Below are 127,210 nucleotides of genomic sequence, written 5' to 3' on the forward strand. Positions count from 1 at the left end.
CTGTATAATTATTTTTGATAGTTAGAAATGTATTGGTAAAAAAATGCAATACCACTATTTAACTGACCAAAATAATCAATTGTTGTTATACTGTTAAAATCTACTGAAAAAGTACAACCATCCATCCATCCACCCATTTTCTAATCCGCTTCTCCGTCAGGGTCGCGGGGGGATGCTGGAGCCTATCCCAGCAGTCTTCGGGCGGAAGGCAGGATAAACCCTGGACAGGTCGCCAGTCCATCACAGGGCAGACAGACAGACACAGACAGTCACTCACACATTCACACCTAGGGGTAATTTAGCATGTCCAATCGACCTGACTGCATGTCTTTGGACTGTGGGAGGAAACCGGAGAACCCGGAGGAAACCCACGCAGACACGGGGAGAACATGCAAACTCGGGAATCGAACCCAGGCCCTCTTTGCTGTGAGGCGACAGCGCTACCCACCGCGCCACCGCGCCACCCAAGTACAACCAGACATACTGAAATCATTTATCCAAGTTGAACCACAGTTGAATGATCATACCAAAGATGTGTATGTCATTAGTAGAGCATAATTACCTTTTGAGAGTTTTAAAGGGTACATTTTTTTTTCATTCATCTCATCTGAATGACTATTTATGATAAAATTGGGACATTTCTCAGCTATTGTTTTATTACATTTATTGGCACTTTTGATATATTCTACATGTATTATTGAGTGAGTAATAGTTTATCTTACCTGCTATGTCATCCCTTGACTCTTCCTCTTCTGTTTCAATAGCCTTCTTTCCTGCGTAGAACAAATCACATTTAAGTATTATAATTAGATCAATGACACTAAAAATTGTTGCATTCAATGTACTTAATGTCAAATGTGCACATTGGTAATAGATTAATAAAGTATATACCACCAGCAAAAATACTGTTAATCGATGACTTTTTTTTTGCAATAACATTATATGGAACTTTTTCATGCTGAACCAATATATAGTGTCAGATCTGTGGCAAAACTGAATATCACATTCAAACTGATAAGTACATTTGTGTGTCTTTGTTCTGCAGTACAATGACAAACTTAAAGTCACAGGACTGCAGTGGTGTTACCTCAGGGGGACAGCTTGGGAAGACAAGTTCGGTATTGTGCTGGACTCATGACATCATGTTACATACAAGTACTTTTTTTTTGTTTTATGTTTAGCTATTGTGCTTTATTAGGATCATGTATCCTGGGATTGAGAAGTTGCTAACTGGACCTTAGAAGAGGACTAGCAACATTTAACGATGAGACACAATACCAATTGTTTTGTGTGGACAGTATAGTGTACCACAGACCCCATGAAACCATGGACCCTAGTTGTCAACATACCATTGTACAAGCTGTTGGTGGTTAAATACTGGTATGCGATGTGCATTGCCTTGCCATGCATACACTGCCCAGTGTTTAGCCTCACTCACAGAATAAAACCCTATAAATACGTGGGTGTTTCAAAACTACACCCTGAGAAAATGCTATTTCATATTCAATTTACATACTGCTATGCCATGATTTTCAGGATGTGAATGTATTATAGCTTGAACTGTACACTGCAATACATATTTGTAAATAGACATGTGATTCTGCATCACAGTTAGCATCTGTGCAGATTGTAACTGTATACTGCAATCTATCAGTTGTTGTTACAGTGGCTGTAATTACAGGGATATGCCCAGTTTTTACAGGATATCCTGTTTTGAAAATTACAACATGCTCATTTTGATAGACCTTTAAACTCTTTCAGGGTAAACTAAGTGATTGTCCTGATTGCCTCCTTTACTGTGAAGGAGGATTTACTTTAACTTGGAAAAAATACATGATAGTGGTGCTTATAGCCAATTTTCAAAATGTTGACTGATTGTTTTTTTTCTCTCCTTTACACATTTTTAGGATTTATAAAACAAAAACAGCATCAATTTGTAACTGGGTCTAATGCTATTACCTTAGATCTTATAAGATCAAGAAATTATTGCACACTTAATCATTTTAATTATTGCAATACAACTTTATGTGAACAAGCCATGCATTAAGCATCACTTCATCAAAGTGGTTTTACATCTGTAGCCCACATAGGTGTATTTTCATTAAGGGTGACATGAAAAAAAAGATTTATTGTTATTTACAATGTAACAAAGTTAGTTGGTAGATAAAATAAATGTATTAATAATTAATTCTCCTACATATGGTAATGCTATAAGTCAGCAAAGCTGACTTAACACACAGATCCACCTGGCAATATGGGAAGATCTGTAAAAATGAGCACTGTGTAATTTTCAGTTTTGTAAGAACAGGATATGTACCTGTAGTGACAGATCCACTAACAACATCTGATGGGCTGCAGTTTGTGTACAGTGTACAGTTACAAGCCGTAACTCGTATCGTAGATGCTAACTGTACTGCAGACACACAATTGTTTTCTGTGCACAGCAAACCAATGATTTCTTGTAATTAAAGTAATATCAATGCCCTCCAAATGTAATTAACACAATGGGACAGTCTTAGGCAAACAACTAGTTTTATGACTGTCACTCAAGTGACATTTGCTTAGTGTATTATACACATGTGTGAATGAAGGCAAAAGGTGAAGATTTTGGAGGAAGTGGGTTAGCTTCTTACCTTTTCCTTTTGGAGCACCTGTAGATGATCCTGAAATGCTTGATGACCTAGAATGGCTAGAAGATGAGGCTATAAATGAACAGAAAAAATACACGTTTACACAGTAAACACACAGTTTAGGCCAAGCAGTTAAGCATATTCAATTATGGGAACATCATGATTAAGGAAACTGATTTTGATCAAATTACAACTTTATGATCAAATGTTAAAATATTTGAAAGACCCTTAACTTATTTTAGTGTGTTTTGCACCCCTTACATGGTGACGTGGTTTACCCAATTACATTGTGTAATTTTCAGTTTGGTAAAAACAGCAAATGTACATGTTATGACAGGCACTGCAACAACAGCTAATGGCTTGCAGTGTACAGTTACAATTAATAATATTACAGATACTAAGTGCAGAATGGAAACACAGGTTTATTAGTTTATTAGAACCTGAAGTGTTGTGTGGTGTGTGGTTAAAAAATGTCATATTACAGATAACTGCACTGCACTGGCATATATGGTTTGACTGAATCACATATTTCAAGTTGAGGTCAAAAAAGCAACAGATATGGATTAAGGTGAACACACATTTTAATGAGCTTATGATATCATATAATATGTTGCCGGCTGTCCACTAGACACTATTAGATACAGCTTTAGTGTTCATCATAGAAAAACAGAAAAAGCCCTTTCCATAGGTAGGTTAGGTCTGCTCATGTTTCAGCAAGGAATTTGCAGTTGAACCGGCATGATCTTATTAAATCTGGCCAGCATTTCAGTTAAAAAAATTTAATTTGGAACAATTTTCTACACCTCAAGAATGATTCGGTTGTTTCAGTAAAAGTAAGCAAACTGGTTATCTTAAAAAAATTCATTGTTGAATTGTAAGTTTAAAAATGTATGGCATAGATTACTTTTATTATTTACTTACTAACAATAAATAAATGACATATAGGCCTTAGCTGACTTTGAGGAGTAGTTAAAACTATGCAGCTCTGTGAGTCACCAGAGAGGATTAAGAAACACTGAATTCTGCACAAATATTACAAAAAATAGACATTTATCCCCTTTAAAATTTTTATATAGGGATATTTGTTGCAAACACCTGCAGTGGGAGTTGTATTAGTACCTGTGCAGGTGGGGGTCTTGTGTGTCCACTGTCCAGTGTGATCACACTTGGTTGTGTATGGGCCTCTCAGCTCAAAGCCCTCCTCACAGCTGAATGTGCAGGTGGAGTTGTAGCTGTTTGTGGAGATGGGGTGGCTGCACTTCATACTCAACCCACTGGAGTTCCCAGAGATTGGAGAACATTGTACAGCTGTGGATACACAGAGAAATATAGGAAAGATTGACATAACAGGTTCAAGGGCTGCAATGCGTCAGAGTAGAAATTGATAGTAACATGTAAAGGATTGTGTTTGCACTAATTCATTCTTCAGACATTCCACAAATGCCCTACATTAAAGAGCCTGTATACTGTATTTTTCTCCCCCACTGCCTCAATCAAAAAGCAGTCTGGACTGAAACACCACAAGTGTGTTTAGTGGGTGGTAGTAAATTGCTGTAGTTTCATATAGGAAAATATTTTATACAAAAACAGTAAATAAGAAACAAGCAGCTTTTGCAGTGTAGATTTTAGCTTATTCAGTATTAATTCCACTGCTGTACCTTTCTCACAGCGGGGACCAGAGAAGCCCGGCTCACACTTGCATGTGTAGTTGTTGATGGCTTCCACACACTCGGCATGTTCACTGCAGGACGTATTTAAACAGGACACTGCACACACACACACACACACACACACACACACACACACACACACACACACACATACACACACACAATAAATAAATGCAATCATCATTAAAAAAAGGGAAGTTTGTGTTTACTTGGGTGGTCTTTGTCTAATATTAAAAGTAATTTGATATTGAAATTTGGAAGGGGCTAATACTTTTTCACAGCACTGTACATCAATATATGTAACGTCATAGCAAAATGACAAATGTAGAAAAATGTCTGCACATATATTTCTTTACATTCAAAATATATGGCGATATATATTTGCCACAGATTTTGAATGTAAAGAAATATACGTGTACCATGTCTTGACTGAGTGACAATAAAATTTAATTTAGGTAATCAGTCAAGATTTTATGTTATTCATGTTATGACTGAATAGTGGTTAACATTCATGTTCCTTATGTTCCTTATGTGAAAGTGTTCACACCCCACTCACATGAGACCATGTCCCCCTTTTCAGCTCTTGCACACAGTAGATGCCAATATATCAACATATTGTGACGCATGCCTTTAGCCATGACTCTCAGGACTACAATGGGAATGGGAATGGGTTTCCATGGCTGAGCAGCTGCATCCAAGCCTTACATCAATGCAAAGCGTGGAATGCAGTGGTGTAAAGCGCCGCCACTGGACTCTAGAGCAGTGGAGACGTGTTCTCTGGAGTGACCAATCACGCTTCTCCATCTGGCAATCTGATGGACAAGTCTGGGTTTTTTGGTGGTTGCCAGGGGAACAGTACTTGTCTGACTGCATTGTGCCAAGTGTAAAGTTTGGTGGAGGGGGGATTATGGTGTGGGGTCATTTTTCAGGAGTTGGGCTCGGCCCCTTAGTTCCAGTGAAAGGAACTCTTAATGCTTCAGCACCAAGAGATTTTGAACAATTTCATGCTCCCAACTTTGTGGGAACAGTTTGGGCACGGCCCCTTCCTGTTCCAACGTGATTGTGCACCAGTGCACAAAGCAAGGTCCATAAAGACATGGATGAACCAGTTTGGTGTGGAAGAACTTGACTGGCCTGCACAGAGTTCTGACCTCAACCTGATAGAACAACTTTGGGATGAATTAGAGCAGAGACTGCAAGCCAGAAGAGCTGAAGTTATTATAGCTGTAAAGGGTGGGCTGACATCATATTAAACCCTATGGATTAAGAGTGGGATCTCACTCAAGTTCATATGCATGTGAAGGCAGAAGAGCAAATATTTTTGGAAATATAGTGTATCATGTGACTAGATCCAGTTAGGTATAGGTTGGGGGTGAATATATGCACATATATGTAGATTAAATATACATTTCCTGGCCACTTCATTAGGTACACCTGTTCAGTTGCTTGTCAACACAAATAGCTAATCAGCCAATCACATGGCCGCAACTCAATGCATTTAGGCATGTAGAAGTGGTCAAGACAACTTGCTGAAGTGCAGACCGAGCATCAGAATGGGGGAAGAAAGGTGATTTAAGAGACTTTGAACGTGGCGTGGTTGTTGGTGCCAGACGGGCTGGTTTGAGTATTTCAGAATCTACTGATCTCCTGGGATTTTCACACAAAACCAGCTCTAGGGTTTACAGAGAATGGTCCGAAAAAGAGAAAATATCCAGTGAGGGGCAGTTACGTGGATGAAAATGCCTTGTTGATGTGAGAGGTCAGAGGAGAATGGGCTGACTGGTTCGAGATGAAAGGCAGCCGTAACTCAAATAACCAACCAAAATCTCTGAGGAAAGTTTCCAACAGCTTGTTGAAAGTATGCCACGAAGAATTAAGGCACTTCTGAAGGCAAAAGGGGGTCCAACCTTTTACTAGGTGTACCTAATAAAGTGGCTGGTGAGTGTATATAATGGTGTCCGTTTTTAATATGTACATATCTGTCAGAAATATGCATATTTTGGAATTATATAAAATAAAAATTAACTAAATATATTTCTTTTGCATATGGTTTAATGAAGATTGAGGGTTTTTTAACCTGAAAGTTTTACCTTTATAACAGAGAGGAGCTTTCGGTCTGCTGCAACTCACGTCGTTCCACATGGCTGCGTCCTTAACCCTCTTGATGTAGATCTCCACGCAGTCCTCATTACTTTGCTTATTATTGGGCTCTCCTTGTGCCCAGTGTGCTGCCTCCTCAGTCAGGGGCTTGTTGGTCCCCACCCAGGTCCACTGTCCCTCCACCTTCCTGAGGCCGATCCAGTAGTATTGCTGATGGGAGGGCAGCGTGTTGTTCAGGTAGGCGATCTCCTCCTGGTTCTGGATGGCCACCATGTCTGTGTAATTCTGCTGGCACCACCGGCGAGCTGTCTCCCAGTCCATATTGCTGTCTGTCCGGTAATGATACGTCCAGGCCTCGACTTCTGTTTGACACGTGATCGACTGTGTTAGAGCTTTCTCAGGACATTGTTTCAGTGTCTGCTGAATTATCTCCATTCCTGGGTGTTCCTGCCACTGCAGGCAGTTTTTAAATCACAGTAGTTATAAAATCTTTGGGAAGAACATGCAGAAAAGACTGAAGATGAAAAGATGATGTTTACTTTGCTTGTCTGTAAATCCAGAGACATCTGGATTAGACTTTCCACACTTTTGTCCATGAACTGTTTCAATAACTAATATTCAATTGAATATTATTTAATTGAATATTACTAAAATTCAATTGAATGTCTGTGTTATTTAAGGCTATTTGGTCAGTGTCACTGAGGATGTTTAGAGATATAAAAAAATGACTGATAATATACATTTAATAATATTTATACAGTGCAGTGGCATGAATAAACCTGGTATTTTGACCCAAATCATGCTTCATAAATTACAGTGAAGGTGAAACTGATACTGTACAGTAACACTTTATTTGAAGGCTACCTACATGGGTACTACACAACATGCATAAGCACTGAATAGCATATTTCTGAAGTAATATTTGATATTTGATATCACCAGCTTTTGTCTGTGGTTGGAAGAAAACTTCGTATCTCAAAAATGGTAACTTTACAGGAGAAGGAAAAAACCTACTTTACTTTTAACGCAGGTCAATGGAACCAGAATTTTTCACGTCATTTTGGGCTGTTTCTTTTGGTTCAATCATCATGAAATCTCCAGGCAATGTTAAAGGCATTATGTATTTTCAAATTTTGTCAAAAACTGAAAAAAGTCAAAAATGGAGATACGACAACAGCGATATGCTGATAAAAGCAAGATGACAGAAATTAAGTAAATGACATTGCATTGTACAATGTACAAAGTGATGGACATTTGTTCCTTTTATAACAATGTTATGAAGCATCATTTCCAAGTAATGGAACTTAGAAGAACATAGTGTAGAAGGTATATCAGTTCTAAATGAAGCACAAATCCTTTACGTCAATACAATCTCATTTACTTCAGCTTATGATCTCTTGCATTTTCTGGCAGAATATGTTAATAAACATTCAAGTATTGCTTTGTAAATATGTTATTCAATGCTTATGCTTGTGTTATAATGTCCTTATATAGGTAGCCTCCAAAAGCAGTATTGCTCTGTCCTCTATGCATTAAGTTAAATGTTTACAAATCAAAAATGAACTGCTGGGACCTAAAATTGCCTGAAATTGTAGAAACACCCATCTACTGTTTCAGTGTCTGGGCAATTATTTGCTTTATTTCAGTCGATGTATTCTTTGAACCCTCATACTTCAGTTCTTCATGCTCATACATAGCTTAAGTATAATGTGAATAGAGGTATAGGATGTTTGAGGAATAGTTCAGCCAAAAAAATTAAGTATACTCAAATTATTTCTTACCCAAAATGTATTCAGTCAGCCACTGAAGACAGTCTTTGATGTCTAAATGTTTTTTTTTTCATTTTGAGCTGGAGCAACAAGGTTAATGTAGCTAAAATTTGCGTAGATAAATAGCTAAATAAGTGTAGCAGTATTCCAGTCTGAAGACCATAAATTTACAGCGTTGGTCTTGTTTCAGCCTAAATATTATTTGGACACAGGCTTCTCTTCGTCTTGGATTAAGGTGGATACCAGTTGAGAATCAAATTGATCTTTCCATGATACCTAACTGAGTTTTATTTATTTATGATTAATATTATTTATAAATATTACATGTAATATATCACTGCTGTGGGAAAAAGACCTCGCATCTCCATTTTTGTCATTTTTCAGTTTTTGAGATAATTTGAAAATGTATCTATATATTGTGTGCAAATTTCATGATGAAAGGACCAACAGAAATTGCCCAAATTTGCCTGGAAATAAGTCTGGTTCCATAGGCTTACATTAAAAGTAGAGTAGGTTTTTTCCTTCTCCTCTAAAGTTCTCCTTTTGGAGATACAAGGTTTTGATCCCACAACAGCGATATAATGAATCATAATGAATGTAAAATGAATTCTTTTTATATTCTGAGAAAAGAAAATCACAATCTGGTCTCAGTGTTGACTCGGACTCGCATCTAGTGGTCTTCACTACAACACCACCTAAAACATGATGAAGTTTAAACTTCACCAATTGACAATATTGCAAGACTGCCTGTAGAACTCTTCACACAACTGATTCAACTCAAACCAAGTTCAGTGTGATCTGAAATAGAGGTCATACAACTTGACATGGTTTGAGGGAAAACTGTGATCGTTTCTGCATGCTCTTATATCTATTATTTTTTATTAATTATATATTTATAGCCTTATATCTCCTGTGTAAAATTAAAGGAAAAAACCAAACATGTCTTGCCTGATGGAATTTGTGTAAATTAGACATTCACTAGACTGTTTCTTTAAGTCTTAAGATTAATGACTAAATAAGTCATTAATAAAGACCCGCCTGAAGGTCTTTATCAAACTGCTCGTCTTCAAGTAACTACAGCCAGAAAATCCAACAGGTAATAATCAAACATACTGTACCATTATGAACCATGATCGCAACAGCCAGCCATCCAAAACACAGCCGTATATGCTTCATAAAAGCCATCTGATGGACAAGAAGCAAGTCAGGAGAACTGCATGTGAGTCTGGGTGTAAATATATAATTAACACTGATTGAATATTAGCTATTATTATCATTATTTTATTATTTATTGTTATTATTATTATTGTTATTATGTGGTGTAAATACATGATGTAACATCTGCGAAGAAAGAAAAAGCAGCAAAAAATGCAAATTACAGCTGTTGACTGTTTACAGTAATGGAACATTGTTGGACAATTTACAGCAGAGCTTTCAAAAAATACAGTACATTTATTGTATGCTGTATTTTTATGATATAAATGATTTACAATATCAGTTACAGCTTTGCCACCTGTATTATTCTGTAATTTTACAGTGTCAGTCATTCACAGTACTGTGCTGATAAGGTCTTTACATTAAAATACTATCCATATTTCATTCAAATGACCTTAAAGTGGAGTTGCCAGGTTTTCTTTACTGCAAAGATCTACAAGATTTTCCTGACAGGGAAATCTTTTATCATAAAACTGACCATTTTTACAGTGTAAATCTGTCACAGTGCAATCAAAACCAAAAGAGCCGGTGTTAAAATGAAACACAGCCTGTGTTGAGATGCATGGCTTACCTTAACAGCATCCCCAAAGTAAGACTTCTGAGAAAGAGCCTCTCTCTGTGAATGGTATTGCAACTATTTGATGCAGTTCTGTATTGTAGCCACACTGTGCTGCTCCTACTAGGAAATTATGCAACACATGATGTGAGAGTGCTGTGTCACCAACTCTGTACTTGTCTTTGCACATACTGAAGTAAGTAGAACTTAAATAGAACCTGTCTGGCAATGTGAATCAGCTACAAGATCTCAAAAGCAGCACATGATGCCACGTTCTAAAGAGAATAAAATACAGATGTGAAACAAAATCTACCGGAGTGCGAAAGGATTACAAGGCCTTCATTATAGCTGAGGGACTCCAGACCACAGTGATAGCCAAACCAAAACTTCACTAAGAGCACATTGATGACTCATCCAGGAGGTCACAAATGAACCCAGATAAACATCCAAAGAACTGCAGGCCTCATTTTCCTCAGATAAGTTCAATGTGCAAGATTCCACAATAAGACACTGGGCATAAATGGCATCCATGGGAGAGTTGCAAGGCACAAAGAATGTAAAGGCTCATCTTACATTTGCTGAAAAGCATTTAGACGACCCCCAAAACTTTTAGAGTAATATTCTGTGGAATTTTTTGAAAGATATGGGTCCCGTTACATCTGGCGCAAAGCTAACACCACATTCCACTGCAAAAACCGTCACACCCGAAGTCAGACATGGTGGTGGTAGTGTGATCGTCTGGGCTGCTTTGCTTCTGCACCCTCTCAGAAATAAAGGCACAAAATTGTCACTGGGGCAGTTCTCCTCTTGTCTCTGGGGTGGTACCCTCCAAGGTACATCTCAGTAGCTTTAGTCAGGGAACATAACTGAACCATAATCTACTGAAATATGTTCTAAGCTGTACTGACTCCACACACCCCGCCTCGCCTCCAGGCTTTTATTCTACTGTTCTGTTTTAAAACATTCGGTTATGAAAAGGTGTGTAAATGTACTTTTCCACTGGGAGAAACTGAAACAGGGTTCAATATTGGACCTTAAAACCTCTGTTGTACCTTTCAGGGAGCAGTTACATTGTTTGTACCTTGATTAATAAAAAATGTACCTGCAAAGTACCTTTATTTCTAACAGTGCAGGACCTGGATGACTTGTCATAATTAATGGAACCATTAATTCTGCTCTCTATCAGAAATCCCTGAAGGAGAACATCCACCCATCAGTTTATGATCTAAATCTCAAGTGCAGTTGGGTTATGGAGCCGGTCAGTGAGCCAAAGCACACAAGGAAGTCCATATCTGATTAAACGATTCAAAGACCTGACTTGAATCTTAATGGGATAGACCTTAAATGGGTGGGAGCCCTCCAATGTAGCCAAATGAAAACACTTCTGCAAAGAAGACTTGGCCAGAATTCCTCTACAGCGATATAAAGGACTCATCGCAAGTTATCGGATACATTTGATTGCAGTTGTTACTAGCAAAGTTGGCACAACCAGCTATTAGGTTTAGGGGGGCCATTAGTAGGATTTTGGAATTTATTGTGTTTTTAATGAAACTCTTTATGTAACTTTAAGACTTTAAGGTTTTTGTTGTAATGTGAAACAAAATAATCCTGAATAAAGTTAAAATGCGAAAGCTTAAAGTGGCATTTTAAGTACTAACCAGGGAGTATCAACCAGGCCTATTGGGCACATGCCCAGGGACACTCAAGTTAATATAAAGGAGTTAAAGTGCGGTCAAAAATGAGAAATTGGCTTCAGTATTGAGAAGCAAACTCCAAGAACCACCTTTTGTTTGTGAACATATTTGCTTGCCCTGCAGTTTTCCTATGTGCACCATCTTTCCAAGGAACGGGTCATTCGTGTAAAATGGCAGGATGTGTTTTTATGATATTTTTGTAAACGACCACAATGTTATCAAATGACCTCTGGTCTTGTGATAAATGCTACTTCCCGGCAGGGCTGCATTACATTTTATTTTAAGTATTTCTGAAATTTCCTGTAAGGCAAGAATGATGTGCGCAGTAAAGTTACAGGTGACAGGTGTCACATTACCTTGGCTTTCTGTTCTTGAGTGTTACTGGTGGTTTGCATATTGAGGTAAACCCTCTGTAGTTACATTCATGAAGGAGGCATCTCTTGATTGTAGACAATGATATACCAGCCTCCTCTAGAATGTTCTTGTCTCGACTTGGTGTTGTGAAGAGTGTTGGACAGTAACTGAGTAAATGTAATTAGTTTCTGTACTTAAATATTTTTTCATGTATCTGTGCTGAAGTTTTTCCATTCTGGGCGACTTTTTACTTTCACTCCACTAGCCAGTTTTTATTAAACTTAAACTTGGAACTAGGTTGTAAATAAATCTGAAACTGAAACTTTGCTTGTGTGTAAAAAGTGATTTCAGAGCCACTCGGTTCTCCCTGATGGAAACTGTTTACCTTCAGTGTTTTGTGCTTATGATCATTTTAATAGACGTCAGCGTCACTAATTAATGATGTTCTTCGTTATTAATATACTTAAGTACATTTGAAGGTAAATACTTTAGTACTTTTACTCAAGTGGAGGTCTAAAGGGAGGAACTTCTACTTTTACTGGAGTAATATTTTACCTTGGGTATCTCTACTTTAACTCAAGTACATGGTTTGTGTACTTCGTCCAGCACTGGTCGTGAAGGGGTCTTGGTTCACCACAGAAAGTATTCTGGAGTCATCTACTTTAGTTGCCTTCATTTATTTTCCAGGTCTTTTGGTGTGGCTGAGTTCAGAAGTGTATTCTTTCTTTTAAAGAATGTATCACGTTGTTGATTCATCAGATTCATTTATCAGCTCATCGGTTAACTGTCCGATTACTTTTGAGCATGTACAAATGGAGGGATTATGTAAAACATCGCTGTAATTTCTAAAAGGTGAATGCAGTATCCTTTAAACCCCTTAAATTAAAGCTGAAAGTCTACACCTCAGCAACTTAATGACCACTGAAGAACAGGGTAAAAGGGGGTAACAAAGTATCAGAGAAACAGATGGACTACAGTCTGTAACTGTAGAACTACAAAGTCCACCTATACAGTAAGTGGAGCTTATAAAATGGACAATGAGCGTAGAAACAAGGAGGTGGTCATAGTGTTATGCCTAATTGGTGTATAAGACTATATTGTGACATGAAGTCACGCCTGAGTTTACTTTAGTTATTCTGCTCTATAGCTCAGCCTTTTTGTTCTGGGCACTCTGTATTTTATGGAGAGCAGTGAGAGCTAGCCAACACTTAAAAATGATGGTTCTTCAAAGAATTCTTTAGTAAAGAAAATGTTTTTTTATAGATCCATGAACACTCAAAGAATCTTTTGCATGATTGAAGGGTTCTTCAGACTGATGAATGTGCTGTAGATCTAGTTCTATGTAGAACCTTTTTTATAGGGTTCTGTATAGTATCAAAAGGTGTTCTGCTTTTGTTATGAAGTCAAGCTTGTAATAATAGAAGAATCCTTTTTGGTGCTATGTAGAGCCATTTTCTTTACTGAAGAACCCTTGAAGAACCATCATTAACCTGAAGACAGGGTTTTTCTCTTTTCTGTGCACTGTTCTCACAGATATACATACATTTTAGGGAGGTCAACATCACTGCTGGACTGCATTCAGTACCATTACAGGGCAGCAGTTTAAGAAAGATACTGTCCAAAAATGTAAGGGGGAGCGAGGAGGCGGTCGCATATGCTGAGATAAGCGAGATTTATTATGGGCAAATCCAGGGTCGTGGTCAAAAGAGTCCAGGTTCATATAGCCGATGCGGAAGGAACGGGAAACAGACATGACAAATCCAGAGCAACCAGCAAACAGACATTAAACAAAGACCAATACAATGATACAAAGACTGGCAAACGCAAGGGGCAAACACAGGGCTTAAATACACGGAACAATGAGGGACAGGTGAATACAATCAGGGGCGGAGTTACAAAACCAAAACAAGAACACATGGACAGGACTGGGAGGGGCCAACCATGACAGTACCCCCCCCCAAAGGCACGCACACCGAGGCATGCCACACAGAACCGAAAAAAAACCAACAAGAAAGCAAAACCCAGAAAAAGAAAACCAAACTAGACAAGAACAGGCACAGACACCGAAGCCAGAGCAGAGGCAGAAACGGGCACAGAGGCAGAAACGGGAACAAAGGTGATGTAATGTCCACGGAGGCAGGCAGGCTTGCTACAATGTCCACGGAGGCAGGCGGGCCTGCTACGACGTCCACGGAGGCAGGCGGGCCTGCTACGACGTCCACGGAGGTGTGGCGACTGGCGGTGGGTCCAGAGGCGCAGGCTTGCTGCGGGGTGCGACCACGGGATCAGAAGTGCCGCGGGGTGCGGCCATGGGATCAGGCTTTCGGGCTGGGGACCTCTGCTCCAACCTGGAGGAACAGACAGACACTGGACCCACTCGGCCGTTCCCAAAGCTCACTCGAGCGACACAAAACGGGTCATCTGAATGCTCCTTCCGTCTGACCCCGTCTTGCACTGCAGGTCGCTCCTCCCTGCAGTGACGCTCAAGACGGGCAGACCCAAGGCGCTTACCTGAGCTCTCGTCGCCCGGACACAAGGCGGGAAGGTCCTCCGCTTTCTTGCGGGACCGACGAGACGCTCGTGTTCCCTCAGCGCCAGGGGATTTGCTGTCTCCGGCTTGGTGGCGTTGGGACACGGTGAACTTGGGCTGCTTTGAAACAGCCAGAGTTTCGTCCCAACGGAACAACCACATGCCGGAGTCTCGCTTACCTGCTGTCCTTATGTCCTGTGGTGGCCAGTCTTTCTGTAGCCAACTGTAGCTTTTTTTGTTCTGTGTATAAAAAACACTTCTGCAGAGAAGACTTGGCCAGAATTCCTCTACAGCGATATAAAGGACTCATCGCAAGTTATCGGATACATTTGATTGCAGTTGTTACTAGCAAAGTTGGCACAACTAGCTATTAGGTTTAGGGGGGCCATTAGTAGGATTTTGGAATTTATTGTGTTTTTAATGAAACTCTTCATGTAACTTTAAGACTTTAAGGTTTTTGTTGTAATGTGAAACAAAATAATCCTGAATAAAGTTAAAATGCGAAAGCTTAAAGTGGCATTTTAAGTACTAACCAGGGAGTATCAACCAGGCCTATTGGGCACATGCCCAGGGACACTCAAGTTAATATAAAGGAGTTAAAGTGCGGTCAAAAATGAGAAATTGGCTTCAGTATTGAGAAGCAAACTCCAAGAACCACCTTTTGTTTGTGAACATATTTGCTTGCCCTGCAGTTTTCCTATGTGCACCATCTTTCCAAGGAACGGGTCATTCGTGTAAAATGGCAGGATGTGTTTTTATGATATTTTTGTAAACGACCACAATGTTATCAAATGACCTCTGGTCTTGTGATAAATGCTACTTCCCGGCAGGGCTGCATTACATTTTATTTTAAGTATTTCTGAAATTTCCTGTAAGGCAAGAATGATGTGCGCAGTAAAGTTACAGGTGACAGGTGTCACATTACCTTGGCTTTCTGTTCTTGAGTGTTACTGGTGGTTTGCATATTGAGGTAAACCCTCTGTATTTACATTCATGAAGGAGGCATCTCTTGATTGTAGACAATGATATACCAGCCTCCTCTAGAATGTTCTTGTCTCGACTTGGTGTTGTGAAGAGTGTTGGACAGTAACTGAGTAAATGTAATTAGTTTCTGTACTTAAGTATTTTTTCATGTATCTGTGCTGAAGTTTTTCCATTCTGGGCGACTTTTTACTTTCACTCCACTACATTTCAAAGTCTAATATCTGACTTTTTCCTCCACTACATTTTGAGAAATCTGTCGTTCCTTTTGGTTTCTGTGTGTATAAAAACGTAAAATGTCAAAACGAAAGAAGCGCAAAGCCAGAGCACCAATCAGGGCACAGCGGTCACTTTGTTTAGAGCTGGTTTTGACCTGTTGGTCATACCGACCCAGTGCAGCACACGGTTCAACATCAGAGCAGCAGCGTAAAATTTTGGGAGAGTCTGTTCAACATAAATGATGAACTAACCTAACTTTGTGTAAATAGAGCACAATATAGAAATATGTCCACATATGCAGTCGTGACTGATTTTCTGAATTTATACAAACACCATTTGATTTTATAGTAAATTAGTTTGGGCTGGTTTATGTTTATGAACAGAGACCTACAGATCAATATAGTAAAGCAGCTCATTTGTGATCCTGAGTTTAAAGCCAGTTTTTATTAAACTTAAACTTGGAACTAAGTTGTAAATAAATCTGAAACTGAAACTTTGCTTGTGTGTAAAAAGTGATTTCAGAGCCACTCGGTTCTCCCTGATGGAAACTGTTTACCTTCAGTGTTTTGTGCTTATGATCATTTTAATAGACGTCAGCGTCACTAATTAATGACGTTCTATTAAAAGACTGGTTTACCAAGAGAGACGCTGGAGGATTTTCATCTAAAATGAGTTCATGAAGTCAGTCTTGTTATAACAGGACATCAGAGCCATAATTACTCTTTTAGTACTTTTACTTTATACTTAAGTACATTTGAAGGTAAATACTTTAGTACTTTTACTCAAGTGGAGGTCTAAAGGGAGGAACTTCTACTTTTACTGGAGTAATATTTTACCTTGGGTGTCTCTACTTTAACTCAAGTACATGGTTTGTGTACTTCGTCCAGCACTGGTCGTGACGGGGTCTTGGTTCACCACAGAAAGTATTCTGGAGTCATCTACTTTAGTTGCCTTCATTGATTTTCCAGGTCTTTTGGTGTGGCTGAGTTCAGAAGTGTATTCTTTCTTTTAAAGAATGTATCACGTTGTTGATTCATCAGATTCATTTATCAGCTCATCGGTTAACTGTCCGATTACTTTTGAGCATGTACAAATGGAGGGATTATGTAAAACATCGCTGTAATTTCTAAAAGGTGAATGCAGTATCCTTTAAACCCCTTAAATTAAAGCTGAAAGTCTACACTTCAGCAACTTAATGACCACTGAAGAACAGGGTAAAAGGGGGTAACAAAGTATCAGAGAAACAGATGGACTACAGTCTGTAACTGTAGAACTACAAAGTCCACCTATACAGTAAGTGGAGCTTATAAAATGGACAATGAGCGTAGAAACAAGGAGGTGGTCATAGTGTTATGCCTAATTGGTGTATAAGACTATATTGTGACATGAAGTCACGCCTGAGTTTACTTTAGTTATTCTGCTCTATAGCTCAGCCTTTTTGTTCTGGGCACTTTGTATTTTATGGAGAGCAGTGAGAGCTAGCCAACACTTAAAAATGATGGTTCTTCAAAGAATACTTTAGTAAAGAAAATGTTTTTTTATAGATCCATGAACACTCAAAGAATCTTTTGCATGATTGAAGGGTTCTTCAGACTGATGAATGTGCTGTAGATCTAGTTCTATGTAGAACCTTTTTTATAGGGTTCTGTATAGTACCAAAAGGTGTTCTGCTTTTGTTATGAAGTCAAGCTTGTAATAATAGAAGAATCCTTTTTGGTGCTATGTAGAGCCATTTTCTTTACTGAAGAACCCTTGAAGAACCATCATTAACCTGAAGACAGGGTTTTTCTCTTTTCTGTGCACTGTTCTCACAGATATACATACATTTTAGGGAGGTCAACATCACTGCTGGACTGCATTCAGTACCATTACAGGGCAGCAGTTTAAGAAAGATACTGTCCAAAAATGTAAGGGGGAGCGAGGAGGCGGTCGCATATGCTGAGATAAGCGAGATTTATTATGGGCAAATCCAGGGTCGTGGTCAAAAGAGTCCAGGTTCATATAGCCGATGCGGAAGGAACGGGAAACAGACATGACAAATCCAGAGCAACCAGCAAACAGACATTAAACAAAGACCAATACAATGATACAAAGACTGGCAAACGCAAGGGGCAAACACAAGGCTTAAATACACGGAACAATGAGGGACAGGTGAATACAATCAGGGGCGGAGTTACAAAACCAAAACAAGAACACATGGACAGGACTGGGAGGGGCCAACCGTGACAAAAAATAAACTATTTCAGGAATATTGCTCTCAGAAAGTGGGATAACATCATATAATGGAGGGAACGCAGTGATCCACTCTCATGCCTGGGTGATGCGTATTGTTTGTGTGATGTTTGTGAAGATGTGGCCGAGTGGTTAATGAGGCCCAGAGAACCTGTTGATATGATTGTTTTTCCTCTGGTTTTATATTAAGCTTATTTCATTTAATAGTCAATTCAGGGGATCTTAACTTTATGTGGTATTTATTTTTATCCAATTCCACCTTAAATGCTGCAGCGTCAGGCACCAGAAAGTGACTGCTGCACCATTTAAGGAGGAACGGGAAAACTCAAACAACAAGCTGGCGAATTGGAAGCCAACTGTAGCTTTTTTTGTTCTGTGTATAAAGATTAGAAGTGATTCACACACTGATAAAAGCCACCGAGAGCAGTCCGTACCACTTAGATTGATTATGACAAAACAATTTTGGTGAAAATTCATTGAGTATTAAGGAAGTTGTGGCTGATTTAATCCTGAGACTCATCATCTCTGAAGTGAATTTGTGCACAAGCGGATCTTGACCTCCCCAACATGGCGGACGCACAGACGTATCGCCTCAGATAGAGAACAACAGACAACGCGGCATCTAGGTATGGATATCTATGGCTGTTCTGTCCTGAGTTGAATAAAGCCGGGTTATGAACTGATATTTTGGTGTCTTGGACTTTCTCTTGAGAGCACCCTCACTACAATAGTAAAAGGTAAACATTTCATAGCATTTCGTAGACCCAAATTGTCATAAAGAGTCCGGGACCCACTACAGTTAAGTCTTTTTGCATACATTTCTTTTGGAGCAATAACAAAGCATTTAACCAGACACAAACCCATGTGGAGCTCAACCCGGCCCATTTGGGGTCAAGTCCTTCCTATTTGGAGATGGTCCAGCCTGCAGGAATACATACTTGAAAATAGGGGACCAAGCATCAGGTTGGCTTGACAATGCAGGTTGTTTATTACACTATTTATTTATTTATTTATTTATTTATTTGTGTTAATGCAGTAATTTCAAGTAGTTGCCATGGTATCCCAAGTGGTAGCTAAGGTCCTTAGGTCGCCTCTATGCTATGCCAGGTGGTTCCTAGGCAGCTGCTATGGTACTACAGGAGGTTGCTACAGTGTTGCTAGGTCGTTGCTATGGCAGAAGGGTGGTTGCTTAGGTGCTGATAGGCTGCTGTTATTATAGCCCAGGTGATTGTTGTTGTGTTGCAATGCTCTCTCAGTTGATTGTTGCTAATACTTGTATGATGATGACTTGAAAAGGGTGTTCAGAAATGTTAAGATTTTTACTTGTGGGTGGCATTTAAAAAATTTCCAGTATGAACACGAGGCTTTGGTGAGAGGAATTTTGGAAATGATGTAGGAACAGTGCGGAGCAGGGCTTCATTACTTTCATTTTGATACTGATACGCTTCATAGAATACTACACCTGAAACATCTTATGCAACACTGCTCTGAGTTTAGTACGCTGGGGTCACATCCTGTCCATCAGTGCCCGCAACAGTTGCAGGAAAAGGCCAGACCAGAGCAGCCTGGTCATCAAAACAGTGTTTCTGTTTTGACTTGGGGAAGCAGGACAATGCAGTAAAACTCTTCCTAAGTTTTGTTTTGATCCCAATCAAAATGCATTCTTAGTCATTGCCAGTATTTCCTTTCATTTGCCAAAGCATTGAAGCAGGAAAAATGAGCCCGGTTCTGAATGCAGATACAGTTTTAAGGGTCCCTTTTTCTACTGCTTAATGGTTCTGATACTGTTTTCTTAAATGCATGAAGAATTAAGGCTATACATTTACAGGTTTATGAAAACTAAAAAATATTGGGGACATTTGGTGTGGAGCTGGACTAAGGTGGAACTGGACAAATCTGTCAGTTGAGCAGCTCTGAGGCAGGTTACTACCACAGAGCTGCTCAACTGACAGACTCAGGAGATCCTTTGTCCACAGAAACGTTAGACTCTTCAGCTATTCCCAGTGGGACCAGAAGAGAAGAGGGAAGAGGGAAGAGGAGAAATGACGACTGAGTCTCTTATTCTAAATCATAGGTTTATTTTATATATGTGCACATCTGGACACCTTTACTGTACCATAGCACTTTCTGCACACCTCATTGCACATCTTGCACATCTGGACACTCCACACCTGGACACTTTCAGTACTGTCATTATATGCTGCTACCGGAACCTCTTTGTACAGTCATTATTGCACTGGCTGTCTATCTCAGAATAGATCTTACAACATATTTTTGTAGTTTTAGTTGTTTATATGCCTGTACAGTTTTTTTGTATATATTTGTAGCTCTTTGCAACAAGCAGGATTGATTTATCTATAGTTGACAGTTTTACTTATAGTTGACAATTCTCTGTCCATCCAAACATCTATCCCTCCATCCATCCATCCATTCCTCCATCCATCCCTCCATCCATTCCTCCATCCATCCCTCCATCCAAACATCCATCCATTCTTCTATCCAAACATCCCTTCATCCATCCATCTATCACTCCCTCCATCCATGCATCCCCCATCCATTCCTCCATCCATCCCTCCCTCTGTCCATCCAAACATCTATCCCTCCATCCATCCCTCCTTCCATCCATTCCTCCATACCTCCCTCCAACGATCCCTCCATCCAAACACCCATCCCTCCATCCATCCATTCATCCATCCAAATATTCCTTCATCCATCCCTCCTTCCCTCCATCCATCCATCTATCCCTCCCTCCCTCCTTCCTTCCAACCATTCATCCATCCATTCATTTATCCAAACATCCATCCATTTATCCCTCCCTCTCTCCATCCATTCATCTATCTATCCCTCCCTCCCTCCTTCCTTGCAACCATTCATCCATCCATTCATTTATCCAAACATCCATCCATCCATTTATCCCTCCCTCTCTCCATCCATTCATCTATCTATCCCTCCATCTATCCATCCATCTATCTACCCATCCATCCATCCATCTATCCATCCATCCATCCATCCAAACATCCATCTATCCATCCATCTATCCATCCAAACATCCATCTATCCATCCATCCCTCCATACATCCATCCAAACATCCATCCATCCAAACATCCATCTATCCATCCATCCCTCCATACATCCATCCATCCATCCATCCATCTATCCCATCAGGGATGTGTAATGTTGTACACAACTGTCAATGTACTTCTATCTAGTTATATTTCTATTTGATTCTAACTTGTGAATTCAGCTAACTTAATGCATCACTGCATGTTTAATCTCTGCACAAGTGCACTGTTAATAAAATGGGATGCTTTGGAGCAGCTGCACATGATTCAAGCTTCACCTTGAGGGGTATAAAGCCCCCCAGCACTCAGGTGTAGAGCAGAGGAACTGTGTTTTGGAGTGATGGAGTGATGAGGATCAGATCCTCACAGTAATGTTCCATCCTGTAGTGCAGGGGTATTTAATTAAAATTCAGTAAGGTCTATTTGGAGAAAATTTCCTCAAGCAAAGGTCCGAACATCAATGTCTAACCGGCATCATGACTCAGTGCCATATACTGTTTACTGATGTAGCCGAGTAGGAATATTAACATCTTATACAACTGAGTATCAAATCAGATAAAGTCCAGTTCAATCACATTTCAACAACATTTACTGACCATTTTCTTTTTAGAGCACGACATGTAAAATAACTTCCCTCTGACTCACTTTCTTCTCTGACTGCTGTTACTCGCCTCGCCCCTCCCCTGTGTGCCATCACTCACTCGAGTCTCAGTGCTCATCGTAATGCACAGATCTGATCGGCTGAATAGTGTCACGTGATATTTACAATGCATGCGATTGGTCTGTGAGTTTCCGGCTGCTACAGTTAATGTAAAGTCTAGAAAAAATACGCTGATTAAAACAGGACCACCCTATCAAAATTAATAATTCTCCATAGTTTATCGTTTATACGTCCAAGTCCGCATAGGACAGAGTCTGGGTCCGGACTCGGACTGCGGTCCATCCTCTGCTCTAGCGTAAGGCCTTCCCAGAAGACAAGAGTCTGTTTCTGCTGCAAAGTGGGACAATCTCCCTATTAATGACCTTGATTTCAGAGAAAACACTGGTTAAGAAGGTGACTGCAAACTTTTGCTGTACGCACGTTTTATTTCATGTTTTGTTTTTCGTACATAGGCATCAGCTTCAATATTTATATTTGACAGAGAAACAAAGTTTAAGATTAACGCACAACTCTGGATAAACCATTATACATTCGATCAGACACGTCTGAACTTCTGTCTGCTGCTTTAGTGCACTTTCCCATGTTTCCCAAGTGTTTGATACATGCTGTGAACTACAATTTTGCCATTTGCAACCACACAAGTATCATGGTTTCCTTCTTGTGTGTCTGTTTCTTCCCCTCTGTTGTAGCCATGTGCTTTTGTTTTCTTGTGCCATGTGCTTTTGTTGTTTTGTTCTGTCTCCTCGCTGGTCCTGCCCCCTTATCTTCTCCACCTGCCTGTAGCTCCGCCCCTCATTAATCCCAGGTGTTTCTCATTTCTCCTCAAAGTATTTATACCCTCAGTCTTGCATTGTGCATGTGACAGTCATCCTCTCATCTCCTTTCTTTTATCTTCTAGTTTGGTTTTGTTTTGGTTTTGGATTTTTCTGTTCTTCAAACCTCCGCTTCTCAGTTTCTGGACTCATTTGTATCCCACTTCCTTGCCTTCAGCGTTACAGCAAACCATATTATAACACACAAAAAAGCACGGACAAAGCATGCTTTGAATGGTTGAACCACTTCTGCTCAGTCCTTTAAAAATGACTGGGATAAGTTACAATATAAATTGTAGAAAATCTATTCAGAAACATAAAAGTCTTAAATACAAAATTTTAAAATACAGACAATATCACACATCTATTTTCAAGATTCAAAAGTCTGCAAACAACACAGAACAATATGTTCAATACATTAAGAAAAACTTCCATTAGGAAGAAGAATTTTAAATAATCAGTGACGTCCTGTCCAGTCCAATCATTCAAATGTAGTACAGAGGATCAAGGATCAACCTCAATGTGTTCACTCTGTTGTTCATTTCTTCATTCACTCTGAAGAGGAACGTCCACGCAGGACTGACCAGGTCAATGCAGGTAGAGCCCTCTGTAAAGAGAAGTGTGTAAAAGGTCAGCTTAATTTTTTTAGTAGCAGCTTCATTCAACATTAAAATGAATCACTGAATAAACTTTAACATTACATTCCAGCTGTGTCACTAGGTTTATGGTCATTATGCATGTATTCTTACTTAGAGACAGTATGTAGTCATGTTTCTCTATATTAGACTGTCGATGCTCTTGTATACCTGGGGAGGCATGTCAATGTCTGATTTACTGCAAAAAACAAAAAAACAAAACAGACATCGGTCAGCCCAACTGTAGTAGTCAACACAAATAAATGAATAAATATCATAAAACAAAAGTTTAGGATGTATAAGAAGCCATAACTCACCTTAGGTCAAACTTTTCAGCTGTAAGAAAAATAAAAATGAATATAATTAACATTAGTTTTTAGTTATTTCACATTAATACACTATTACAAACATCCTCATATATTTAGAAAACAGTGCAAAAAAAATCTGCTCACCTTTCTGCCTGAGTTTCTTCATTATGCAGAGAGCCAGAGCGAGGCTGGACAAACTAACACCTCCTGCTACGGTCAGGCCGGTCACCAAGGGTGGGCTCAACTGGGGCTCAGGAGGAGCTGGACCAGAATAAAAGGAGAATTAAAGAGAATTAATATGGGCTCTTTATTTTGCGCTCTACTTCATTCTTTATCTCTTTTTAATCAGGCAGCTCAAGCGTGGTTTGACTGCCTTACCTTGACACTCAGCTGCTGCTCCAGACCAGTCGCCGGTGAAGTTACACGTCACCACCTCATCGCCGAGAAGAATGTAGCCATCTAAACAGCTGAAGGAACAGGAAGTCCCGACGGTGGCCTCCTCAGAGGAACAGTTCATGAGGCCATTGTCCGGCTTCTGGAGGTACGGACATGTCACTGCTGTGAAGGGACAGTAGAGAGGGGGAGAACTTTAATGAAACTCAGAGAAGCTCTGGATTTTTACCTGAACAGATAAAATGGATGCAGCATATTTGTTACAAATAAACACACTTATCATACGTTGTACTATAGGCCCTGAAAAACATGATGATATTTATATGACTGATGTCATCAGCACAGCTTTGTCCTTCAGTTTGCTTACTTAAATGCAATATAGACATTTTTATCCAATAAATTCAGCTCATCCCTTCCATTAAAACATCTATTATTCAGTGCTGTGGGCTGCTGTCAACTAGACAAGGACTTATAACAGACACATATCCTCCATTGTCCTTGAATTTGGTTGGATAGTGTAGTGGGTAACACCTCTGCCTTCTACGCCGTAAACTGGGGTTCAATCCCCCACCTGGGTAAACACCCTGCACTATACCAATAAGAGTCCTGGGGCAAGACTCCTAACACCGCCTTGGCCTACCTGTGTAAAAATGATTTTTTGTAAATTGAAATTGTAAGTTGCTCTAGATGAGAGCATCTACCAAATTAAAGCATCACACAAGTTAAACATGAGCTACAACACCACCTAGAGGTTGTAGATAGTTAACCAATCCCATTAACCAATCCCATAGTTCCCACTCAGGTCTGGTAAGAGAATTTGGTGGATTACCAAACGTGAATTACAAAAATGATGACTATTTCACACAATATTATTTATTAAAAAATCTCAATATTCATAAAATTTACAACACAGTAGAAGCAGGCCAAAGCCAGAATTGACTGTTACAGCATGACACCTTTAAGGATCAATGGCCATATAACTGGAAAATACGGAAAATCAGCAGTACAACCATAGAACAAAATAAAAACGATTCACAAGGATTAAGGGCTCAAAGCAAACAAAACACTAAAACAAAAAATAAATAAAATAAATAAACACTACAGTTCAAAAGACAACCCTCAAAGCTTGCTCCTCAGCTAAATTGAATTACTATGGTAACAGTAAACTACTGCTTTCCAGTAAACTCCACTGCTACCAGGCCTCCCAGGGTCAGAACTACTAATGAACAAAGAGATATAACACTGGCCCAAAAATAAAGGTTGGCATTCGACTCAATCAATTCTTAATTCAATAAAAACCCATCTTTAATAAATCTTGCTTCTAAAAGAAACAAATAAATAAATAAAATAACTAGGGAAGGAAAGAACAGTGATTAATTTTCACTGGCCAAGGATACCACTCCTGTATCCTCTAAAAAGTTCTGACACGTCTGCCTTAATAAGGGCTTTTCTGTTAGATGCAGGATGGAAATAGAAAGACTGGCAGCAGTGAATTTTCAGAAAGCCCATGTTTGAAATGACAATTGTGGTACACTAGTACTGCTACCATCATAGTGGTAGATTAAGACTAATTAAATACTTTTTTGATAACCTCCCTCCCCAAGGCCACATGCTTGCACAACAAGACTGTAGACAGAAATCAGCTTATTATGGGGCAGGTTCTGCTTCTTACCTTCACAGTCAGGTTTCTCCTGGCTCCACTCTGCAGACTCAGTGCAGGTAATTTCTGGCGCCCCATGAAGGTGGAACCCATCATTACAGCTGAAGTTGCAGCTGCTGGCAAAACTTTCACCACTGCAGATGATTCTGCCGTTTGCAGGGTCCTCAAGAGTTGAGCAGTGAACAGCTGTGGGACAGAAATTGTTGGTTGTGTTGATGTGCCCATAGCTAAGAGCAACTTCTTCATCATGTAGCTTTCTCAAAGCATTCAGTCTACGATTGAAAACCCAATTTATTTAGTTTGTGGCATGGAATGTGTTGACTTCTTCTACGCTTTAGGGATTGTTAGGAAGGGTCTCCTTGGACAGTGTTCTCCCTCAGAAACCAGAGAATGAAGCGATAATCCAGCTCGGCAGATCCCACTAAGACCCAAGATAGAGCGCTCGGTGCAAATGGGGAACAAACACTCTCGTAGAGAGAAGAGAGAGATTTATTCAGCAAAAGCACACAGAAGAAGGGGGGGTCCCCTCTTTTATACACACACAGCCCTTCCCTCGCGCACGCAGGCAGTCAAGGGAGGGCTCGACCACATTCTAACATATGTCGTAACCTGCATGTCCATACATGGAGTTGTTTTTCTCCATCTCTGGATGTGCTCAGTTCAACATCAAAATCCAGTAAGTCAAAAGGGCAAATGGGTTGCACAATAAAAGAGGAACAATAGTTATTAACAGCCTGTAAGTATGCACAAAGGGCAGACACCCTTGCACCCTCAGCAGAGTCTGATTTTATTAATACATGTTAGTCACTGGGGAAGAGACAGGCCAAAGGAAAGTTAAGCTTTTCAGGGATCATCCCAGTGGGTTTGATGGTATGTGATAATTGCAGCTTCTTAATTTCGCAGATGGGCTGAAAATCGTTCCAGTGCCCACTGGCTTCACACATCAGCTTGCTGGAGCTTGAGCCTGTTAGTGTGTATCCTTCCTCACAGCTAAACTCACAGGAGGACTGATAGCTGAAGCTTCCAAGCAGATGATCACACTGCATGGTGCCATGAAGAGGCTCAGTCAGATCAGAGCACTGGACGACTGTGAAAACAATGAGAAAGTAACAAAGAGGCTTATGGATTAATTACATCATGAAAAGCAAACATCTATGACAAACATGTCTGCAATTTTTATTATTTAAACCAGGTCCACACTAAATCTGCTCACGTTCACAGGTCGGTGGTTTGGTTGACCAAGCTGCTGAGGCTTCGCACCGTGTTGTTTGTGAGCCGACGACCTGGTAGCCCTCATTGCAGGTGTACTCGCACTGAGAATCGTACGAGAAATTGCCATTAGGTTGGATGCAGTAGACGCTGCCGTGATCAGGAGCAGATATTTCCTCTGCTTGGCATTTCACAACTGCAGATATAACAGAAATAATCAGCTAAAAGTTAATAGTTTCAAGGTAATAACGCAAAAAATCTGTGGTCAATTGAACTCGGTTACTGTTTGGACCACCAAAGTTGGAAATAGACGTTATTTAACAATGTTCTGACCGCTGCCACATACCGTGCTCACACTCTTCTCCATAGAAGCCCTCAAAGCATTCACACGTGTGGTTGTTGATGGTCTCCACACATTCTCCATGGTGGCTGCAAGAGTCTTTCTTGCAGGATGCTGAGAGAAGAAAGGACGTTTTATTCATCATTTTCTGTTTATTGTTCTGTGGGTGCTAAAGTATTCCTATTATTGGTGACCCACAGCAACTATTCCCAACCCTACAACACCTGAACCAGCCCGTGAAGGCTTTAGAATGAGCTGTATTAGGTGCACTGAGTAAGACAAGACTTGAAAATATATCCTAATTTTGCCTCCATGTGTACATATCAAAGACAGCAATTTACTGGAAATATCAGTATGCTTACAAAAGAAGTACATTCAAACTTAATTTTATCAAGTAAACTTAAGTAAAGCTCAAGTATATTTTCCAAGTATATTTTATGTAGTAAGTATACAAATATCAATGTATTAGTAGTATACTTGTAAATATGCTATTTTTCAGTACTTCTTGTGACTAAATTGGCCCTTTTTAGCTTATAAAAGTATACTTTCAAGTATACCACAAGTAAAGTTATACTATATAAAACCATTGACCTTCTTGTCTTTGGGCTGTGGGAGGAAAGCAACACAGACACAAGGAGAGCATGCAGACTCCACACATGGAGGACCCTGGTTGCCCGGCTGGGGAACCGAACACCGGCCCTTCTTTCTATGAGCCAACAGGGCTACCATGCCCCCTGATACTTTATAGACTGTCACTTTATACTTACTTATACTTTTCCTAAGTACATTTTGATCAAATCATTAAGTTCAGGTACAGGCTGAATATACTTCAATTTTATTTTATAAGCCAAGTACACTTAAGTATAATTCTGTCTAGTATAGCTCTGATACATAAAAGTATGTTGAAAACATACTCACTTATTTTTTAGTTTAAAAGAAGTATACTAATAGCACACAGTGTATAAACTTCTTTATTGTAAGGGTATTTCGTAAATCATCAACACATCTGATATTCTTTTACTAGAAAACCACCAAAAAGGGTTCTTTGCAGCAATGCAAACCTTAGAAGAGCCACTTTTCATTTTCAGTTTCAGTGGAAAAAATGCTCAGTTGAAACCACTGAATTGAACGGCCAGCCAAACATATGGACCGTCCGATGTTCCCCGAGGATTGTTCTGTTGTATGGCATCACTCAGGACCCTTTCCTCTCACCTTTACATCTAAGAGTGTAGCGTAAGAGTGGGCATAAAATGAGTCCACTTACCAGTGTAGCAAAGTGCAGTCTTCCTCTTTCTGCAGGACTCATCGTTCCATTTGCCCTCATCCTTTTCCCTCTTAATGTAGATCTCCACACAGTCTTCGTTGTTCCGTCCGTTATTGGGCTCCCCTTTGGCCCAGTTCTTGGCCTCTTCCGTCAGCTTCTTGTTAGTGCCCACCCAGGTCCAGCTGTTGTTGATCTTGCGGAGGCCGATCCAGTAGTATCCGCTTACTCGGGGAAGGATGGTGTTGAGGTGGTCGATTTCGCCGTGGTTCTGGATGGCCACCATGTCCGTGAAGCGGTCCCTACACCACTGACGAGCAGTATTCCAGTTCATGGTGGTGTTAGAGTAATGGTAGGACCAGCCTGCTACTGGGGTCCAATGAGATAACACTGTGCGAGGAAGCAAAAGGAGAGGAGTTTGCTAAAGCTTTCATTCAGACACATCATTGTATTACAAATTACATCCAACATTTTGTTTGTCGTTTTCAAATTATGCCAACAACGGACAAAAATGGAGAAACAAGGTTTGTTCCCGACAGCAGCAATATGCCATGACTTTCAATGGGTGAGTGTTTCTTACTTAAAAAGAGGAGGATAAAGGAGAACATTGATCTGTGAGTCTTGTCAAAGTCCTGTGAAATGAAGCAGAGTTGTCATGAAATTAATGTTCTGTTGACCTTCAGTGTTCTTAAAGCCCAGCAAATAAGAGGCTAAATGGATTAGAACGTCATAAGAGCTGCTTTCCATGTACTTACCATTGTCAGCGATGTAATCCTTTCATCTGTGTTTAATATATCAGAATACAGGTGATGCATCTCAGTCAGAGAACTTTCTGGTTCTGAGCTCAGAGCTGCTGTGATGCTGTGTTTAAATAAGTGCTCCACCTCCATCCTGGCTCATGCCTATTTTTCCTGGAATCTTAAGTTACATTGATCCAAGAGCTTCAGAATTCTGCTCACTGGAAATACCCTCCTCTGCTCCACAAGAGGATGAGGATTTCTCTTCTTTTCAGTTTCGTTTTTTCTCCTCTCTGGCCTATGGAGAGGAACAACCAGACTGTCAGGAAACTTCTCACATGTTTTTTATGCCGATACGGCAAAGGGCACAAAGGTCTCCGGAAGGTTCTGTTCTCGTTTATCTTAATAAAAACTACTTTACTTCTGTGGCCCTTCTATATCAGTGTTTCTCAGCCCTGGTCCTGGAGACCCACTGCCCTGCACACTTTTCCTGCTTTAACACACCCACTTTGACCCAGTAATATGGGCTGTCAATGAGCTGATTAATGAGCCGGTGTGTTGAGAGCAGAGAAAACACTAGAAAGGGCAGGGCAGTGCAGGATTGAGAAACTCTGGTCTATATAAAACACACACACACACATATATATATACAACAAGCTTGAGGGTTCCTTTTTTTTTGTGGAGTGCAGTGTTTATTTAAATTTATATAATTCATTTGGTGTTTTGCTTAATTTTGTTGTTTACTCGTGTTTTTGATTTATTTAATTTATGTATATTTTGTTTTGGAGTGTTTGTTTGCATTTGGGCCCTTAATCCTTGTAAATCCGTGTTTTGTTTTGTTTTATGCTTGTACTACTGGCCTTCCAACATACTCTTGCTACATGGCCACTGACTCCTAAATTTGTGTCATTGCTATACCGTCAACTCTGGTCCTGGTCAAGTTTTATTGTGTGTTGTATATTTTATGAGCTGAGGATTATTCTAATAAAATTATTGTGTAAAATCAGTCATCACTCTCCTTAATTCACTCTTGGTAATTCACCAAATGGCTTACCAACCCTGAGTGGGAAAGCACTAGTTTGGGTGACTCTCTATAACCTAAAGGTGGCAGTATAGCTGCTGTTTAACTGTTTTTGGGACAATTTAAGGGAAGTGTTTTGTGGGCCTCGGCCTCACGGCGATCAGCGGGATTGTGCTCTGTTGGTACATATCTCCACTGGTCTGGTAGGGAAGACAGCTTGATCCTCTGTACACGATTGTTTACATATACATGAAATCTTCTGTTTTGATTGTTAATGTATCCCAACACCACTTTACTGTCACTGTAAAATGTTGTCCTGTCAATCTTCATTTTCAGTTCTTCCTTGAGAACCTCCGACATCTCCACAGCAAGCACTGCTGTGCAAAGCTCTAGTCTGGGAATGGTGAGCTCTGATACAGGAGCCAGTTTGGCCTTACCCATGACAAACCCAACTTCGTTGTGCCCATCTTGATGTGTGACCTTCAGGTAGGCCACTGCTGCGATGGCTTTCACTGAAGCATCTGAGAACAGACAAAGCTCGATGAAGGTGGGTTGTGAGATGGAGAACGTGACATGGGTACGAGGAATGTGTAGGGTGGTGAGAATCTGCAGTGAATCGTGCCATCTTCTCCAATCAACAAACATGTCTTGTGGCAATGGGCTGTCCCACTCAAGGTTGCTGCTGGAGAGCTCTCTGAGAAGACGTCTGCCTTTGATGGTTACAGGTGCAAGCAAGCCAAGAGGATCGAACAAGCTGTTGAGAGTACACCACGGCGAGTGAAGGGTTTCTGCTCCTGTGGAACGTGGAATGTAAACGTGTCCGATACGGGGTTCCAACTCACTCCTAAGCTGCGTTGGACTGGAAGCTCATCAGTTGTTAAATTGAGATCTTTGATATCTTTGGCCCTGTCCTCAGGGGGGAAAGCATTCACAACTTCCACTTTTTTGGAAACAATCTTGTGGAGATTTGAGAGGGCAAGCATTTTTGAGCTCTCTGTAAAACATCAATAGCCTCAGCTTCACACGCTCTTCTACCAGTCACTTGCGCTACACCACTACAGGTTTTCAGTGTGTATGGTTCAATTGGGCTTTGTATATCGAATATGTCAAAAAACTCTGTCTTTGCAAGAGACTGGTTGCTTTGATCGTTGATTATCGCATACATTCTTTTGATGTTGTCTCGCTGACCTTTGGGATAGACTTGCACCAAGCAGATCTTAGAACAGGATTTCCCTGCGATCTCGTTTCCACATACCTCTGTGCATGTGGCAGTAACATCTGAGTCCTGTGCAGTTGTTTGCTCCCCGCCATGCTCTCTATGGAATAAGGGAGGCTTGAACATCTGTGGAGCAGGGCCAGGGTGAAGAGCTGCCAGGTGTTTCTCACTGTCACACTCTTCACATTTAATCGTGACTGTACAGTCTTTGGCTCGGTGGGTGGTGGAAGCAAGGCAGCGATAGCAGATGCTATTGTCTTTGAGCAGCCTTTTCCTGTCGTCAAGCAGCATAGTAAAAGATGCCCCTGCATCTTTTAAGTGGGTGGGGTTTGTGATGTATAGGATACTGTCTTTTAATGTCTTCACCTGCTTCTTTGGTCCTGCATCCCTCTGATGCTACGTCTGTCTTGTGCACTGTGACTGATAGCTTTTGGTTGTAGTTACATGTTGATTTCCCCTTTTTGTAGCTGGATGTGTGATTGGCAGGCGAGAGAGTCATTGTGTTGAAAGTTGTGGCGAAGCTTGGGTCATTCCTTGCTTTGGCTTGACCTTTCACAAATTCCACAAAGACTGAGAAGGGTGGGAAGCTAACATGGTGGTCTTCTTTAAACTTTGAACCCACCATTGTCCATTTTTCTTGGAGTTGGAAGGGCAGCTTCTCCATTATTGGGCCTACTCCCCTAGCTGTGTCAAGGTAACTTAACCCTGGTAAATATCCATCTAGTTTCACCGCCTGGAGTTCACACAGCAGATCTGACAGATCACGAAGCTTGTGTGGTTCTTTACTGGAGAGCCATGGAAAGCTTTGTATCCTAGCAAACAGGGAGTTTTCTATTGCCTCTGATGAGCCATAACACTCTTCTAGTCTTGACCATATCATGTTCAAACCGGCAGGTGGATGCATTATGTTAACTGCTTTCAGTCTCTTGGCATGTTCAGAAGACTCAGGTCCCAACCACTTTATGAGTAGATTCATTTCTTCACTGGCTGTAAGACCAAGGTCCTTTATGGTGCTCTGAAATGTGGCTTTCCAGCTAAGGTAACTCTCTGGCTTATCATCAAATTCTGACAGTCCTCCAGTTACTAGCTGGCTCTTAGCTAGGAATCTGGCTAGGTCACTTGTTGTGCTGTCAGCATTATTGTGTGGGCTTAGTGCCCATTGTGGCATAAACGGGTATTGCATCAGTTCTTGTTTGGGACTGCGAGGTGTGTACACTACTGGTCGTTCGCATTGTTTACTTTGATAATTGCGGTCATCATGCTGAAATGTATCTCTATCGTCTTGAGCCAGGTCAGTGTAATTTTGCTTATTCACATACTCACTTACTTTTTCTTCTGGGGTCATTTGTTGAGCCAAAAATGGCAACTCCTCCTTCGGTTCCGCTATGCCAAATTGAGCTGCTGCTGCCTCCATCACCTCTGCGTTAGCCACGGCTGCATCAGCTTCTTTTTGGAGATTGAGTACGTCAAGAGACGCTTCCAAACGGGCCTTTTCTATCTTGATGCTCATCTCCTTTTCCGCATAGGCTAATCTGACTTTTGCTGCTTGCGCTTCTGCTTGTGCCCGAGCTGCCTCCATACTAGCTCGGGTCGAGGCTGATGACCTACTTGAACACCCTGCTGATGACCTGACGGTAAGTTTCCCCGAAGACTTTGCAGATGCCACTGAGTGAGTGGACTGTTTCATCGTTGCCTTGCTCTGCAGCATCTGACTTTTCCATAGTCAAGTCGACTGCCGCTCGTGGACCCTTGTTGAGTGCTATTATTTCACTGTACTGTTGCACTCAATGTGACCCCGTGTCCTATATTGAGATTCACAGCCAGCTAAACTCTCTCTTACATCACTCCCTCCAAGGAACAGGCACGTGTTGTAGTTGGACAGGAATTAATGTAAAAAAGTGTGAAAATGAAACAATACAAAATACAGAAAAAGTACTCAGTATACAAATTATCATATGACCACTTAAATCAAATAAACATCTCCTTTGATATATAAGACACATTAAAGGGCTCATTTCAATTTGGCGGTCGCACTGCATGAACTCAGATTGGATTCACTAGATTGACACATATAGCACATTAAAACATCTCAAACTTATTTGAATAATCACATGCATAATATCTTACGAACACATACAACTTTGGAACTTACTCATATTGCCACTCAAAGGGATATGAAGGAGCGGATAGCTTTGGATTGGCAGAGATGCACCATGCTTTCTCTACCTCCTGAGAAAAACTACTTCCGTTAACTTCTTCTCTTTACAAATCAGCCCAACATAGCGCATTGTGAAAACCTGCTCGGAGAGACTGCAACACAAAAATGGTTCCAACACAGTTAGCTTTCTTTATAAATCTGAAGGACAGTATTTTTTTTTTTCTTAATGGCTGGCCAAGTCAAGTCAAAGTTTATATATATATGGTGCTTTTTACAACAGTTGTCATCACAAAGCAGCTTTACACAAAGATCTGGGTCCGAGCCCCCATGAGCATCGCCAGTGGCGACAGTGGCCAGGAAAAACTCCCTACGAGCAGGAGGAAGAAACCTTGAGAGGAACCAAGACTCAAAAGGGGAACCTATGCTGCTCTGGTCGACACCGGACAGCAAACAATATCAGCAGAATCAGGTTTAAGGTTTGACCATTGGTATAAATATAAGTTATGGAAAAGGGGAAAAGTAGGACAAGCAATATGTGGGATTACAATGCAGCCATATCATCAGGAGCGTCAGTTCATGCAGGTGAGGTTTGTATTGTGTTGTACATTGAGAAGCTCCATGGTGGTCAAACTGGTCCAGAAGGCTGGTGAGCAGTGGGCACCTGATCAAGCAGAAGAAGCAACAGCATCAGACCCACAGGATGGGCAGCTGTTCATCTCATCAAAGAAAAAGTAACACACAGAGAGTCAGTACTGTAAAGAGTGAGTGATGACAGATTACAGGGTTAACAGAGCAGCAGAGACTCCGGCAGGTCTAGATATTACAGCATCACTAAGAAGGAGAGACAGAAAGGTAACAGAGACATGAGGCTCCCTGGCATGTCAGTGCCCCTCTGCTCCACCGTCAACAAACCTGAGTGAGTGAGTTAGAGCAGTGGGATGACGGCACCAACACTGCCAGTTTACCAAAATACTGTATGACCATGAACCCCTAGATCTGCACCTTTTATCTAACAGGAAACACTAATTACCAAAGGCTCAACTAAACAAGTGGGTTTTTAGCCTAGACTTAAGAGTCCCAAACACTGACTGGAAGATTATTCCATAGCTGGGGGGCTTTGTATGAGAAGGCTCCACCCCTGATGTAACTTTATTGATTCTAGGTACTGATAGTAATCCAGCACCTTGTGATCTAAATAGGTGTGAAGGTTGATAGTAGGAGAGAAGTCCACTCAGGTACTGAGGGGCGAGTCAGTTTAGAACTTTATATGTCAGTAAAAGAATTTGTACTTAATGCAAAATTTAACTGGTAACCAGTGCAGGGTTGATAAAACTGGCCTGATATGGTCAAACTTTTCTGGTTCTTGTGAGACTCTGGCTGCAGCGTTCTGGACTAGCTGAAGCTTGATAAGGCTTTTGCTGGAACATCCAGACAGCAAGGCATTACAGTGATCCAGCCTTGAAGTCATAAATGCATGGACTAGCTTTCTGAATCCTGTAGAGATCATGCATTTCTTAATTTAGCAGTATTGCAAAGACGGAGGAAAGCAGTAATAATTGCTTGCATTTTGGGCTACAATCTGTTGCATCTTCAGTTAAAACAGCCCACTTCACTGGCTTTTCCACAAGAGCAGCTGTTTGGTCTCCAGATGTTTCTTTATTTTTTAGAGCTTAAGTGGCTCACTGGATAAGAGTGAAGCTACTCTCTACACCCTGGGCTTTTGGATCAGCATCCTCCCAATGAAATCCAATCAGTCAACCTTTATTTAGCCTCAGAGAACATTGAGGGTGACCCTCGTTAACAGTGTGGCCGAGTTGATACAGGAGAAGGGATTGATAATGTATAAGATCATATCAAATAATAAAAGTAAATTTTATTTAAAAGTGACTCAAATCAAATTTAATAATAAAAATACAGTAGAAAATATAAACCAACAACTAAAACATAGCTAAAATGTAAAAGTTAATAAAATAAAAATAAAACAAACAGAGGATAGATTTAAAAATGAAACTAAACATAATAAACATAAGAATAATAATAATAATGAATAAGTAATAAAATAATGAAAATTAGACAATAATAGCATAAAATCAGGAAAAACAGTATCAGTGGAGGTGGAGTGGAGGTGGTTAGAGAGTCTGACTGACCCAACGAGCTGAGCAGTAGTGTTTCCTGTAGTGAGGGTCCAGTTCACTGGTGCACTGGGACTAAAGGCAGATTTTCCCGTGATCCAGCCGCTGGAGCAAGTTTGATAAACACCATTATTTACAGATGTCATTGAAGTAATATATCGCTGTTGTCTGAAAAAAATGTTGCATCTCCAAAATGGTCATTTTACAGGAGAAGGAAAAAACCTGCATTACTTTTAATGTAAGTCAATGGAACCAGAATTCATTTTGAGCCATTTCTTTTGGTCCATTCATCATGAAATTCACACACAAAAATGAGTTCAAAAACTGAAAAACGACAAAAACAAAGGTTTTGTTCCGACAACAGTGATATGCTGGCATACAGCAGGAGAGCGTTCTATAAATAAAAATAAACCTGTGTGTTTTCCGCTGTGTTGATAGTGAGGGCCGTCCAACGTTTTCATCCAGTCTGCAGTGATGAGTGTTATAAGAGTCTCCAGTAATGAACCTCAGCACAGAGCTACTGCGTCCAGTGGTTTGAGGGAACTGGCAGATGCATGTTTGTAAATTACGTCACTGTGGTCCATGTAGTTCTTGCATACATGGGGAAACAGATTCATTTCTATATAGGTAACCGAGCTTCTGTTTACATTTACCAATCAGTTTGTTAATATGGGATTTAAAAGTGAGTTTATCATCCAGCCATATATCAAGATACCTATCGCTGTTGTCTGAAGAAAACTTCGTATCTGCATTTTTGACGTTTTTCAGTTTTTGACATAATTTGAAAATGCGTGTTACCCTTTACATGGTCTGTAAATCTCATGATAAATGGACTGAAAGAAATGACCCAAAATAACTTGAAAAAAACGTCTGGTTCCATTGACTTATAATGAAAGTAAAGTAGGTTTTTTCCCTCTCCTGTAAAGTCACCATTTTGGAGATACAAGGTTTTCTTCCAACAACAGCGTTATACTATGTGACTCTTTCGATGCTGGATCCTGCCAGGGTAGTGATATTTACAGTATTAAAATCAGTATTAGTACATCCACTCAGATTGCTGACAATCAAAACAAAGAAAGCACATGGACAAGACCAAAACAAAACAAAAGCATGTGGAGGACTGGGAGGGGCCAATCGTGACAAGACTCAGTAAAAGACAACTCTTCTAGGCTGCTGTATACTATACACTCACCAGCCATTTTATTAGGTACACCTTGCTAGTAAAAGGTTGGAACCCCTTTTGCCTTCAGAACTGCCTTAATTCTTCACATCAAAACGGCATTTTCGGCCACACAACGGCCGCTCAATGGATATTTTCTCTTTTTCAGACCATTCTCTGTAAACCCTAGAGATGGTTGTGCATGAAAATCCCAGTAGATCAGCAGTTTCTGAAATATTCTGACCACCTTTCTTCCACCATTCTCCATGCTCGGTTTGTACTTCAGCAAGTTGTCTTGACAACTTCTATATGCCTAAATGCACTGAGTTGCAGCCATGTGATTGGCTGATTAGCTATTTGTGTTAACAAGCAATTGAACAGGTGTGGCTGGTGAGTGTACATGTGGTCCTAAGCATAAGTGACACCTGAGGCCAAATTATATAAATTTACATGTTGATTTTCTAAGTGAAAATAAGTTAACATACTCCCCACAGGGAACTAACTTAAATATGTTTATTTAAAGTTTAGTGCACAATTAGTATTTATTTAGTAAGAGGTTAATATGGGAAAATACTGAAACATAGAATATGTTGTGATCTCTGGATTGACGGAGCTCTAAGGAATATCTTTGGGATGAGATGAGTGGTTTTTGCAATCCTGCAGAACTATCCATCCAATATTAGTACCTGACCTGACTAATGCTCTTTTGGCTGAATGCAATCAAATCCTCACAGCAATGTTCCAACAACGTTCCAATATCGAGTGCCTTTCTAGAAGACTAGAGTCTGTATCTTCAGCAAGAGTGGGACAAACAGCCTGTTAAGACCTTTAATTTCAGAAGAAACACTGGATGAGCAGGTGACTACAAACATTTGGTTTACATCTTTTATTTGTTTAAAAATAAATTCATACATCGGCATCAACTTCAGGGTTTATATTTGTCTTAGGAAAGTTCAAACATTCATGTGTAACACAAAAATAAATAAATAAACGCACATGAGGCATATCTGAAACACTAACTCCTATATATATAAAATATTTATATAAGCATATATAAAACCATATATAAATAATATTTCACTCGGCCACATTTTAATCATGTCTGATGTGTGTTGTGAGCTGCTTTTCTGCCATTTAGAAATCACTAGTCAATACTGACAATGTACGCTTGTAAATGGCTGAACAACATTAGCTTAGTTGTCTGAAACAAATAAATAGATTACAGTTCTTAGGATAAGGTACAGTAGTCGTGGTAACCGTTATAAATATATTCAGAAAAATAAAAAGTCCCGAAAATAAATACACAACATGTCATACGTCTCAAGATTCATGTATCTACTCACAAACAATACAGAACAATATGTTCAATAAGTTATGAAAAACTTCCATTAGGAAGAAGACAATATTTTAAATAATCAGTGACGTCCTTTCCAGTCCATTCATTCAAGCATAGTACAGAGAACCAAGGATCAACCTCAATGTATTCACTCTGTTGTTCATTTCTTCATTCACTCTGAAGAGGACGTCCACGCAGGACTGACCGGGTCATCACAAGTAGGGCCCTCTGTAAAGAAAAGAATGGAAAAACTCTAGTACCAGCTTCATTCAACATCACTGAATCACCAAATAAACAAGGACACTAGACTGTGTTAAAGTGCAACTCTAAGGCCCAGTCCCATTTCACCCCTCGCCCCTACTACTGAGCCCTTAACCCTCTGTTTTGCACATTCACGTCTAGGGGTAGGGAGTCCTGATTCTTGTTGAGACAGAGGGGTAGGGTGAAGTGTTGGGGCTATATGACCTTCCAAACAGAGAGATATGAGAAAACAACCAGTAAGATGGAGCACAAGAGACCAAAGAAACCCACAAATGTGGGAATTTTCTCCGTTAAAAATTACAATAATCACTGTTTTATCATAGTTTAATGTTGTTTCAGTGTATTTTGGTCATTTTTCTTCATAACAAGCATAAAAAATCACTAATAGTGCACTAATGTCTCAGTAGCTAGCTGGCTAACTTTCCCGTTCCACCTTAAATAGTCCAGCAGTTGTGACGCCTGAGGCGCCAGAAGGAGGGACTGAATGTAACTGCTGCTCCATTTAAGGTGGAACGGGAAAATCCGAACAAAAATCTGGTGAATATCTGACTTCAGCTTCATATCACTGAAGAATTAGTGGTGGGTGATAATAAATAATTGCCCCCCTCTTTAAAGGCGTATGATGCCCTAAATGTAACTAAAGCCCAGCAGTGAGGAGCTGAACTTTACCCTCCTCTGCTGTCACTGCAGACGGGCAGGGTCGCCTAAAGATCAGCGCTAGTAGCTGTTAATGAAGTGATGTTTTTTAATTTGAGGGTCCCATTTCGTAGGGAAGATTTCAACCACTACGCCTTGTAACTCAGTTCCGTGGGTGACACTCAAAAACAAGGGGTAGGGGTAAAGAGAAGAAATGGGACGGGGCCTAACTGTGTGTTACTACATTTAAGGCTATTATTGTGTTCATTATACTCACTTAGTTTGTAGTTTGTAGCCACAGTTTCTCTATATTAAACTGTCGATGCTCTTGTATACTTGGGAGGGCACATCAATGTCCGAGTTACTGTAAAAAAAAAACATAAACATAGATGAGTCCAACTATAGTGGCTGAGACGAATAAAGATTTCAGGTACAATAAAAGTTGAGGTTGTGTAGGAAGCCATAACTTACCTTAGGTCAAACTTTTCAGCTGTAATAGAAAGAAAAATGAATATAATTGTGGTTTCTTTAGTAGCGATGCTGTAAAGGTGTAGGAACAAACTCTTCGGTGACACCCGTCTCTTACATATAAAGATGTTTATTAGCATTGAGAGGTCGAAGTCACAAAACAAGCCTTCGTGAAACAGCTTGGAGAGAACAGCCAATAGTCTCTGCCACATACATTTCAGCTCCTGGTTTTATACCCGCTGTGGACGTATAGCCCACATCTGGTTTCTGTCAAGATAGCCTCAGTTCGATGTATGGCTGCTCTCAAACCAAATTAGGTATTTAACCTAATTTCTTCTCTAAAATGACCCTGGTCGTCTAACCCCATATGTGACCTTATTAATCATTCAGGGGGCCCCTTTCCTGTCCAGATGCCTCCTTCATCAGCTCGACTGAGACCCTATTGTCCTACTACTATTTCAGTCAGAGGCCCACACGATAACTCAACCAGGATCTTACACAGTATAATAACCAATATGATAAAAATTAATGTTACAACTATAGAATTAATAAGATCAAATTCACCACAGTTCCCCCCTTTTTTGTGACATTTACGTCTCAAAAAAAACAAGGAAGGGCTCTTACTTGCATACTTTAAGTACATGGAGTGCGAGAACGAAAAACCTGTCAGGTAGCTTTCTTTCTTAAATGTCCATCAAACAATCTAGACAGGAAAAAGACTCTCGCGGTCCTCCTGCCCTGAGCAACCACCTATTGTACTCCATGTCAATCTTAAAAGGATGATAACGAATCACTTAGAATGTAATTAGTAAATACATTTGAAACCTCAGAAAATAAAATCAAAAAATGTCCACCTTCCAGCTGGTCAACCCATCGGACTTTCCAGCAGACCTATCCCTGCCTAGCAACCATATCCCTAGCCATCGAGAAAAGAAAAAAACATCTGAGGTCCCAATGTACTTACCCCATAACAGAAACATCATTCTTCAATCAGGTACAATAAACAGAATATCACCAATTATAATATAATGGACCACAAACAAATACTTGTAAAGGTATATATAAACATAAAAATATGTCACACTGAAGCTCCTCCTTGACTCTGGACAGTCCATCACAGCATCATGGTGTCAATGATGTCGTGAATAGGAACATCCTCCAGTCCATTTTATTTTCTCTGTCGGGACAATTTCCTTCAGCATTCCCAGTAGCCTTTCTCCCCTTTTTCTCATACTAGAGGAAAGAAAGAAAGCACCAGCCAGTATCTTTTTTGCAAAACCACAGACATACAGTAATATATTGATTAATACATTAGTTAATATAAATCAAATAAATGGAAATTAATTATCCCATTACATAATGACAAAAGACAAGAATAAATGTCAAGATTATAGTAAGCTCAATACTCAAATTGGATATTTATCCATCAATTTAGGTGTTATCACTTCTTCCTCTTCTATATCAGTCATCTGTAAGACTGACAACTGACCATTTTCCCCTGGCATCACAACTCCTACCCATCTCAATATCATAGCTTTCGCACAGGTCAATATCAGCGTATAAAAACAAAACATTGCACACAATGATATAACCACTGCTATCAAAACCTGAACTATAGCTGACCCCAACGGACCCAACTTCTCTAGCAACCAAGCATTAGCTGACCATCCAGCTCCCTCAGAAGGACCAAATGCATCTCTTATATGTTTCAATGCATCTATAACATTAGTTACGTTATCAGTGCTATCAGGAAGTAAAGTATAACAATCGTCTCCTGTCACACAAAGACCTCCTTGTTTAGCTAAAATGTAATCAAGCGCCATATCATGTTTTAACGATGTCAACCTATGAGTCTTTTGAGTATTGGACAAATATTCAAAACCTTTTATTGTTTCATTTGCAAAACCTTGTAATGTATAAGTAATATTATCAATATGATCAGCCAAAAACGTCACACCATACCATGGAAATATTCCAATTCCCCACTTCTCTCCAAGACTTATTCTCCAATGATAGGCCTCCAAGTTATGAAATTTTGCCATCTCTCTTTTCCTCCTATTTCCCAAACGACCACTTGATGAGTTCTCACGTGGAGCTTGTGCTATCCCTACAGTAAAAACTTTAGCTTTAACGTTGCCATATAACAATAACCTGTCCAACTATATGGCAAAAATATATAAGCTTTATCACCACAAACCCACCAAATATCCTTAAAATTCCCAATAGTTACATTTCCTGGTGAAATTTGATTCCTTACCATTAAAGTTACACTCGACTTCCGCTTTGGTAAATGAAAAACCACTTCATATAAGTTTTCCCAAGGATACTTTGTACGATCACCCAAAGTCATCATATAAGTCTTAAACTCTGATATTCCCATAAACACCCCTGGACCTCCATGAGTATTATTTGAGCAAAAACACTTGTCAGCCTGCACTGGTTTCACCTCTATTCCATCAGGAATCGCCGTCGTCACATCCTCATGCTGATCAAGTAAATTTATGTATGGCAAGTTACTTAACCAAGCACATTCTAACTGAGGTCTAAACAAATTCGATGATATAGCCATCCATCTATTATGTGGTGAGTGTTGATGGTATAACAACCATGATACTACATAATATTGACATTTGATAGCTAAAGCACCGCTTCTAAAATTAAAGACCATGAACCTGGTGCTGGAATCTTCACTACACATGGACCATCCACTTTACTCACTGATCTCACAGAATGAGTCAACTGCTGAAACCATAAATTTCTCCCCGCAAATGGGTCTGCTATTTTCATTGCTGAGGAATCAAATCCATATGCTTTCCACTTAGCTTCTCTCTTCTGTAATGTATGATAATGGTCAATCATATCTTCTGATATCCAATCAGAATCAAAAAACTCATCATCCACCATTGGTTCTCTAATTTCAAAAGTCTCATTGCTAGTCTTCACACTAGACTCTAACTTTAGCATAGACTTCTGAGTTACATTTACCCCCTCTTTAAATTTTAATGATGTCATATCAAATGTCTGTGTCACATTTACAGAGTTCATAGGCAACAAAGATGTTGTCTCTGTTTCCTTAGCCAAAATTAGCCTTGTCCTAACTTCACTTGTAATGTTTCCTGAAGTGACAATAGTAGAGGCTGTCACCATTGCTGTAGTAACATTCAACCCCTTCAGAGACATATCTAAAGTAGTAGCCTGTATTGATGTATTAACACTCTTAGTTATTTCTGGAGCTAAAGTAGTAACCCTCATCTGTGTATTATTCACCCTCGGAGTAGTTGCTATAAGTAATTCCCCCTAAAGACTCTTCACAGCTGTAAGTACTCCAGTAGGACTCACATCTTTTAACACAACTACCACCTTACGAGTTATGTAGCCTTCCCATTACTAAATGGCACAAACTTAAAATGTGGCTTGAAATAAGTACATGTATATTCTCCCTGATCTTCCCATGTGACATTACGCACAAAAAGCGAACAATCATTCTTAACTTTGAACCAACTCATAGCATTATATAAAAGATACTTCCTCTTATTATGAGGAACTGCATCAACTTCAGGTCCCTCTAACAGCACATCTTCACCACGACTATTTCTCCACCGAGGAGGGTTAGTACCACCAACATTAAATCTCTCACATCGACAGGGAAGATAAACCCCTCTTCCTATTTTAGCTCTAACTACCATCTTTAAAGGATCTGGTGTTGTCAAAATTATCTGAGAAGCTGCTGTAGTTGAATATGATTCATCTAGCAGAGTTAAATTATCTAAAATCCTTTCTCAGTCAATTCTCGTACCGTTTGGGTCTAACTCTTTTCCGAACTGGCCTTGGACTCCTCCTTCTAACTGAACCCCCAAATGCTCCTGCAGCTGATTTACTGCCCTTTGTGGCCTTTGACGCTTCACACGCCATTGAAATAGGTTCTGCTGTTTCTGGGACATATTGGAAGTCAATGTCACCAAACCTTCTTTCCTGTCCATTAACTGCAGAGTCACTTCTGGCATCATCAGAAATGTACACAACATCATCAACATCTTCCACCCCATGGACAATCTCACCTTCTGAAATTTGACTCTGGAAATCTTTATGCATTTCGACTTCTTCTCTTCGTTCTGCATTCTCTTCTGACTGTCTTGAACCCTCATCATGACTCTGCGAACATGGCAACTCATCGCTTGGTGCTTTAACACAATGTGAGAAATGATACCACGTTGGAGACCCTTTAACCTGGATTGCGGTTCCTGTACTGCGAACAACTTCAAACGGTCCTTCACGTCGTTCATTATACCACTTCCTTCTAAACACCTTCACGAACACCTTGTCCCCCGGTTGTATTGTGTCCCTCTTTTGCTCATCAAGTCTCTCCTGCACCTCCTCTTTCTTTTGCCTATCAGAAACATACGCAGATATTTTTTTATGCAAGGTCTCCATATATGTGACATATGCTCGCATCTCATCTTCTAAAAGAGATAAGCTCGGACCTTTCCCACTTGTACGTAAACAAGACATTGGTATCCGCCTTCCCGTAAGCAACTCATGAGGTGTCATATGCAAATCACGCAACTCACTTGATCGGCATACCATTAGCGCCAACGGAAGCGCCGCTACCCAATTCAATCCCGTATGCTGACAGATCTTAATAATACGGTTTTTCAGAACTCCATTCATTCACAAATTCCCTGCCTTTGCGGATGATAGACTGCACCAAACCGCTGCTTGATTCCTAATTTTTGCAAAATCAGTTTCATTGTCTTATCCACAAACTCTCGTCAATTATCCGAAGATATTCGATCTGGAAGTCCCCATCTACTTATGACTTCCCTACACAGAAACTTAGCCACCGACTGAGTGTCTTTTCATTTAGTTGGACATGTCTCAGGCCAACGCGAAAAACGATCAACTACTTCCAATAAATATCTCTTACCTTCAATTGGTTTTATCATATCAACAAAGTCCACAACTAACTCATGCATAGAACCCCTCAGAGTTGGAATATGACCAGGAGGAACCACTATTCCTCTCGGAACATTACTCTTTAGACAGATAATACACCTGCCTATAACATAGTCAATCTGCTCTAATAAGCATGGAGCCCAAAATCCATACTCCTTTGTGATTTTTCTCCTCACTTCACCTCTAGCCACATGAGCTAAACCATGTGCTTCATGAATCATCAAACCTAACAAATCTGAGGGTGCTACTATCAACCCCTCATGATTTCTCCAAAGACCAGTAGAATCTTGTGTGGCACCTCTCTCTACCCACAACTGCTTATCTACTGCGGAAGCCGCTTCCTGCATTAGCTGCACATCCTTAAGTGTAATCTTATCTTCCAAAACCACTTCATGAGTAACCAAGAAAACCTTACCCAATTTATCCGCTCCTGTAACTGCTTTTGCTGCTTCATCAGCTGCTTTATTCCCTCGTGTAACCTTTGACATATCTGCTTGATGTGCTGCACATTTTGCTATTGCTATTTCTTTAGGCCTCATCATAGCCTGCAACAACGTCACTATTTGAGCATGATGCTGTATGGGAGATCCATCTGTCTTCTTAAACCCTCGGCTCTTCCTCTTCCTAAGATTCCTTGACCTCTTCCTCTCCAGGTCTGTTGACTCTGCATCACTACCGCTTGATTCTTCTCCATCTTCTTGCTGTCTGTTAATTGAACTTGAGTGAGTTTCCTCAAAGTCTCTTGGTCCTGTTCTTTTTTCTCCTGTTCCTTTTTCCTATACAGTTCCACTTGATGTGCAATATGATCCGAATATCCGTATATCTTAGCTCTCAGAATTGACTGTTCCATTTGCTTCAAATCTGGATCATTTCCTATAACATTTCTCCACACATGATGAGCTCTTGTCACATACGCTCTCGGGTTTTCTTCCTGTCCCAATGGCTCAATAAAGATATTATCGGGATGCACATTGGTTGGAAACGTTTCCCTCAGCGCTCTCCACATCCGACCTCTAATCGCAGAGAACAATTCCGGATCATTCACAGCAGTCCCCACATATCGATCAAGTCCAGCTTTCTGTAAAATTTCTTCCATAGCTGGAACACCTAGGAGATTAGCTAAAAGTCTCTTAATATGGCAGGCTGTGTCCCCACCATAATCTCCTCCAGCTTCGAAATCCAAGGATATGCTCCATCCTGAAGAGTTGGCAGCTTCTCAAGAATATCTGACATATCTGTATTTTGCCAAGGCTTATACTCCAAACTCTGTCCCCGAATGACCACTGGACACATCTTCTCAGGTTTCTTCCCTTTTCTGGAGCGCAGCACATATTTCATATCAAATTTTTTAGAGCCTTCTTTTTGCAACTTTTTTTTCTGCATCTGCAGTCCTTCTAATTGATTCTCCAGTGCTCTTCGGCTTTCAAATCCAGTAGATTTGTCCAAATACGACAGGCATTGCTCTATACTTCTTTCAACCTCTTTTACGGCTCTCTGTCTGTCCTCCTCCATTCTGGTACTGGATGTTGCCGGAAAAAATGTTCTTGACGAAAATCCCTCACTTTCTGGATCCTCATCACTGTCTCCATTCTCACTTTCATCAGAGCTGTCATCTCCTGAATCCTCTTTCCTCCAAGTCTTGTCTCCTCTTTTTTCCGCTCTAGCCAGTATCCGCCTCACTGCTGGGTCATATCCACCTTTGATCTCACAGTCACTCTGATCACCCTCATCTCCAGATTCCATCCTCATGATTCTCAAGTTACCCTTTGTCTCAAAACATCTCTGTTTGTTCTTGCTTTTGGAGGTTGGATACATCTTTATAGTTGTTTCTGCTCGTCCTGTTTCTATTGTTCGATCATCCACATCTCTAATATGATAGTTTCCCTCTTGACTGATCACTGGAAGCTGGGGATAGATATCCTCAAACTTCACTTCCTTCTCATAAGGTGGAGGCTTCTTTACAGAGTCCACATGTGAAAAAGGTGTATTAACTTCCGCCATTAATTTATCTGTCTCTCTTGTATTTTGCCCTATTTCTTCTTCACCTCCCTTTCTCTTCTCCTGCACAGCTTTCATCTGCTTCTGTCCCTCATGCTCAAACAGCTGTAGCATACCAAGCTCTTCCTGTCTCTTTTCTTTACGCTTCTCCCCTTTTTTACCCTTCTTTTAATCTGCCTTGTATGTAGACACAAGCACCTGCATTGTTTTAATTACATATAAATTAATTGTCCCCTCTACTGGCCAAGGTTGGTCAATATCAGGTCAACACTTATACCATTTCTCTGATACCTTTGTTATGCCTTTAATTAAAGGATTGTTTTTCTGTAGCACATCAACAGGAGTAATTACCTTTGAAACTTGAGTAACCTCTTTTGACATTGTAACAGCCCCCTTATACTCCTTCTAATTAAAAACTACTTGTTCAGATATATTACTTAAACTATTTTAAACTATTTAACCCTTCTATTTGTGTACCACTTTCACACTACAGAACTTGCCAACCTCAGAAGAATCAAAAACCCATCAATAAGTGCCAAGTAGTAACAATACCAATACCTCCAGTGAAATTTCAATCCAATTAAAACCCCAACAAATTAAACAATCAGGCTCACACCAACAACCTTGAACCAAACAATTCCTCAAATAGGATAGCTCAGTCTGTTGCCAAGTCTCTGTGTTTTATTTTCTCCCTTTCTTTGTAATAAGTACTACAGCATACATTAACTTACTCATATGTGAACAAATTAATGTGCAATTTAAACCCAAACTAAAAAATGCTATTATTATTTTCCACAAAAGCTAGTAAAATGTGTATCAGAAACAGCAATTATCATTTAGCATGCATTCAAACAAAGAGTCTGTGGATGAATCAAAAAACTGGCCTTTTTAATCCGTGTGGAATCAAGGGCTGGAGTCAGAATTCCATCCGCAAGTCTCCACGTCACACACTCTCCGCACTGCCTCCTCCTCTTGTGGCTCCTCCCCCCATATAAGGCAGAGAACAAGCAAAAACATCAGTACATTTCACAGAACAGAACCAACCACTTCACTCTCATCAGCACAAACCTCCCAATTCATGCACAGCAAGCACACTCCCCTAACTCCACAGTTAAACAATTCTATACCACTCATAAAACAGGAGCTTAGCATACCTCATGCACCCACAGTTTCTCACGCACATCACTTCCACACTGCCCTTCTTTCCAAACTTTCAAGAACAAAACTTTTCACACAACCCTAATAATTCCCAAATCTCAGGGGCTAGTGGTATGACCTAATGGTAGGACCAGCCTGCCACTGGGGTCCACTGAGGTAGCACTGTGTGAGGAAGCAAAAGGAGAGGAGTTTGCTAAAGCTTTCATTCAGAATCATCATTGTATTACAAATTACATCCAATACACTCAACACATGACATTCAGTGGGTGAGTATTTCTTACTTATTAAGAGGATGAAGGAGCTCAAAAACCGTAAGCTGCTTGTCTTGTCAAAGTCCTGTAAAAATGAAGCAGAGTTATCATGAAATTAATGTTCTGTTGACCTTCAATGTTCTAAATGTCCAGCAAAATGGATTAGAACTTCATAAGAGCTGCTTTCCATGTACTTACCATTGTCAGCGATGTAATCCTTTGAGCTGTGTTTAATATATCAGAATACAGGTGATGCGTCTCAGTCAAAGAACTGTCTGGTTCTGAGCTCAGAGCTGCTGTGATGCTGTGTTTAAATAGACGAATCACCTGCAACCAGGCATGCGTCCATTCTTCCTGGAATGTGTGTGACATTGACCTGCAAGAGCTCAGGAATTCTACTCATGAGAAAAACCCTCCTCTTTTCCTCAAGAGGAGGAGACTTTCTCCTCTTCTCACTTTCCCTTTTTCTCTGTGGAAGAGAGGAAGCAAACAGCCTGTCAGGAAGTGGTTATCAGTAAATGCCTGGTCATAATAAATTGTGCTGTTTCATTGTCTGAAGGGAGAGAGTTTCATTCAGTTTCATTCAATTATTTTAGTTCCAATCAAGAAAGGACAGAAAACATATTTCAAGGAAATTATATAGAAACCTTATAAACTAAGCCCCAGTCCCATTTCACGCCTCGCCCCTACCACTGAGCCCTTAGCCCTCTGTTTTGCACATTCACATCTAGGGGTAGGTTGTCCCAATTCTTGTTGAGATAGAGGGGTGGGGTGAAGTGTTGGAGCTACATGACCCTCCAAACAGAGGTTTTTCAGAGACTCAAAACAGAGAGATATGAGAAAGAAAAGAAAAACAGGCAAGATGGAGCACAAGAGACCAGAGAAATCCACAAATGTGAGAATTTTCTCCATTAAAAAATGACGATAATCACTGTTTCATCTTAGTTTAATGTCATTTCAGTGTATTTTGGTCGTTTTTCTTCACAACAAGCATAAAAAATCACTAATAGCATGCTAATGTCTCGGTAGCTAGCTAACTAACTTTCCAGTTCCACCTTAAATAGTCCAGCAGTTCTAACGCCTGAAGCACGAGAATGTAACTGCTGCACCATTTAAGGCGGAACGGGAAAATTTGAACAAGAATCTGGTGAATATCTGACTTCAGCTTCATATCACTGAAGAATTAGTGGTGGGTGATAATAAATAAATGCCCCCCTCTTTGAAGACAGATGATGCCCTTAATGTAACTAAAGCCCAGCAGTGAGGAGCTGCTGCTGTCAGGGCAGATGGGTAGGGTCTCCTACAGAGCAGCGCTAGTAGCTGTTAATGAAATAATTTTGTAGGGCAAGATTTCTACTACTACCCCTTGCAACTCAGTTCCAAGGAGTTAAGGTGACACTCAAAACAAGCAGTAAAAAGAAGAAATGGGATTGTGCCAAAATATTAAGCATCCATTCTTTTCAGCTTTCTGTTTTTTTCAAAGAAATCTGCAGCGATTTTTTTCATACCTCTAAAGTTCAGTTTTAGTAGTTGGTTGTACTTTTTGGATTTTCAAGTAATCAAAGAAACATGTTGAGGTCAGGACTCTGGAGAGGTCAGTTCACTGTTATAAAAATACCAGCAGCTTTGTTTGATTCTCAAATTTCCTTTTTTGGCTATTTTCTTTTCTCAGTGAGTTTCTTCTTAAACGGCTACACATCCTTTCAGACCCACAGCGCCGAGTGGTCTTCTCACAGTGGAAGGACGGACAGAAACACCTGTGGATGTTTTCAGATCTGAAGCAGCCTGATTTTCTCCTCTCTCTGAAAGATGAAAGCTGTAAGTCCTGTTTATCTGATGGGGGCAGTTTTGGGGTCGGTGGTTGTTAGGAAAACTTTCTCTGTAGCTTTTAACCATTTTAACCAACTCCAGCTTTGCAAACTGAATTAATACCATAATTGATAGACTATTTCATAAATTAGTTTTTGGGAATTCAATATTTTTTATGTTATTTTATAATCATATATAGAATATATCATATAATATATAACCCTGTCATTAATTGTTGCTCGTAGTCATATTTCTCTGCAAATGAGTTACCCCAACTGACCTTTTCTGATAAAACATACCATTTAATATATATTTGCAATACAGACACAAATCATATTTAATACAGCACTCATCATACTTACAGTAAAAAGAAAGTACACAATCTTAAAGAAAATATCTCCAGGATATTGTCATTCACGTGTAATGAATTACTCTAAAAATAAAAATGAACAACTCTATAAAAAAAGTCCAGGACTCCCAGAATTGCCACATCCCTGATTTTCTGCACCACTTGTGACTGCATTTTTTGCAGTTCTGCCTGCTGACACTGCCTGACACCAGTTTCCTGTCAAGCTGTAAACTAAACGGTCTCTAGGGGAGATGGAGCCAGTCTAGGATGTGACACACTACTATTGACCACTGTATCGGCGCCAGCTCGGGAGCGTCGAACTGGCAGACGGAATTCCTCGTCCTATTTCACACAGAAATAATTAAAAATGAATGTTAAGTAGGAATATCTGTGTTTTTCTATGCATTTTCAGAAACATAGACATAAGAAAGCATAAGTAAGCTGAGGCAGCTGTATTAGGAATTATATATAATAATTATATATAATAACCGCTGCTGTCATTATGTCCATTTTTGTCATTTTTCTCCGTCAGGGTCACGGGGGGGTGCTGGAGCCTATCCCAGCAGTCTTCGGGCGGAAGGCAGGATACACCCTGTACAGGTCGCCAGTCCATCGCAGGGCAAACAGACAGACACAGACAGTCACACCCAGGGGTAATTTAGCATGTCCAATTGGCCTGACTGCATTTCTTTGGACTGTGGGAGGAAACCGGAGAACACGGAGGAAACCCACGCAGACACGGGGAGAACATGCAAACTCCACACAGAGAGGACCCTGATCACCCACCCTCCTCGCTGTGAGGCGACAGCGCTACCCACCGCGCCACCGTGCCACCTGGGCACTGGGGAAGCCATGGCAAAAAAATCTGTAGTCAGTAAACCATTTTTGTGTTGATTCTGAGGCGAGTTTTGGATCATTGTCCCGCTGGAAGATCCACACTATGGCCCTGTTTAAGCTTCCTGGCTGAGACAGTGAGGTTCTGACTTTATTTCTGCTAGTACTTGATTGTGTCTTTGATACCATGTGTCCAAATAAATTGTTGAGGGTCTTTGGAAGAAAAGAAGCTACAGAGTATCACAGACCCACCACTGTACTTCACAATGGGGATGGGGTGCTTTTCTGCATGGCTATCTGTGTCCATGTCAAACTCACCTCTGCTGTTTGTTGCCAAAGACTTCTGTTTGGTCTAATCTGATCACGTAACTCGGTCCCACTGAAAGTTCCAGTAACCATTTGACAAACTGTAGGAGCTTGAGTTTGTTTCTTCTTGACAGCAGAGCTTTTCTTCTGGCAACCCCCCAAAACCACCTGTGGTTAAATAGGTGGTGTTTGATTCTAGCTTGAGAGACATTCAGACCCCAAGACCTAACTAATGTCTGCAAATCCCCATCTGTGACCCTTGGAGATTCTTTATCTACGTGATCTACCCTTTTCCTGGGGTCAGTAAGGAAAAATGTCCTCTTCCTGGCAGATTCTTAACATCTCCAGTCATTTTAATCTTCTTCACTATTGACCTGGTAGTGGAAATAAACGGTTTTAACTGTTTAGCTATTTTCTTGTAGTCATTTCCTGATTTGTGCCCTGCGATGGACTGGCGACCTGTCCAGGGTGTATCCTGCCTTCCGCCCGAAGACTGCTGGGATAGGCTCCAGCATCCCCCCGCGACGCTGACAGAGAAGCGGCTTAGATAATGGATGGATGGATTTCCTGATTTGTGCAGCTCAACAACCTTTTGGCGTACATCGTTGCTGTTTTCTCTGGTCTTTCTCACTCTGATGGACGACTCAGGGAATTTAGCCTGTGTTTCATCTCATATATATTCTACAGTGGAACAGGAAGTCATGGCTGACCGTTTAAGTGATCCTGATCATTCAGGCAAACTTTAAAACATTAAATATGAATGGAAATATACTTCAGCTGGATTCTTCAAAAGTTGTAACACGTGTAGAATTTCACTCCAGCCATCACAGTGTCACGATTGGCCCCTCCCTGTCCTGTCCATGTGCTTTTTTACTTTTTTCATCCATGTGCTTCTTAGTTCAGCCCCTTTGTTTCATGACTCCGCCCCTGATTGTTGCCACCTGTTTTCCGCCTGTCCCTCGTTATCCCTGTATTTTATAAGCCCCGTATTTGCCCTGGTCTGTGTTGGTCTTTGTATGTCTTACTAGTCTTTGTTTGCTTTGTATGCTTATTTGAATTGTTTGTATGTCCTGTTGCCTATTGATCTCTCCGTGTTGGTTGTATGAACCTGGACTGTCATGAACACGACCCTGGATTTGCCCTCAATCAAAGTCGCTTATTTCAGCATATGCATCCACCTCCTCGCTCCCCAACGTTACACACATTGGAACATTCCGGTCTGAGTGTACGCTGTGCGCGTTTGGCTGCCGCTACTCGCCGGTGTTTTGTTTTTCTTTGGTTGCTTTTTCTTTCCCTTTGCGATACTTTTTGGTGCATATACTCTCCAGTATCGGTGGACTCGTCTCTCTATGTTCAACAAAGTTTGGGAATTTAGTGCCGTCTCATCAACACGTTATCTATCTGGTGCTCTACAATGTGGGCAAGCCGGATTTTCCGTGTTGAAAATAGCTCTACTGAAATTCCATCATTCTGGTCCACCACCCGTCGCCCTCGCAGGAATACCGGACGGCATGTTAACCACAGCGTGCTTGCTAGCTTAGCCAGATCAGCTAATGCTACGGCCAAACACCACTACACTACCGTCAACTTCGGTCTTCTCAACATCCGCTCACTCACGAACAAGGGACATCTCATTCAAGATCTCCTCACTGAGCGCAAGTTTGACTTTCTCTGTCTAACTGAAACCTGGCAACAACCTAACGACTTTTCACAACTCAACGACTCTGCTCCTCCTGGGTTTGTTTATGTTTGTCAACCCCATGGAGTAGGTCGTGGAGGAGGTCGCGATACTTCACCGCAAGAATTGGAAAGTCCTCCCTGTATCTGTGCCTGTTTTCAGTTCTCTGGAATGTTTAGCATGTGAAGTGCCTGGACCCTCTCCTACCATCATCGCTACAGTCTACCGTCCTCCTAAGCCACATAATGACTTCCTAACTGATTTTGCCTCTCTACTCACTCATTTATCTACTCTCTCACCTAATGTAATATTGCTGGGGGATTTCAATATCCACATGGACTGCAGTAATCTCCCTCTCACCAAAGACTTCTCATCCTGCCTAGAGAATTTTGGATTTAATCAATTCATCAATTTTCCTACCCACATAAAAGGACATACACTGGACTTAATCTGTTGTTCCGGTCTCACTCCGTCTAATTGTGCAGCTGATGAAGTTCATGTTACTGATCATTTCCTCCTCTCATTTAACATTACACTATGTCTCTCCATAACCAAGCCATCATGTCTCATCTCATTTAGGAACATCAAAGTTATTGATAAGGATGTCCTCAACTCAAGCCTGGACAATATTCTGAAACTGGACAGCTCATCTTCGCTTGATGAACTTGTTGACCACTATAACAATAGTTTAATCTATATTCTCAACTCTCTTGCTCCTATGAAAACTCGCCCTGTTTCCTTCACTCATTCTGCCCCCTGGTATACCCCTAAACTATGGCTAATGAAAGCTAAAGCTCGTCAGCTCAAGCGACTCTATAGAAAATCTGGTCTTACCATCCACAAAGAAATGCACAAAACACACATATTGCAGTATAAGGATGTAATTGTTCAAACTAAATCCTCCTATTACTCTGGTCTAATTAACTCTAGTGAAGGGAACACCAAAACACTGTTCTATCTAGTCAACAAACTCTTCCAACCCAAATCCTTCCTACCTTCCCACTTTTACTCAACTGATACTTGTAATGCTTTAATGTCGTTTTTTAGTGAGAAAATTTATAAAATCCACTAGAACATCTGTCCTGATCCACAGCCTCTCTCCTTCTTTCTACCTCTTTCACATAATCAGTCTCTCTCCTGTTTTCAGCTTCCAGATGCATCTGTCATTTCTGATCTCATTAGCAAATCAAAACCTTCTACATGTCAGCTTGATCCTTTCCCTACAGTCTTAGTTAAATATGGTCTTTCCTCTCTGCTCCCCCTCATAACTGCCATTATTCATACCTCACTCACTAGTGGAATTGTTCCTACGCCCCTCAAAACGGCTGCTATCACTCCTATTCTGAAAAAAACCTGGCTCAGACCCCAACAACTTTAATAACCTTCGCCCGATTTCTAACCTCCCTTTGATTTCCAAAATACTTGAAAAAGTTATTGCTACTCAAATTCATTCCTACCTATCCGAAAATTGTCACTATGAACAATTCCAGTCTGGTTTTCGCCCCCTCCATAGCACAGAAACGGCTCTTCTTAAGATCACTAATGACCTTCTCATGGCAGCTGACTCTGGTTTATTTTCCATTCTCATTCTTCTAGATCTGAGCGCAGCCTTCGACACTATTTCTCATACTATCCTCCTTAACAGACTGTCTGACTGGTTTCATTCCTATCTCTCAGGCCGCACTCAGTTCATTCAACTCAAATCTTTCAGGTCTCAGTCTTCCCCCGTTTCTTCTGGTGTACCCCAGCGCTCTGTCCTGGGGCCCCTACTTTTCATCATTTACCTTCTGCCCCTTGGCAATATTTTTCGCTCTTTCAACATCCATTTCCACTGCTATGCAGATGACACCCAGCTCTATCTATCTAGTCAACTAAGTACTTTGTTCCCGCCCTCTTCCCCTTCCAACTGTTTATCTGAAATAAAATCCTGGTTCACCTCTAATTTCCTAAAACTTAACAGTGATAAAACTGAAATTTTGCTTTGTGGTTCCAAATCCACATTATCAAAAGTGGATATTTCCTCTATCCAAATTGACACTACATTAGTCTCCCCCTCACCTCAGGTTAAGAGCTTGGGTGTCATCTTAGATAACTGTTTATCTTTCGGCTCTCACATTAGTAATGTAACCCGGTATTTCCATCTGCATAACATCAGTCGTCTACGCCCTTCCCTCACCCCCCATACTGCATCTATTCTAGTTCATAGTCTCGTTACATCCCGCATTGACTACTGTAATTCTCTTCTCTTTGGCCTTCCTCATAAATCCCTCCATAAGCTTCAGCTGGTTCAGAATGCAGCTGCCCGTATTATCACTAAAACTCCTTCATTCCATCACATTACACCTGTCCTTCAACAGCTCCACTGGCTCCCTGTTAAATATAGGATTGAATACAAAATTCTCCTCCACACATTTAAGGCCATACATAATCTTGCCCCCCCTTATCTGTCAAATCTTCTCCAAATCACAACTTCTACTCGCTCGCTCAGATCCTCCTCTTCCATTGATCTGTCTGTACCTTCTGCTCGTCTGACTACCATGGGGTGCAGAGCTTTCAGCTGCTCTGCTCCCAAACTCTGGAACTCCCTCCCACCTGACATCCGTATCATTGACTCTTTTCCTCTTTTCAAATCCAGTCTTAAAACTCACCTGTTCAAATTAGCCTACTCTCTCTGTTGATGTTTTTTTTTTCTTATAACCCTACATTTTGTACAGTGTCCTTGAGTGTCGAGAAATTTATTATTATTATTATTATTACAAAGATTTATTTAATTCCACCAACAGCACACTTGATTGAATTAAAGGGAGCACTGATTAGCCCAGGGGTGGCCAACCTTTCAGACACCAAGAGCCAGAACAAAATGCTCATTACTTCTAGGAGCCACAGGTTATATTTAGACAAACATTTATAGTATTTAAACCCATTTTCCTACCTGTCATATAGATGTGTTTAGTGGGACTTCTGACATTTTTTGTTTTCCACAATCCATTTCAAATTTGGCTTGTATTCAGTTGTTGCTACTCGAAGCAGTTCTTTCACATGTAAGAACAGAGCAATGCTTTGATTTCACATTTCAGGCTGGAAAATACTGATTCACAAACATAGGTTGAGCTGAACATTGACAGGAGCTTTAGTGCAGCTTGTTTTACATTGGGATACTTCTCCACAGGCATGATTTTCCAAAATTCAAGGGTTCCCTCACTCAGAACAGACCTGAGCCAGTCATCTTCAAAAAGTTCAATCATCTCCATTTGAGATGTAGCTTCATCTGTCACCAATGGGTCTTTCAAACAGTCTGAATCAGCAGTAAAAGGGTTAACAAGGAATGTAATGTGGTATTTTCAGCTGTAGATCATGGAATCTGTCCTCAAAGCTCTGTTGCAGACTTTCAAGAAGTGTTGCATAGTGTGCAGTTCTCCCTTTTAGGACCTTCGCTGCTTGGGCACTTGCATTTGACACAGAATGCAAATGTGTTAGTTCTCCCTTTTTAAGATGAGTTTTAAACCACGTTGGCGTGCAGTGAGTTAAAGTGGCGCTGAAGACTGTAAGCTTTAAAATTGGATAACGATGTTTGGCATATCAAACAGAACGGCTTCCTTTTCTGCTCAATGAAAAATACAAATCCTCCCACTCTGGTAAGAAGGTTTTGTGTTCATCTTCATATTTTCGTTTGGCAGGGGGAGGGGCGGGGGTGTAGCATCAACAGACTTTGGCTTCTTCCAGCGCGGAAAATATGCCAACGTATGATACAAGCGTGCAACATAAATATATATATATATATAGTCACAAGAAAATGTTTAAACCATGATCGGACGCCTCCTGTGCAACAAGTCCAGTCGTGAAATTTCCTCACTACTAAACATTCCACAGGCAACTGTCAGTGGTATTATAACAAACTGGAAGCAATTGGGAACGGAGGTGCACAGAGGTCACCGACTTTCTGCAGAGTCAATCACTACAGACCTCCAAACTTCATGTGGCCTTCAGATGAGCTCAAGAACAGCATAGAGTGCTTCATGGAATGGGTTTCCATGGCCGAGCAGCTGCATCCAAGCCTTACATCACCAGGCGCAAGCAAAGCATGGAATGCAGTGGTGTAAAGCACCGCCACTGGACTCTAGAGTGGAGACGTGTTCTCTGGAGTGACCAATCATGCTTCTCTGTCTGATAGTCTGATGGATGAGTCTGGGTTTGGTGGTTGCCAAGAGAACAGTACCTGCCTGACTGCATTGTGCCGAGTGTAAAATTTGGTAGAGGGGGATTATGGTGTGGAGGTGTTTTTCAGGAGTTGGGCTCGGCCCCTTAGTTACAGTGAAAGGGACTCCTTAATGCTTCAGCACCAAGAGATTTTGGGGACGGCCCCTTCCTGTTTCACCATGACTGTGCACCAGTGCACAAAGCAAGGTCCATAAAGACATGGATGAGCGAGTTTGGTGTGGAAGAACTTGACTGGCCTGCACAGAGTCCTGACCTCAACCCAATAGAACACCTTTAGGATGAATCAGAGTGGAGACTGTGAGCCAGGCCTTCTCGTCCAACATCAGTGTCTGACCTCACAAATGCGCTTCTGGAAGAATGGTCAAAAATTCCCATGAACACACTTCTAATCCTTATGGAAAGCCTTCCCCGAAGAGTTGAAGCTGTTGTATCTGCAAAGGGTGGGCCGCCATCATATTAAACTCTATGGATTAAGAATGGGATGTCACTCAAGTTTATATGCGTGTGAAGGCAGATGGGCAAATACTTTTGGAAATAGTGTATATTGTATCATGTAACACATTCAAGCAAAAAATGTAAGCCCTTTGAAAGGAAAATTCCATTCAGAGAGCTTTGTTCATAAACAGGCCAACCACTGTGTTGTTCTCTGGCTGCAGCTTTAAGACAGGCAGCTTTGTTCAGAAGGTGTGTTACATGCTGAGGAGAAAAGCAGGATATCAGTGCTATTAGTGGAGTACAGGTACCGCTGCTACTGGAGGGACCTCCTTTGGGATTTCTACACGTAATGTGGCACGTCAAGCACGTCAAGCACATCAAGCATGTCAAATAACATGACTGCAAAGTGACTTTATATTCTCCCCTTATTTATAGGTGGAGTTCTTACTGTCCGATTTGTGTCCCCCTACTTTCAGAGTTAGCTAGAGGGTCTGCTAAATAGGAATATTCTTAATTTTAACATATGGATCAGTGGGCTGTAACCACTGCTGTGCTTATGTAACACTGTTCAATGCAATTACGGTGAAGAAGGAGAGGCAAAGAAATTTGTAAGACATATTCAGAACTCCTCTCCATGGATCACCACCTCATCGTGGTGGAGAGGTTTGTGTGCTTGAAGGACCCTTGGAGCTATGTTGTCTGGAGCAAAAGCTCCTGGTAGGGTCTCCCATGGCAAACTGGTCCTAGGTGACAGGCCAGACAAAGTGTGATCCATAACCACCCCTATGAGGACAACAAAACAGGACTTGTGTACCCTGCCCGGATCAGGGTTACCGGGGCCCCACCCTGGAGCCAGGCCTGGGGGAGGGGCTCGCCAGCGAACGTCTGGTGGCCGGGCATTCGCTCATGGTGCCCGGCCGGGCCCAGCCCGAAGGAGCTACATGAGTCCCCCCTCCCATCGACCCACCACCGATGGGAGGGGCAGTAGTAGGGATGCGGTGCATTGTGGATCGGGCAGTGTCCGAAGGCGTGGGCCTTGGCGTTCTGATCCTCGGTTGCTGAAACTGGCTTTTGGAACTTGGAACGTTACCTCACTGGCGGGGAAGGAGCCTGAGTTGGTGCGCAAGGTTGAGAGATACCGGCTAGATATAGTCGGGCTCACCTCAACACACAGCTTGGGCTCTGGGTCCAATCTCCTTGAGAGGGGCTGGACTTTTTTCTTTTCTGGAGTTGCCCATGGTGAGAGGCGGCGGGCAGGTGTGGGCTTTCTCATAGCCCCTCGCCTTGGCCGCCTGTATGTTGGGGTTTTCCCCGGTGGACAAGAGGGTAGCTTCCCTACGCCTTCGGGTTGGGGAACGGGTCCTGACTGTTCTCTGTGCTTATGCACCGAACAGCAGTTCAGAATTCCCAGCCTTCATAGAGTCCTTGGAAGGGGTGCTTGAAAGTGCTCCTCCTGGAGACTCAATTGTCCTACTGGGGGACTTCAACGCTCACGTGGGCAATGACAGTAAGACCTGGAGGGGTGTGATTGGGGGAATGGCCTCTCTGATCTGAACCGAGTGGTGTTCAGTTTTTGGACTTCTGTGCAGACCACAGTTTGTCCATAACGAACACCATGTTTGAACACAAGGATGTCCATAAGTGCAGATGGCACCAGGACACCCTAGGCCGCAGTTCAATGATTGACTTTGTAGTCATGTCAGCGGACTTCCAGCCATGTGTACTGGACACTCGGGTAAAGAGAGGAGCTGAGCTGTCAACTGATCACCACCTGGTGGTGAGTTGGTTCAGGTGGTGGGGGAAGATGCCAGTCAGACCAGGCAAACCCAAACGTATAGTGAGGGTTTGCTGGGAACGTCTGGCAGAAGAACCTGTCAGATTGATCTTCAACTCACACCTCTGTCAGAACTTTGACCAGATATCGGGGGAGGTGGGGGACATTGACTCAGAATGGGCCATGTTCTGCTCCTCCATTGTTGAAGCGGCTGACTGTAGCTGTGGTCGCAAGGTAGTTGGTGCCTGTCGGGGCGGTAATCCTCGAACCCGGTGGTGGACACCCCAGGTGAGAGATGCCGTCAAGCTGAAGAAGGAGTCCTACCGGACATGGTTGGCCTGTAGGACACCAGAGGCAGCTGGCAGGTATCGACAGGCCAAGTGATCTGCGGCTTCAGTCGTTGCCAAGGCGAAAACCCGGGTGTGGGAAGAGTTCGGTGAGGCCTTGGAAAGTGACTTTAAGTCGGCTCCGAAAAGATTCTGGCAAACGGTCAGGCAACTCAGAAGGGGAAAGCAGTGTGCCACTAGCACTGTATATAGTGGAGATGGTGTGCTGCTGACTTCGACTGAAGACGTCATTGGGCGGTGGAAGGAATACTTTGAGGACTTTCTCAATCCCACCAACACGTTCTCCAGTGAGGAGGCAGAGTCTGGGGACACGGGAATAGGCTTGTCCATTACTGAGGCCGAAGTCGCTAAGGTAGTTAAAAAGCTCCTTGGCGGCAGGGCTGCAGGGGTGGATGAGATCCGTCCCGAGTTCCTCAAGGCTCTGGATGTTGTGGGGCTGTCTTGGCTGACATGCCTTTTCAACATTGCGTGGACATCGGGGGTGGTGCCACTGGATTGGCAGACTGGGGTGGTGGTGCCTCTTTTTAAAAAGGGGGACCGGAGGGTGTGTTCCAACTACAGGGGAATCACACTCCTCAGCCTCCCTGGTAAGGTCTATGCAAGGGTACTGGAGAAGAGAGTCCGGCTTATAGTCGAACCTCAGATTCAGGAGGAGCAGTGCGGGTTCCGCCCTGGTCGTGGAACACTGGACCAACTCTTTACCCTCTCCAGGATTCTGGAGGGTTCATGGGAGTTTGCCCAACCAGTCCACATGTGCTTTATGGATTTGGAGAAGGCATTCGACTATGTTCCCCGGGGTGTTCTTTGCTACGAGCCATTCAGGCCCTGTACAAACAAAGCAGGAGTTTGGTTCGCATGGCCGGCAGTGAGTCAGACTTTTTCCCAGTGAGAGTTGGACTCCATCAGGGCTGCCCTTTGTCACCAATTCTATTCATAATTTTTATGGATAGAATTTCTAGGTGCAGTCAGGGGATGGAGGGTGTCCGGTTTGGTGACCTCAGGGTCACATCTCTGCTGTTTGCAGATGATGTGGTCCTATTGGGGACATCAGGCCGTGAACTTCAGCTTTCACTGTATCGGTTTGCAGCCCAGAGTGAAGCGGCCGGGATGAGGATCAGTACCTCCAAATCCGAGGCCATGGTTCTCACGCGGGAAAGGGTGGAGAGCCCTCTCTGGGTCGGGGATGAGCTCTTGCCTCAAGTGGAGGAGTTTAAGTATCTCGGGGTCTTGTTCACGAGTGATGGTACAAGGGAGCGGGAGATTGACAGGCGGATTGGTGCTGGGTCAGCAGTGATGCGGGCTCTTTACCGGTCTGTTGTGGTAAAGAAAGAGCTGAGCCATAAGGCAAGGCTCTCGATTTACTGGTCGATCTACGTTCCCACCCTCACCTATGGTCATGAGCTTTGGGTAATGACCGAAAGAACGAGATCGCGAATACAAGCGGCCGAAATGAGTTTCCTCCACAGGGTGGCTGGACTCTCCCTTAGAGATAGGGTGAGAAGTTCGGTCATCCGGGAGGGACTCGGAGTAGAGCCGCTGCTTCTTCACGTCGAGAGGAGCCAGTTGAGGTGGTTCGGGCATCTTGTTAGGATGCCTCCTGGACGCCTCCCTTGGGAGAAGCGGAAGATGATAGATGGATGGATGGATGGATATTCAGAACTATCATAAAGCAAAAGAATATACATTTGTAGGTCATTTATTGATTAATAATCCATTCTATCAGCCATAACTTTACAGTTTTACAGATCTAAGTCCAAGCTGTAGATGCCTGTAGACACCTGCTCTGCCAACGTTTATTCTCAAATGAAGGATATTAATAAGGGGTTTGTCCTCCTGCAGTACCAGCCTCTACTCTTCTGGGAAGGCTTTACTCTAGATCTTAAAACATTCCTGTGAGGATTTGATTGAATTCTGGCACAAGGTACTCAGAACCCCTCAGGTATTCAGAACTAATCATCTAACTCCAGGTACTGATGTGGATGATTAGTTCTGGATAACAAGCAACTCTACAATCCTGAAGAAAGGTTCTACAATCCTGAAGAAAGTTTTATTTTAGCTTGAAAGCTGTAGGAGGGGTAAATCTTTGATTTTTGACCCTAATATAAGAAGAACTCAAGGAACTGTAAGTTGACTTTTTCATGCAAACTTTGTGATGCAAGTTTTCTTTCTAAACACACTGACACTGAATCATACACCTGAAATGTCTTATGCAACTATTCTATGTTCAGTACACTGGGGTCACATCCCGTCCATCAGTGCTGGCAGTAATTGCAGGAAAAGGCCAGGCCAGAGCAGCCTGGAAATCAAAACAGTGTTTCAATGCATTCAACAGACTGCTGGCTTTAGTGATACGTATACTAGGGAAAGAAGGACAATACAGTAAATCCCCCTCGCAGGATCGTTTTAAACCCAATCAAAATGCACTGCCAGTATGTGAATGAATTAACTAATTTTGGCTATATATATATCCATCCATCCATCCATCCATTTTCTAAGCCGCTTCTCCGTCAGGGTCGCGGGGGGATGCTGGAGCCTATCCCAGCAGTCTTCGGGCGGAAGGCAGGATACACCCTGGACAGGTCGCCAGTCCATCGCAGGGCAGCTATATATATATATATATATATATATATATATATATATATATATATATATATATGTGAATTGTCTCTCTCTCTCTCTCTCTCTCTCTCTCGTTCTTTCAATTCCAATGAAGTTGGGACGTTGTGTAAAGCATAAATAAAAACAGAATACGATGATTTGCAAATCCTTTTCAACCTATATTCAATTTAATACACTACAAAATCAAGATATTTGATGTTCAAACAGATAAACTTTATTGTTTTTTGCAAATATTCACTCATTTTGAATTTGATGCCTGCAACACGTTCCAAAGAAGTTGGGACAGGGGCGTGTTTACCACTGTGTTACTTCACCTTTCCTTTTAACAACACTCAATAAGCATTTGGGAACTGAGGACATTAATTGTTGAAGCTTTGTAGGTGGAATTCTTTCCCATTCTTGCTTGATGTACAACTTGAGTTGCTCAACAGTCCGGGGTCTCCGTTGTCATATTTTGGGCTTCATAATGTGCCACACATTTTCAATTGGAGATAGCTCTGGACTGCAGGCAGGCCAGTCTAGTACCCGCACTTTTACTACGAAGCCATGCTGTTGTAACACGTGAAGAATGTGGCTTGGCATTGTCTTGCTGAAATAAGCTGGGATGTCCCTGAAAAAGACGTTGCTTGGATGGCAGCATATGTTGCTCCAAAACCTGTATGTACCTTTCAGCAATAATGGTGCCTTCACAGATGTGCAAGTTACCCATGCCATGGGCACTAACACACCCCCATACCATCAGAGATGCTGGCTTTTGAACTTTGCGCTGATAACAATCCAGACAGTCCTTTTCCTCTTTGGCCTGGAGGACACGACGTCCATAATTTCCAAAAACAATTTGAAACGTGGACTCGTCAGACCACAGGACACTTTTCCACTTTGCGTCAGTCCATCCCAGATGAGCTCAGGCCCAGAGAAGCCGGCGGTGTTTCTGGGTGTTGTTGATATGTGGCTTTCGCTTTGCATGGCAGAGTTTTAACTTGCACTTTTAGATGGAGCGACGAACTGTGTTCACTGACACTGGTTTTCTGAAGTGTTCCTGAGCCCATGTGGTAATATCTGTTACAGAATGATGTAGGATTTTAATGCAGTGCCGCCTGAGGGATCGAAGGTCACGGCATTCAATGTTGGTTTTCTGCCTTGCTGCGTACTTGCAGAAATTTCTCCAGATTCTCTGAATCTTTTGATGATATTATGGACTGTAGATGATGAAATCCCTAAATTCCTTGCAATTGCATGTTGAGAAACGTTGTTCTTAAATTGTTGGACATTTGCTCACGCAGTTGTTCACAAAGTGGTGAACCTCGCCCCATCCTTACTTGTGAATGACTAAGCCTTTCATTGATGCTCCCTTTATACCCAGTCATGACACTCACCTGTTTCCAATTAACCTGTTCACCTGTGGAATGATCCAAACAGGTGTTTTTTCAGCATTCCTCAACTTTCCCAGTCTTTTGTTGCCCCTGTCCCAATTTCTTTGGAACGTGTTGCAGGCACCAAATTCAAAATGAGTGAACATTTGCAAAAAACAATAAAGTTTATCCGTTTGAACATTAAATATCTTGTCTTTGTAGTGTATTCAATTTAATGTAGATTGAAAAGGATTTGCAAATCATTGTATTCTGTTTTTATTTATGTTTTACACGTCCCAACTTCATCGGAATTGGCGTTGTATATATATATATATATATATATATATATATATATATATATATGGGTGTGTGTGTGTGTATGTATGCATATATGTATGCATATATATATATATATATATATATATATATATATATACACACACACACACACACACACACAAACACACACATATATACGTATGTTCATATGTTCATTCCATTCACACCTGGAATCTTGTAACTCTAACGAGTCACATGACACCAGGGAGGGACGACACAATTTGGCACAATTTGGACATCTTCACAGTGAAGTGACTCACTTGTTGCCAGCTGTTTAGACATGAATGGCAATGGTTGGCTGTGGTTTCATCTCCCGGGTGGCCTAGTTGGTGGCTGGGAATTGACTCTGGGATGACTGCTTGTGTCGGTAACTTCCTGAGTAAGCTGGGGGGCCTCGGCGGCTGACCTGGGGTGTCTGTGTGCTTGCCCTGGTTGGTGGTGGATGGGTGGGGGCTCGGGGGGCGCCGCTGTTTTGCCTCGGGTGCAGGTCCAGGGATGCGTGGAGGGCGGGTGCAGGCCCTGGGTGGGGTAGCTGGCCTCCCCTCCGGGGCTGGTGGCGGGACCCGGGGCCCGATGCCTTAGAGCCGCCCGACCCCATGCTGGGTCCCTGCCCGTGCGGGGATGGCTTGCACCGCTGCGGGCGCACCACCGGGTGGGGCGGGTTGACCTTGCGTCGGGGCGTCGGGTCTGTGCCTTGGGGTTCTGGGGTGCCTGAGTGGCGGGGGTGGGGCGGTGTCCAGTGGGGGGGGGGGGGGGGTGTGGGGTGGACTGGGGGCAATGGGTTCCTGACTCAGGCCAGCTTGTCTTCTGTCTCGTTGATGTCTGTTGTTGTTTGACTGGAATGGTTCGGTACAGGTATATATAGGTGTGTGGGTCTATGTGTAGGTGTATATATGAGAGCAGGTGGATGTGTGGGTGTATATAGAGGATGAATGTGTCTAGGTGTACATATATGTCTAAGTGAATGTGTGGGTACACATGAGGGTAGATGTATATGTGGGACGGGTGTGTGTATGTGTGGGGGTGTGTGTGTGCGGGGGGGGGCTGTGTGTGGGTCCGGGGGTGTGTGCGGTGGGGGGGGGTGTGTGGATATGTGGACGCCCGCGTTCGCATGGGCATGTGGTGCTGTGTGGTTGGTGTTGCTGGGCGGGCTGCTCTCTGCGGTGGGGGAGGTGGGGGCTTGGGCGGGGTGGCGGCGTAGGGTGTCTCCGTGACCTCCCCGGGCCGACCTCATCCTGCCTCGAGCGGGGGGACAGTGAAACGCGAAGCCTCATGAGCCAGCTAGTCAGCTGGCTCTCCTCTTCCAGAGGATCATTGCCTCTGGACCTACATACCCCCCCCTCCATCCACCCCCAGACACACACACACACACACACACACACACACACACACACACACATACATACATTACTCCCCCACCCAAGCAAACACACACAAACACACACAGTACTCATACATTTAGGATCCTGGGGGCAGGCATGTTGCCGGGGGTCAATGAGGTCGACCCGCTGTCATAGCCTCACTCGTCTCCTGACGACTGTCTGTCCCTCAGTTTTTACTGCACTTTAGACATTCAGGGCTTTTGAGGGGACGGTGTAGATGGACACTGCAGACCAGTGGCCCGGTGCTTAGCCCATGTTTGCCCACACACCTGTCCCCCCAATTTTAACTACACCATAGTATCACACACTACCCCACATTCATATACACCAACTCCTACACTCAACACTTCACTGGAGGTGGAAGGGTGGGAAGGTCATCCCTCACCCGTTTCCTGCTCCCTACCGGGGCGGGGTGTTGAACGCCGGAACAGGGGCTGGGCCGGGGGCATTCCTGGCGTTCTGGGGTTGCTGCCCGGGCCCCCGCCGCCCCCGCCGCGGAGGGTGGCCTGTATGGCGGTGCCAGTTATGTGGCATTGTATGGTTGGGTGGGTGTGGGCGTCTGTGCGCCCGCGCGCATTCTTCCCTGGCGTGCGCCCTCGGACTCGTGTGCAGTCGTGCATGTTCCTCCCGTGTGTGCGCCCTCCCGCACGTGTGCACGTTCGTCCCATGTATGCATCCATATACTAACTGTTACTGGCTGGCCTTTCCATTCGCCCCCACCTCATCTAGGGGGACGGGGGGTGTATATATGGCTGGGTGTTTGTACATATTGGGGTGATGTGTATGTATATATGTGGGTGTATGTATGTATGTAGGAATGTATATAGGTGTGGAGGTATGTGTGCGTAGGTGTATATATAGGGGTGGAGGAATATAAGGGAGTGAAGGTATGTAGATGTATATATGAGGTTGAGTGTATGTGAGGACAGCTGGTTCTGGGTCGGGGGATTGTTGTCCCCGGTCCTCTCCCGGCTGCTCCCCTGTGGTTGCAACTTCCCCCCCAGATGGGGGGCGCCTTGGGGCTTCAGGGCCTGGCCTGGTACTCCGGCGTGACGGTTGGCCCGCTCCCCTGGGTGGTTGGGCTCCGGGGCGGCTCAGGGCCCCTCGGCGGGGATGGGGCCCTGCTGGGTGGTGGTTGGCTCTCGGGCGTATGAGGCGCTGGGTCTTTGCTGCTGCCTCGTGATGGGGAGGGGCATCCTGGGGGCGGCTCTGGTTCCTCTGGTTCCCCTGGACCTGCGCTCCATGGCTGGGGGGGGTGCTGTCCGGAGTCCCCCTCTCCCTTCCGCTGGGGTGGGCATGCAGGGGTCACTGGGAGATACGGCCCAGGGTCTCCACTGCTCCTGGAGGGGCCGCGGCGGGCGGGATTCCCTGGTCTTTCTCTGCCTTCCTCTGGCCTCTGGGGGGATGTTGTCGCAGCTTTCTGCCCCCGATATTGAGTGCATCTTGTGACAAATTTATACTGTACTGCACTCACAAACACACACACTCACATACACATACATCACAGTCATTTGTGCAGTATTTCCAAGTGCTGTATGTCTCAGGTACACTTTCTTCTCTTTTCTCAGGAGCAGCAGTTGGTGAACCATCGCCGTGGCATTTGCGCTGTGTTTTTCTTTTTTTCTGCCCTTATGTTATTTCCCTTTTTTACCCCCCCCCCCCCCCCGCCTCCTGCTTATCTCTCCTCTCCCTTCTTTACAGATTCCCCTGGCCTCTCAAGTCTGGCATGATGCTAACACATTTTCATTAAAATATCAAATGTATAAACAAAATGAAATCAAATAATGAAAAAATAAATAAAGAAAAAGAAACACTGACAAGATGAGCCTATAATCTATAGTGCTCATTTTGGAAAAGTAAATCTGTTTGGCACAGTAACGCAGTCTGACCATAATTCTGATTGCAAATCTGCCAGACAGGACAGGCAAAAAAAAAAAAAAAAGACATGAATGGCAATGAGTTCTTTTCAGAGGACAGTACTATATATATATATATATATATATATATATATATATATATATATATATATATATATATATGTTGAAATGCTCATTTCTTTAGAGCTTTCATTGAAGTATATTTTTGGAGCGATTCTTCCCCTTATAACTGTTTTTGCCACAGTATCTGTTCTTTCACTAAAAGACTTATTATACTGTTTTTTTTATTTCTGTATATATATTTGTTCATAATAATCATTAAAATGTAAACAAAATCATTCACAGTGATCTAATGTGAAACACTTCATTCTAGAAAGACTAGAATTGTCAGTTTTTCTGTTTTTTTTTCTGGAAGGCACTGTGAAAGTTGCATCCATCAGCACCTTATATAACACATAACAAGCAGGGCCTTATAATGGAGCTAGCTTTGTTTACAGCAGGCTGCTGTAAGCACTTGACTTCTTTTTGAAGTGTTGCCAGTAGTTAGAATCAAAACTACAAACATTAAACTCCAGGCATAAAACAGAAGCATCTACAGAAATTGTCTGCTCTCTGAACTGTAACAGAGATGGTTCACCAGTCAGAGGATGTTAATTAGTCTGTCTGAATTTATAAACCCACACATTTTTGTCAAGTGGGAAACACCAGGGGAAATTAGCAACGGAAAAAGACAAATGACTTTCTCAACAGAACCAAAACCGAACAGTTTTTTTAGGAAACAGAGTTGAGAGGGAAACCTTGAAAGGAGGCCAGAGAAACTCGAAACGTGAGGGGAACTGCAAAACTCTCAGCCCTCTTACCCAAATCACTGGCCGTTTCTGTTGACTCACGATGAGACTAAGACACAACAATCTGTGTCTTATGAAGACCTCTGCCCTTGTATAGGATGTTGGGCTTGATTGGATCTGGGAGGTGTGTGTCATCTCCCTCTGGTGGCCGGGAGTGCCACAGCTCCAGTGCCAACCCTTACAGGACCCCCTTCCAGGGCAGAAAGATGCCTTCTTGGGTTGCCTTCTTCAGTCTGCTGCCCACTTGTGAGTTGTGGTGGCAGGCTGGAGGGCTCTACATGCCCATTGCCAGGCTTGACAGCAGCAGGCCACAAGATGTCCTGCTGCTGGGGTTCCTACATCCTTTTCCTGTTCTGCAAACATGGGTGGAGCACACATGAACTGGCACTCAAATGGGGACATGCCCAGGGAGTGCTGTGCGCATATTCCACCCACATTAGGTGGTCCAACCAGGAGGAAGGGTTAGAGGAGGCCAGACACTGGAGAGTGTGTTCTAGACCCTAATTAACCCTGCTATACAGCAGCTTCCACCCCCAATGAATAGGAGCTCCCTCCCGCCAGTGCCTCCACTCCTCTAAGACCAGCTTGACACCCAACAACTCACAATCACCCACATCATAGTTTCACTCTGAGGGGGAGAGGCAATGTGAGAAGAAGGCACAGGGGCACAGGACCAGACCACTGAGACAACATTGTCCTATGCCTTTCTCAGAGGCATCCATCTCTACCACAAAGGGGACCTCTGGGTTCAGAAGTTGGAACACTGGGGCGAACATCAGATGCAGCTTCATTTCCTAGAAGGCTTCCTGGGCTGCTGGACTCCACTTAAACTGTCCCAAACTTTTGTGACGGTCAGTGGTGGAACTATAGTGCTACAATTCTTCATGAATTGGTGGAAGAAGTTAGCAAAGCCCAGGAAGTACTGTACCAGGCAAAGGCATGTGGGTTGTGGCCATTGAGCCACCGCCTGAACCTTGGCTCAATCCATGCTCAGGTGGTTCTTTGACATCACAAATCCCAGAAAGATACTGTCTGAACATAGAACAGTGATTTCTCCAACTTCATGAACAAGTTGTTCGGTAACACTTTCTATGAATCTGGTATCTATAATGCATTATAAGTGCATTTATAAACATCTATAAAGCATTCATAAGGCTTTATAATGTTTGACATAAGCATTTGTAACTACATAAGTGTTCATAATTACACACATAACATGCTATAAGAGCACATTATAAGGCTTTATAGAACTATAATGCTATAAAGTGCTATAATGCCCTATAATATATACATGTTCCTGTTCTCTGGAATATTGGTGAGACCAGCATCATAAAGTTTTATAACAACTGCTTTGTTTATTCTCATAATGCTTTATAAAGATTCACAGTGAGAACCCCATTCTCACTGGCGTACTCTAATGCTCATCAGTATCTTTAAAATAAAAATGACTTTATAAGTGCACATAACAATTAATGAACATTTATAAGCGCTCCTTACAGATTGTAGGTAAAGTGATGTTATTGAACAGCTCTATATGAACTTATAACAACTTATAAAGCACTATAAGCGCTCCTTACAGACTTTAAGTAAAGTAGGATTGCCATATGTAAGAATGCCTAAACAGAACAGTAAAAAATCACACGTTTGTACGGTGAACAGGTCATCATTTATTGATGATTTACATTAAAAATGTTTTACATCAAACAGGCACTAAAGGGCCTGAAAGACACCAGGTGCTGCTATCGCAAGCTCAGGAATTGGTGATGTCCTGGAGATGGTATTGCGATCCACCCCCACTTTTTGGAAAGCCTTCTTCATCGAGCCACCTTGGTTAAAGGCATGTACGGCACGCTTGTATCGTATTATTGCTCCGCCAACAGTTTTTGCTAAAAAAAAAAAAAAGAATATCTTTATTCAGATATGCCACAGAACCACTGCAAAAGTGTATTATAATCAGTGTTGTGCGTGAACGAGTTCAAAAGAACGCGTTCATCGAACACGCTCATTTTTTCTTGAACGTTGAACTGAACGCAACACATTTTTTTAAAAAAGAACTTGAACGTGAATTAGTTCACATTATGTGTCATGAACGGCAGACATCACTGTAAATGAACGTTGGAATTAGTTTTCCATTGAAAACTGAGTGACATCTGTTTTCTCTTTTGAAACGCAGCGAGAGAAAGTTCCTCCCTCCTGTCTTCTCGCTGCTGCCGCTTAAATCATGCATCACCACACAGAAATGGTTTCGACATTGTGTGCGCAATGCATTGCGGGAAACGTAGTGTCGGGCTGAGTTGCCGGCGTAGCAGGCAACGACGAGAGCGCGGAGGGCTGGAGGAGCGAGAGAGAGAGGGAGAGAGAGAGAGAGAGAGAGAGAGTAGAGGAGAGAGAGAGAGTAGAGGAGAGAGAGAGATAGAGAAAGGAGCGAGAGAGAGAGAGAGAGAGAGAGAGAGAGAGAGAGAGAGAGAAGAGAGAAGAGAGAGAGAGAGAGAGTAGACGAGAGAGAGAAGAGAGAGAGAGAAGAGAGAGAGAGAGTAGAGGAGAGAGAGAGAGAGAGAGAGAGAGAGAGAGAGAGAAGAGAGAGAGAGAGAGCGCTGCAATTAAAAAAAAATGGCTAGTGGAAGTGATGGCACGGAGACAGACACCGATTCTCCTTATGAACGTTAAGTTCTAAAGTTGCATAAAGTTCCATCTTACACAAAGTTACATGTTAAAAATCACTGTATCAACCATGAAGATACGCAGTTTCCTTAAAAATAAAGTTTTTTGTGCCTTTGAGTTTTGCCTTCATTACCTTCATTCAAGAGTTTTGCTCATTTCATACACACACATATGTATATATAATATCATATATATCAAATAATATATACATATTTCATATTATATATTCTTTTTTTAATTAAATGCTGGTAGATTTCATTGCACTAAGTATAGAACTGGTCTACCTTGTCTGTACTGCTGTAAGTTTCATCACCTGGTAAGAAACCCACAATTGCAGTGTCATGAGTAAATGTCTACAATGAGCAGTTTCAAAGAACGTATAGTGATTTCTAGCTTGTAGTGTGAAAAAAAGTATTTATTTGAATATCTCACGAAAAAAGTAAAATGAACTGAACTTTGAACTAGTTCAGAATTAAAATTGTGAACTTTGAACGTGAACTGTTCACTTTGAGCATGTATGAACTGAACTTGAACTAGTTCAGAAAATCTGTGAACTGGCACAACACTGATTATAATCACTATTAGTTATTACCTCGAGGTCGACCCAGGTCATCTTGCTTTGTTGATCTTGCTTTCTTTCCTTTTGAAGGAGGTTTCAACTCCTCATCATCTGAGTCATCAATAGTTGATGATTCTGTGGAGAGAACTTGGCAAAACAAGACATTTGGATTTACTAGTCGTCTTTAATTAGGTTATTCCAAATTCAATTTAATTCATACTCAAACCGAAATTAAATAAGAAAATAATGATAATGATAGTAAGCTGTATAATTATTTTTGATAGTTAGAAATGTATTGGTAAAAAAATGCAATACCACTATTTAACTGACCAAAATAATCAATTGTTGTTATACTGTTAAAATCTACTGAAAAAGTACAACCAGACATACTGAAATCATTTATCCAAGTTGAACCACAGTTGAATGATCATACCAAAGATGTGTATGTCATTAGTAGAGCATAATTACCTTTTGAGAGTTTTAAAGGGTACATTTGTTTTCATTCATCTCATCTGAATGACTATTTATGATAAAATTGGGACATTTCTCAGCTATTGTTTTATTACATTTATTGGCACTTTTGATATATTCTACATGTATTATTGAGTAATAGTTTATCTTACCTGCTATGTCATCCCTTGTCTCTTCCTCTTCTGTTTCGATAGCCTTCTTTCCTGGGTAGAACAAATCACATTTAAGTATTATAATTAGATCAATGACACTAAAAATTGTTGCATTCAATGTACTTAATGTCAAATGAGCACATTGGTAATAGATTAATAAAGTATATACCACCAGCAAAAATACTGTTAATCGATGACTTTTTTTTTGCAATAACATTATATGGAACTTTTTCATGCTGAACCAATATATAGTGTCAGATCTGTGGCAAAACTGAATATCACATTCAAACTGATAAGTACATTTGTGTGTCTTTGTTCTGCAGTACAATGACAAACTTAAAGTCACAGGACTGCAGTGGTGTTACCTCAGGGGGACAGCTTGGGAAGACAAGTTCGGTATTGTGCTGGACTCATGACATCATGTTACATACAAGTACTTTTTTTTGGTTTTATGTTTAGCTATTGTGCTTTATTAGGATCATGTATCCTGGGATTGAGAAGTTGCTAACTGGACCTTAGAAGAGGACTAGCAACATTTAACGATGAGACACAATACCAATTGTTTTGTGTGGACAGTATAGTGTACCACAGACCCCATGAAACCATGGACCCTAGTTGTCAACATACCATTGTACAAGCTGGTGGTGGTTAAATACTGGTATGCGATGTGCATTGCCTTGCCATGCATACACTGCCCAGTGTTTAGCCTCACTCACAGAATAAAACCCTATAAAGATGTGGGTGTTTCAAAACTACACCCTGAGAAAATGCTATTTCATATTCAATTTACATACTGCTATGCCATGATTTTCAGGATGTGAATGTATTATAGCTTGAACTGTACACTGCAATACATATTTGTAAATAGACATGTGATTCTGCATCACAGTTAGCATCTGTGCAGATTGTAACTGTATACTGCAATCTATCAGTTGTTGTTACAGTGGCTGTAATTACAGGGATATGCCCAGTTTTTACAGGATATCCTGTTTTGAAAATTACAACATGCTCATTTTGATAGACCTTTAAACTCTTTCAGGGTAAACTAAGTGATTGTCCTGATTGCCTCCTTTACTGTGAAGGAGGATTTACTTTAACTTGGAAAAAATACATGATAGTGGTGCTTATAGCCAATTTTCAAAATGTTGACTGATTGTTTTTTTTCTCTCCTTTACACATTTTTAGGATTTATAAAACAAAAACAGCATCAATTTGTAACTGGGTCTAATGCTATTACCGTAGATCTTATAAGATCAAGAAATTATTGCACACTTAATCATTTTAATTATTGCAATACAACTTTATGTGAACAAGCCATGCATTAAGCATCACTTCATCAAAGTGGTTTTACATCTGTAGCCCACATAGGTGTATTTTCATTAAGGGTGACATGAAAAAAAAAGATTTATTGTTATTTACAATGTAACAAAGTTAGTTGGTAGATAAAAGAAATGTATTAATAATTAATTCTCCTACATATGGTAATGCTATAAGTCAGCAAAGCTGACTTAACACACAGATCCACCTGGCAATATGGGAAGATCTGTAAAAATGAGCACTGTGTAATTTTCAGTTTTGTAAGAACAGGACATGTACCTGTAGTGACAGATCCACTAACAACATCTGATGGGCTGCAGTTTGGTGTACAGTTACAAGCCGTAACTCGTATCGTAGATGCTAACTGTACTGCAGACACACAATTGTTTTCTGTGCACAACAAATCAATGTCTTGTAATTAAAGTAATATCAATGCCCTCCAAATGTAATTAACACAATGGGACAGTCTTAGGCAAACAACTAGTTTTATGACTGTCACTCAAGTGACATTTGCTTAGTGTATTATACACACGTGTGAATGAAGGCAAAAGGTGAAGATTTTGGAGGAAGTGGGTTAGCTTCTTACCTTTTCCTTTTGGAGCACCTGTAGATGATCCTGAAATGCTTGATGACCTAGAATGGCTAGAAGATGAGGCTATAAATGAACAGAAAAAATACACGTTTACACAGTAAACACACAGTTTAGGCCAAGCAGTTAAGCATATTCAATTATGGGAACATCATGATTAAGGAAACTGATTTTGATCAAATTACAACTTTATGATCAAATGTTAAAATATTTGAAAGACCCTTAACTTATTTTAGTGTGTTTTGCACCCCTTACATGGTGACGTGGTTTACCCAATTACATTGTGTAATTTTCAGTTTGGTAAAAACAGCAAATGTACATGTTATGACAGGCACTGCAACAACAGCTAATGGCTTGCAGTGTACAGTTACAATTAATAATATTACAGATACTAAGTGCAGAATGGAAACACAGGTTTATTAGTTTATTAGAACCTGAAGTGTTGTGTGGTGTGTGGTTAAAAAATGTCATATTACAGATAACTGCACTGCACTGGCATATATGGTTTGACTGAATCACATATTTCAAGTTGAGGTCAAAAAAGCAACAGATATGGATTAAGGTGAACACACATTTTAATGAGCTTATGATATCATATAATATGTTGCCGGCTGTCCACTAGACACTATTAGATACAGCTTTAGTGTTCATCATAGAAAAACAGAAAAAGCCCTTTCCATAGGTAGGTTAGGTCTGCTCATGTTTCAGCAAGGAATTTGCAGTTGAACCGGCATGATCTTATTAAATCTGACCAGCATTTCAGTTAAAAAAATTTAATTTGGAACAATTTTCTACACCTCAAGAATGATTCGGTTGTTTCAGTAAAAGTAAGCAAACTGGTTATCTTAAAAAAATTCATTGTTGAATTGTAAGTTTAAAAATGTATGGCATAGATTACTTTTAGTATTTACTTATTAACAATAAATAAATGACATATAGGCCTTAGCTGACTTTGAGGAGTAGTTAAAACTATGCAGCTCTGTGAGTCACCAGAGAGGATTAAGAAACATTGAATTCTGCACAAACATTACAAAAAATAGACATTTATCCCCTTTAATATTTTTATATAGGGATATTTGTTGCAAACACCTGCAGTGGGAGTTGTATTAGTACCTGTGCAGGTGGGGGTCTTGTGTGTCCACTCTCCAGTGTGATCACACTTGGTTGTGTATGGGCCTCTCAGCTCAAAGCCCTCCTCACAGCTGAATGTGCAGGTGGAGTTGTAGCTGTTTGTGGAGATGGGGTGGCTGCACTTCATACTCAACCCACTGGAGTTCCCAGAGATTGGAGAACATTGTACAGCTGTGGATACACAGAGAAATATAGGAAAGATTGACATAACAGGTTCAAGCGCTGCAATGCGTCAGAGTAGAAATTGATAGTAAAATGTAAAGGATTGTGTTTGCACTAATTCATTCTTCAGACATGCCACAAATGCCCTACATTAAAGAGCCTGTATACTGTATTTTTCTCCCCCGCTGCCTCAATCAAAAAGCAGTCTGGACTGAAACACCACAAATGCTCAGTAACTTCAGTGTGAGTGGGTGGCACTAAACTGCTGTAGTTTCATATAGGAAAATATTTTATACAAAAACAGTAAATAAGAAACAAGCAGCTTTTGCAGTGTAGATTTTAGCTTATTCAGTATTAATGCCACTGCTGTACCTTTCTCACAGCGGGGACCAGAGAAGCCCGGCTCACACTTGCATGTGTAGTTGTTGATGGCTTCCACACACTCGGCATGTTCACTGCAGGACGTATTTAAACAGGACACTGCACACACACACACACACACACAGACACACACACACACACACACACACACACACATACACACACACAATAAATAAATGCAATCATCATTAAAAAAAGGGAAGTTTGTGTTTACTTGGGTGGTCATTGTCTAATATTAAAAGTAATTTGATATTGAAATTTGGAAGGGGCTAATACTTTTTCACAGCACTGTACATCAATATATGTAACGTCATAGCAAAATGACAAATGTAGAAAAATGTCTGCACATATATTTCTTTACATTCAAAATATATGGCGATATATATTTGCCACAGATTTTGAAGGTAAAGAAATATACGTGTACCGTGTCTTGACTGAGTGACAATAAAATTTAATTTAGGTAATCAGTCAAGATTTTATGTTATTCATGTTATGACTGAATAGTGGTTAACATTCATGTTCCTTATGTTCCTTATGGGAAAGTGTTCACACCCCACTCACATGAGACCATGTCCCCCTTTTCAGCTCTTGCACACAGTAGATGCCAATATATCAACATATTGTGACGCATGCCTTTAGCCATGACTCTCAGGACTACAATGGGAATGGGAATGGGTTTCCATGGCTGAGCAGCTGCATCCAAGCCTTACATCAATGCAAAGCGTGGAATGCAGTGGTGTAAAGCGCCACCACTGGACTCTAGAGCAGTGGAGACGTGTTCTCTGGAGTGATCAATCACGCTTCTCCATCTGGCAATCTGATGGACAAGTCTGGGTTTTTTGGTGGTTGCCAGGGGAACAGTACTTGTCTGACTGCATTGTGCCAAGTGTAAAGTTTGGTGGAGGGGGGATTATGGTGTGGGGTCATTTTTCAGGAGTTGGGCTCGGCCCCTTAGTTCCAGTGAAAGGAACTCTTAATGCTTCAGCACCAAGAGATTTTGAACAATTTCATGCTCCCAACTTTGTGGGAACAGTTTGGGCACGGCCCCTTCCTGTTCCAACGTGATTGTGCACCAGTGCACAAAGCAAGGTCCATAAAGACATGGATGAACCAGCTTGGTGTGGAAGAACTTGACTGGCCTGCACAGAGTTCTGACCTCAACCTGATAGAACAACTTTGGGATGAATTAGAGCAGAGACTGCAAGCCAGAAGAGCTGAAGCTATTATAGCTGTAAAGGGTGGGCTGACATCATATTAAACCCTATGGATTAAGAGTGGGATCTCACTCAAGTTCATATGCATGTGAAGGCAGAAGAGCAAATATTTTTGGAAATAGTGTATCATGTGACTAGATCCAGTTAGGTATAGGTTGGTGGTGAATATATGCACATATATGTAGATTAAATATACATTTACTGGCCACTTCATTAGGTACACCTGTTCAGTTGCTTGTCAACACAAATAGCTAATCAGCCAATCACATGGCCGCAACTCAATGCATTTAGGCATGTAGAAGTGGTCAAGACAACTTGCTGAAGTGCAGACCGAGCATCAGAATGGGGGAAGAAATGTGATTTAAGTGACTTTGAACGTGGCGTGGTTGTTGGTGCCAGACGGGCTGGTTTGAGTATTTCAGAATCTACTGATCTCCTGGGATTTTCACACAAAACCAGCTCTAGGGTTTACAGAGAATGGTCCGAAAAAGAGAAAATATCCAGTGAGGGGCAGTTATGTGGATGAAAATGCCTTGTTGATGTGAGAGGTCAGAGGAGAATGGGCAGACTGGTTCGAGATGAAAGGCAGCCGTAACTCAAATAACCAACCAAAATCTCTGAGGAAAGTTTCCAACAGCTTGTTGAAAGTATGCCACGAAGAATTAAGGCACTTCTGAAGGCAAAAGGGGGTCCAACCTTTTACTAGGTGTACCTAATAAAGTGGCTGGTGAGTGTATATAATGGTGTCCATTTTTAATATGTACATATCTGTCAGAAATATGCATATTTTGGAATTATATAAAATAAAAATTAACTAAATATATTTCTTTTGCATATGGTTTAATGAAGACTGAGGGTTTTTTAACCTGAAAGTTTTACCTTTATAACAGAGAGGAGCTTTCGGTCTGCTGCAACTCACGTCGTTCCACATGGCTTTGTCCTTAACCCTCTTGATGTAGATCTCCACGCAGTCCTCATTACTTTGCTTATTATTGGGCTCTCCTTGTGCCCAGTGTGCTGCCTCCTCAGTCAGGGGCTTGTTGGTCCCCACCCAGGTCCACTGTCCCTCCACCTTCCTGAGGCCGATCCAGTAGTATTGCTTGTGGTGGGGCAGCGTGTTGTTCAGGTAGGCGATCTCCTCCTTGTTCTGGATGGCCACCATGTCTGTGTAATTCTGCTGGCACCACCAGCGAGCTGTCTCCCAGTTCATATTGCTGTCTGTCCGGTAATGATACGTCCAGGCCTCGACTTCTGTTTGACACGTGATTGTGTTAGAGCTTTCTCAGGACATTGTTTCAGTGTCTGCTGAATTATCTCCATTCCTGGGTGTTCCTGCCACTGCAGGCAGTTTTTAAATCACAGTAGTTATAAAATCTTTGGGAAGAACATGCAGAAAAGACTGAAGATGAAAAGATGATGTTTACTTTGCTTGTCTGTAAATCCAGAGACATCTGCATTAGACTTTCCACACTTTTGTCCATGAACTGTTTAAATAACTAATACTTCAAATGAGTATTATTTAATTGAATATTACTAAAAATCAATTGAATGTCTGTGTTATTTAAGGCTATTTGGTCAGTGTCACTGAGGATGTTTAGAGATATAAAAAAATGACTGATAATATACATTTAATAATATTTATACAGTGCAGTGGCATGAATAAACCTGGTATTTTGACCCAAATCATGCTTCATAAATTACAGTGAAGGTGAAACTGATACTGTACAGTAACACTTTATTTGAAGGCTACCTACATGGGTACTACACAACATGCATAAGCACTGAATAGCATATTTCTGAAGTAATATTTGATATTTGATATAGCTTTTGTCTGTGGTTGGAAGAAAACTTCGTATCTCAAAAATAGTAACTTTACAGGAGAAGGAAAAAACCTACTTTACTTTTAATGCAAGTCAATGGAACCAGAATTTTTCACGTCATTTTGGGCTGTTTCTTTTGGTTCACAATCATCATGAAATCTCCAGGCAATGTTAAAGGCATTATGTATTTTCAAATTTTGTCAAAAACTGAAAAAAGTCAAAAATGGAGATACGACAACAGCGATATGCTGATAAAAGCAAGATGACAGAAATTAAGTAAATGACATTGCATTGTACAATGTACAAAGTGATGGACATTTGTTCCTTTTATAACAATGTTATGAAGCATCATTTCCAAGTAATGGAACTTAGAAGAACATAGTGTAGAAGGTATATCAGTTCTAAATGAAGCACAAATCCTTTACGTCAATACAATCTCATTTACTTCAGCTTATGATCTCTTGCATTTTCTGGCAGAATATGTTAATAAACATTCAAGTATTGCTTTGTAAATATGTTATTCAATGCTTATGCTTGTGTTATAATGTCCTTATATTGATCTTTCCATGATACCTAACTGAGTTTTATTTATTTATGATTAATATTATTTATAAATATTACATGTAATATATCACTGCTGTGGGAAAAAAAACTCGCATCTCCATTTTTGTCATTTTTCAGTTTTTGAGATAATTTGAAAATGTCTTTGGTTCTATATATTGTGTGCAAATTTCATGATGAAAGGACCAACAGAAATTGCCCAAATTTGCCTGGAAATAAGTCTGGTTCCATAGACTTACATTAAAAGTAGAGTAGGTTTTTTCCTTCTCCTCTAAAGTTCTCCTTTTGGAGATACAAGGTTTTGATCCCACAACAGCGATATAATGAATCATAATGAATGTAAAATGAATTCTTTTTATATTCTGAGAAAAGAAAATCACAATCTGGTCTCAGTCTTGACTCGGATTCGCATCTAGTGGTCTTCACTACAACACCACCTAAAACATGATGAAGTTTAAACTTCACCAATTGACAATATTGCAAGACTGCCTGTAGAACTCTTCACACAACTGATTCAACTCAAACCAAGTTCAGTGTGATCTGAAATAGAGGTCATACAACTTGACATGGTTTGAGGGAAAACTGTGATCGTTTCTGCATGCTCTTATATCTATTATTTTTTATTAATTATATATTTATAGCCTTATATCTCCTGTGTAAAATTAAAGGAAAAAACCAAACATGTCTTGGCTGATGGAATTTGTGTAAATTAGACATTCGCTAGACTGTTTCTTTAAGTCTTAAGATTAACGACTAAATAAGTGATTAATAAAGACCTGCCTGAAGGTTTTTATCAAACTGCTCGTCTTCAAGTAACTACAGCCAGAAAATCCAACAGGTAATAATCAAACATACTGTACCATTATGAACCATGATCGCAACAGCCAGCCATCCAAAACACAGCCGTATATGCTTCATAAAAGCCATCTGATGGACAAGAAGCAAGTCAGGAGAACTGCATGTGAGTCTGGGTGTAAATATATAATTAACACTGATTGAATATTAGCTATTATTATCATTATTTTATTATTTATTGCTATTATTATTATTGTTATTAACAAATATTTACAGGTGTAAATACATGATGTAACATCTGTGAAGAAAGAAAAAGCAGCAAAAAATGCAAATGACAGCTGTTGACTGTTTACAGTAATGGAACATTGTTGGACAATTTACAGCAGAGCTTTCAAAAAATACAGTACATTTATTGTATGCTGTATTTTTATGATATAAATGATTTACAATATCAGTTACAGCTTTGCCACCTGTATTATTCTGTAATTTTACAGTGTCAGTCATTCACAGTACTGTGCTGATAAGGTCTTTACATTAAAATACTATCCATATTTCATTCAAATGACCTTAAAGTGGAGTTGCCAGGTTTTCTTTACTGCAAAGATCTACAAGATTTTCCTGACAGGGAAATCTTTTATCATAAACTGACCATTTTTACAGTGTAAATCTGTCACAGTGCAATCAAAACCAAAAGAGCCGGTGTTAAAATGAAACACAGCCTGTGTTGAGATGCATGGCTTACCTTAACAGCATCCCCCAAGTAAGACCTCTGAGAAAGAGCCTCTCTCTGTGAATGGTATTGCTATTTGATGCAGTTCTGTATTGTAGCCACACTGTGCTGCTCCTAATAGGAAATTATGCAACACATGACATGAGAGTGCTTTGTCACCAACTCTGAACTTGTCTTTGCACATACTGAAGTAAGTAGAACTTAAATAGAACCTGTCTGGCAATGTGAATCAGCTACAAGATCTCAAAAGCAGCACATGATGCCACGTTCTAAAGAGAATAAAATACAGATGTGAAACAAAATCTACCGGAGTGCGAAAGGATTACAAGGCCTTCATTATAGCTGAGGGACCCCAGACCACAGTGACAGCCAAACCAAAACTTCACTAAGAGCACATTGATGACTCATCCAGGAGGTCACAAATGAACCCAGATAAACATCCAAAGAACTGCAGGCCTCATTTTCCTCAGATAAGTTCAATGTGCAAGATTCCACAATAAGACACTGGGCATAAATGGCATCCATGGGAGAGTTGCAAGGCACAAAGAATGTAAAGGCTCATCTTACATTTGCTGAAAAGCATTTAGACGACCCCCAAAACTTTTAGAGTAATATTCTGTGGAATTTTTTGGAAGATATGGGTCCCGTTACATCTGACGCAAAGCTAACACCACATTCCACTGCAAAAAACATCACACCCGAAGTCAAACATGGTGATGGTAGTGTGATGGTCTGGGCTGCTTTGCTTCTGCACCCTCTCAGAAATAAAGGCACAAAATTGTCACTGGGGCAGTTCTCCTCCTGTCTCTGGGGTGGTACCCTCCAAGGTACATCTCAGTAGCTTTAGTCAGGGAACATAACTGAACCATAATCTACTGAAATATGTTCTAAGCTGTACTGACTCCATGTTTTAAAACATTCGGTTATGAAAAGGTGTGTAAATGTACTTTTCCACTGGGAGAAACTGAAACAGGGTTCAATATTGGACCTTAAAACCTCTGTTGTACCTTTCAGGGAGCAGTTACATTGTTTGTACCTTGATTAATAAAAACTGTACCTGCAAAGTACCTTTATTTCTAACAGTGCAGGACCTGGATGACTTGTCATAATTAATGGAACCATTAATTCTGCTCTCTATCAGAAATCCCTGAAGGAGAACATCCACCCATCAGTTTATGATCTAAATCTCAAGTGCAGTTGGGTTATGGAGCCGGTCAGTGAGCCAAAGCACACAAGGAAGTCCATATCTGATTAAACGATTCAAAGACCTGACTTGAATCTTAATGGGATAGACCTTAAATGGGTGGGAGCCCTCCAATGTAGCCAAATGAAAACACTTCTGCAAAGAAGACTTGGCCAGAATTCCTCTACAGCGATATAAAGGACTCATCGCAAGTTATCGGATACATTTGATTGCAGTTGTTACTAGCGAGGTTGGCACAAACAGCTATTAGGTTTAGGGGGGCCATTAGTAGGATTTTGGAATTTATTGTGTTTTTCATGAAACTCTTTATGTAACTTTAAGACTATTTTAACAAAATAATCCTGAATAAAGTTAAAATGCGAAAGCTTAAAGTGGCGTTTTAAGTACTAACCAGGGAGTATCAACCAGGCCTATTGGGCACATGCCCAGGGGCACTCAAGTTAATATAAAGGAGTTAAAGTGCGGTCAAAAATGAGAAATTGGCTTCAGTATTGAGAAGCAAACTCCAAGAACCACCTTTTGTTTGTGAACATATTTGCTTGCCCTGCAGTTTTCCTATGTGCACCATCTTTCCAAGGAACGGCAGGATGTGTTTTTATGATATTTTTGTAAACGACCACAATGTTATCAAATGACCCCTGGTCTTGTGATAAATGCTACTTCCCGGCAGGGCTGCATTACATTTTATTTTAAGTATTTCTGAAATTTCCTGTAAGGCAAGAATGATGTGCGCAGTGAAGTTACAGGTGACAGGTGTCACATTACCTTGGCTTTCTGTTCTTGAGTGTTACTGGTGGTTTGCATATTGAGGTAAACCCTCTGTATTTACATTCATGAAGGAGGCATCTCTTGATTGTAGACAATGATATACCAGCCTCCTCTAGAATGTTCTTGTCTCGACTTGGTGTTGTGAAGAGTGTTGGACAGTAACTGAGTAAATGTAATTAGTTTCTGTACTTAAGTATTTTTTTGTGTATCTGTACTGAAGTTTTTCCATTCTGGGCGACTTTTTACTTTCAGTCCACTACATTTCAAAGTCTAATATCTGACTTTTTCCTCCACTACATTTTGAGAAATCTGTTGTTCCTTTTGGTTTCTGTGTGTATAAAAACGTAAAATGTCAAAACGAAAGAAGCGCAAAGCAAGAGCACCAATCAGGGCACAGCGGTCACTTTGTTTAGAGCTGGTTTTGACCTGTTGGTCATACCGACCCAGTGCAGCACACGGTTCAACGTCAGCGCAGCAGCGTAAAATTTTGGGAGAGCCTGTTCAACATAAATGATGAACTAACCTAACTTTGTGTAAATAGAGCACAATATAGAAATATGCCCACATATGCAGTCGTGACTGACGCGGCTTTTTTCTGAATTTATACAAACACCATTTCATTTTATAGTAAATTAGTTTGGGCTGGTTTATGTTTATGAACAGAGACCTACAGATCAATATAGTAAAGGAGCTCATTTGTGATCCTGAGTTTAAAGCCAGTTTTTATTAAACTTAAACTTGGAACTAGGTTGTAAATAAATCTGAAACTGAAACTTTGCTTGTGTGTAAAAAGTGATTTCAGAGCCACTCGGTTCTCCCTGATGGAAACTGTTTACCTTCAGTGTTTTGTGCTTATGATCATTTTAATAGACGTCAGCGTCACTAATTAATGACGTTCTATTAAAAGACTGGTTTACCAAGAGAGACACTGGAGGATTTTCACCTAAAATGAGTTCATGAAGTCAGTCTTGTTATAACAGGACATCAGAGCCATAATTACTCTTTTAGTACTTTTACTTTATACTTAAGTACATTTGAAAGTAAATACTTTAGTACTTTTACTCAAGTGGAGGTCTAAACGGAGGAACTTCTACTTTTACTGGAGTAATATTTTACCTTGGGTATCTCTACTTTAACTCAAGTACATGGTTTGTGTACTTCGTCCAGCACTGGTTGTGAAGGGGTCTTGGTTCACCACAGAAAGAATTCTGGAGTCATCTACTTTAGTTGCCTTCATTGATTTTCCAGGTCTTTTGGTGTGGCTGAGTTCAGAAGTGTATTCTTTCTTTTAAAGAATGTATCACATTGTTGATTCATCAGATTCATTTATCAGCTCATCGGTTAACTGTCCGATTACTTTTGAGCATGTACAAATGGATGGATTATGTAAAACATCGCTGTAATTTCTAAAAGGTGAATGCAGTGTCCTTTAAACCCCTTAAATTAAAGCTGAAAGTCTACACTTCAGCAACTTAATGACCACTGAAGAACAGGGTAAAAGGGGGTAACAAAGTATCAGAGAAACAGATGGACTACAGTCTGTAACTGTAGAACTACAAAGTCCACCTATACAGTAAGTGGAGCTTATAAAATGGACAATGAGCATAGAAACAAGGAGGTGGTCATAGTGTTATGCCTAATTGGTGTATAAGACTATATTGTGACATCAAGTCACGCCTGAGTTTACTTTAGTTATTCTGCTCTATAGCTCAGCCTTTTTGTTCTGGGCACTCTGTATTTTATGGAGAGCAGTGAGAGCTAGCCCACACTTAAAAATGATGGTTCTTCAAAGAATTCTTTAGTAAAGAAAATGTTTTTTATAGATCCATGAACACTCAAAGAATCTTTTGCTTAATTGAAGGGTTCTTCAGACTGATGAATGTGCTGTAGATCTAGTTCTATGTAGAACCTTTTTTATAGGGTTCTGTATAGTACCAAAAGGTGTTCTGCTTTTGTTATGAAGTCAAGCTTGTAATAATAGAAGAATCCTTTTTGGTGCTATGTAGAGCCATTTTCTTTACTGAAGAACCCTTGAAGAACCATCATTAACCTGAAGACAGGGTTTTTCTCTTTTCTGTGCACTGTTCTCACAGATATACATACATTTTAGGGAGGTCAACATCACTGCTGGACTGCATTCAGTACCATTACAGAGCAGCAGTTTAAGAAAGATACTGTCCAAAAATGTAAGGGGGAGCGAGGAGGCGGTCGCATATGCTGAGATAAGCGAGATTTATTATGGGCAAATCCAGGGTCGTGGTCAAAACAGTCCAGGTTCATATAGCCGATGCGGAAGGAACGGGAAACAGACATGACAAATCCAGAGCAACCAGCAAACAGACATTAAACAAAGACCAATACAATGATACAAAGACTGGCAAACGCAAGGGGCAAACACAGGGCTTAAATACACGGAACAATGAGGGACAGGTGAATACAATCAGGGGCGGAGTTACAAAACCAAAACAAGAACACATGGACAGGACTGGGAGGGGCCAACCGTGACAAAAAATAAACTATTTCAGGAATATTGCTCTCAGAAAGTGGGATAACATCATATAACGGAGGGAACGCAGTGATCCACTCTCATGCCTGGGTGATGCGTATTGTTTGTGTGATGTTTGTGAAGATGTGGCCGAGTGGTTAATGAGGCCCAGAGAACCTGTTGATATGATTGTTTTTCCTCTGGTTTTATATTAAGCTTATTTCATTTAATAGTCAATTCAGGGGATCTTAACTTTATGTGGTATTTATTTTTATCCAATTCCACCTTAAATGCTGCAGCGTCAGGCACCAGAAAGTGACTGCTGCACCATTTAAGGAGGAACGGGAAAACTCGAACAACAAGCTGGCGAATTGGAAGCCAACTGTAGCTTTTTTGTTCTGTGTATAAAGATTAGAAGTGATTCACACACTGATAAAAGCCACCGAGAGCAGTCCGTACCACTTAGATTGATTATGACAAAACAATTTTGGTGAAAATTCATTGAGTAATAAGGAAGTTGTGGCTGATTTAATCCTGAGACTCATCGTCTCTGAAGTGAATTTGTGCACAAGCGGATCTTGACCTCCCCAACATGGCGGACGCACAGACGTATCGCCTCAGATAGAGAACAACAGACAACGCGGCATCTAGGTATGGATATCTATGGCTGTTCTGTCCTGAGTTGAATAAAGCCGGGTTATGAACTGATATTTTGGTGTCTTGGACTTTCTCTTGAGAGCACCCTCACTACAATAGTAAAAGGTAAACATTTCATAGCATTTCGTAGACCCAAATTGTCATGAAGAGTCCGGGACCCACTACAGTTAAGTCTTTTTGCATACATTTGTTTTGGAGCAATAACAAAGCATTTAACCAGACACAAACCCATGTGGAGCTCAACCCGGCCCATTTGGGGTCAAGTCCTTCCTATTTGGAGTTGGTCCAGCCTGCAGGAATACATACTTGAAAATAGGGGACCAAGCATCAGGTTGGCTTGACAATGCAGGTTGTTTATTACTCTATTTATTTATTTATTTGTTTATTTGTGTTAATGCAGTAATTTCAAGTAGTTGCCATGGTATCCCAAGTGGTAGCTAAGGTCCCTAGGTTGCCTCTATGCTATGCCAGGTGGTTCCTAGGCAGCTGCTATGGTACTACAGGAGGTTGCTACAGTGTTGCTAGGTCGTTGCTATGGCAGAAGGGTGGTTGCTTAGGTGCTGATAGGCTGCTGTTATTATATCCCAGGTGATTGTTGTTGTGTTGCTATGCTCTCTCAGTTGATTGTTGCTAATACTTGTATGATGATGACTTGAAAAGGGTGTTCAGAAACGTTAAGATTTTTACTTGTGGCTGGCATTTAAAAAATTTCCAGTATGAACACGAGGCTTTGGTGAGAGGAATTTTGGAAGTGATGTAGGAACAGTGCGGAGCAGGGCTTCATTACTTTCATTTTGATACTGATACGCTTCATAGAATACTACACCTGAAACATCTTATGCAACACTGCTCTGAGTTTAGTACGCTGGGGTCACATCCTGTCCATCAGTGCCCGCAACAGTTGCAGGAAAAGGCCAGACCAGAGCAGCCTGGTCATCAAAACAGTGTTTCTGTTTTGACTTGGGGAAGCAGGACAATGCAGTAAAACTCTTCCTAAGTTTTGTTTTGATCCCAATCAAAATGCATTCTTAGTCATTGCCAGTATTTCCTTTCATTTGCCAAAGCATTGAAGCAGGAAAAATGAGCCCGGTTCTGAATGCAGATACAGTTTTAAGGGTCCCTTTTTCTACTGCTTAATGGTTCTGATACTGTTTTCTTAAATGCATGAAGAATTAACACTAGTCCTCCTGAGATTTCAAGATCCTCAGGACATCACCCCTCCTTCTTGCCAGCAATTAGCAGGACCATACATCACCCTTTATTATGTTAATTCACAGAGGAGGACTGAGACAGCAGCTCTGTGTGTGAACCTTGTTTGCTGGCTAGTTCACTTCGACCTTGCCAACAGTATGAACGACTGACTGAACAAACTAACGAAACGAAATTAAACTCGTACAAGGAAATGTTGAAGTTAAACTGAAACAAGGAAATACTAGGAGTGTGTTTTATTTACACAATGAACAACGGAAATGCACAAGTAATTTCACCAAGTAAACGCCAAGAAATGGGTTGCAGTTTGTCTTTTGACGTAAATGGGTAAAAATAGCTGTCAATCAAAACAGGATTCAGCCTTTCGTCTGATCCTTCAATCATTTTGCAGAAGCTCCGCGTCCAGACCCGCCCACAGCTCCATTCACCACAGAGACGCTCTGCGTTCGGGGGCGGGACAAAGTCGTGGCATTTATCCAATGACCGGCGAGTTTCGAAGCAATGAAAAAAACGTCCCGTTTGAATGAGCGGTCCTGTTGAAGTGAAAAGACACTCAGCTTTTAACGCATTTGTAGTGAATGAAATGTTAACACAACTGAACATATTTGACATTTTAGGGCAAGCTGAGCTTCCCTTGCAGTCTTAGAGAAATCGCCACTGCTCCGTCCGTCGCTACTACGCGCCCTTGAATTATAACTTTTGAAACACGATTCTACAGATTCTCCGTCGCCCTGTCGGATCGGTAACATATACACTCGGGTTGTAACTTGAAGTTCACCTTCAAGTTGTGTCATGTTAGGTGCTTTGGGAGCTGTAGGAGCTTTCTGTGGGCATGGGGGGTTTCCACTTCCACCGCACTCCATATCAGTACCAAGACAATGGGCGTTAATCGCTTCACAGCAGGGGAGTGGGCTACATGGTCGCTGGTTTCCCTTACGAAAATTTTCGTAGCTCGCGGAAGATTAGTGTTAAGGCTATACATTTACAGGTTTATGAAAACTAAAAAATATTGGGGACATTCGGTGTGGAGCTGGACTAAGGTGGAACTGGACAAATCTGTCAGTTGAGCAGCTCTGAGGCAGGTTACTGCCACAGAGCTGCTCAACTGACAGACTCAGGAGATCCTTTGTCCACAGAAACGTTAGACCCTTCAGCTCTTCCCAGTGGGACCAGAAGAGAAGAGGGAAGAGGGAAGAGGAGAAATGAGGACTGAGTCTCTTTTTCTAAATCATAGGTTTATTTTATATATGTGCACATCTGGACACCTTTACTGTACCATAGCACTTTCTGCACACCTCATTGCACATCTTGCACCTCTGGACACTCCACACCTGGACACTTTCAGTACTGTCATTATATGCTGCTACCGGAACCTCTTTGTACAGTCATTATTGCACTGGCTGTCTATCTCAGAATAGATCTTACAACATATTTTTGTAGTTTTAGTTGTTTATATGCCTGTACAGTTTTTTTGTATATATTTGTAGCTCTTTGCAACAAGCAGGTTTGATTTATCTATAGTTGACAGTTTTACTTATAGTTGACAATTCTCTGTCCATCCAAACATCTATCCCTCCATCCATCCATCCATTCCTCCATCCATCCCTCCATCCATTCCTCCATCCATCCCTCCATCCAAACATCCATCCATTCTTCTATCCAAACATCCCTTCATCCATCCATCTATCACTCCCTCCATCCATGCATCCCCCATCCATTCCTCCATCCATCCCTCCCTCTGTCCATCCAAACATCTATCCCTCCATCCATCCCTCCTTCCATCCATTCCTCCATACCTCCCTCCAACGATCCCTCCATCCAAGCACCCATCCCTCCATCCATCCATTCATCCATCCAAATATTCCTTCATCCATCCCTCCTTCACTCCATCCATCCATCTATCCCTCCCTCCCTCCTTCCTTCCAACCATTCATCCATCCATTCATTTATCCAAACATCCATCCATTTATCCCTCCCTCTCTCCATCCATTCATCTATCTATCCCTCCCTCCATCCATCCCTCTTTCCATCCATCCATCCATCCATCTATCTACCCATCCATCCATCCATCTATCCATCCATCCATCCATCCAAACATCCATCTATCCATCCATCCCTCCATACATCCATCCAAACATCCATCCATCCAAACATCCATCCATCCATCCATCTATCCCATCAGGGATGTGTAATGTTGTACACAACTGTCAATGTACTTCTATCTAGTTATATTTCTATTTGATTCTAACTTGTGAATTCAGCTAACTTAATCCATCACTGCATGTTTCATCTCTGTACAAGTGCACTGTTAATAAAATGGGATGCTTTAGAGCAGCTGCACATGATTCAAGCTTCACCTTGAGGGGTATAAAGCCCCCCAGCACTCAGGTGTAGAGCAGAGGAACTGTGTTTTGGAGTGATGGAGTGATGAGGATCAGATCCTCACAGTAATGTTCCATCCTGTAGTGCAGGGGTATTTAATTAAAATTCTGTAAGGTCTATTTGGAGAAAATTTCCTCAAGCAAAGGTCCGAACATCAATGTCTAACCGGCATCATGACTCCATATACTGTTTACTGATGTAGCCGAGTAGGAATATTAACATCTTATACAACTGAGTATCAAATCAGATAAAGTCCAGTTCAATCACATTTCAACAACATTTACTGACCATTTTCTTTTTAGAGCACGACATGTAAAATAACTTCCCTCTGACTCACTTTCTTCTCTGACTGCTGTTACTCGCCTCGTCCCTCCCCTGTGTGCCATCACTCACTCGAGTCTCAGTGCTCATCGTAATGCACAGATGTGATCGGCTGAATAGTGTCACGTGATATTTACAATGCATGCGATTGGTCTGTGAGTCTCCGGCCGCTACAGTTGATGTAAAGGCTAGAAAAGATACGCTGATTAAAACAGGACCACCCCATCAAAATGAATAATTCTCCACAGTTTATCAGTTATACGTCCAAGTCCGCATAGGACAGAGTCTGGGTCCGGACTCGGACTGCGGTCCGTCCTCTGCTCTAGCGTAAGGCCTTCCCAGAAGACAAGAGTCTGTTTCTGCTGCAAAGCGGGACAAACTCCCTATTAATGACCTTGATTTCAGAGAAAACACTGGTTAAGCAGGTGACTGCAAACTTTTGCTGTACGCACGTTTTATTTCATGTTTTGTTTTTCGTACATAGGCATCAGCTTCAATATTTATATTTGACAGAGAAACAAAGTTTAAGATTAATGCATAACTCTGGATAAACCATTATACATTCGATCAGACACGTCTGAACTTCTGTCTGCTGCTTTAGTGCACTTTCCCATGTTTCCCCAAGTGTTTGATACATGCTGTGAACTACAATTTTGCCATTTGCAACCACACAAGTATCATGGTTTCCTTCTTGTGTGTCTGTTTCTTCCCCTCTGTTGTAGCCATGTGCTTTTGTTTTCTTGTGCCATGTGCTTTTGTTGTTTTGTTCTGTCTCCTCGCTGGTCCTGCCCCCTTATCTTCTCCACCTGCCTGTAGCTCCGCCCCTCATTAATCCCAGGTGTTTCTCATTTCTCCTCAAAGTATTTATACCCTCAGTCTTGCATTGTGCATGTGACAGTCATCCTCTCATCTCTTTTCTTTTATCTTCTAGTTTGGTTTTGTTTTGGTTTTGGATTTTTCTGTTCTTCAAACCTCCGCTTCTCAGTTTCTGGACTCATTTGTATCCCACTTCCTTGCCTTCAGCGTTACAACAAACCATATTATAACACACAAAAAAGCACGGACAAAGCATGCTTTGAATGGTTGAACCACTTCTGCTCAGTCCTTTAAAAAAATGACTGGGATAAGTTACAATATAAATTGTAGAAAATCTATTCAGAAACATAAAAGTCTTAAATACAAAATTTTAAAATACAGACAATATCACACATCTATTTTCAAGATTCAAAAGTCTGCAAACAACACAGAACAATATGTTCAATACATTATGAAAAACTTCCATTAGGAAGAAGAATTTTAAATAATCAGTGACGTCCTGTCCAATCCATTCATTCAAATGTAGTACAGAGGATCAAGGATCAACCTCAATGTGTTCACTCTGTTGTTCATTTCTTCATTCACTCTGAAGAGGAACGTCCACGCAGGACTGACCAGGTCAATGCAGGTAGAGCCCTCTGTAAAGAGAAGTATGTAAAAGGTCAGCTTAATTTTTTTAGTAGCAGCTTCATTCAACATTAAAATGAATCACTGAATAAACTTTAACATTACATTCCAGCTGTGTCACTAGGTTTATGGTCATTATGCATGTATTCTTACTTAGAGACAGTATGTAGTCATGTTTCTCTATATTAGACTGTCGATGCTCTTGTATACCTGGGGAGGCATGTCAATGTCTGATTTACTGCAAAAAACAAAAAAACAAAACAGACATCGGTCAGCCCAACTGTAGTAGTCAACACAAATAAATGAATAAATATCATAAAACAAAAGTTTAGGATGTATAAGAAGCCATAACTCACCTTAGGTCAAACTTTTCAGCTGTAAGAAAAATAAAAATGAATATAATTAACATTAGTTTTTAGTTATTTCACATTAATACACTATTACAAACATCCTCATATATTTAGAAAACAGTGCAAAAAAAATCTGCTCACCTTTCTGCCTGAGTTTCTTCATTATCCAGAGAGCCAGAGCGAGGCTGGACAAACTAACACCTCCTGCTACGGTCAGGCCGGTCACCAAGGGTGGGCTCAACTGGGGCTCAGGAGGAGCTGGACCAGAATAAAAGGAGAATTAAAGAGAATTAATATGGGCTCTTTATTTTGCGCTCTACTTCATTCTTTATCTCTTTTTAATCAGGCAGCTCAAGCGTGGTTTGACTGCCTTACCTTGACACTCAGCTGCTGCTCCAGACCAGCCGCCGGTGAAGTTACACGTCACCACCTCATCGCCGAGAAGAGTGTAGCCATCTAAACAGCTGAAGGAACAGGATGTCCCGACGGTGGCCTCCTCAGAGGAACAGTTCATGAGGCCATTGTCCGGCTTCTGGAGGTATGGACATGTCACTGCTGTGGAGGGACAGTAGAGAGGGGGAGAACTTTAATGAAACTCAGAGAAGCTCTGGATTTTTACCTGAACAGATAAAATGGATGCAGCATATTTGGTACAAATAAACACACTTATCATACGTTGTACTATAGGCCCTGAAAAACATGATGATATTTATATGACTGATGTCATCAGCACAGCTTTGTCCTTCAGTTTGCTTACTTAAATGCAATATAGACATTTTTATTCAATAAATTCAGCTCATCCCTTCCATTAAAACATCTATTATTCAGTGCTGTGGGCTGCTGTCAACTAGACAAGGACTTATAACAGACACATATCCTCCATTGTCCTTGAATTTGGTTGGATAGTGTAGTGGGTAACACCTCTGCCTTCTACGCTGTAAACTGGGGTTCTATCCCCCACCTGAGTAAACACCCTGCACTATACCAATAAGAGTCCTAGGGCAAGACTCCTAACACCGCCTTGGCCTACCTGTGTAAAAATGATCAAATTGTAAGTTGCTCTAGATGAGAGCATCTACCAAATTAAAGCATCACACAAGTTAAACATGAGCTACAACACCACCTAGAGGTTGTAGATAGTTAACCAATCCCATTAACCAATCCCATAGTTCCCACTCAGGTCTGGTAAGAGAATTTGGTGGATTACCAAACGTGAATTACAAAAATGATGACTATTTCACACAATATTATTTATTAAAAAATCTCAATATTCATAAAATTTACAACACAGTAGAAGCAGGCCAAAGCCAGAATTGACTGTTACAGCATGACACCTTTAAGGATCAATGGCCATATAACTGGAAAATACGGAAAATCAGCAGTACAACCATAGAACAAAATAAAAACGATTCACAAGGATTAAGGGCTCAAAGCAAACAAAACACTAAAACAAAAAAATAAATAAAATAAATAAACACTACAGTTCAAAAGACAACCCTCAAAGCTTGCTCCTCAGCTAAATTTAATTACTATGGTAACAGTAAACTACTGCTTTCCAGTAAACTCCACTGCTACCAGGCCTTCCAGGGTCAGAACTACTAATGAACAAAGAGATATAACACTGGCCCAAAAATAAAGGTTGGCACTCGACTCATTCAATTCTTAATTCAATAAAAACCCATCTTTAATAAATCTTGCTTCTAAAAGAAACACATAAATAAATAAAATGACTAGGGAAGGAAAGAACAGTGATTAATTTTCACTGGCCAAGGATACCACTCCTGTATCCTCTAAAAAGTTCTGACACGTCTGCCTTAATAAGGGCTTTTCTGTTAGTTGCAGGATGGAAATAGAAAGACTGGCAGCAGTGAATTTTCAGAAAGCCCATGTTTGAAATGACAATTGTGGTACACTAGTACTGCTACCATCATAGTGGTAGATTAAGACTAATTAAATACTTTTTTGATAACCTCCCTCCCCAAGGCCACATGCTTGCACAACAAGACTGTAGACAGAAATCAACTTATTATACAGCTGAGGGACAGGAATTATAGACTAAGTCAGGCTGATGTGCATCTAGCATGAAGAAATGTCAGGGTAAACACTGTTTAAGGAGTTTTAAGGTTTTTGCTAATTGCAGCTTCTTACGTTCACAGGTGGGCCGAGAGTCATTCCAATGTCCAGTGCCTTCACACACCAGCTGGCCAGAGCTTGAGCCTGTTAGTGTGTATCCGTCTTCACAGCTAAACTCACAGGAGGACTGATGGCTGAAACGTCCTACTGGATGCTGACACTGCATGAAGCCATGAAGAGGCTCAGTCAGATCAGAGCACTGGACGACTGTGATATTAACGAGGGAATAACAAAGAGGCTTATGAGTCAAATATTCAATATCAAAATATTAAATGAAGCTTATTAAGAGATCATGTTCTGCTTCTTACCTTCACAGTAAGGCTTCTCCTGGCTCCATTCTGCAGATTGGGTGCAGGTAATTTCTGGCGCCCCCTCAAGGTGGAACCCATCATTACAGCTGAAGCTGCAGCTGCCGCCAAAACTTTCACCACTGCAGATGATTCTGCCGTTTGTAGGGTCCTCAAGAGTCGGGCAGCGAACAGCTGTGGGACAGTAATGGTAAATTAAGTCAGGTTGATGTGCACCTAACTAAAAAATGTATTCATCAGGTAGATTTCTCAAAGTCCCACTGTATAATTTGTAACGTATTTAATTTACAATCGAGCATGGAATGTGTTTCTTTCATGCTTTAAGAGTTTCATCTAAAAATTAAAGGGGGCACTATACTGCAGCCCGACTGCAAAATAGGTCTAATGGTCCCCTTTGACATTGTAAAATCACAGTGTACCTTTACGTTTTTGTTAATTACAGCTTCTTACCTTCACAGATGGGCTGAGAATCATTCCAGTGTCCACTGGCTTCACACATCAGCCGACTAGAGCTTGAGCCTGTTAGTGTGTATCCTTCCTCACAGCTAAACTCACAGGAGGACTGATAACCAAACTGTCTTAGTGGATGCTGACACTGCATGGAGCCGTGAAGAGGCTCAGTCAGATCAGAGCACTGGGCGACTGTGAAAACAAGGAGAAAATATTACTCAAGTATTCAGTGTAAAAGTATTAAATGTAGCTTATAAAAGATCACAATGTTCTTACCTTCACAGTAAGGTTTCTCCTGGCTCCACTCTGCAGACTCAGTGCAGGTCATTTCTGGCGCCCCATGAAGGTTGAACCCATCATTACAGCTGAAGCTGCAGCTGCTGCCAAAACTACCACCACTGCATTTCATCCTGCCATTCACAGGGTCCTCAAGAGTTGGGCATCGAACAGCTGAGGGACAGGAATTATAGACTATATCAAGTTGATGTGCATCTAGCATGAAGAAATGTCAGGGTAAACGCTTTTTAAGGACTTCTTTAAGGTTTTTGCTAATTGCAGCTTCTTACGTTCACAGGTGGGCCGAGAGTCATTCCAATGTCCAGTGCCTTCACACACCAGCTGGCCAGAGCTTGAGCCTGTTAGTGTGTATCCGTCTTCACAGCTAAACTCACAGGAGGACTGATAGCCAAAGCTTTCTAGAGGATGCTGACACTGCATGGAGCCGTGAAGAGGCTCAGTCAGATCAGAGCACTGGACAACTGTGAAAGCAAGAACAGCACAACAAAGAGGCTTTTTAGTCAAGTATTCAGTCTCAAAGTGTAAAATAAATTGTGTAAATATTCTGCTTTCTTACCTTCACAGTAAGGAACCTCCTGGCTCCACCCTGCAGACTCTGTGCAGGTGATGTGTGGCGCCCCCTGAAGGTGGAACCCATTGTCACAGCTGAAGCTGCAGCTGCTGCCAAAACTTTCACCACTGCAGATGATTCTACCGTTCGTAGGGTCCTGAAGGACTGGACATTGAACAGCTGTGGGACAGGAATTATCGACTAAGTCATGTTGATTTGCTTATATTTAAACACAACAGTGCCTTGCAAACTAGCAACTTCGTCAACATGTAGATTTCTCAAACACTCCTATAATTTAACACCCAAAGTAATTATATTCCAGCATAAACTGTGTTGAGTTCTTTTAAGCTTTAAGAGTTTCATCTAAAAATTTTAAGGCAGCAACAAACTGTAGCTTTATAGCAAAACATGGGTAATGGTCCATTTTTCCTTTGTAAAATCACAGTGTACCTTTAAGGTTTTTGCTAATTGCAGCTTCTTACCTTCACAGGTGGGTTCAAAACCATTCCAGTGTCCACTGGCTTCACACATCAGCCGACTAGAGTTTGAGCCTGTTAGTGTGTATCCTTCCTCACAGCTAAACTCACAGGAGGACTGATAGCTGAAGTGTCCTACTAGATGCTCGCACTGCATGGAGCCGTGAAGAGGCTCAGTCAGATCAGAGCACTGGACGACTGTGATATTAAGGAGGGAATAACAAAGAGGCTTACGAGTCAAATATTCAATCTCAAAATATTAAAAGAAACTTATAAAAGATCATGTTCTGCTTCTCACCTTCACAGTAAGGCTTCTCCTGGCTCCACTCTGCCGACTCAGTGCAGGTAATTTCTGGCGCCCCCTGAAGGTGGAACCCATCATTACAGCTGAAGCTGCAGCTGCTGCCAAAACTACCACCACTGCAGTTCATCCTGCCGTTCGTAGGGTCCACAAGAGCTGGACATCGAACAGCTGTGGGACAGGAATTATATATTAAGTCAGACTGATGTGCAACTAGCTAAAAACAACAGTGCCTTGGGAGCTAGCAATTTCTTCAACATAAAGTTTTCTCAAAGGCCAACTTTATCATTTTAAACCCAAATTATTTACAGTCAAGCACAGAATATGTTACGTTTTTTGGCTTTAAGAGTTTTGTCTAAGAGTTTGAAGGGGGCATCGTACTGCAGCTTTACCACAAAATAAGCATAAAGGTCCACTTTGCCGTTGTAAAATCACAGTGTACCTTTAAGGTTTTTGCTAATTGCAGCTTCTTACCTTGACAGATGGGCCGAGAGGCATTCCAGTGTCTACTGCCTTCACACATCAGCTTGCTGGAGCTTGAGCCTGTTAGTGTGTATCCTTCCTCACAGCTAAACTCACAGGAGGACTGATAGCTGAAGTGTCCCAATGGATGCTTGCACTGCATGGAGCCGTGAAGAGGCTCAGTCAGATCAGAGCACTGGACAACTGTGAAAACAAAGGACAGCATAACAAAGCTTTTTAGTCAAGTATTCAGTCTCAAAATATTAAATATAGCTTAGAAAACATCAAGTTCTGCTTTCTTACCTTTGCAGTAAGGTTTCTCCTCATTCCACTCTGCAGACTTTGTGCAGGTAATGTCTGGTGCCCCCTGAAGTTGGAACCCATCATTACAGCTGAAGCTGCACCTGCTGCCGTAGCTATCACCTCCGCAACTGATTCTGCCATTCGCAGGGTCCTCAAGAGTTGGGCATCGAACAGCTGAGGGACAGGAATTATAGACTAAGTCAGGCTGATGTGCATCTAGCATGAAGAAATGTCAGGGTAAACACTGTTTAAGGAGTTTTAAGGTTTTTGCTAATTGCAGCTTCTTACGTTCACAGGTGGGCCGAGAGTCATTCCAATGTCCAGTGCCTTCACACACCAGCTGGCCAGAGCTTGATCCTGTTAGTGTGTATCCGTCTTCACAGCTAAACTCACAGGAGGACTCATAGCCAAAGCTTTCTAGAGGATTCTGACACTGCATGGAGCCGTGAAGAGGCTCAGTCAGATCAGAGCACTGGACAACTGTGAAAGCAAGAACAGCACAACAAAGAGGCTTTTTAGTCAAGTATTCAGTCTCAAAGTGTAAAATAAATTGTGTAAATATTCTGCTTTCTTACCTTCACAGTAAGGAACCTCCTGGCTCCACCCTGCAGACTCTGTGCAGGTGATGTGTGGCGCCCCCTGAAGGTGGAACCCATTGTTACAGCTGAAGCTGCAGCTGCTGCCAAAACTTTCACCACTGCAGATGATTCTACCGTTCGTAGGGTCCTGAAGGACTGGACATTGAACAGCTGTGGGACAGGAATTATCGACTAAGTCATGTTGATTTGCTTATATTTAAACACAACAGTGCCTTGCAAACTAGCAACTTCGTCAACATGTAGATTTCTCAAACACTCCTATAATTTAATACCCAAAGTAATTATATTCCAGCATGAACTGTGTTGAGTTCTTTTAAGCTTTAAGAGTTTCATCTAAAAATTTTAAGGCAGCAACAAACTGTAGCTTTATAGCAAAACATGGGTAATGGTCCATTTTTCCTTTGTAAAATCACAGTGTACCTTTAAGGTTTTTGCTAATTGCAGCTTCTTACCTTCACAGGTGGGTTCAAAACCATTCCAGTGTCCACTGGCTTCACACATCAGCCGACTAGAGTTTGAGCCTGTTAGTGTGTATCCTTCCTCACAGCTAAACTCACAGGAGGACTGATAGCTGAAGTGTCCTACTAGATGCTCGCACTGCATGGAGCCGTGAAGAGGCTCAGTCAGATCAGAGCACTGGACGACTGTGATATTAAGGAGGGAATAACAAAGAGGCTTACGAGTCAAATATTCAATCTCAAAATATTAAAAGAAACTTATAAAAGATCATGTTCTGCTTCTCACCTCCACAGTAAGGCTTCTCCTGGCTCCACTCTGCCGACTCAGTGCAGGTAATTTCTGGCGCCCCCTGAAGGTGGAACCCATCATTACAGCTGAAGCTGCAGCTGCTGCCAAAACTACCACCACTGCAGTTCATCCTGCCGTTCGTAGGGTCCACAAGAGCTGGACATCGAACAGCTGTGGGACAGGAATTATATATTAAGTCAGACTGATGTGCAACTAGCTAAAAACAACAGTGCCTTGGGAGCTAGCAATTTCTTCAACATATAGTTTTCTCAAAGGCCAACTTTATCATTTTAAACCCAAATTATTTACAGTCAAGCACAGAATATGTTACGTTTTTTGGCTTTAAGAGTTTTGTCTAAGAGTTTGAAGGGGGCATCGTACTGCAGCTTTACCACAAAATAAGCATAAAGGTCCACTTTGCCGTTGTAAAATCACAGTGTACCTTTAAGGTTTTTGCTAATTGCAGCTTCTTACCTTCACAGATGGGCCGAGAGGCATTCCAGTGTCCACTGCCTTCACACATCAGCTTGCTGGAGCTTGAGCCTGTTAGTGTGTATCCTTCCTCACAGCTAAACTCACAGGAGGACTGATAGCCGAAGTGTCCTAATGGATGCTTGCACTGCATGGAGCCGTGAAGAGGCTCAGTCAGATCAGAGCACTGGACAACTGTGAAAACAAAGGACAGCATAACAAAGCTTTTTAGTCAAGTATTCAGTCTCAAAATATTAAATATAGCTTAGAAAACATCAAGTTCTGCTTTCTTACCTTTGCAGTAAGGTTTCTCCTCATTCCACTCTGCAGACTTTGTGCAGGTAATGTCTGGTGCCCCCTGAAGTTGGAACCCATCATTACAGCTGAAGCTGCACCTGCTGCCGTAGCTATCACCTCCGCAACTGATTCTGCCATTCGCAGGGTCCTCAAGAGTTGGGCATCGAACAGCTGAGGGACAGGAATTATAGACTAAGTCAGGCTGATGTGCATCTAGCATGAAGAAATGTCAGGGTAAACACTGTTTAAGGAGTTTTAAGGTTTTTGCTAATTGCAGCTTCTTACGTTCACAGGTGGGCCGAGAGTCATTCCAATGTCCAGTGCCTTCACACACCAGCTGGCCAGAGCTTGATCCTGTTAGTGTGTATCCGTCTTCACAGCTAAACTCACAGGAGGACTCATAGCCAAAGCTTTCTAGAGGATTCTGACACTGCATGGAGCCGTGAAGAGGCTCAGTCAGATCAGAGCACTGGACAACTGTGAAAGCAAGAACAGCACAACAAAGAGGCTTTTTAGTCAAGTATTCAGTCTCAAAGTGTAAAATAAATTGTGTAAATATTCTGCTTTCTTACCTTCACAGTAAGGAACCTCCTGGCTCCACCCTGCAGACTCTGTGCAGGTGATGTGTGGCGCCCCCTGAAGGTGGAACCCATTGTTACAGCTGAAGCTGCAGCTGCTGCCAAAACTTTCACCACTGCAGATGATTCTACCGTTCGTAGGGTCCTGAAGGACTGGACATTGAACAGCTGTGGGACAGGAATTATCGACTAAGTCATGTTGATTTGCTTATATTTAAACACAACAGTGCCTTGCAAACTAGCAACTTCGTCAACATGTAGATTTCTCAAACACTCCTATAATTTAATACCCAAAGTAATTATATTCCAGCATGAACTGTGTTGAGTTCTTTTAAGCTTTAAGAGTTTCATCTAAAAATTTTAAGGCAGCAACAAACTGTAGCTTTATAGCAAAACATGGGTAATGGTCCATTTTTCCTTTGTAAAATCACAGTGTACCTTTAAGGTTTTTGCTAATTGCAGCTTCTTACCTTCACAGGTGGGTTCAAAACCATTCCAGTGTCCACTGGCTTCACACATCAGCCGACTAGAGTTTGAGCCTGTTAGTGTGTATCCTTCCTCACAGCTAAACTCACAGGAGGACTGATAGCTGAAGTGTCCTACTAGATGCTCGCACTGCATGGAGCCGTGAAGAGGCTCAGTCAGATCAGAGCACTGGACGACTGTGATATTAAGGAGGGAATAACAAAGAGGCTTACGAGTCAAATATTCAATCTCAAAATATTAAAAGAAACTTATAAAAGATCATGTTCTGCTTCTCACCTCCACAGTAAGGCTTCTCCTGGCTCCACTCTGCCGACTCAGTGCAGGTAATTTCTGGCGCCCCCTGAAGGTGGAACCCATCATTACAGCTGAAGCTGCAGCTGCTGCCAAAACTACCACCACTGCAGTTCATCCTGCCGTTCGTAGGGTCCACAAGAGCTGGACATCGAACAGCTGTGGGACAGGAATTATATATTAAGTCAGACTGATGTGCAACTAGCTAAAAACAACAGTGCCTTGGGAGCTAGCAATTTCTTCAACATATAGTTTTCTCAAAGGCCAACTTTATCATTTTAAACCCAAATTATTTACAGTCAAGCACAGAATATGTTACATTTTTTGGCTTTAAGAGTTTTGTCTAAGAGTTTGAAGGGGGCATCGTACTGCAGCTTTACCACAAAATAAGCATAAAGGTCCACTTTGCCGTTGTAAAATCACAGTGTACCTTTAAGGTTTTTGCTAATTGCAGCTTCTTACCTTCACAGATGGGCCGAGAGGCATTCCAGTGTCCACTGCCTTCACACATCAGCTTGCTGGAGCTTGAGCCTGTTAGTGTGTATCCTTCCTCACAGCTAAACTCACAGGAGGACTGATAGCCGAAGTGTCCTAATGGATGCTTGCACTGCATGGAGCCGTGAAGAGGCTCAGTCAGATCAGAGCACTGGACAACTGTGAAAACAAAGGACAGCATAACAAAGCTTTTTAGTCAAGTATTCAGTCTCAAAATATTAAATATAGCTTAGAAAACATCAAGTTCTGCTTTCTTACCTTTGCAGTAAGGTTTCTCCTCATTCCACTCTGCAGACTTTGTGCAGGTAATGTCTGGTGCCCCCTGAAGTTGGAACCCATCATTACAGCTGAAGCTGCACCTGCTGCCGTAGCTATCACCTCCGCAACTGATTCTGCCATTCGCAGGGTCCTCAAGAGTTGGGCATCGAACAGCTGAGGGACAGGAATTATAGACTAAGTCAGGCTGATGTGCATCTAGCATGAAGAAATGTCAGGGTAAACACTGTTTAAGGAGTTTTAAGGTTTTTGCTAATTGCAGCTTCTTACATTCACAGGTGGGCCGAGAGTCATTCCAATGTCCAGTGGCTTCACACACCAGCTGGCCAGAGCTTGAGCCTGTTAGTGTGTATCCGTCTTCACAGCTAAACTCACAGGAGGACTGATAGCCAAAGCTTTCTAGAGGATGCTGACACTGCATGGAGCCGTGAAGAGGCTCAGTCAGATCAGAGCACTGGACAACTGTGAAAGCAAGAACAGCACAACAAAGAGGCTTTTTAGTCAAGTATTCAGTCTCAAAGTGTAAAATAAATTGTGTAAATATTCTGCTTTCTTACCTTCACAGTAAGGAACCTCCTGGCTCCACCCTGCAGACTCTGTGCAGGTGATGTGTGGCGCCCCCTGAAGGTGGAACCCATCATTACAGCTGAAGCTGCAGCTGCTGCCAAAACTTTCACCACTGCAGATGATTCTACCGTTCGTAGGGTCCTGAAGGACTGGACATTGAACAGCTGTGGGACAGGAATTATCGACTAAGTCATGTTGATTTGCTTATATTTAAACACAACAGTGCCTTGCAAACTAGCAACTTCGTCAACATGTAGATTTCTCAAACACTCCTATAATTTAATACCCAAAGTAATTATATTCCAGCATGAACTGTGTTGAGTTCTTTTAAGCTTTAAGAGTTTCATCTAAAAATTTTAAGGCAGCAACAAACTGTAGCTTTATAGCAAAACATGGGTAATGGTCCATTTTTCCTTTGTAAAATCACAGTGTACCTTTAAGGTTTTTGCTAATTGCAGCTTCTTACCTTCACAGGTGGGTTCAAAACCATTCCAGTGTCCACTGGCTTCACACATCAGCCGACTAGAGTTTGAGCCTGTTAGTGTGTATCCTTCCTCACAGCTAAACTCACAGGAGGACTGATAGCTGAAGTGTCCTACTAGATGCTCGCACTGCATGGAGCCGTGAAGAGGCTCAGTCAGATCAGAGCACTGGACGACTGTGATATTAAGGAGGGAATAACAAAGAGGCTTACGAGTCAAATATTCAATCTCAAAATATTAAAAGAAACTTATAAAAGATCATGTTCTGCTTCTCACCTCCACAGTAAGGCTTCTCCTGGCTCCACTCTGCCGACTCAGTGCAGGTAATTTCTGGCGCCCCCTGAAGGTGGAACCCATCATTACAGCTGAAGCTGCAGCTGCTGCCAAAACTACCACCACTGCAGTTCATCCTGCCGTTCGTAGGGTCCACAAGAGCTGGACATCGAACAGCTGTGGGACAGGAATTATATATTAAGTCAGACTGATGTGCAACTAGCTAAAAACAACAGTGCCTTGGGAGCTAGCAATTTCTTCAACATATAGTTTTCTCAAAGGCCAACTTTATCATTTTAAACCCAAATTATTTACAGTCAAGCACAGAATATGTTACGTTTTTTGGCTTTAAGAGTTTTGTCTAAGAGTTTGAAGGGGGCATCGTACTGCAGCTTTACCACAAAATAAGCATAAAGGTCCACTTTGCCGTTGTAAAATCACAGTGTACCTTTAAGGTTTTTGCTAATTGCAGCTTCTTACCTTCACAGATGGGCCGAGAGGCATTCCAGTGTCCACTGCCTTCACACATCAGCTTGCTGGAGCTTGAGCCTGTTAGTGTGTATCCTTCCTCACAGCTAAACTCACAGGAGGACTGATAGCCGAAGTGTCCTAATGGATGCTTGCACTGCATGGAGCCGTGAAGAGGCTCAGTCAGATCAGAGCACTGGACAACTGTGAAAACAAAGGACAGCATAACAAAGCTTTTTAGTCAAGTATTCAGTCTCAAAATATTAAATATAGCTTAGAAAACATCAAGTTCTGCTTTCTTACCTTTGCAGTAAGGTTTCTCCTCATTCCACTCTGCAGACTTTGTGCAGGTAATGTCTGGTGCCCCCTGAAGTTGGAACCCATCATTACAGCTGAAGCTGCACCTGCTGCCGTAGCTATCACCTCCGCAACTGATTCTGCCATTCGCAGGGTCCTCAAGAGTTGGGCATCGAACAGCTGAGGGACAGGAATTATAGACTAAGTCAGGCTGATGTGCATCTAGCATGAATAAATGTCAGGGTAAACACTGTTTAAGGAGTTTTAAGGTTTTTGCTAATTGCAGCTTCTTACATTCACAGGTGGGCCGAGAGTCATTCCAATGTCCAGTGGCTTCACACACCAGCTGGCCAGAGCTTGAGCCTGTTAGTGTGTATCCGTCTTCACAGCTAAACTCACAGGAGGACTGATAGCCAAAGCTTTCTAGAGGATGCTGACACTGCATGGAGCCGTGAAGAGGCTCAGTCAGATCAGAGCACTGGACAACTGTGAAAGCAAGAACAGCACAACAAAGAGGCTTTTTAGTCAAGTATTCAGTCTCAAAGTGTAAAATAAATTGTGTAAATATTCTGCTTTCTTACCTTCACAGTAAGGAACCTCCTGGCTCCACCCTGCAGACTCTGTGCAGGTGATGTGTGGCGCCCCCTGAAGGTGGAACCCATCATTACAGCTGAAGCTGCAGCTGCTGCCAAAACTTTCACCACTGCAGGTGATTCTGCCGTTCGCAGGGTCCTGAAGGACTGGACATTGAACAGCTGTGGGACAGAAATGGTAAATGAAGTCAGGTTATGTGGATCAAACTAAAAACAATTGTCCTTTGGAAATTATCAATGTGCTCATAATGTAGATTTCTCAAGGGTTTGAGGGTTTGAAAAGAGTTTGTACTGCAGCTTTATAGCAAAATAAGGGTACATTTTGCTGTTGTAAAACCACAGTGCACCTTTTACGGTTTTTGCCAGTTCAGCTTCTTACCTTCACAGGTGGGCCGAGAATCATTCCAGAGTCCTGTGGCTTCACACATCAGCTTGCTGGAGCTTGAGCCTGTTAGTGTGTATCCTTCCTCACAGCTAAATTCACAGGAGGACTGATGGCTGAAACGTCCTACTGGATGCTGACACTGCATGAAGCCATGAAGAGGCTCAGTCAGATCAGAGCACTGGACGACTGTGATATTAACGAGGGAATAACAAAGAGGCTTATGAGTCAAAAATTCAATATCAAAATATTAAATGAAGCTTATAAAAGATCATGTTCTGCTTCTTACCTTCACAGTAAGGTATCTCCTGGCTCCACTCTGCAGATTGGGTGCAGGTAATTTCTGGCGCCCCCTCAAGGTTGAACCCATCATTACAGCTGAAGTTGCAGCTGCTGCCAAAACTTTCACCACTGCAGATGATTCTGCCGTTTGCAGGGTCCTCAAGAGTTGAGCAGCGAACAGCTGAGGGACAGAAATTGTTGGTTGTGTTGATGTGCACATAGCTAAGAGCAACTTCTTCATCATGTAGCTTTCTCAAAGCTTTCAGTCTACGATTGAAAACCCAATTTATTTAGTTTGTGGCATGGAATGTGTTGACTTCTTCTACGCTTTAGGGATCATCCCAGTGGGTTTGATGGTATGTGATAATTGCAGCTTCTTACCTTCACAGATGGGCTGAAAATCGTTCCAGTGCCCACTGGCTTCACACATCAGCTTGCTGGAGCTTGAGTCTGCTAGTATGTATCCTTCCTCACAGCTAAACTCACAGGAGGACTGATAGCTGAAGCTTCCAAGCAGATGATCACACTGCATGGTGCCGTGAAGAGGCTCAGTCAGATCAGAGCACTGGACGACTATGAAAACAATGAGAAAGTAACAAAGAGGCTTATGGATTAATTACATCATGAAAAGCAAACATCTATGTCAAACAAGTCTGCAATTTTTATTATTTAAACCAGGTCCACACTAAATCTGCTCACGTTCACAGGTCGGTGGTTTGGTTGACCAAGCTGCTGAGGCTTCGCACCGTGTTGTTTGTGAGCCGACGACCTGGTAGCCCTCATTGCAGGTGTACTCGCACTGAGAATCGTACGAGAAATTGCCATTAGGGTGGACGCAGTAGACGCTGCCGTGATCAGGAGCAGATATTTCTTCTGCTTGGCATTTCACAACTGCAGATATAACAGAAATAATCAGCTAAAAGTTAATAGTTTCAAGGTAATAATGCAAAAAATCTGTGGTCAATTGAATCGTAACTCGGTTACTGTTTGGGCCACCAAAGTTGGAAATAGACGTTATTTAACAATGTTCTGACCGCTGCCACATACCGTGCTCACACTCTTCTCCATAGAAGCCCTCAAAGCATTCACACGTGTGGTTGTTGATGGTCTCCACACATTCTCCATGGTGGCTGCAAGAGTCTTTCTTGCAGGATGCTGAGAGAAGAAAGGACGTTTTATTCATCATTTTCTGTTTATTGTTCTGTGGGTGCTAAAGTATTCCTATTATTGGTGCCCCACAGCAACTATTCCCAACCCTACAACACCTGAACCAGCCCGTGAAGGCTTTAGAATGAGCTGTATTAGGTGCACTGAGTAAGGCAAGACTTGAAAATATATCCTAATTTTGCCTCCATGTGTACATATCAAAGACAGCAATTTACTGGAAATATCAGTATGCTTACAAAAGAAGTACATTCAAACTTAATTTTATCAAGTAAACGTAAGTAAAGCTCAAGTATATTTTCCAAGTATATTTTATGTAGTAAGTATACAAATATCAATGTATTAGTAGTATACTTGTAAATATGCTATTTTTCAGTACTTCTTGTGACTAAATTGGCCCTTTTTTAGCTATAAAACTTTACTTTCAAGTATACCACAAGTAAAATTATACTATATAAAACCATTGACCTTCTTGTCTTTGGGCTGTGGGAGGAAAGCAACACAGACACAAGGAGAACATGCAGACTCCACACATGGAGGACCCTGGTTGCCCGGCTGGGGAACCGAACACCGGCCCTTCTTTCTATGAGCCAACAGGGCTACCATGCCCCCTGATACTTTATAGACTGTCACTTTATACTTACTTATACTTTTCCTAAGTACATTTTGATCAAATCATTAAGTTCAGGTACAGGCTGAATATACTTCAATTTTATTTTATAAGCCAAGTACACTTAAGTATAATTCTGTCTAGTATAGCTCTGATACATAAAAGTAGGTTGAAAACATACTCACTTATTTTTTAGTTTAAAAGAAGTATACTAATAGCACACAGTGTATAAACTTCTTTATTGTAAGGGTATTTCGTAAATCACTCAACACATCTGATATTCTTTTACTAGAAAACCACCAAAAAGGGTTCTTTGCAGCAATGCAAACCTTAGAAGAGCCACTTTTCATTTTCAGTTTCAGTGGAAAAAATGCTCAGTTGAAACCACTGAATTGAACGGCCAGCCAAACATATGGACCGTCCGATGTTCCCCGAGGATTGTTCTGTTGTATGGCATCACTCAGGACCCTTTCCTCTCACCTTTACATCTAAGAGTGTAGCGTAAGAGTGGGCATAAAATGAGTCCACTTACCAGTGTAGCAAAGTGCAGTCTTCCTCTTTCTGCAGGACTCATCGTTCCATTTGCCCTCATCCTTTTCCCTCTTAATGTAGATCTCCACACAGTCTTCGTTGTTCCGTCCGTTATTGGGCTCCCCTTTGGCCCAGTTCTTGGCCTCTTCCGTCAGCTTCTTGTTAGTGCCCACCCAGGTCCAGCTGTTGTTGATCTTGCGGATGCCGATCCAGTAGTATCCGTCTACTCGAGGAAGGTTGGTGTTGAGGTGGCTGATTTCGCCGTGGTTCTGGATGGCCACCATGTCCGTGAAGCGGTCCCTACACCACTGACGAGCAGTATTCCAGTCCATGGTGGTGTTAGAGTGATGGTAGGACCAACCTGCTACTGGGGTCCACTGAGGTAGCACTGTGTGAGGAAGCAAAAGGAGAGGAGTTTGCCAAAGCTTTCATTCAGACACATCATTGTATTACAAATTACATCCAACATTTTGTTTGTCATTTTCAAATTATGCCAAAAACGGACAAAAATGGAGATATGCAATATGCCATGACTTTCAATGGGTGTTTCTTACTTAAAAAGAGGAGGATAAAGGAGAACATTGATCTGTGAGTCTTGTCAAAGTCCTGTGAAATGAAGCAGAGTTGTCATGAAATGAATGTTCTGTTGACCTTCAGTGTTCTTAAAGCCCAGCAAATAAGAGGCTAAATGGATTAGATCATCATAAGAGCTGCTTTCCATGTACTTACCATTGTCAGCGATGTAATCCTTTCATCTGTGTTTAATATATCAGAATACAGGTGATGCATCTCAGTCAGAGAACTTTCTGGTTCTGAGCTCAGAGCTGCTGTGATGCTGTGTTTAAATAAGTGCTCCACCTCCATCTGGGCTCATGCCTATTTTTCCTGGAATCTTAAGTTACATTGATCCACAAGAGCTTCAGAATTCTGCTCACTGGAAATACCCTTCTCTGAGCACAAGAGGATGAGGATTTCTCTTCTTTTCAGTTTCGTTTTTTCTCCTCTCTGGCCTATGGAGAGGAAACAACCAGACTGTCAGGAAACTTCTCACATGTTTTTAATGCCGATACGGCAAAGGGCACAAAGGTCTCTGGAAGGTTCTGTTCTCGTTTATCTTAATAAAAACTACCGGGGGAATTTTTACTTCTGTGGCCCTTCTATATTAGTGTTTCTCAGCCCTGGTCCTGGAGACCCACTGCCCTGCACACTTTAGTGCTTTTCCTGCTTAAACACACCCACTTTGACCCAGTAATATGGGCTGTCAATGAGCTGATTAATGAGCTGGTGTGTTGAGAGCAGAGAAAACACTAGAAAGTGCAGGGCAGTGCAGGATTGAGAAACTCTGGTCTATATAAAACATATATATATATATATATATATATATATATATATATATATATATATATACACACACACACACACACACACACACACACACACACACACACTCACACACTCACCGACCACTTTATTAGGTACACCTTGCTAGTAAAAGGTTGGACCCCCTTTTGCTTTCAGAACTGCCTTAATTCTTCATGTCCTACTTCCAAGGTGTTGGAAACATTTTGGTTGGTTATTTGAGTTACTGTTGCCTTTCCATCATCTCGAACCAGTCTGCCCATTCTCCTCTGACCTCTCACATCAACAAGGCATTTTCATCCACACGACTGCCGCTCACTGGATATTTTCTCTTTTTCAGACCATTCTCTGTAAACCCTAGAGATGGTTGTGCGTGAAAATCCCAGTAGATCAGCAGATTCTGAAATACTCAAACCAGCCCGTCTGGCACCAACTACCACGCCACGTTCAAAGTCCCTTAAATCACCTTTCTTCCCCCATTCTGATGCTCGGTCTGCACTTCAGCAAGTTGTCTTGATCACCTCTACATGCCTAAATGCATTGAGTTGTGGCCGTGTGACTGGCTGATTAGCTATTTGTGTTAACAAGCAACTGAACAGGTGTACCTAACAAAGTGGCCGGTGAGTGTATATATACATATACGCACTGATCAGACATAACATTATGACCACCTTCTTGTTTCTACGCTCATTATCCATTTTATCAGCTCCACTTACTGTATAGGTAACTAAATAGTACCTGCTCTGTGAGGGTTCATGGGGGTCCTGGCCACTGAAGAACAGGGTAAAAGGGGACTAACAAAGTATCAGAGAAACAGATGGACTACAGTCTGTAACTGTAGAACTACAAAGTGACCTATACAGTAAGTGGAGCTGATAAAATGGACAATGAGTGTAGAAACAAGGAAGTGGTCAGAATGTTATGCCTGATCGGTGTGTGTGTGTGTGTGTGTGTGTGTGTGTGTGTGTGTGTGTGTGTGTGTGTGTGTGTGTGAGTGATGATGATGTTGAGGCCTAGACTCTGGGATGGCATAGTTCATGAATTTGCTTTTGATTTTTTTATGTTTTTGATGTTATTTTATATTTGTATGTAGGGTTTATATATAATATAGTTTTATAACTTTGTCATTAATTGTTGCTTGTTGTCGTATTTCTCTGCAGATGATGGCTCAGTTACCCCCACTGGCCTTTTCTACTCCATTTAATTTATATTTGCAACATAAACACAAGGCATTTTAATATGGCATGCATCATAATACAAACAGTAAGAAGGAGCTCCAGTACTTTGTTATAGCTTTGTTATAACTCTATAAAAATAATCCAGGACTCCAAACCAGAATGTCCACAGCCCTGATTATCAGCACCACTAGTGATTGTATTTTTTGCAGTTCTGCTTTCTGACACCGCCTGACACCAGTTTCCTGTCAAGCTTTAAAACGGTCTCAAGGGGGAGATGGAGCCAGTCTAGGATGTGACACACTACTAGTGATCACTGCACTGGTGCCAGCTCTGCAGTGTCCAGTTGGCAGACAGAATTCCTCCCCCAATGTGAATATCAGTGTTTATTGCATGCTTTATCAACAATATCATATCTATGATGGGATTTGTTGCATTTTGAAAAATTACAGCTCACTTTTTTTCAGAAAAAGATGATGATATCTTGTGAGTTTAAAAAACAAAGAACCAATCAGAGATTTTATCATTTTATTTGCACAGAATTTATAATACATTATACTGTACAATACAATTAAACATATGTTTTTGACAGTTAGCTTTCTTTATAAATCTGAAGGACAGTATTTTTTTTTTTCTTAATAGCTGGCCAAGTCAAGTCAAAGTTTATATATATATGGTGCATTTTACAACAGTTGTCATCACAAAGCAGCTTTACACAAAGATCTGGGTCCGAGCCCCCATGAGCATCGCCAGTGGCGACAGTGGCCAGGAAAAACTCCCTACGAGCAGGAGGAAGAAACCTTGAGAGGAACCAAGACTCAAAAGGGGAACCTATGCTGCTCTGGTCGGCACCGGACAGCAAAAAATATCAGCAGAATCAGGTTTAAGGTTTGACCATTGGTATAAATATAAGTTATGGAAAAGGGGAAAAGTAGGACAAGCAATATGTGGGATTACAAATGCAGCCATATCATCAGGAGCGTCAGTTCATGCAGGTGAGGTTTGTATTGTGTTGTACATTGAGAAGCTCCATGGTGGTCAAACTGGTCCAGAAGGCTGGTGAGCAGTGGGCACCTGATCAAGCAGAAGAAGCAACAGCATCAGACCCACAGGATGGGCAGCTGTTCATCTCATCAAAGAAAAAGTAACACACAGAGAGTCAGTACTGTAAAGAGTGAGTGATGACAGATTACAGGGTTAACAGAGCAGCAGAGACTCCGGCAGGTCTAGATATTACAGCATCACTAAGAAGGAGAGACAGAAAGGTAACAGAGACATGAGGCTCCCTGGCATGTCAGTGCCCCTCTGCTCCACTGTCAACAAACCTGAGTGAGTGACTTAGAGCAGCGGGACGACGGCACCAACACTGCCAGTTTACCATAATACTGTATGACCATGACCCTCCAGATCTGCACCTTTTATCTAACAGGAAACACTAATTACCAAAGGCTCAACTAAACAAGTCGGTTTTTAGCCTAGACTTAAAGCCTGAGGCTGAGTCCCAAACACTGTGTGGGGAATTTGATCTTATTAATTCTATAGTCGTAACATTATTTTCTATCATATTGGTTATTACTGTGTAGATTCTGGTTGAGTTTATCCTATGGCCCTCTGACTGAAATGGTAGTGGAGCTGATGCAGGAGGCAGCTGGACAGGATAGGGAATGTCAACAATGCTATATATGGGGGTTAGACGACCGGGGCCATTTTGGAGAAGAACGTATGTTTATACCTAATATGGCTTGAGAGGATCCATACATTGGACAGAGGCTATCTTGACAGAAACCAGATGGCCACACCGGTATAAAACCAGGAGTTGGAATGTACGTGTAAGAGAATATTGGCTGTTCTCTCCAAGCTGTTTCACGAAGGCTTGTTTGTGACTTTGACCTCTCAATGCTAATAAACATCTTTGTATGCAAGAGACGAGTGTCACCGAAGAGTTTGTTCCTACACCTTCACAGCATCGCAACTAAAGAAACCACAAGAACTGACTGGAAGATTATTCCATAGCTGGGGGGCTTTGTATGAGAAGGCTCCACCCCTGATGTAACTTTATTGATTCTAGGTACTGATAGTAATCCAGCACCTTGTGATCTAAATAGGTGTGAAGGTTGATAGTAGGAGAGAAGTCCACTCAGGTACTGAGGGGCGAGTCAGTTTAGAACTTTATATGTCAGTAAAAGAATTTGTACTTAATGCAAAATTTAACTGGTAACCAGTGCAGGGTTGATAAAACTGGGCTGATATGGTCAAACTTTCTGGTTCTTGATAAGGTTTTTGCTGGAACATCCAGACAGCAAGGCATTACAGTGATCCAGACTAGCTTTCTGAATCCTGTAGAGATCATGCATTTCTTAATTTAGCAGTATTGCAAAGACGGAGGAAAGCAGTAACAATTGCTTGCATTTTCGACTACAATCTGTTGCATCTTCAGTAAAAACAGCCCTACACTGGCTTTTCCACAAGAGCAGCTGTTTGGTCTCCAGATGTTTCTTTATGTTTTAGAGCTTAAGTGGCTCACTGGATAAGAGTGAAGCTACTCTCTACACCCTGGGCTTTTGGATCAGCATCCTCCCAATGAAATTCATAATAATAAACTTTATTTCATCTCTTATCTGCTTCTTTATGATTGGTTTACCAATTTGAGTTTAGTCAATCAATCAGTCAACCTTTATTTAGCCTCAGAGAACATTGAGGGTGACCCTCGTTAACAGTGTGGCCGAGTTGATACAGGAGAAGGGATTGATAATGTATAAGATCATATCAAATAATAAAAGTAAATTTTATTTAAAAGTGACTCAAATCAAATTTAATAATAAAAATATAAACCAATAACTAAAACATAGCTAAAATGTAAAAGTTAATCAAATCAAAATAAAACAAACAGAGGATAGATTTAAAAATGAAACTAAAATTAATTAAAATGACTAAAATAATAATATAATAAACATAATAAACATAAGAATAATAATAAATAAGTAATAAAATAATGAAAATTAGACAATAATAGCATAAAATCAGGTAAAACAGTATCAGTGGAGGTGGAGTGGAGGTGGTTAGAGAGTCTGACTGACCCAACGAGCTGAGCAGTAGTGTTTCCTGTAGTGAGGGTCCAGTTCACTGGTGCACTGGGACAAAAGACAGATTTTCCCGTGATCCAGCCGCTGGAGCAAGTTTGATAAACACCATTATTTACAGATGTCATTGAAGTAATATATCGCTGTTGTCTGAAAAAAATGTTGCATCTCCAAAATGGTCATTTTACAGGAGGAAAAAACCTGCATTACTTTTAATGTAAGTCAATGGAACCAGAATTCCTTTTGAGCCATTTCTTTTGGTCCATTCATCATGAAATTCACACACAAAAATGAGGTCAAAAACTGAAAAACGACAAAGACAAAGGTTTTGTTCCGACAACAGTGATATGCTGGCATACAGCAGGAGAGCGTTCTATAAATAAAAATAAACCAGTGTGTTTTCCGCTGTGTTGATAGTGAGGGCCGTCCAACGTTTTCATCCAGTCTGCAGTGATGAGTGTTATAAGGGTCTCCAGTAATGAACCTCAGCACAGAGCTACTGCGTCCAGTGGTTTGAGGGAACTGGCAGATGCATGTTTGTAAATTACGTCACTGTGGTCCATGTAGTTCTTGCATACATGGGGATTCATTTCTATATAGGTAACCGAGCTTCTGTTTACATTTACCAATCAGTTTGTTAATATGGGATTTAAAAGTGAGTTTATCATCCAGCCATATATCAAGATACCTATCGCTGTTGTCTGAAGAAAACTTCGTATCTGCATTTTTGACGTTTTTCCGTTTTTGACATAATTTGAAAATGCGTGTTACCCTTTACATGGTCTGTAAATCTCATGATAAATGGACTGAAAGAAATGACCCAAAATAACTTGGAAAAAACGTCTGGTTCCATTGACTTACATTAAAAGTAAAGTAGTTTTTTTCCCTCTCCTGTAAAGTCACCATTTTGGAGATACAAGGTTTTCTTCCAACAACAGCGTTATACTCTGTCACTCTTTCGATGCTGGATCCTGCCAGGGTAGTGATATTTACAGTATTAAAATCAATTTTCCAACATTCAGCTGTTCCTTGCAGACAATTAACCACTGTAGACTTAACCACTGCGATGATGAGGCGGACGCACGTGCTGAGAGAAGCGAGATTTATTAGGGGTAAATCCAATATCAGGGTCTAGACAGTCCAGGGTCATAAAGCCAACAAGGAGAGATCGGGGTACAGACATGACAAAAGGAACACACGATAAACACAACAAGAGAGAACAGGAAATATCACAGAGGCCAGAAAACAACACAAACAATACAAAGACCAGCAAACTCACAAGGGAAAACACAGGGCTTAAATGCAGGCAAACGAGGGTTAACAAGACACAGGTGGACAACACAGGTGAGAACAATCAAGGGTGGAGTCAAGAAACAAGGGGGAAGGACAGGGAACAATCAAAACAAAGAAAGCACATGGACAAGACCAAAACAAAACAAAAGCATGTGGAGGACTGGGAGGGGCCAATCGTGACAAGACTCAGTAAAAGACAACTCTTCTAGGCTGCTGTATACTATACACTCACCAGCCAATTTGCTAGTAAAAGGTTGGACCCCCTTTTGCCTTCAGAACTGCCTTAATTCTTCACGTCAACAAGGCATTTTCGTCCACACAACGAATTGAACAGGTGTGGCTGGTGAGTGTACATGTGGTCCTAAGCATAAGTGACACCTGAGGCCAAATTATATAAATTTACATGTTGATTTTCTAAGTGAAAATAAGTTAACATACTCCCCACAGGGAACTAACTTAAATATGTTTATTTAAAGTTTAGTGCACAATTAGTATTTATTTAGTAAGAGGTTAATATTGGAAAATACTGAAACATATATGTTGTGATCTCTGGATTGATGGAGCTCTAAGGAATATCTTTGGGATGAGATTAGTGGTTTTTGCAATCCTGCAGAACTATCCATCCAATATTAGTACCTGACCTGACTAATGCTCTTTTGGCTGAATGCAATCAAATGCTCACAGCAATGTTCCAACAACGTTCCAATATCTAGTGCCTTTCTAGAAGACTAGAGTCTGTATCTTCAGCAAGAGGGGGACAAACAGCCTGTTAAGACCTTTAATTTCAGAAGAAACACTGGATGAGGGAGTTTGCATGTTCTCCCCGTGTCTGCGTGGGTTTCCTCCGGGTTCTCCGGTTTCCTTCCACAGTCCAAAGACATGCAGTCAGGCCAATTGGACATGCTAAATTGCCCCTAGGTGTGAGTGTGTGAGTGACTGTCTGTGTCTGTCTGTCTGCCCTGCGATGGACTGGCGACCTGTCCAGGGTGTATCCTGCCTTTTGCCCAAAGACTGCTGGGATAGGCTCCAGCATCCCCCCGCGACCCTGACGGAGAAGCGGCTTAGGATGGATGGATGGAGACTGGATGAGCAGGTGACTACAAACATTTGGTTTACATCTTTTATTTATTTAAAAATAAATTCATACATCGGCATCAACTTCAGGGTTTATATTTGTCTTAGGAAAGTTCAAACATTCATGCGTAACACAAAAACAAATAAATAAACGCACATGAGGCATATCTGAAACACTAACTCCTATATATATATATATATATATATGTGTGTGTAAGCATATATAAAACCATATATAAATAATATTTCACTCGGCCACATTTTAATCATGTCTGATGTGTGTTGTGAGCTGCTTTTCTGCCATTTAGAAAATCACTAGTCAATACTGACAATGTACGCTTCTAAATGGCTCAACCACATTAGCTTAGTTGTCTGAAACAAATAAATAGATTACAGTTCTTAGGATAAGGTACAGTAGTCGTGGTAACCATTATAAATATATTCCGAAAAATAAAAAGTCCCGAAAATAAATACACAACATGTCATACGTCTCAAGATTCATGTATCTACTCACAAACAATACAGAACAATATGTTCAATAAGTTATGAAAAACTTCCATTAGGAACAAGACAATATTTTAAATAATCAGTGACGTCCTTTCCAGTCCATTCATTCAAGCATAGTACAGAGAACCAAGGATCAACCTCAATGTATTCACTCTGTTGTTCATTTCTTCATTCACTCTGAAGAGGACGTCCACGCAGGACTGACCGGGTCATCACAAGTAGGGCCCTCTGTAAAGAAAAGAATGGAAAAACTCTAGTACCAGCTTCATTCAACATCACTGAATCACCAAATAAACAAGAACACTAGACTGTGTTAAAGTGCAACTCTAAGGCCCAGTCCCATTTCACCCCTCGCCCCTACTACTGAGCCCTTAACCCTCTGTTTTGCACGTTCACGTCTAGGGGTAGGGAGTCCTGATTCTTGTTGAGACAGAGGGGTAGGGTGAAGTGTTGGGGCTATATGATCTTCCAAACAGAGAGATATGAGAAAACAACCAGTAAGATGGAGCACAAGAGACCAAAGAAACCCACAAATGTGGGAATTTTCTCCATTAAAAATTACAATAATCACTGTTTTATCATAGTTCAATGTTGTTTCAGTGTATTTTGGTCATTTTTCTTCATAACAAGCATAAAAAATCACTAATAGTGCACCAATGTCTCAGTAGCTGGCTGGCTAACTTTCCCGTTCCACCTTAAATAGTCCAGCAGTTGTGACGCCTGAGGCGCCAGAAGGAGGGACAGAATGTAACTGCTGCTCCATTTAAGGTGGAACGGGAAAATTCGAACAAAAATCTGGTGAATATCTGACTTCAGCTTCATATCACTGAAGAATTAGTGGTGGGTGATAATAAATAATTGCCCCCCTCTTTAAAGGCGTATGATGCCCTAAATGTAACTAAAGCCCAGCAGTGAGGAGCTGAACTTTCCCTTCCTCTGCTGTCACTGCAGACGGGCAGGGTCGCCTAAAGATCAGCGCTAGTAGCTGTTAATGAAGTGATGTTTTTTAATTTGAGGGTCCCATTTCGTAGGGAAGATTTCAACCACTACCCCTTGTAACTCAGTTCCGTGGGTGACACTCAAAAACAAGGGGTAGGGGTAAAGAGAAGAAATGAGACTGGGCCTAACTGTGTGTTACTACATTTAAGGCTATTATTGTGTTCATTATACTCACTTAGTTTGTAGTTTGCAGCCACAGTTTCTCTATATTAAACTGTCGATGCTCTTGTATACTTGGGAGGGCACATCAATGTCCGAGTTACTGTAAAAAAAAAACATAAACATGGATGAGTCCAACTATAGTGGCTGAGATGAATAAGGATTTCAGGTACAATAAAAGTTGAGGTTGTGTAGGAAGCCATAACTTACCTTAGGTCAAACTTTTCAGCTGTAAGAGAAAGAAAAATGAATGTAATTAACACCAGTTTTTAGTTATTTCACATTAATACACTATTACAAATATTATTTACATATGTTTGCCTAAGATTAACCCCACCTTCATATCACTGGGTTACCAAAAGAACCAAAAATTTACAAATACATTTAATCTGCTCACCTTTCTGCCTGAGTTTCTTCATTATCCAGAGAGCCAGAGCGAGGCTGGACAAACTAACACCTCCTGCTATGGTCAGGCCGGTCACCAAGGGTGGGCTCAACTGGGGCTCAGGAGGAGCTGGACCAGAATAAAAGGAGAATTAAAGAGAATTAATATGGGCTCTTTATTTTGCGCTCTACTTCATTCTTTATCTCTTTTTAATCAGGCAGCTCAAGCGTGGTTTGACTGCCTTACCTTGACACTCAGCTGCTGCTCCAGACCAGTCGCCGGTGAAGTTACATGTCACCACCTCATCGCCGAGAAGAATGTAGCCATCTAAACAGCTGAAGGAACAGGAAGTCCCGACGGTGGCCTCCTCAGAGGAACAGTTCATGAGGCCATTGTCCGGCTTCTGGAGGTACGGACATGTCACTGCTGTGGAGGGACAGTAGAGAGGGGGAGAACTTTAATGAAACTCAGAGAAGCTCTCAGCATATTAGTTTACTTGCAATAATCAATAACCAGCCTGTTACACTATATCAGTGTTATTTTCATTCATGTGGAAACGATGTAAACATTTTAATCCAATAAATGAAATCGAGTCATGGACAATGGCTCATTATAACGAGCTAATATCCTAAACTGCCTTGGCATTTTATTTTTGTCCTCAGAGATGCACTTTTGACTTTAATGTACCAAAAGAGGCATAATTTATTTTGTATTACCATTTTCCAATCTATCAATTCTTTTTTCTACCATGCCTTTAGATTAAATTAAGATTAAGAGACCCTTATTAGTCCCACAACGGGGAAATTTCACCTCTGCATTCAACCCATCCGTGCAGTGAAACACCACATACACACTAGTGAACACACACAAACTAGAGGGCAGTGAGCACACTTGGCCGGAGTGGTGGACAGGAGCAGTTGGGGTTAGGTGTCTTGCTCAAGGGCACCTCAGTCACGTATTGTCGGCTCTGGGGATCGAACCGGTGACCGGGTCAGTTCCCTAACCTTCAACCCATGACTCCCCTTTAAAGTGTGTATGTGTAAATCTTCTCTTGTATCTTTTGATTGCCTCTGTTGTGAATCATTCAAAAAGCAGATTGGACTCTATCTATGGACCATAGTTTCACTGTTTCCTTGGTTATGGGCCTTTAATTGCCCATACACAGTACATCAGCAGCAAAACCAATAGTTGTATGCAGGAAGAGGCTCTAGAAAGCTGTTTATTTTTTTCTAAATGTACTTTATTAGCCTAGAAATACTTCAGGGTTAAACATTCCACTGTCAACTATAAGTTGTGTAAGATTTTGTTGTGTAAGAGTGATATTCTACCGTACCTGTGCAGCTTGGGATGGCTGTGCTCCATTCTCCTGTCACTGTGCACTCAGTACTCGCTGGCCCCTGGAGCTCAAAGCCTTCGTCACAGCTGAAGTAGCAGGTTAAGTTGACTGTGAGGTCGTCTGAGCTTCTGCTGCATCCAAAGTTTAGGGGAGCCTGCACATCTGGCAGCTGGCATCTGATAGCTGGGAAAACAAATGTACACATTAGTGATGGTTCAGTTAGTAGAAAAGATTTTGGGCACGTTGGCTTATGTATATATAAACTTATTAGAGGGCAGGTTCTGCTTCTTACCTTCACAGTAAGGTTTCTCCTGGCTCCACTCTGCAGACTCAGTGCAGGTAATGTCTGTCGCCCCCTGAAGGTTGAACCCATCATTACAGCTGAAGCTGCAGCTGCTGCCAAAACTACCACCACTGCATTTCATCCTGCCATTCACAGGGTCCTCAAGAGTTGGGCATCGAACAGCTGTGGGACAGAAATTATAGACTATATCAAGTTGATGTGCATCTAACATGAAGAAATGTCAGGGTAAACGCTTTTTAAGGACTTCTTTAAGGTTTTTGCTAATTGCAGCTTCTTACGTTCACAGGTGGGCCGAGAGTCATTCCAATGTCCAGTGCCTTCACACACCAGCTGGCCAGAGCTTGAGCCTGTTAGTGTATATCCGTCTTCACAGCTAAACTCACAGGAGGACTGATAGCCAAAGCTTTCTAGAGGATGCTGACACTGCATGGAGCCGTGAAGAGGCTCAGTCAGATCAGAGCACTGGACAACTGTGAAAGCAAGAACAGCACAACAAAGAGGCTTTTTAGTCAAGTATTCAGTCTCAAAGTGTAAAATAAATTGTGTAAATATTCTGCTTTCTTACATTCACAGTAAGGTTTCTCCTGGCTCCACTGTGCAGACTCTGTGCAGGTGATGTGTGGCGCCCCCTGAAGGCTGAACCCATCATTACAACTGAAGCTGCAGCTGCTGCCAAAACTTTCACCACTGCAGATGATTCTGCCATTTGCAGGGTCCTCAAGAGTTGGACAACGAACAGCTGTGGGACAGACAATACTGGTCAGGCTAAAAAAATAGAGCCTTGGAAACCAGAAATTTGATCATCATGTAGATTTCTCAGAGGTCTATGATATTAAACCCAATTTATTTACTTTCAAGCATGGAACGTGTTGAGTTCCCTTATGCTTCAAGAGTTTTGTCTACGAGTGCACCTTTATGGCAAATTAAGAGACCCTTATTAGTCCCACAACAGGGAAATTTCACCTCCGCATTTAACCCATCCATGAACCGAAACACCACATACACACTAGGGGCAGCGAGCAAACTTGCCCAGAGCAGTGGGCAGCCCTATCCACAGCGCCCAGGGATACTCTGGGCGATACTCTGGTCACAGGGCCGGTTCCCTAACCTCCAGCCTATGACTGCCCCATGAGTGTAAGTGTCTATTTTGCCGCTGTAAAATCACAGTGTACCTTTAAGGTTTTTGTTAATTGCAGCTTCTTACCTTCACAGATGGGCCGAGAATCATTCCAGAGTCCTGTGGCTTCACACATCAGCTTGCTGGAGCTTGAGTCTGCTAGTATGTATCCTTCCTCACAGCTAAACTCACAGGAGGACTGATAGCCGAAGCTTCCAAGCAGATGATCACACTGCATGGTGCCGTGAAGAGGCTCAGTCAGATCAGAGCACTGGACGACTGTGAAAACAATGAGAAAGTAACAAAGAGGCTTATGGATTAATTACATCATGAAAAGCAAACATCTATGACAAACATGTCTGCAATTTTTATTATTTAAATGAAGTCTACTCACGTTCACAGGTCGGTGGTTTGATCGACCAAGCTGCTGAGGCTTCGCACTGTGTTGTTTGTGAGCCGACGACCTGGTAGCCCTCATTGCAGGTGTACTCGCACTGAGAATCGTACGAGAAATTGCCATTAGGGTGGACGCAGTTGACGCTGCCGTGATCAGGAGCAGATATTTCTTCTGCTTGGCATTTCACAACTGTAGAAAAGAAATAACCAGTTAAAAGATTATACCTTCCAGATAATAATGAAAAATCAGTGATCGTAGAAGTTGGCTATGGTTTGGGCCCTCATAGGTGGGAACTGTCCCTTCAGGTGGGTAATAGAAGTTACTCTGGACAGTGTTCTGACCGCTGCCACATACCGTGCTGGCACTCTTCTCCATAGAAGCCCTCAAAGCATTTACACGTGTGGTTGTTGATGGTCTCCACACATTCTCCATGGTGGCTGCAGGAGTCTTTCTTGCAGGATGCTGAGAGAAGAAAGGACGTTTTATTCACCACTTATTTTTCTTTACTAAAGCAGTTTTTCTTACTCCTGGTGACCCACAGCAACTATTCCCCACCCCAGTACACCTGATTTAGCTCATGAAGGGCTCAATAATGAGTTTATGAGCTGGATTAGGTGTATTTTTGTTAAGGACTAATTGAAATGATGCCTTTCTTGAAATCCTAAAGCTTACTGGAAGTAAGTTCAATCAAAAATGCTTCTTTTATGGTGTTGTTTCTAAAATAACCAGCGCACTTACCAGTGTAGCAAAGTGCAGTCTTCTTCTTTGTGCAGGACTCATCGTTCCATTTGCCCTCATCCATTTCCCTCTTAATGTAGATCTCCACACAGTCTTCGTTGTTCTGTCCGTTATTGGGCTCGTCTTTGGCCCAGTTCTTGGCCTCCTGAGTCAGCTTCTTGTTAGTGCCCACCCAGGTCCAGCTGTTGTTGATCTTGCGGATGCCGATCCAGTAGTATCCATCTACTCGAGGAAGGATGGTGTTGAGGTGGTTGATTTCACCGTGGTTCTGGATGGCCACCATGTCCGTGAAGCGGTCCCTACACCACTGACGAGCAGTATTCCAGTCCATGGTGGTGTTAGAGTAATGGTAGGACCAGCCTGCTACTGGGGTCCACTGAGGTAGCACTGTGTGAGGAAGCAAAAGGAGAGGAGTTTGCTAAAGCTTTCATTCAGACACATCATTGTATTACAAATTACATCCAATACACTCAACACATGACATTCAGTGGGTGAGCATTTCTTACTTATTAAGAGGATGAAGGAGCTCAAAAACCGTAAGCTGCTTGTCTTGTCAAAGTCCTGTAAAAATGAAGCAGAGTTATCATGAAATTAATGTTCCGTTGACCTTCAATGTTCTAAATGTCCAGCAAAATGGATTAGAACTTCATAAGAGCTGCTTTCCATGTACTTACCATTGTCGGCGATGTAATCCTTTGAGCTGTGTTTAATATATCAGAATACAGGTGATGCGTCTCAGTCAAAGAACTGTCTGGTTCTGAGCTCAGAGCTGCTGTGATGCTGTGTTTAAATAGACGAATCACCTGCAACCAGGCGTGCGTCCATTCTTCCTGGAATGTGTGTGACATTGACCTGCAAGAGCTCAGGAATTCTACTCATGGGAAAAACCCTCCTCTTTTCCTCAAGAGGAGGAGACTTTCTCCTCTTCTCACTTTCCTTTTTTCTCTGTGGAAGAGAGGAAGCAAACAGCCTGTCAGGAAGCTTGCCCCCCCTCAGCCCCCCCCACCACCACCCCCCCCCCACACTTCTCCCATTTTTATATGGCAATATGGCAAAGGGCAAAACGGCTTCCGGATGGTTTTACAGTCACATATGTTAACAACAGCTACCAGGGAACTGTTTGCCTCTGCAGCTGCGGTTAGATAAACCCACAATGGTCCATAAAAGCCCACACAGTAAACGTTTTTTAATGATAGTGGTTATCAGTAAATGCCTGGTCATAATAAATTGTGCTGTTTCATTGTCTGAAGGGAGAGAGTTTCATTCAGTTTCATTGAATTATTTTAGTTCCAGTCAAGAAAGGACAGAAAACATATTTCAAGGAAATTATATAGAACCTTATAAACTAAGCCCCAGTCCCATTTCACGCCTCGCCCCTACCACTGAGCCCTTAGCCCTCTGTTTTGCACATTCACATCTAGGGGTAGGGTATCCCAATTCTTGTTGAGATAGAGGGGTGGGGTGACGTGTTGGAGCTACATGACCCTCCAGACAGAGGTTTTTCAGAGACTCCAAACAGAGAGATATGAGAAAGAAAAGAAAAACAGGCAAGATGGAGCACAAGAGACCAGAGAAATCCACAAATATGAGAATTTTCTCCATTAAAAAATTGCAATAATCACTGTTTTATCTTAGTTTAATGTTGTTTCTGTGTATTTTGGTCGTTTTTCTTCACAACAAGCATAAAAAATCACTAATAGCATGCTAATGTCTCGGTAGCTAGCTAACTAACTTTCCAGTTCCACCTTAAATAGTCCAGCAGTTCTAACGCCTGAAGCACGAGAATGTAACTGCTGCACCATTTAAGGCGGAACGGGAAAATTTGAACAAGAATCTGGTGAATATCTGACTTCAGCTTCATATCACTGAAGAATTAGTGGTGGGTGATAATAAATAAATGCCCCCCTCTTTGAAGACAGATGATGCCCTAAATGTAACTAAATCCCAGCAGTGAGGAGCTGAACTTTATCCTCCTCTGCTGTCAGGGCAGACGGGTAGGGTCTCCTACAGAGCAGCGCTAGTAGCTGTTAATGAAATAATTTTGTAGGGCAAGATTTCTACTACTACCCCTTGCAACTCAGTTCCAAGGAGTTAAGGTGACACTCAAAAACAAGCAGTAAAAAGAAGAAATGGGATTGGGCCAAAATATTAAGCATCCATTCTTTGGATTCATTCATTGGATTCATCCATTCTTTGGATTCATTCATCCATTCATACCTCTAAGTTCGGTTTTAGTAGTTGGTTGTATTTTTTGCATTTTCAAGTAATCAAAGAAACATGTTGAGGTCAGGACTCTGGAGAGGTCAGTTCACTGTTGTAAAAATACCAGCAGCTTTGTTTGATTCTCAAATTTCCTTTTTTGGCTATTTTCTTTTCTCAGTGAGTTTCTTCTTAAACGGCTACACATCCTTTCAGACCCACAGCGCTGAGTGGTCTTCTCACAGTGGAAGGATGGACAGAAACACCTGTGGATGTTTTCAGATCTGAAGCAGCCTGATTTTCTCCTCTCTCTGAAAGATGAAAGCTGTAAGTCCTGTTTATCTGATGGGGGCAGTTTTGGGGTCGGTGGTTGTTAGGAAAACTTTCTCTGTAGCTTTTAACCATTTTAACCAACTCCAGTTTTGCAAACTGAATTAATACCATAATTGATAGACTATTTCATAAATTAGTTTTTGGGAATTCAATATTTTTTATGTTATTTTATAATCATATATAGAATATATCATATAATACATATAGACACAATACAGACACAAATCATATTTAATACAGCACTCATCATACTTACAGTAAAAAGAAAGTACACAATCTTAAAGAAAATATCTCCAGGATATTGTCATTCACGTGTAATGAATTACTCTAAAAATAAAAATGAACAACTCTATAAAAAAAGTCCAGGACTCCCAGAATTGCCACATCCCTGATTTTCTGCACCACTTGTGAATGCATTTTTTGCAGTTCTGCCTGCTGACACTGCCTGACACCAGTTTCCTGTCAAGCTGTAAACTAAACGGTCTCTAGGGGAGATGGAGCCAGTCTAGGATGTGACACACTACTATTGACCACTGTATCGGCGCCAGCTCGGGAGCGTCGAACTGGCAGACGGAATTCCTCGTCCTATTTCACACAGAAATAATTAAAAATGAATGTTAAGTAAGAATATCTGTGTTTTTCTATGCATTTTCAGAAATATAGACATAAGAAAGCATAAGTAAGCTGATGCAGCTGTATTAGGATTTATATACAATAATTATATATAATAACCGCTGCTGTCATTATGTCCATTTTTGTCATTTTTCAGTTTTTGGTATAAGTTGAAAAAGCCTCTTGTCCCTTACATTGTTTGTAAATTTCATGCTGAATGGACCAAAACAAGTGATCCAAAATTACTTGGAAAAAACTCCATTGAGTTACATTAAACGAAAATTAGGTCACGGGGGGGGTGCTGGAGCCTATCCCAGCAGTCTTCGGGCGGAAGGCAGGATACACCCTGGACAGGTCGCCAGTCCATCGCAGGGCAGACAGACAGACAGACACTCACACCCAGGGGTAATTTACTATGTCCAATCGACCTGACTGCATGTCTTTGGACTGTGGGAGGAAACCGAAGAACCCGGAGGAAACCCACACAGACACGGGGAGAACATGCAAACTCCACACAGAGAGGACCCTGATCACCCAGACAGGGCATCGAACCCAGGCCCTCTTCACTGTGAGGCGACAGCGCTACCCACCGCGCCACCGTGCCACCGTGCCAAGCAGCCATGGCAAAAAAATCAAACCATTTTTGTGTTGATTCTGAGGCGAGTTTTGGATCATTGTCCTGTTGGAAGATCCACACTATGGCCCTGTTTAAGCTTCCTGGCTGAGACAGTGAGGTTCTGACTTTATTTCTGCTAGTACTTGATTGTGTCTTTGATACCATGTGTCCAAATAAATTGTTGAGGGTCTTTGGAAGAAAAGCAGCTACAGAGTATCACAGACCCACCACTGTACTTCACAATGGGGATGGGGTGCTTTTCTGCATGGCTATCTGTGTCCATGTCAAACTCACCTCTGCTGTTTGTTGCCAAAGACTTCTGTTTGGTCTAATCTGATCACGTAACTCGGTCCCACTGAAAGTTCCAGTAACATTTGTCAAACTGTAGGAGCTTGAGTTTGTTTGTTCTTGACAGCAGAGCTTTTCTTCTGGCAACCCCCCAAAACCACCTGTGGTTAAATAGGTGGTGTTTGATTCTAGTTTGAGAGACATTCTGACCCCAAGACCTAACTAATGTCTGCAAATCCCCATCTGTGACCCTTGGAGATTCTTTGTCTACGCGATCTACCCTTTTCCTGGGGTCAGTAAGGAAAATCTCCTCTTCCTGGCAGATTCTTAACACCTCCAGTCATTTTAATCTTCTTCACTATTGACCTGGTAGTGGAAATAAACGGTTTTAACTGTTTAGCTATTTTCTTGTAGTCATTTCATGATTTGTGCAGCTCAACAACCTTTTGGTGTACATCGTTGCTGTTTTCTCTGGTCTTTCTCACTCTGATGGACAACTCAGGGAATTTAGCCTGTGTTTCATCTCATATATATTCCACAGTGGATCAGGAAGTCATGGCTGACCGTTTAAGTGATCCTGATCATTCAGGCAAACTTTAAAACATTAAATATGAATGGAAATATACTTCAGCTAGATTCTTCAAAAGTTGTAACACGTGTAGAATTTCACTCCAGCCATCACAGTGTCACGATTGGCCCCTCCCTGTCCTGTCCATGTGCTTTTTTACTTTTTTCATCCATGTGCTTCTTAGTTCAGCCCCCTTGTTTCATGACTCAGCCCCTGATCGTTGCCACCTGTTTTCCGCCTGTCCCTCGTTATCCCTGTATTTTATAAGCCCCGTGTTTGCCCTGGTCTGTGTTGGTCTTTGTTTGTCTTGCTAGTCTTTGTTTGCTTTATATGCTTATTTGTATTGTTTGTATGTCCTGTTGGAGGTGTTTTGGTTTGTGTATTTCTTTATGTCTGCCTATTGATCTCTCAGTGTTGGTTATATGAACCTGGACTGTCATAAACACGACCCTGGATTTGCCCTCAATCAAAGTCGCTTATCTCAGCATATGCGTCCACCTCCTTGCTCCCCAACGTTACACACAGAGATTTATTTAATTCCACCAACAGCACACTTGATTGAATTAAAGGGAGCACTGATTAGTCCAGGGGTGGCCAACCTTTCAGACACCAAGAGCCAGAACAAAATGCTCATTACTTCTAGGAGCCACAGGTTATATTTAGACAAATAAATATAAAAAAAAAAGCTCTGTTGCAGACTTTCAAGAAGTGTTGCATAGTGTGCAGTTCTCCCTTTTAGGACCTTCGCTGCTTGGGCACTTGCATTTGACACAGACTGGAAATGTGTTAGTTCTCCCTTTTTAAGATGAGTTTTAAACCACGTTGGCGTGCAGTGAGGTAAAGTGGCGCTGAAGATTGTAAGCTTTAAAATTGGATAACGATGTTTGGCATATCAAACAGAACAGCTTCCCTTTCTGTTCAATAAAAAATACAAATCCTCCCACTCTGGTAAGAAGGTTTTGTGTTCATCTTCATATTTTCGTTTGGCTTTACATTTCCCTGACGCTGCCATGTTTCGGCGATTGGATAGCTAGTAGCCTGGCTCAGCGCGTGGTTCTGCTGCGACGTTCTCAATGCAGGGGGAGGGGCGGGGGTGTAGCATCACCGTGGCAACAGACTTTGGCTTCTTCCAGCGCGGAAAATATGCCAACGTATGCTACAAGCGTGCAACATAAAAAAAAAATATATATATATATATATATATATATATATATATATATATATATATATATATATATATATAGTCACAAGAAAAGTTTTAGACCATGATCGGATGCCACCTGTGCAACAAGTCCAGTTGTGAAATTTCCTCACTACTAAGCATTCCACAGTCAACTGTCAGTGGGATTATAACAAACTGGAAACAATTGGGAATGACAGCAGCTCATGTAAAATAACAGCGCGGGGTCAGTGGATGCTGAGGCGTATAGTGGGGATTCTGGTGTGGGGTTGTTTTTCAGGAGTTGTGCTCGGCCCCTTAGTTACAGTGAAAGGAACTCCTTAATGCTTCAGCATCAAGAGATTTTGGGAACGGCCCCTTCCTGTTCCAACCTGACTGCGCACCAGAGCAAGTTTGGTGTGGAAGAACTTGACTGGCCTGCACAGAGTCCTGACCTCAACCCAATAGAACACCTTTAGGATGAATCAGAGCGGAGACTGAGAGCCAGGCCTTCTCGTCCAACATCAGTGTCTGACCTCACAAATATGCTTCTGGAAGAACGGTCAAAAATTCCCATGAACACACTCCTAATCCTTATGGAAAGCCTTCCCAGAAGAGTTGAAGCTGTTGTAGCTGCAAAGGGTGGCCAACATATTAAACCCTATGGATTAAGAATGGGATCTCACTCAAGTTTATATGCGTGTGAAGGCAGACGACTGAATACTTTTGGAAATACTTTCCCTTTGAAAGGAAAATTCCATTCAGAGAATTAAACATGATTTCACTGACATTCACTGATTTCAACGTCACTGACATTGAGCTTTGTTCATAAACAGGCCAACCACTGTGTTGTTCTCTGGCTGCAGCTTTAAGACAGGAAGCTTTGTTCTGAAGGTGTGTTACATGCTGAGGAGAATAGCAGGATATCAGTGCTATTAGTGGAGTACAGGTACTGCTGCTACTGGAGGGACCCCCTTTGGGATTTCTACATGTAATGTGGCACGTCAAGCACATCAAGCACGTCAAGCACATCAAGCA

General features: G+C 41.6%; 5 protein-coding genes across 15 annotated transcripts in view; all 5 read right to left on the reverse strand.

Annotated features, from left to right (window-relative positions):
- LOC119263238 (L-selectin-like) overlaps positions 1–10,062 on the reverse strand; it is an 11,681-nt gene extending 1,619 nt beyond the window's left edge. Inside the window, exons 1-7 of the mRNA XM_037537882.1 lie at positions 9,956–10,062; positions 9,288–9,354; positions 6,391–6,762; positions 4,289–4,396; positions 3,750–3,938; positions 2,634–2,702; positions 723–773 (exon numbers count right to left, since the gene is read on the reverse strand). Of these exons, the coding sequence (XP_037393779.1) occupies positions 723–773; positions 2,634–2,702; positions 3,750–3,938; positions 4,289–4,396; positions 6,391–6,762; positions 9,288–9,354 (856 nt within the window). The 5' untranslated portion in view covers positions 9,956–10,062. The remainder of the gene's footprint in view (positions 1–722; positions 774–2,633; positions 2,703–3,749; positions 3,939–4,288; positions 4,397–6,390; positions 6,763–9,287; positions 9,355–9,955) is intronic.
- A 12,713-nt stretch (positions 10,063–22,775) lies between these two features.
- Positions 22,776–29,205, reverse strand: LOC108414677 (L-selectin-like). The gene is made up of 12 exons (XM_037537884.1): positions 29,048–29,205; positions 28,873–28,924; positions 28,296–28,682; positions 27,038–27,145; positions 26,696–26,887; positions 26,383–26,569; positions 25,495–25,673; positions 23,808–23,987; positions 23,574–23,690; positions 23,439–23,457; positions 23,236–23,320; positions 22,776–23,093 (listed from the first exon to the last, which is right to left on the reverse strand). The coding sequence occupies exons 1-11, from the start codon at positions 29,180–29,182 to the stop codon at positions 23,263–23,265; spliced, it is 1,614 nt and encodes a 537-aa protein (XP_037393781.1). The 5' UTR covers positions 29,183–29,205; the 3' UTR covers positions 22,776–23,093; positions 23,236–23,262.
- Positions 29,206–37,586: 8,381 nt separating this feature from the next.
- On the reverse strand, positions 37,587–107,372 carry LOC108417008 (sushi, von Willebrand factor type A, EGF and pentraxin domain-containing protein 1-like). Of its 7 annotated transcripts, none has more exons than XM_037537846.1 (43): positions 107,204–107,372; positions 107,029–107,080; positions 106,476–106,862; positions 105,217–105,324; positions 104,869–105,060; positions 104,551–104,742; positions 104,177–104,350; positions 103,885–104,076; positions 103,494–103,667; positions 103,207–103,398; positions 102,919–103,092; positions 102,628–102,819; positions 102,151–102,324; positions 101,859–102,050; positions 101,383–101,556; positions 101,096–101,287; positions 100,808–100,981; positions 100,517–100,708; positions 100,040–100,213; positions 99,748–99,939; positions 99,272–99,445; positions 98,985–99,176; positions 98,697–98,870; positions 98,406–98,597; positions 97,929–98,102; positions 97,637–97,828; positions 97,161–97,334; positions 96,874–97,065; positions 96,586–96,759; positions 96,295–96,486; positions 95,818–95,991; positions 95,526–95,717; positions 95,050–95,223; positions 94,763–94,954; positions 94,473–94,646; positions 94,197–94,388; positions 93,747–93,920; positions 93,454–93,645; positions 91,681–91,860; positions 91,447–91,563; positions 91,312–91,330; positions 39,226–39,312; positions 37,587–38,279 (listed from the first exon to the last, which is right to left on the reverse strand). In XM_037537846.1, exons 1-42 carry the CDS (start codon positions 107,336–107,338, stop codon positions 39,255–39,257), a joined length of 7,296 nt encoding a protein of 2,431 aa, XP_037393743.1. In that variant the 5' UTR covers positions 107,339–107,372; the 3' UTR covers positions 37,587–38,279; positions 39,226–39,254. The 7 variants fall into 7 exon arrangements, with proteins under 7 accessions (XP_037393743.1, XP_037393742.1, XP_037393745.1 ...); XM_037537845.1 differs by lacking the exons at positions 37,587–38,279; positions 39,226–39,312 and adding exons at positions 90,649–90,966; positions 91,109–91,193; XM_037537848.1 differs by lacking the exons at positions 37,587–38,279; positions 39,226–39,312; positions 104,177–104,350; positions 104,551–104,742 and adding exons at positions 90,649–90,966; positions 91,109–91,193.
- LOC119263236 (E-selectin-like) lies at positions 69,591–80,586 on the reverse strand. 3 transcript variants are annotated; one of them, XM_037537877.1, is made up of 9 exons: positions 80,499–80,586; positions 79,822–79,888; positions 77,460–77,828; positions 75,358–75,465; positions 74,806–74,994; positions 73,690–73,758; positions 71,787–71,837; positions 71,197–71,310; positions 69,591–69,829 (listed from the first exon to the last, which is right to left on the reverse strand). In XM_037537877.1, exons 2-9 carry the CDS (start codon positions 79,886–79,888, stop codon positions 69,654–69,656), a joined length of 1,143 nt encoding a protein of 380 aa, XP_037393774.1. In that variant the 5' UTR covers positions 80,499–80,586; the 3' UTR covers positions 69,591–69,653. The 3 variants fall into 3 exon arrangements, with proteins under 3 accessions (XP_037393774.1, XP_037393773.1, XP_037393775.1); XM_037537876.1 differs by having other exon boundaries at positions 77,460–77,831; XM_037537878.1 differs by lacking the exon at positions 71,197–71,310 and having other exon boundaries at positions 77,460–77,831.
- Positions 107,373–114,487: 7,115 nt separating the features above from the next.
- On the reverse strand, positions 114,488–121,261 carry LOC108442412 (E-selectin-like). Of its 3 annotated transcripts, XM_037537864.1 has the most exons (15): positions 121,072–121,261; positions 120,904–120,958; positions 120,398–120,784; positions 120,014–120,121; positions 119,657–119,848; positions 119,350–119,541; positions 118,711–118,884; positions 118,424–118,615; positions 118,134–118,307; positions 117,839–118,024; positions 116,752–116,931; positions 116,518–116,634; positions 116,331–116,349; positions 116,137–116,223; positions 114,488–115,190 (listed from the first exon to the last, which is right to left on the reverse strand). In XM_037537864.1, the coding sequence occupies exons 1-14, from the start codon at positions 121,243–121,245 to the stop codon at positions 116,166–116,168; spliced, it is 2,208 nt and encodes a 735-aa protein (XP_037393761.1). In that variant the 5' UTR covers positions 121,246–121,261; the 3' UTR covers positions 114,488–115,190; positions 116,137–116,165. The 3 variants fall into 3 exon arrangements, with proteins under 3 accessions (XP_037393761.1, XP_037393762.1, XP_037393763.1); XM_037537865.1 differs by lacking the exon at positions 117,839–118,024; XM_037537866.1 differs by lacking the exons at positions 117,839–118,024; positions 118,134–118,307.
- Between the last annotated feature and the right edge of the window lie 5,949 nt (positions 121,262–127,210).

The sequence above is a fragment of the Pygocentrus nattereri genome, chromosome 4, assembly GCF_015220715.1.
Source record: "Pygocentrus nattereri isolate fPygNat1 chromosome 4, fPygNat1.pri, whole genome shotgun sequence".
Lineage (NCBI taxonomy): Eukaryota > Metazoa > Chordata > Actinopteri > Characiformes > Serrasalmidae > Pygocentrus > Pygocentrus nattereri.

Excerpts from the sequence above, each read along its gene's own strand:
- LOC108414677 (XM_037537884.1), bottom strand. The coding sequence starts at position 29,182 with ATGGAGGTGGAGCACTTATTTAAACACAGCATCACAGCAGCTCTGAGC. Across the intron at positions 25,674-26,382 it reads AACGATTTTCAGCCCATCTG|CACAGCTGTTCACTGCTCAA; the intron begins CGAAATTAAGAA and ends CAATTTCTGTCC. Across the intron at positions 23,988-25,494 it reads GGAGAAACCTGACTGTGAAG|CAGTGACATGTCCGTACCTC; the intron begins GTAAGAAGCAGA and ends GTCCCTTCACAG.
- LOC119263236 (XM_037537876.1), bottom strand. The coding sequence starts at position 79,888 with ATGGCTTTTATGAAGCATATACGGCTGTGTTTTGGATGGCTGGCTGTT. Across the intron at positions 74,995-75,357 it reads TGGTCCCCGCTGTGAGAAAG|CTGTACAATGTTCTCCAATC; the intron begins GTACAGCAGTGG and ends GTGTATCCACAG. Across the intron at positions 73,759-74,805 it reads CAAGACCCCCACCTGCACAG|CCTCATCTTCTAGCCATTCT; the intron begins GTACTAATACAA and ends GTTCATTTATAG.
- LOC108417008 (XM_037537846.1), bottom strand. The coding sequence starts at position 107,338 with ATGGAGGTGGAGCACTTATTTAAACACAGCATCACAGCAGCTCTGAGC. Across the intron at positions 100,982-101,095 it reads CTCTCGGCCCACCTGTGAAT|CTGTTCGATGCCCAACTCTT; the intron begins GTAAGAAGCTGC and ends CCTGTCCCTCAG. Across the intron at positions 94,955-95,049 it reads GGAGGTTCCTTACTGTGAAG|TTGTCCAGTGCTCTGATCTG; the intron begins GTAAGAAAGCAG and ends TTGCTTTCACAG.
- LOC108442412 (XM_037537864.1), bottom strand. The coding sequence starts at position 121,245 with ATGTCACACACATTCCAGGAAGAATGGACGCACGCCTGGTTGCAGGTG. Across the intron at positions 118,025-118,133 it reads GGAGAAACCTTACTGTGAAG|CTATCAGATGCCAGCTGCCA; the intron begins GTAAGAAGCAGA and ends TTGTTTTCCCAG. Across the intron at positions 116,635-116,751 it reads AGCAGCAGCTGAGTGTCAAG|CTCCTCCTGAGCCCCAGTTG; the intron begins GTAAGGCAGTCA and ends ATTCTGGTCCAG.